The following is a 139126-nucleotide window of genomic DNA, read 5'->3' as shown; positions in this document are numbered from 1 at the left end:
GATGGAAGAGGTGAGTATATAGAAGGTATATATAACGTCCGATCCTAGTATTAATACACGTAGGTGAAGTTATGATCGCATGCTAACTAGTATAAACTGTGGTGTTGGTTCTGATTATAATCACACACTATGGTGTTGATTTTCGAAGACCAGCACCACCGTGGTGCTGGTCTTTGGAAACCAACACCATAATATTCTAAAAGTTTTAAATTGTTTTGAACACTATTGGGAGGGTCTTAAAATAGCAAAAGAGAGTTTATTTGGACTTAAGTTCACCTAATAAATTCACAAAAGTTGGAATGAGTATAATCGGAGCTCTCTAGGTCTCATTAATGAGTTTTGACTGAAACCCATTAATGGACCTAAACGACTTGAATTTTTGAATTGACATGTAATTAAAGAGGATAATGCAGTGAAGTTATATATGGTGTCATATCTTGATTCTGACATCCCTATGATAAATTATGTGTATGTGTTAATTATCTTAAAGTTCAAACTTTTGATCACTATTGTTAATGATTTCAAATTGATATTTTTGGGCATATATAGACTTCGGGGAACTTCAGAAAACTATAGCACTTGGATTAGATTTGATCAGAGTTCTCTAAGTTTATAAATAAGTTTTGGTCAAAATCCATTGATAGACCTAAGGGTTTTAGATTTCTGAAAATTTATCATAAAATGGAAGAGAGTAGTATAATAAATGTATTTATGGTGTTTATGATTGGTTCTAACATCCTTACGATAAGTTATAAGTAAAAATTAATTTAAAAAATAAAATTTCTTTTGAACCTCTGAAAAAGCCTTAAACAATATTTTTTGGGGGTCAAAACATGGCTCATTACAGGGTTCTACTCGAAAATTAATATAGATATCTAAACGAGCTTTAATTTAGCGCATATAATGTTTCATTCTGATAATCGAGTCAAAAGTTATAGTCTCTGAAAGTAGACATTCGACACATACGCATAACTTATTGTAAGAATATCAGAACCAGATATGGATAACATATATACCTTCTACACACATAACCTCCTCTCGTCTTATTGTAAAATTTTAAAAATCCAAGTCGTCTAGGTCCATCAATGAGTTTCAATTAAAACTTATTGATGGACCTAGAGAGATTTGATCATGTTCATTCCAACTCCTATAGGTTTCTGCAGTTAGGGCTGAGTATTCAGTTAATATTAACCGAACCGAATTAATCAAAATCGAACCAAATTGAATTTTTTTGAACTAACCGAACCGATCGAATTTTTAAATAAAAATCGAACAAATCAAACTGATAAAATATTAATTAATTTAGTTTTCAACCGAATTAACTGAAATAACCAAAATTTTTAAATATTATGAAAATTTTATCAATTAGTTAAAAATTTATAAGTTTATTTACCTAAGAATTTATAAATTATTTTTTTTATTTTGATTAATTTGATTTAAAATTTTTAAATCAAAATCATACTAAATTAATCGAATTAACCAATTTATTTTTGCTCACCTCTATCTGCAATGTCTGGAAGTTCAAAGGTGCCCTTTATTATCATTGTAAATGATTTCCAGCATAACTTAAAAGGTTTAGGAAGTTTCAGATTTCGTGTCAATTAATATGGACCTATAATTTCATATACGAGACTCAGGATTAAGATTTTTCACCATATCTCCCTTTTACACACTCACTTCTTCCATCTCATTACAAGTTTTCATAAATTTGAGCCCTCTAGGTCCATAAATGAGTTTTGATCAAAATTCTTTAATGGGCCTAGAGAATTCTGATCGTAGTCACTCCAACTCTTATGAGTTTATTAAATGAACCTGAGTCCAAATAAACTCTCATTTACTATTTTAAAGCTCTCCTAATAATGTTTAAAATGATTTGAAACTTTTAGAATACTTTGGTGTTGATTTTCGAAGATTAACACCACTGTAGTACTGATCTTTGATAACTAACAACAGTGTGTGATCAGAGTCAATACTGTAGTGTTGGTTTCTGAAGACCAACACCACAATAGTGTTGGTCTTCAAAAATTAATACCACAGTGTATGATCAGAATCAACACTGTGGTATTGGTTTTCAAAGATCAGTCTGTACTAGTTGGCACATGATCATAACTTCACTTACATGTATTAATTTCAAGATTGGACATCATATCTACATTTTACATACTCCACACTTTCATCTCATTATAAAATTTCAAAAATCCAAGTCGTTTAGATCCATCAATGAGTTTCAATTAAAACTCATTGATGGACCTAGAGAGATGATCAGGCTGATTTCAACTCCTGTAAGTTTCTTTAATGCCCTGGAGTTGTCCCCGGGGCAATGGTGCACTCCCATTGATGGACGGCGTATTTGTAGAAATTTTCTTCCATGGGGAACGCAATCAAAAGGATGCTGGGCATCTGGATTGACCGCCGTATGCGCTTCATTTACCTTGGTGGTCGGTGGAAAACTTTCTTTTATTGCCATGAGACTGACTGGGATTTATCATTTTTTTTAATGCCCTAGAGTTCAAAGTGTCCTCCATTATTATTATAAATGATTTCCAGCATTGTTCAAAAAGTTTAGAAAGTTTCAGACTCTGTGTCAATTGTCATATACCTATAACTTTGTATAGGAGACTCAAGATCAAAATTGTTCAAGTTTTCAGAAATATGAATCCCCTAAGTTTATCATTCAATTTTAATCAAAATCCATTGATGAACTAAGAGAGTTCCGATCGGACTCATTTCAAATCCTATTAGTTTATTAGGCGAACCTTCACCCAAATAAACCCTCGTTTACTATTTTAAAATTCTCCCAATAGTATTCAAAATAATTTAAAACTTTTAAAATATTATAATATTGATATTTAAAAACCAACATTATAATGAGTGATTTTAATTTAAAAGGAAAAACACAAAAAAAAAGGATGTTGGATGTAAAAAAGAGATGAAAAAGAAAATATTAAATGTTATATAGATGTGAGAGATGAAAAAATAGTATCGCAGGGATAAAACGGAATCATTCGTGCCTTTTTTAAAAAATAAAATTTCAGTGTGCCTTATAAATAAAATAAAATTTCAATCCGCCTTTTTTTTATAATTAGTAAGTGCTCTATTTAATCAGCTATAGGGGTGCAATTCATGTGTTCTTTATATACTTTTAAAACGATGGATTAAAAAGATGGTGGGTAATCTATGATCCATATCAAATTTTGTAGTATTTATTTTGTTTCTCTCTTCTGACTCCTATCTTTTCTTCCAGATAAATTAAGCCTGAGAGACGAGCTATTTCATCATTACTATCACTTTGATAGCAGATCCACAAAACTAATCCCTGAAACAACACCTACTTGAAGCCATTTCCTTAAAATATAAGCATGCTAGCATCTCAATGAAAAAAGATTGGAAAAGATTAACTGTGAAAAATTATCATATACCTGCTCAGATCAGGTTCGATCTGCAACATAACACTTTCGACACAACATTCTACTCGAATAAATGTCTCCAAACTTTCAATGCGGTCATGGAAGCTCAAATTCCACAGTGAACTAATACGCGACCTGCTCAAAAACACAGGTCATGATGCAACTCATAAAATTTGTTTCAAGACAGTATCTTTTTATTTGTGACAAAAGCCGGCCATTCATGCATCGTCGGGCTCTCAATGTGGCTACAAGTCGAGAAGAAGCCTTCGTGGATCCTCAACCACATCTTTAATACGTCGCAGGAAGAAGACGGCTTCTCTTCCGTCAATCAATCGGTGATCGTAGGTCAGTGCGATATACATCATCGGCCTTGGGACGATGTTACCATCAACCACCATCGGACGGGACACTATGGAGTGCATTCCTAGGATAGCAGACTGCAGAAACATGCAACAGTTAGTTTATCATATCAGAGCCAAAGCTCAATCCTAAGGTTTCAAAGCATTTAGTTTCCTTACTTGTGGGGGGTTGATGATTGGTGTACTGAGAAGACTTCCATAGACGCCACCGTTCGAAATGGTGAATGTGCCTCCAGCCATCTCATCTATCGAAATTGTCCCATTGTTGGCCTTCTTAGCAAGGGTGTTAATCTCCTTTTCTATATCGGCAAAGTTCATTCTATCAGCATTGCGGATGACTGGAACCACAAGGCCCTGCGGAAATTAAGAATGGATAGGCGATTGAATTTTTGAAACCCTTGAAACAGCATTTCAGGACACAAAATAATGCAGATCAAAAACAATGTAGGACACCACCACAATGCGCATGAAATAAAAGTGTTTAAAAACTACTTAATTAGATCATCCAAGTCGATTAGCCATTGAACAGACCTTAGGCGTACCAACAGCTATACTGACATCAATGTAGTCCCTGTATATGATGTCATCGCCATCGATGACTGCATTGATGATTGGTTGATTTTGGAGTCCAGACACGGCAGCCTAACAACATGAAAAACTAACATTAGATAGACAGGCAAATAAAAGGGTGCACACCGTCGCCATGTCAATTACCTTAAGAAAACCAGACATGAGTCCCAGCTTCACACCATGTTTTTCCACAAAGGCATCTTTGTAATCAGAGCGGAGCTTCATCAGATTAGTCCTGCAGTTGTCCAATGAATTAAACAGGAGGAAACAAGAAACAGAAAGGATTCTACATCATGTTATAACAAAATGAAGGAAAGATCCAAAGTATGCTTGTAATTAAAGGCTGACATAACAAATTGGGCAAAAATCAAAAGAGCACCCCTATTTTTTTTAGAATCATCACATGAGTGCACCTCTTTCATTTTTTATCAAAAGAGTGCCTCATTCCACCAGCCCCCCTTGTAAAATGACACAACTGTCCTCACATATATTATTCGACATTATTATCTATTGCCGCACACATTAAATCTAAAACCGGTCGGCCAGTTGTATGAACAGAATAAATACGCGTTATAACAACTACAATTTTGTAGCTACTACAGTTTCGTAGCTGTTACAGGTTATAGTTCGTAACTGCTATAACGTGAATATTGCTGACATGATAAATTCGAATTGTAGCAGCTATAGTTTGTAGTTGCTACAACGTGGATATTGTTGAATAAGGTAAGTCTGAGTTGTAGCAGCTACGATTTCAAATCTACTACAATGTGAATGTTAAGTGAACAAGTTAAATCTGCATTGTAGCAGATACGAAACCGTAACTGCTACAACATGAATATTTTTGAACAAGTTAAATATACGTTGTAGCAGCTATGAAATCATAGCTGCTACAACATGAATGTTGTTGAACTGATCAAATCCACCCGAATGGAATGGTTCAGACTTTAAATTTGAAACCGACTCGCCAAAATATTAAAATCGATCTGCCAGAGTCAAAACTGGCCAAACAGTACACTTAAGGGTAACTGTGTAATTTTACAAGGGACTGATAGGCTGAGATGCACTTTTGATAAATAAAAAATAAAAAAGGGCATCCCTTTGATGATTCCTATAAAAAGGAGCACCCTTTTGATTTTGAGCAAAAATATTAATATATGTGGCAAAGATTGGAAGGGACAAGTTTTGTTGTTTCCAAAATTGATTCCTTAACTGACATCCTCCAGCCCCGTTCTTCAACCTCCATTTCACTCCAATTGGCATCACATCATTAAGGCATTAATTCAATTTTGACTAACTCTATTTATATATAGATAAGCACTGGATAGAGTTCACCCTCCCTTCAAGTTGTCAAATCATTGATCTTATGGTGAGCTTGGTTCACAAGAATTGCTATTTCATCCCCTATGAATTTCATGGATAAATATTGTTTGGTTACAAAAATTAACTCGGAATACCAATTCCCATGAAATTCTTATTCTTGAATCATCTTAATTAGCTATTCCTTACTATTGAATAGGATCCCCAAATGTCCAAGTGAATGTAGGTACTATCTGGCAAGCCACACAAACCACTGTCTTACTTGGAGAAATACTTTATCATTGTGGAGATTTGATTACTTATAACATCCCTATAATCCAACCATAGAAATTAAAATTGGTTCATCTAATTTCATTCAATGGATCAACCGGGAATACATACTCTTTTTTCTGTTACTTATCATTGCCATTTCCAAGAAATAATTATTCTATTCCAGAACAATTTAATTCGATGATCCAAAGGTAGTATTAATGTCCATCATCACTCCTTCACGTTGTCAATCACTACTAGCGCATCATTCCTGTCAAGGAAACAATTTCCTACCATGTTCACTTCTTTCCTTCTCCTTACCCTCAATACTGCTTCTTTCCTATCAGTCTTCATCTTTGATGTTTGGCCTACTTTCCCACATCTGCTCAAAATTCGGTTTGACTGGAAATTAATAAATTAATATAAAAATATGAACTTTTTTTTACTTTATGATGGAATTAAGAACGCCATCAAGTTACAATATTTGGCGATTAAGACAACAATCTGCTGGCACAGCTTTGTTAAATATTCTAAGCAACTCCTTTATTTCTGCTATATGAATGGAATATGCGATAATCAAAGTATAACACTGCAATTTTTCTTCTAATTTTTCCCCTATGATTAAAATACTGCAACTACTGCATTTTTTTGTCCAACCTGTCTCCTATGGCCAAAAACAAGCTACTCGACTTATCAGATCCCCAACGCTAAGTCGAATTGTTTGAGACATTTACGGAAGGATTGTCATGTGGTTCAAGATATATGAGATTCAATATGAGCCTATTGTTAAAGGTGCAGCAAGATTTGCTCTTCTTCCTGGTGAACATCTGGTGTCAACTTAATTTTGTCATTCATTGAGTCTCCATGAAGTAAGATATATTTTTCTACAATAGCTTTCAACTTCACTAACCTCTCCACTTCAACAGAAACAACAAACCAAGTCTTATCCCGCTGAATTGAAATTTTACCTCTCCACTTATATCATGAAAAATAAAATTTGGCTTTTATTTCTTTCATATAATGGACGGAAGACTCCTTGCTGCTTTCAAAGTAAGTTACACTTGCTTCCTCATGATCACAAGCTAATATGATATTCCAATTTATAGATAAGTATTGTTCACATATGAATCATCTATTTTTGGTATGCTAAGAATGTGAATTTAGTGACTTGTTAGTCATGTGAATTTCATCACAATCTTTTCTTTTCTCCCACAACAAAGAATAGAGCATATTGCAAATCAGAAAAAATAAAACTCCACCATATTGTCATCTGGCGAAGACTCACTAAATGAAAGATGGACAGCTTCCCAGTGAGATCATCTCTCCACTTATTTAACAATCGATCATAACTTATATTAGTGCAGGCCTCAAGAAAGAAGTTAAATGAGGCACTCGGCTGCTTGTAAACTAAAATCCTCTTATAACGACCCATTTATCCTACTGAGTTATCATCCAACAAGGCCACTAGGTGTAGCCCACAGACTTCAACACAACTTGTCCTGGACTTAATAGTAGAAGAATCGAGCCCTCAAGTATTCAAGTTACCGTTCAACCAGGCCATAAGGTGTAGCCCACAGACTTCAACACAACTCACCCTGGACATATAGTAGAAGAATCAGCCCCTCTAATATTAATAACCTAGAGACCTAAAATGCCCTTGTAACATAACAATCAATCTTGAGGTTAACACAAAGGATTAGGCAAACCAATGGGGGTCATAGACCATGTCACCTAGAACTTATTTGAGAAGAGTAAGATCATGAATGACATCGGTTATCATGAGACATGGAAATTGAATTGCCTTTCCGTCCCATTAACCAATCAATCTTCCTTCATCTTACAAATATAAAGTACAACCCGGTGCACAAAGTTTCCGTCAATGCGGGATCCCAAGGAAGAGTCACACCACATTAGGTCTATTGTATATAACCTTACTTTGCATTGCAAGGTCATTCTAGTGACTCGAACTAGTGACCACAAGATTACACGACAATAAGTTTACCATTGCGTCAAGACTCCCCTTCATATTTACAAATATATAATAAAAAAAAGAACAACCCAATGAATGAAGCCCCTGTAAATGTGGGATCTCGAGGAAAAGCCGGACTACGTGAGTACGCAGTGTTATCCTACATTGCAAAAGGTTATTTCTGCGACTTGAATCCGTGACCACGAGATCATACGACAACAACTTTACCGTTGTACTAAGGCTCCCCTTCTTCATGTTTACAAATATAATAAAGAAAAAAATATTTAAACAACTACCTCCTTTTGTTTTTGGCAAACAAGCTAATTTCATGTAGCATGGACACAAAATTTACACTTTTAAGATTATACCATTTTATGATTATATATACTCGATAAAACAAAAAATAGAAAGAGGAAAACAAAATATGCTAGGTTAGATATGTGTTGCATCAAGAATAGAATTCAAGAAGTACTTACATGTCCACTTCATTAAATGTGGTCAACATCGCAAATGTATTTTGTGAATCCTTCAAACGTGTAGCAACTCTTTTCCTTAGTCTTGGCAAAGGAACCTGCATTATACTAAGCAATTATCACACAGGACACTCCCACTGTTTTACTCAATCATAAATTTTAATCAAATGAGGCCTACACGTCTCTCCTTTTCCTTGGGAGGAAGTTGAGGTTCCGAGGGTGAGGTTTTAGGGACCGGAGGAGGAGGAGGTGTTTTCAGTTTGTCCACTTTAGGAACTTCAGACTTCGGCACTTGTGTGTCAATCTTCTTCTCAGCAGGAACAGCAGCTCCAGTGTCCTTACCAAGCTTCTCATCTGATGGAGAAACATGAGTGTCACTAGGAGCAGACTTGGATATAACGGCTACTTTGGTTCCAGGAGTCACTGTATCCCCTTCTTTGGCAATGAACTATCAGTAGTACATGGCAATCAAAAACTCAAAAATATACAAGGTCTTAAAAAAAAGTAGCACAAGTAGAATCTCAAACCTTTTGGATAACTCCAGCTTCAGGACTAGCTACATCAATAGTCACCTGAAATATATAATAATATAACAGAAGTTGATTAAAGGATCTCAAATGTAACCGTAAACTAATTAAAAAATGTTTTATATAAGAATAGAGAGCACTGACACCTTGTCAGTTTCAATCTGTGCAATTGGTTCGTCCATTTCAACTCTATCACCAGGTTCTGTTTGCAATATCAATGTATAAGACTCAAAGCTTTGATTTCACATTTATAAATGAGAAAAATTGATAGAGATGAATATGTAAGGCAACTATTGAAGCAAGACTAATAGTGTAAAGATGGTCAAATAAAATTTACGCAACTGATGGAGACCTAAATCACCTTGGAATCACCAAGGATAAGACATCACACATAGCTCAATGACACAAAAGAACCTGCATAGTTGATTCCAAATATGGACATTATTGTTGGTTTTACTAGAATGGATAGTCCCAAATTGAGTAATATTGTTTTAGTTATGAACTTATATTCATGGGTATAATTGCATTCTTCAAAATCAAGTACTCTTTTACTTTCAACTTGGTAGCAAACAAGCTATGAGAGCCTATTTATTTATTTTCCCATCCTTGCTGTTTTTTATTCCCTGTTAAAGGGAGAAGCTACATGTTGCTCTAGTGGCAAGGCCTATTGTGTTAGGAAGAGATAGGCCAGTTTTTTAACTTGCCATAACAACTAGGAATGGTTGAATCGCTATTAGTTATTACTTCTTTAATATCAGTCTTTAAGCATTCTTGTCCGGATCAAGATCTGGTATCTAATTAGAACATCAAATTCTCACTTTGTAGGACGTAAATTGATGCTTCGTTTAGGTGATTTCATAAATAATCAGTCATGAGGTTGCAATGACTTGCAAGTTTTCTCCATCAAGGAAATCAAGAAAAGTTATCATTCCGTTGAGCGACATTTCCTTTCAAAATTTCTCTACTCTCACAAAAAGATATAAACCAACTAATGATGGTTCAATTCACATTCTGTACAAAAGAACAGAATATAAAAGGGTAACTTCGATCAGCGCGTGATTCAAGACACATCTTGGTGAAAAGAGTAAGAACAAAAAGATAACATACTCTTCAGGAAGGTTGCTAAAGTTCCATCAGTTATAGATTCCCCCATATATGGAACAACAGCGTCAACCAAATCACCTTCAACAAAGGAAAAAAGTGAAGGTAAGGAAACCAAAAAAAACAAAAATCATAAGAATGTCCTCAAAGCCGGTAAATGAAACTCACCATCAGAAGCAAATGACCTACTCCAGCATTTGTAAGGTGATGGCCTTGGGAAGAACTCCATCGCCTCTCTGCAAATTCAAGGAGAATTATGTATACAATAAGCAGCACAGGTAACATAGATTCTACTAAATAAATTCATGTTTGAGCAGGTGGTGCATCATCCAAACAAAGCAACAATTATTTCAAAAATAAAGTAAAACACTAACCTCATAGGTTTTGTACAGACAGAACCACCTGAAAGCAAAATTGACATCAATACTCACTTTGTACTACATGGAGAAGGAAACTTGAAACAGGAAAATAAATCACCGCGGAGAATGTAATGGCTAATGTGGCGGGCATGCCCATAACTTCTCAAGAAAAATAATGCCTGAAGAAAAATGCAGAGAAAAATATTTTATGATTCATGGTATACAGAATTAACGATAAGAATATTGAAACAGAGTGAACCGGCCTAATCATACTTCCAGTGTATGTGGCCTTAGAACAACAATAAATAATAGCCAAAGAAGACTATTAAAGCTCCAAACTCCCAAATCCAGACATTAGTCTGGAATTTTTACCACGAAGCAACGTGTATTTATTGCAGTATAAGTTGGGAATTTGAAAATGCTCGGTGAAGCTAAAATTTTGAAATTGAGGCTTGTTCGAATTTCAGCTTGCCATTTCATAGTTGCATAATGAACCCAAAAAAAATGAGCAAACTGTAAATGGGTTAACAATCAATTGCGAAAACAAAAAGGCAGTTTGACATCCAAATTTCGAAGGAAAAGTAATAAAAGAGAAATTTTTCTTATGATTGCAAAGTTGTCCATTCATGTCGACACGATAAGGGTCAGGAAACAAAACCCTAAAAAGGATCTCCACCGTTAATGACTAAACGTCTTTAGATTCTCTTCTGCCTATCCAAGTAGCACGTCTCCGTCTAGATCCACATCTCATTCATCCGATCCAACTCCTCCGAAACAGAAGGAGAATCGAAAAGACATCGACGCTCCACTTTACGACCTCGCAAGGCCACAACTCCAACCTCTCGACAAGCGAAGAAAATAAGAAAAACGCAATCATCCTCTCGACAAGGATCGCGGTCTACCATCAAATCGCACCAACAAGCAGCTTACAAAGAAAACAGGAAATCATCGGACAAAAAAAACACAGATCTTGAACTTCAGGTAGGAAGGAAGGAAGTCGAGAAGGGGAGGAGGAGACAGAGTTTACCGAGACGGGGCGACGGATAAGACGACGCGCGAGATGAGAAGCCATCGCCCGATCGCGCCGCAGCCAACGAAGACGGAGGAGGGAGAATGCCCTCGGTGAAGCGATTGCAAAGTTATTGTTATTTTTATTATTTCCTTATTGAGCTTTTAATTTGACCTGGTATTTTTATATTACAATAATTGTTATTTTTATTATTTCCTTTTATATTTATTAAATCATATAGCGATTATTCAATTTAAAGTACCTGGTAATTTTATCGATCAATCCAAACTCTTAATTTGAGTTTAGATTTGAGGAGATAATTATACTCAGAAGGCTCTTAGAAATATAATGATCTTGATTTTTCATGCATTCCTTATATCATCCTGTAGATTTAATAACCTAAATAAAGAATTATGAATTTTTATAATTAATATAATTTGGAGATACTTTCAAAGCTGTATAATGATTCTAACAGTCAATTGATGAGTTATGAACAATCTAATATTGATTATCAATCGAACACAATAAATTTAAAAATCGATTGATGAATTTGATCGTTATATATAATAGTCAATCGATGATATATCATTTTGGCAAATTTGCCCCAACTGATGGTATCATCATTCAATTAATCTGATGTATCATCAGTCGATTAAATAGGGACATAATTAGAAACGATTATATAATTTGATAAATATAAAATTGCATACTGTGTATGCTGTTTAATAATTTGCTGAAGAAATAAAAAAATACTAGCGGAAAGGCAAAATTGCAAATATATGTTATATCATTTTATCCCGGGACAATGGTGCAAAAGTAGGACATCCGAGTTGTGACCTAGGGACATACGGTTCGATCCTCAGTTACGACGTATTTGTAAGAATTTTCTTCTAAATGAGGAACGCAATCAAAGGATGTTGGGCATCTGGATTGGCCGTCGTATGTACTTCCCGATTTACCCAGGTGGTAGGGGAAAACTTCCGTGGAACCAGACCGGTAGAAATTTTAAGAAAAGTAAATTTTAGGATCAAATCTGTTTATTGGGATTGAACCCGACCGGCTTGATGGAAGCCAGATATGGTAACCGGTCTAGTCAACAATAGATCTGTCGAGCCGAGATGGAGGAGGAAGCAACGAAAAGCTCGTTTTCCGGCGAACTTCATCGTTCTCTCGTCGCTGTTCTTCGCCAAAGAGAGAATTACTGATAAATTTGGCGTGAACATGCTCGAAATCCCGGCGGTGGATGGATTTGAGTGCAGAGAAGGCTAGGATTTGAATTCCTCCTGCCGAGTGAGCCTGCTCGAGAGCCCGTCGATCGTTTGCGATGTCCCTGGTTTGAGAAGCTCCGGCGAGCACCTTGCGGTCAGATCAGGCGAGGGGAATGCGCGCACCTCGGTCCTTCCCCATCCCGCCGTCGCTTCCGTGGCCGCTCCTCCCCCTCCGCCGACCTTTCCTTTCCCCTTCCCGCCAGTGCCTCCGCAGTTTCCGATGCCGCCCTCGCCGGCTTTACCCTTCCCTCCGTTCACCCCGATTCCTCCATTCTTTGCGCCGCCTTCGCCGCCGCCGCCTATGTTTCCTTTTCCATTCCCTCCTGCTCCGCCGATTGTTGCACCACCACCATTATCGCCTCCGCCGTCCTTCCCTTTCCCACCTACACTAATCTAACACCTCCATCGCTACACATAATTTAGGGTTGGTATTCGAACCGAACTAAATCGAATAGTGAGGCTCGAGTTCGAGCTCAATTTTTTTTTCTTAAGTTCGAGTTTGATACGAGTTTGATTCGAGCTTAATTTCTTAGATTCGAGTTTGATTCGTAATGAAATTAAATAGTTCATAAACGACTTGAGTTCAATTCAAAAATAACTAATTTAAAAGTTAAAGAATTTAGTTCGAGTTCGATTCGAAAATAGCTCATTTAAAAGTTAAACGAGTTTAGTTTAAACTCGACTCGTTGATATATAATATTATAATATTTATAATTTATATAATATATATATTATATATATGATAAACGAGCATTTTAACCAGCATGTTGATGAGCCTCTTAACGAACACGTTCTTAAACTTTTAAACGAACATGTTCATGAGCTTACGAATCAAATATTGTTAAACTCGAGCTCGGCTCAGTATGTTTACGAGTTTGAAATCAAACTCGAACTCGGCTCGTTAATTTAAATGAACAAAAAAAATTTTGAATTGAGATTCGAATAGTTCGCGAGTAATTTGACTCATTTATACCCCTACATAGAAATGGATTAGTTGGCTCGGTTGTGCCTAGCCCATTAAGCCCAGTAAACTCACAGCCACAGGTGACTAGGAAGCGTTGGCCTCTTGTATCAGATACCCAACTATCAAAACCGATTTCAATCATATAAAAATTTTCTATCAACCATCAAGATAAATCAAAAAGTATTCATAGAGACTCAATCTATAGTACACTGCAGTTGAAACTCTAACATGAGATGTCTAATTATCCGTTAGACGGTCATCATAATCAAAGAGGCTAGCCCTTTGTATAACAATGATCCACTAACTAATGTTTTGTCGATAAACTATGAACACTTAGATGCCAGCCAATTCAACAGATTCCATTGGGGGATTTGTCGAAGAGGATGAGGCTAAATCGAAGGGACAGTTCGATAACTCAAGACTTTGGAATATATTCCACATTCTCACCCCTACGGAACAAGACACGTCCATTTGCACTTGACTTGTACCGCCGCCTACAGTCACACTGGGAACAAGTACACATACGAAGCAGATGGCCCAACTTGGAATGGACGCACGCTACTATTCAAGAACTGCCTTTAGCTAACTTTCTTCCACCTTCTCTCTACCTATTCCTTTTATGGGAATGATCTTGTTGCTTGTGCTCGTGAGCTATCTCAGAAGCATGATTCTAGTTGTCCTTGGTGCATGCGGTTTGATCCGATTAAGATCGGATCATACATCTGATTGCCTCGCTGTCGATTATCGACTTAGAACGATGGGAGATGCATCCATCCCACCCAAATGAAAATCGGTGGAATGATGAACACCGGAATCGAATCAAGAGCTTCCACGATTGATGAGTGAGCAGAAAGACCACGACCACAAAGTAAAATTAGAAGAGGGCTGAAATGATCTCGACTAACCCCTCCTTTTCATGTTCGATTCGTATCCCATATATGAGAATTTCATTCGAGCTCTTTATCGGATTTGACTAAGATGGCTTTGTTCTAACCAACAGCCTCCGTGCCTACCACGTGACCTTGCTGCTTCCCTCGTATCACATCACAATTAATTGTGAATAGGAATTTTTTTTTTTTTTTCTTTGGGACATGATTGAGTTGGTACGGAACAGACTTGTTGAAGTGAATAAAGATCGAATCTAAACGAAGTCGAGACAATACTCTCCTCCATAGTAGTCAACTGCAGCTTTCAGATTCCACCTTTTACTGAAGTGAATATGATTTCTTTTCAAGATAATATCAGTAAAGCTTGACAGATATATACTCGAAGGGATTGAAGCTTTGCAGAAGGTCGCACTAGTTAGCATTTTTACATGTGAATTTCCCCTAAAAGGTGCTCTTGAAGTTTGTAAAGACTGAAGAAACAAGGGCTATTGAGTAAGAAACGCTGAAAAATCAAAATTTTATGTGGGATAAAGGATCTATACACCAGAAACAAAAGTTTCTTGAAATAAATAAGACACCATATAGGAATGAGATATATGTTCTCATTCATCTTATATAACTCAATGACCAATGCATCATAGTGTTTTTATTTGTTTATTTTTCATGCGTACTCCTTCAGTCAATCGATCAGTTTGTTATATCCTTAGATCCCTCATGAAGTACAAAACCATCACCCTTTTTACAGACTAATCCAACAGCTGAGAAAACTCTCCTTTGTTACCCAACACTTTTCAGCGACCCACATGCTGCGTGTCTTGTGCTACATGCAAATCTTCACCTACTCCTTCCTTTGTTCCCTCTCTCTCTCTCTCTCTCTCTCCTAAAAGAACGAGAAAAACTTTCAAGGTAGAATTGAATTGGCGATTACAGAATAGATATTATTATAATTTATAATGGATAAAAGTAAAATCTCAATAAAATCAAAAAAAATATTGGCTCACCAACAATAAAATTTTGATTTACTTCTCACATATGATTATAAAATCAATCATGTAGGATCGTTGAATAACAGATTACACCTTTTGCTACATTGCTAAAAGAATGAGAGAAGTCACTATGGACTTAATTGAGATGGTAAGTGAATGATATACTTGTACAATAAACAAGAGATTGAATTTCGGAGCTGACAAGACGTAAATCCTTACACCTTGGTACAACTCATCTACTCATCCATCTTACCTCTCGGTTACCGTGATTTATGTTCTTTGTGTTGGTCTTGGAGCGGACTGGCAGAGGCGTTGGGGGCGAGCAAATTTGCCTTTTGCACAATAAAAGAACGAGAGAAATTTTTCCCCAAGGCGTAATGCAGACGAGGGACATATGACATTTCTGATGTAACAATCAAGGATCGAATCTCGCAGAAACTCACGATTTGTCATGCAACCCACCATGTGTATCTTGTCTGTATATCTAAATTTACCTCTCTCCATACCGATAGAGCCAACCCTAAGGGAACTGTTGAAGTGACGGATCCACTTTATAAGAAAAGTTCCTATGGACATGACGCAGTTGATATCTGCAAGAATATTTATCATAATAAATCTTGAGAGTAATTCCTAACAAGTGTGTTTGACCTTCACATGCAAAAATATCATTGTATTATGGCAAATGCCCTGTGATTTATTTCCTTTTAGAGTGAATGAAATCACCTAAAGAGACTGTTGAGGTGAGGTGAAGACTTCATCTTTTGTCACAAATCTAAAAAAACTAGAAAAGGAGCCCCTACCTTATATATACATTCTTTTCTCTCCTCTCTTATTCCCTATCATTTATTTCTTCGCTAGCAAGTCGAAATGAAGGTGAGTAGCCCTCCATACATCTCCCCATTTGACTCCTCTTTTAAGTGCCATTTTCACTCACTCCATCAATATCATTCATCCACGCACGCATGGCTATACTAATGCATCAAAGTGTTCAACTATTTGATTTCTTATGTTGATTTGATCATTCTTTTTTTAAATTTATTTGTGGCTTCCAATTGCACTGCGGTAGCTGCTTGGTTGGATGCACCGCAAGCTCCGGCCGAACAACGGCGATGGGTTTAAGGATTTCGGGGGCGGCGGTAAGTTTACCTCCCACCGCTATTTCTCTTATTCTGCACTCCGTCCACGTGGGTGATGTATTACCACAAAATAAACATGAAATGGAAAACTTGTGAGAGGCGTACCTTAGTTGGATACTGCATTCGTATGCTAAAGTGCGCTCTTCGGCACGGCTAGCAGGGGCGTGCATCTGCATCGGCGGGCGGAAGTCGCCTGATGAGGATCTCCACCGGCGCCGGCGCCGACAATACGAGCCTTTTCATACTCGCGCGCGGGGCCTCGGTCTCGATGCGGAGGAGTCGTACGAGGGAGGAGGCGGCGGCGGGGGGGATTTGGCGGTGGAGGAGATCTTCGAGGGTTTTCTCGCCATCGGAACCTTAGGAGTCGGGTCGTGGCCGATCGAGGCGGAGGACGAAGCGTCGATCGAGGAAGCGCAGAAGGAGTCGGTGGCCGGCGAGGAGCTCGTCGTCGTGCGGGCGGCGCTGGAGACGATCGCGGAGAAGGAGGCGGAGGCGACGACGGAGACGGACCTGATGGTGGTGGAGACGGAGCTGGAGAAGGTATTGGCGGCGGAGGCGGAGAGGGATGGCGGGCGGAGGTCCTCCGCCGCCCGATCCAGCCACGCCGGGTCGTCGTCGTCGTCAGCGACGGCGGCGGCGTGCCCGCTGCAGGGGTTCCTGTTCGGGTCGTCGTCCGAGGTGGCGGGGGCGATCGAGGCCGAGGTGGCGACCGCGGCCGCGGCCGTGAGCAGCCGGAAGGAGCGGCGGGCGTCGCTAGCGGAGCTGTTCATGATGAGCCGCATCGCGGAGGAGGCCGCCGGCCGAGCAAAGGCGGCGGCGGCGGGCGTTGGAAGCGGCGGGGACTGGGAGGAGAAGGCGACGACTGAGATGCGGCTTCTGAACAGGAGCATGGCGAAGCGCCGCGGATGGAAGGGATCGGACGGTGCAGACGCAGCAGATGGATCAACGGCGGATACGAAGATTCGAAAGGTACGTAGTGCAATTCAATACCCATTCCTGTTTGTGCTACAGCATTGCATCTGAAGAAGGAAACCATGGTTTCAGATACTTCAACTGTTCCACAGAAAGGTTCACCCACAGAACAGCACCACTACCAGAAGGTCCTGCAAGACTGGTAAGATCGAGAAGAAACACTATGTGCCACTGATCGGAGGCAATGCCATGAAACTGAAAGATGAACGCAGAAAAGAGATCATAGATAACGTTGACCAAGGGCACTGGATCAAGACTGATGCAAACTGTGAGTATATCATTCTACCTTCTTAATGGACCATGTGTAGGTTCTTGAGTTCACTAAGGAAGGATCAGTATTTTTTTTTTTGTCTTTTGTAACTAGCAGATGTGGTGCTGGAGCTGTAGAATGTGAGGAATGCCAAGCAAAGTCTTATCTGATAGTCATCTAAAGGTATGGTGTTTTGTGAAAGTGAGCAGCAATAAATCAGAGTCAGTGGTGACATGGTTTCATTATGTAGTAGTTCCTTTCTGTTTATGTTTTCAGTGAGAATGCATCATGTGTCTGCTTGAATAACAAGTGAATAAAGTGCATTGTTTAGTAAAATTTCAGGTGAAACAGCATGAGCATTGATGAAGGTTTGAATATAGTCAGGCAAGTAATCACACAAGAAACAGCAAATTTTCTTAGTGGACTTACAGATTTGAAAACTGCATGAGTTTTAAAAACGGATTTAGTTTTAGATGTAGACATGATCGAACTAGAATGAGTTGTTTGCTGTCAAAAACATGTTCTGCAAGAACCTGCCTGTTTGGTTGCTGCAAAGCATTTAAGTGCCGGCCTTTTTGAGGTCGTGATGTGATTGACCTAAAAAATGTTAACATCATTCAAGCCGAAAGCAATAACAGTCATGTGTGGATGCCCTATGATAAATAACTCGGTGATCTCCTCAACCCTGTAGATGAGTAAAAGGTTCACAAAGTCCGCGAATAGCACAAGGAAATAGGAAATGTGACTAGTACCTAAAATGTGAATTTAACATACGAATTAACGAGAATCAGAAAAGAATCTATGAACATATGTTCCCATTGAAATCGTCTTCTGGGCAAGTCGTTGGCCACCTGACTTGGAAGCAGACTGTCAAGGCGATGCCCATTAGCAGAGAAGGAAAATGCTAGAGGATCTTTAGGTAGACCTACACAGCAAGTGAGGAGAGGGTGAGAATGGAGGTCAGGGGTGTCCTGGTTTAACCACTCCGACGCTCAAGTCAGTCTTTCCATTGAAGAAGAAGAGGAGAGAATGAAAGAGGAGAGCAGGTCTATAAGTGGTCGTGTGTGAATGTGTGTACCTGTCTCCACGAGATGGAGGGGAGCTATATAACTATATGTAAAAGAATAATGGAAAATTATCTTGTCTCCATTAAACCTCAATTAAAGAGAATATCTCTGAGTAGAGATTTTGTCAAAGGAAATATCTCATCAGAATAAGGAAAACATCCCATCACCACCGTAATAGCGAGAAGTCTTATAACCCAGATAGATACAATATCAGGCTATGTTATCATGCCACATTAATGAAGTGATAAGTTACCCAAGATATCACATGATCACAATGGCCTTTGTTCTTCTGACGACGACCGGCTTAGTTGAATGGAGAACTGAACAGAGAGTTGGTTGAGCATTATATAGGGCACAGAGGGAGTGAAGCCTAGTCGACAGAGGGAGCCCAAGCCGAGGTCGACTAAGATTGAGACGGGATATGGTCAGGAAGAGACTCGGTAGAGTAGACTTGAAGGAGAAATCGGGAGTTGGAGCTCAGAGTCGGATGTAGAATCGGAATTAAACCATGAGAGAGACCAAGTGCAAGATTCCTAGCTAAGTCTAACGCTGAGTTGGGTACTTGACTCTGACCTGAGCTGCCTCTTAGTCGCGCTTATGCGCCTAACATAATACTGAGCTGGGGTGACCGAGTGACCGGTGTGGGACCTAGCCAGTCAGCCCTGGCATCGTGTCTTCTGTCTAGCGTATCATGTACTTGGATCAAATCTTGACTTTCTTGACTCGGTCATACCGACCCATAACAACATATAAGAAGAGATGAAGTTTTTGTTACCATAGAGTCCAAGTGATCAAAACTGCCCGAGCCCAGCTATCAACTCACCAGGTCTACTTCCGGCTGTAGTAGGGGATACATATAACCCACCTTACCACTCGGTAACTGCAGCATGTAGCATGCATGTTATAAAAATTAGAGGGAGTTTTATATTTTGAATTTTGGTATATCATCAATTCCTATCTCCTTTTTAGTTTAATGTGTATTATCTTTTCCTAATAATTGTGCACAAAAATATATTATCATTGTATGTATGAACAAACACTGACATGATTAGAGGAATCCATAGGATTCACCTTTAGCTATGGGGTGTTATTCGTCTCCATTTATTCGAACAATGCAACTGTATTCCTCCCAACTTGGTTCCTTGTGTATGTATTTGCACAAGGTGTAGATAATGCAATGCGTTCTTATTTTAGTACAATTTAGTTTTCAATTTAGTTTTCTCTTAAAGGATAGGGTGAAATTGCCTGCATTTTGATTGCGTTCCCCATTTGGAGGAAAATTTCTGCAAATATCATCCCGCGGGTCAACAACTCGTTTGCACCATTGCCCCGGGGAGGGAGCAAATCTATATCACCTCAAGTTTAGGTTTCATAACAATAACAATCAAATCTTATCCCACTACGTGGGATCGATTATGTAGATCCTTTTATGTCATTGAACTCTATTTCCTACTATATTATCATTTATATTTAAATAAATTTTTTCCTATTTTATTGTTGCTAATCAAATTTTTTTTGGTCTTCTTTTTCCTTGTTTAATATGCATATTTGTCATAGTTTCATATCGTCTAACTAGAACATCTATTGGTCATCTACTTACATATCTGTACCACATTAAACGTGTCTCCCTGAGTTTTCCCTCAATAGGCACAACCTCAACTTTCTCTCTAATATTTTTCATTTCTTATCATATCCATCTTTGTATGTCCACACATCCACTTTAACATTCTCATCTCTGTAACTTTCATCTTCTGCTCATGTGCTCGAGTCATAGTTCAACATTTAGCTCCATATAACATAACAGTCTAATTGTTATTTTGTAAAACTATCTTTTAAGTCTTAGAAGTGCTTTACAATGACAAAAAATATTTGACGCTCTCCTCTATTTCAATTGTCCCACTTGTATTCTATGTAAGATATCTCTCTCAATTCCTTTATTCTTTTATAGAAATGATCCTAAATATTTAAAACTCTCAGTTATAGATAACTTATCACCCTGATTGAACAAAGCGTAAAAGTATAAGAACAAGCTATATCGCATTGGCTAAGAACATAGCAAAGAAGTATAAGAACTGCAATGTAATTGATGCTATATGGCATTGGCTAAGAACATAGCAAACATAGCAAAGAAGTATAAGAACTGCAATGTAATTAACACTTTATCGCATTGGCTAAGAACATAGCATAGAAGCATAAAAACTACAATATAATTGATGCTATATCACATTGGCTAAGAACATAACATAGAAATAGAAGAACTGCAAAGTAATTAACGATATATCGCTTTAGCTAAGTACATAACATACAAGTATAAGAATTGCACTGTAAGCTATATCTAACTAAGAACATAGCATAGAAGCATAAGAGCTGCAATGTAATTGCCGCTATATCGCATAGGCTAAGAACATAGTGGTACAAGAATTGCAATGTAATCGGCACTATATTGAAGGTAAGCCACCAAAACAAGGGCCAAAGCGAACGTTGACAGTCGGACCATGAGGAACATGACAGCCGGACCATGAAGAAAAAATGACAGTCGGACCATGAGGAACATGGCAGTTGGATCGATCATGAGGGAAAAAAATAATAGGGAGGCTTCCAGTGGTCCTTTGTTTGAGGAGAAGATTATTGGGATACAATCAAAGTCTCACATTTGAAATACATGGAAAAGATCATAAGTTTATAAAATAGAAAATATCTCTATTGATATGAAACCTTTTGGGTAGAGCCCAAGAACAAAATCCAAAAATAAAATCATATTAAGGAAATGGTTTTAGATCACTCACATTGGCAGTGGATAATATCATGTCATGCTCCATTCATGTGGATTTTTCATGCTAAGTATCATTTCCCATCATATTATTATGGAGATATTCTGATTCATCTGTACTAACAGTCACGAGCACAAGGCGTAACCGGCCTCGCGAGCACATCACGAGGTTGGTCGTTGCGAGCATAGGGTGCAGTTGGCCTCGCGAGCATAATGGGAGGTTGCGACTAGCCTCGTGAGCACAGTGCGAGACCACTCAACAAGAGCTCGCGATCTCGTCGAGGTCAAAAGGGAGAGGAAAGGAGAGCAGAGAGGGGAGAGTTTACCTCGTGTCGGAGAGGATCACGCTGGAGAGCACACGCAGTAGACGTTGGGGATTGAAAGAGATGAGATAGGAAGAAGAGAGAATGATCAAGAACCTTAATTTTATTCTAAATCAGTGACAAAATTATATTTTTCGTCAACAGAATTATATTTAACGACGGAGTCAATGTTCCCTCGCGAATTCGATCACTAATGACGGATTTTTTTTTTTGTGAATTCGAATTATTTAAATTTTAATTTAAATATATTTAAATTAAAATTATGTAAAAATTATCAAAATTCAATTCGAATTCAACTCGTGAATAATTAAATAAAATATTATAAATTTAAATTCGATTTAAAATAATTATCAAATAGATTCAAGTTTATTCGAATTTAATAATTTTAAATATAAATTAAATATTTTTAAAACTGATTCAAAAATCTCATGAACCCAGGCACAAATAGCCTGCACTGCAGCCCTGAGAGAGCCAGTAGAAGCATTGGCATTACGCACATGTTCATTCAAATTTTACTACGCAGTCGACGGGACCAGGAGACGGCTTGCAGTTGCAGAGCAACACTCATGGCGTCTCGTCTGAAGCAGGAAGGAAAAGTCAGCTGGCGACTCCCCTCCAACTCTCCTTGAGGCAAAGGCAATGCCCTCTGATGTGTTATTGGATAAACAGGGAGTGAATGCAGCTCAATGAGCCATAATTATATTTCCATTGTTGCTCATTCTGCAGTTTCTGATCCATTCAAGCATGAGAGAAACTGACAAGAAAAAGAAAAAGGAAAATGGAGAGAAGAAATGTAGTTGATGATCACGAAGGGATCGTATTGTTTCATGCGTGAATTCCTTTACACTGATGTGGGTTGTCGATCCGTATCGCACGTACCCTCGGCACGTGGCTCCCTCTCTCCCTGATTGCCACGCTCGCTGCTGGCCGGCCCACTTCTTGCATAAGACGTACTGAGTCGCTGCGCCACAGTAACTGAGGGAGAGAGGGTGGAGTTAAGATTCACGCTGTGGGAAAGTAAGTGGCGCTTTGGTATCGCTTTCCATCGTCGGCGTTGAGATCCGAGCGGCGGCTGCGCGAGGCGGAAGGGATGGGAGAGGTAGAAAGTTGGTTTTTTTTCTTTTGTTTTTTTTTTTGGAAGTGTTCGTGTGATTTTGGACTTGACGACGGTTGCTTTGGTGGCAGGAGGAGAAAAAGGCGGCGGCGGCGGCGGCGGGATTAATGGAGGAGAAGGCGAAGGAGGAGAAGAAAGAGCAAGGGGCCAAGGCGGAGGAAGCGAAGAAGGGCGGCGGCGGTGGCGAGGGGGAGAAGAAGGAAGCAGGCAGGGGAGAAAAGAAAGCGGAGGCGGCGGCACAGCCTCCACCGGCGCCGGAGGAGATCGAGATGCGCGTGTTCATGCACTGTGAGGGCTGCGCGAGGAAGGTGAAGCGCAGCTTGAAAGGATTCGACGGTCGGTAATGAGGGTCGTGGCCGGCTTCCCAGCCGCCAAGATCTCGCCTTTTGGCTTTTTATGGGAGATTCGAATGAACTAGGGAGCTCTGTTTCGTGCCTTGTTTTGCAGGGGTGGAGGATGTGAAGACGGACTGCAGAACCCACAAGGTGGTGGTGAAGGGGAAGAAGGTGGCGGAGGACCCCATGAAGGCGGTGCAGAGAGTTCAGAAGAAGACCGGGAGGAAGGTGGAGCTGCTGACGCCGCTGCCGCCGGCGAAGCCGGAGAAGAAAGAGGAAGATCAGAAAAAGGAAGAGGAAAAGCCAAAGGAGGTAGCGGAGAAGAAGGAAGAGGTCCACTACTACTTCTGTAAATCTTTCGCCATCTCTGAACCTCACATCGCTTCTAATCCTTCAATTTCCTCTTCCGTCAGCCTCAAGCGATCGAAGTGGTGCTCAAAGTCCACATGCACTGCGACGCCTGCGCACAACAGATCAAGAAGAGCATACGAAGGATGAAAGGTTCTCCTCTCCTGTTCTTCGACTTTAAGATCGCCACAAAAGATTCCTCCTTTTTCGTCGACGTCGACTAAAGATTCAAACTTTGAGCAGGGGTAGAAACGGCGGAACCGAATCTGAAAGGGTCCCAAGTAATCGTGAAGGGTGTCTTCGACCCGGCGAAGCTGGTGGAGTACGTATACAAGAGGACCGGCAAGCACGCGGCGGTGGCGAAGCAAGAGCAGGCGGAGAAGAAGGCGGCGGCGGCGGCTGCACCGGAAGAAAAGGCCGGAGGCGGGGGTGGGGACGCGGGCAAGGAGAAGACGGCCGATGGTGCCGGCGGAGGCAATGCCGAAAAGAAAGAGGAGAAGGACGGTGGCGGCGAAGCAGCAGGCGGAAACGCAAAGGATAAGAAGGGAGCCGGCGGAGCTGCAGAGGAAGGGGCGGCGGCGGCGGAGCCGGCGCCGCCGCCCAAGGCGGTGGAACAGATGATGAGAAACGAGTTCTACTATCCGAGGTATCTCGCCGGCGGATACGCCGGATACGCGGATCACCCTCAGATGTTTAGCGACGAGAACCCAAATGCTTGCGCTGTGATGTAACGGAAGAGGAGCAACAAAAAAGCTTCTCTTTTTAGTTAAAAAAGGTTAATAATTACTGTATAATATTATCATCTTCGATCCATTTCGGGAAGTAAAAACTTTAGCCTCTCTTCTTTCTCAACCATCGAAGGAATATTCCTTTTTTTTTACCATATTTAATTTATTATATTATATGTGTCTCTCCTTTTTATTTTTTGAGTCATCTTATTATATATAATATTTTTTTAAAAAAATATCTTTTTGAGGATCAGGTAATTTGTTTTTTTAAAAAGAATAACAGTGCTGATAAATGAACAAATTGACAAAATTAAAGAGTTGAATCAATGCTTAGTACTACGACAGTTCTATGAGGTACATGCCAATTATGTTGTTATGTCATTTTCTCTATTTTAATTATCTAATAAAGTTATTTTTTTATATAAATAAAATGAAATTGTGTCCCAATCATAATCTTTTCTTTCATCAGAAATTGTAATGCAAGTTTTTTTTTTTTTAAAAAACGATATGGCAATCTAAAAAGCTATCGGTTTTCAGTGTAAAAGTAGTTGATATCGACGCATAACTTCAATGCTAGATAATGCTAGATATGAAAATTGTGTATGAAACTTTTGGAGCATAACTGAGTTGGTTACGACAGAGTAGACTTATAGAAAATGATAAAAATTTGAATCTCAACGAAGCCGAGACAATACCCTCCTCCGTCGTGGTCAACTATAGCTTTCTCGATTTACTTCCTCATAGATGATAGTAAGGCTAACCGTGTAGAGCCGTTATGATGACGATTTCACCTTTTTACAGAAAAGATGGTGCATGAAAAAAAAGGCATCACATATGTTAAAGAAACTAATAACCTATTTACAGATTATTAAAGGTTATGCGAAGGTCAAGTTTTACTAGACCTAACTAGCCTATGGCCTCCTCATAAACTCAAAATTAAGTAGGGATGATAATGAATCAGATTTAGATCGGATTTAATATTCTTCATCTTCATTCCTATTTATTATATATATATATATATCTGTATCTTCATATCTCATATCCATCCTCAATTTATCAATTCATTAAAAAAAATAGATATCCATCTTTATATTCATTAGATAATCATATATCCAACTGATTTTCTTATCTATTAAAGAAAAATATTTTCTATATTAATAATTTTATTTATTTTATATAATAATTATTATTTAATAAAAATATATATTAAAATTAATATCATATTAAAAAAAGAATTCTGATATAATGAGGATAGAAGAAAAGGAATACGGAAATAGCAGAATTATTAATCATTACAGGTGGCCATCACGTGGAAGTGTACCTTTGTGTCAGATTGGTCTATCCTTGATGACTCAGCAAGGCCCCACGCCTCCTTGCTCACAATTATTCGTCCAATCATGTCTTAGATTTTGTCATGCTGTGTCTATTATAGAGATATAGATATAAAACTATTCATGGTCATTATGTAGAATTTATATGAGAAAAAAAATCAAGAAGACTTTTTATTTATTTATTTATATTAAAATTATTCAACCATAATTGAATTTCAATTGTTTTTTATATTATTATCTCTTATCTAATTTCTAAATAGATCAAACACATTATAATAATTATAAAATTATAAAAATTATACATGAAATGATAAAAATTTATGTTGTAACAGTTACGATTTCATAACTACTATAACAATTATAACAACTACAATTTCGTAACTATTATAATGTAAATTTTTACTAATGTTGAATATATTAAATATGCATTATACTAGCTACAAAATCGTAACTACTATAACATATATAATAACTACAAAATCGTAATTGTTATAACACATCTGACCGATTCAAAATTTAAACAAGAGATTTAGACTACTGCTACAGTGCCTAACCGACTCAAAATTTAAACAAAGATTTAGACTACTACTACAGTGCGTCCAACAGGCTCAAAATTTAGATGGGTGATTTAAATGGTAGATAATAGTACTAAACTAAAGATACAACCGAATCGAACTAGCTCACGAGCATTTCAAGGTAGTTCAAATAATATTTGATTCGTATTAGAAATTATCATATTTGAACCAAACTCAAACATATTCGAATAATTTTTTAAACCGAATTCGAATCTATAATATGTTGTTCGAATTTTCACGAGCTGCTTGCAAGCTTTTATTTAATTTCATTATATATTTATTATTATTTATTTTTAAATTAGCACCTATAATATTGATTTAAATAATTAAAATTTAAATAATTCAAATTAAATTTGAATTTAAATTATTTCAAACTAATGTTTGATTATGTTTGAATCAAAATTCGAACAATTAAAAGTACATTCATACTCAAATTTCATTTCAAATCGAGCTTAAATTAAAATTATTTATAATTTTAAATTTTAAATTAAATTTGAATACCATATATATACTTTTTAAATTCAAATATTAATATTTTTATACTATTCGATTCAATACAACTCCTTTACACCCCTATACTGAATAATACTCAAAAACAATTAGATAATGATACACACTTAAACAATAAAATAGAATATCCTTTTGATAAAAAAGCAAAATGAAATATTCCTATAATGGTTCGAAGAAAAAAACATCCTTTTCATTTTTGTTCAATTCAGCTCTTTTGCACCCGTATACTCAATAATACTCAAGAACAATTAGATAATGATACACAATTGAATAGTAGAATGGAGTATCCTTTTTGATAAAAAAGCAAAATGAAATATTCCTTTAATGATTTGAAGAAAAAAACATCCTTTTCATTTTTGTCCAATTTATATATCAAATTTGATTATATTACCAAGTTGACCTTCCTAGTTGCCTTTGACAATTGATGATGTTGGTCAACTCACCGAGACAATAGCCCATCCAATCAGCTTATGGGAAATATATGTAAAATTGAACAACGTAAAATATATGTAATTTGATAAATAAAATACAAATAGAAAATCCTATATAGTTATAAAGACAGTTCTTGCACCTCCAAGAGCACATTGAAGGGCATTTATTATTTGATGGGCGTACATGGTTTGAAACGGAAGTATGATGCCATTAATGAATTCATTAGACCTCCAAATCCATGGTTATCTTCTTGTTCTAGAGATTTGCTAGCATGGCTGCTTTGTCTCCAGCTGTTCACAATCGTAAAACGGGAAGAATGTCAAGTAATTGAATGCATGGTGTACGCCCAACGATAAGACCTGCAAGGAATCATTCAAGATGACAAGTCGTCAGTCTTCTATTTATTGAGATGAAAAGATCTGGCATCACAATGGGCATCAACTCTGTCGAAATATTAAATTGCAACACTATTCTGTTGTTTGATGTAACTAAACAACTGGTCAGGAGTCGATTCAGTATGTGCACAGACTTTGAGGTCATTTCCCACATGATTGATATCTTGTGAGTTTGTAGATGTACAACTTTGTTTTCGAAGACAAGATCAGCAATATCTCTGAGGCTGACAGGGAGAGAAAACTAAGTATATAATTTGTTTTAATCTTCCTTTCAACGATAAATCAATTCTCCTTGATGGAAAATGATACAGGAAGAAGTTTATTCCAATGCTGAGTATACAATCGTCACAATATCATCAATTTAAGGATAAACAGGATGTAGAACAATTACTGTATACGCAAGGGGAAAAAATACAGCATGGAATGAATGCATGTGTGTATCAAGCTTAGTGGGAGACATTCTTCCTAGAGATAGCGAAAAAACATCGAAGAGAAACCTTTGATACAGAAGAATCACGAGTGCATGTACTTACAATTTGATAGGCATCTGAAGACTTTCTTTAAGAAAGTGTATGCAGGAGCGCAGCTTTTACACACTAGTAAGACCATTTGAATCAGTAGGCCTATGAGAGTAATGGCATTTGCATATAGAAGAGTGTAGAACAGTTCGATCTCTGGCAGTCTTTCAATAACCTGCACAAATTTGTTGCCTCGGGGTTCATCAAGTAGAGGCAAGCTTAATCGTGTGATTTGTGGCAATAGTTTGGCTAAGGGAAATCCCAAGGAACTTGTCCCAGGAACTTGGACGCTAATGTCATTGACCAAAACCTCAACGGCCTTTTTCAGAGATATGTCCAAGATTTGCCCAAAATCTGGCTGCAGAGAGTAATACAAAGACACAATCAGCAGCAAGAATGCGTAACCAAATAACCATAAAGGTAAGCCACAAAAGATAGAATATCTAACGTTCAATATCATCATGTCTTTCTCAATAGCTACACAAGTAATGAATTCATGTTCCTTTTATAAAGAACTGGAACAAATGAGATCAGGAATTCATCAGTTTCATATTCTGCAAAGTCCTTATAAAAAAAATTGTTAGAAAAAAAATAATGGGTCTATCAGAAGAAATGACAGATTCAAACCTTTGAAGCTGTTAATGAAATAAGTTTCAAAAGGTTTGAGAAATGAATACAAAATTAGAATCAATTAAGTTTTATGGTAAAGAGAAAAAGAAAGTGTCCTCACACTCGGAATGAAGTAAAGATTTTGCTGGTTCTACCAATTTAGACAAAGATAGTGCAAGAATTCTTAAGCAATCCAATATCCATTTTGCTGAAAGAAAAATTATTTTCAAGCGCAATATTTAAGTGATTACAGATAATATAATCATGGCATTCTAACAACTCTATAAGTCTAGAGCAAGACCCCACATCTTGGCAGATTAAATCTAGGCTTATCAATAAAAGTAAATATGAGAATCTTGGTCTAGAAAAAGGAATCTTGAGAAGTCTCAAATGCCCACACTAAAACTATGAATAACAATATTAGCACATGTCACAACTTGGAAAATGGAAAAAAAAAAAACTCAGTTAATAGCCGGAACACCTACCAGCAAATTAATAGAAAGGCAATTCAAACTATTATATAATATAAACTACTAGTAAACTTGACTGCATTGATTACTTGAGCAACAAAAGGTCTTCCAAGATTATAGAAAGATCAAGTTCGTATTTCCAGCATGCTTTGCAAAGCATACTATAGGTCTTTTCATACCTTTTTGAAATATATATGCAACATGTATATGCATATTACAGATATTTGCATAGCTGGACAGCACAGAACAGGTCTCAAACAAAAGCTGGTCCAGTTTGGTGGCATCCATAAAAAGAGACGAATCTTCAAATCCATTGGCAGACATGGCCATCTGTTGCTTGTAGTAGTTAACATTTTAGGCACCAGATAACTTATCCAATAATTTAATGAGCCAATGTTCATGAACATATCCAGAATTTGGATCATTATTTCACGCAATTGCGCCATGCTAATAGGCTCCTTAAGCTGCTTGCTCACCATGATGCACCATGACAAAAACACATAAGCATTATTAGCTAAAAAACTTTGTACTGTTTGTTTCTGAGAATGCTTAATATTCTTAGTAAATATGCAAATCAGGTGTATTATCCTATAGTGCTTTTCAGGCTCGAAGTCATCTACCACACAGGAATGCATCTATTTAAGAGCAAAATGGTGTTGTATCAGAGTATTGGTTCGCATGACATTACATAGATACATTGATGACAATTAATTGAACATGAACAAACATAAAATTTTAACTGTCATTTCACACACAAATTAGTCGAGGTCAAGCAACATTAACTCCTTACTCTTTGAGGACTTCCTTAGCTGCATTCTGCATGTTCATAATTAGTGAATTGATCCCATAGGTTGCTAAATAATCTGCAGTAGCAAGAAACTCCTGTTGCCCATGACTTTTAAATGAATCAATCTCATCCTGTCATAAAGAAGAGTGAAAAAAGCATTCAAATAACGTATATGCTATTTTATAGTATCTTCACCCTCAATGAAATGATTCTGTGCACAATATTTAACATTTTCTAAAGAAATATGTATAATTCAATTAGGGACTTTGATTGACAAAGAGAAATGTAATTTCAGCTCTCTATTTGTAAGCTGACGGTAAAGTAATCAACTTTGTTTTCTTTTTCTTTTCCATACTTCATCTCTACACAAGGAGCTCTCAGCAAGAATCAGACTCTGGAAACCAAACACCCAATTCTTCTTAGCGAGAGCTGAGCAATAAGTGACTCTTTCCCTCTGAGTCTGGGAAACAAGCGACCCTTCAACCCTTTTCCCTACGTCTTCCTCATCTTCTATGAACAGCGTGAGCCCTCTTGCACTGAGTGAGCAACACCATTCTCCTCTACCTGTGAGCAGACCAATGACACATCCCTGCATGCACTCCAGAAGCACGTACTATGTCTTCCAGAAAAGATAGCTGCAAAACCTTCCAAGGCAAAAACCCCCTTGTTTCTTTTCACTCAAGGAGCCGTACCCTACTGTGCTTCTCGTCCAACCAGTAGCAACTCCCCCCACTGCCAGTTCCCCCCACTGTTACAGTGGTGGTTTGTTTGTGATTTCAAGCTAAGTAAAGAGGTTCATCCCCGTCATGCTTTTGTATCCTTTGTTTGCGTTGTCCCATCCAATTGCTAATGGGAAGTAGGTTGGAGGCATCAACAGCAAGCAGCAGTAAAGGTCTTGGTGATACCATTCCTTCAGTTTGAGATAGGATCCTCTCCTTAGTATATGGGGTTTTTCCTCGAGTTAAGGAACCAACAAAGTGCGAGGCACAAAAACATCCTATTAGAAGAGACAATGGTCATGGAAGACATTTATCACTTAATCATGCTGATATGATTGCTAGCTAGAGCAACAGAGATGTTATGTGCATTATGCATTGGACAAATGTGTTGTGGTGAGGATGATAAGTGTCTTTTACCCATTTTGAGGAGGAGGGATTTTATACTAAAATTTAAGGAGAGTACTTGTCGGTAAGGCAAAATGATTGTAGGCAAAGACCTCGTCACACCCTTGCACACCAAAAGCCCATTAGCAACTTAAGGTTTAACCTTGAGTTTAGGAGATCTCAAGCACTTGATTAAATTCTAACTGGGAAACACCTTTAGCTTTTATTTTCCTTGCTCAACAATCTGCCTTGTTATATTAGATTATTTGTTCATAGCATGCCTAATATATCTACTTACATGCTTGGAATTATTTGAAGATACATACTTGGAATCATCTGATGGTACATGCTAGAGTTATGTCATCTTGAACATATGTGACAGAGATTCTCCTACTGTCTATGCTAGTCTGTTAATTAATTAAGATGAATGCTTAGAATAATTTGGGATAGAATATTACTGATAATATTGCAAGGTGTGCACTTGCTAGTAAGAGACCTATATCATGGTGAGAGTTAGTGAATAAATAGTGGACAATAACATAATTAGGGTTTGTGGCAGTTAGATATTGTTGACACCTAACTATGATCACGTGTCTTTATAAGATATTTGGGACCCATGATGGTTTTGTATTGCCAACAAGTGATTATGTATGTCATTATCTATGATCGTGGGCCCTGAAGGTTAGGTGTAACACAGCCTACCAGCTTCAGTGAGATTCCACAGAGTACGGGGGCCTTGGATCAAAGTGATTTCATTGAATTGAAACGGGAGATTTACCCCATTGTATTGAGTATGAGGTGTTCGCATGAGCATACACATTCTGTAGCTCTTGCATCTTTGAGTTAGACTGAAAATAGGGTTGTGCTTTAAATTTACCTTTCTTACTTGTTTATCTTGTTGTTTATTATTTTAGACCTTGTTTCTTATCAACCAAAGTCCTTTTTTGCTTTTTTATAATTATGGTACTTGTTGCATTTTACCTTATTGTCTTAAGACTTTTTTGCATAGTCGAAATGTTTAGTATGATTCCTTTACAATATGTTGTTGCATTATTGTATTTGTGTGTGTTATGCTCATGCATCTTGTGAGTGCTAGTTATGGATGTGTTACAAGCATTATCTAGCATATGGGTGGCACAACCTTTGACCGGCACGAGGACCATGTTGATGGAATTGTTGTTCTATCGAAGTGGTATTCCTAGCCATGGGAAGAGGGATCACTTAGGGTTTGACATTACCAATGATACGGCAAGAGAAGATCTAGTTGTAAGTAGTTGGGACTCATGACTTGTTATTGTTGTTGTGTTATGTAAAGCAGTGAGCAAAAAAATCATAAATAGATGAAAAGCAGTAACCCATTAAAAGGCAATAATGCAGAATTTTACCTACTCATGGTTATGTATACATTATTTTGAATTTTTACAGTGTTGTACAAAAGAAGTAAATTCAACAGGCAACTTTGTAGATATTAGTATTTATTGTCTTATCTCAGTAACTCCACATGTTCATCTAAACAATCTCCTATGAAACGCTAACTTTTTATATGTGTCGCTTTCCAAGAGTCCAATACTCTAATTTATATAGTATGGCAAAATCGTTCCACAACATCATAATCCTTTCTTATAGCCTAATAGATCAATGACAATCACACAAACTTCTAAAAGTTCCTCCAAGTGTCTTAGTTTCATCCATCCACTCTTTATCTAATCAATGATCTCTTCATCAATATTCCTTTTATACTGAATACAAGGATTTCATGTCCATTCATCTAAAATATTTACCTTGATTTTTTCCCTTATCAATAAAAATTATATTTCATAAATTCAACTTTTAACTAACTTAAAACCTTTAGTTTATAATTTTTTCCCTTCACAATTCACGTTTAGAATTTAACCAATATACACTCCCATCAATTGACACAATATCATATGTAAATTAAGTGAGAGAACCTGAGTTAGGTTATTTGATAAACAATCCAATAAACAAAGATCACTAAGGGAAAACAATGTCATAATAATTAATAGGAGAAATGTACAAGCTGTAATGTTCCACACATCTGAATAAGTAGGATCTAGTAATACATCATACCAGCTTCTGCAAATTGTGCATTGAGCCACTGAGATTATACTTACCAGAGGTTGAGAATCCTCAAAGTCATGGGCAATATCTAGATACAGTTGCCTCCCTAATATGTTAACTTGAACTCTGACATATAAGCAGAGCAAAGTCATTGACCACAAAGAAGCTGCTGCCCTTGTGAAACCTGTGAGGAAATAAAAAAAAACAAATAATTGCTTGGTGAAATACGACCATCTTTCTCCAACAGGTGACATAAGCAGGATTGTAAACATCGTCATGATTGATCAGACACATTTTTGCAAAAAGAAACTGCGGCATACTTAGAATTTTAAGCCTTTCCCATAGCTCCAGCTTCTCCTTGAGAGGAAGTGAGCTTGACTGTCCCTTCCCATGAATAAGCTTCTCTGTCAGGAGCGAGAGGTCCAAATTCTCAGACACCCTAGACTGAACGCAGTGCATCGCATATGGTAGTGTGGTCGTGTCAGAAATCCTCTGGACGCTCTCAAAATGCACTTGCAATCTGCCCACAGACGAAAACAACGTTAATCAATCAACCAAGCAGAAATTAGTAGAAAATCCATAATAAGGGAGGGGAAAAGGGAGCTAATTTACTGATTCTTAATAAGTTCATCGACTTATCGACCGCCTTCGAGCTGCTGCTCGGAATCAGAAAATCTCCTGGCCTGACTCTCATAGAGCTTGTTGAGGAAATAGCCGCCACCGACAATACCGACTTCTATGCCTGCTCCACAAGCCCCTGAATCCAGTCGACCATAAAAAACGAATCTTTAGCAGAAATTTCTCCACAAAAATTCAAGAAACGCTAAAATAGTGCGAAGGCAGAAGACAACACCTTAAGAAAAGCATGGCATAGTTGATCGGTTAAAACGCACTCTTCGAGCCGACGGCGAGAGGGGGATCAAAGCCGACAGGGATCAAAGAGATATCGCCGCAACCGAGGGGAGAAGCTGCAGCCCGACGGCGGCCGCTTGTAGGGAAGAGAAAGGCGACGATTTCGATATCCCGTTCGTTCCACCACCAGACCAGATGATCCCTCGATATCCTCTACCAACAGCGAGCGCATTCGAAATCCCTAACCTCACGATCGTCGTTCGATTTCGCGCCTTGGGCTTCCAAACCGATGAGAAGCCCATTTATGCCCTTAATTTCCAAATATAATTTTAAATACTCTAATTTTTATTACATAAAAATGATTAAATAATTATTTTAAATACGTTTATTTATATTATCTATTTATTTTAAAAATATTTTTCAAGTTAAGTCTTCTTATTCATATTTGACAAAATTCATGTAATGAACTATCATTTATGTGCTCTTTTCTTTCTTTCTTTCAAGTAATTGAACCCTTAAGCGAGTTGATTCATTCGCGAAGCGATAGAGTGACCGAAAGGGAATTCATACCGACATCGAAGAAACCATGAACCGAGCAAGACGAAGACATAATTTACAATTCGACAAGTCATCCAAGGAGGCTATAAGAAGGCATGTCTTCTATCCTAAGAACATCATCCATCAGAAGCTCCCTCTCGAGCGCGGCTCGAGTCGACTTCAGAACCTCCTACGAACACACACACATATTTTGAAGATGTAGGAATCAAGCAAAAAAGGAAATTGTAGTAGCCATGCCATACTAACATTGAATTCCATGTAGGAAGCATTTCGTTCTAGCCATTGCTTGTCCATCAACATGAAAGCTACACAGTAGAGCAAGTCGAAAGCCCATTCATCCTCTGCCATGGCGAAACATATGCAACGAGACGCGTATGTATCAGAGATTGTGCTCGGTCATACACACCAAAAACTGGAAGTAGATAGGCGGAGATTATGCGAAAGGCTCACCGGACAGCATTTGGACGAACACGGCTCGGGCGAATGTCCTCGTCTTCGCTGTGGGCATACAATCTTAAACCAGTCAGAGCTCGAAACGACTATCTCACAAACTAAATCGTCGGCAATGCTGAATGAGTAAAACTTAAGGCATTCAAAACTTATCCACAATTTTACAAGGAACAGGGAAACAGCTTTGGTGAGAATGAACCTTTCTATCATTCTAGATATGGTTCAAGAAGAACCATGTAAGGCTCACTTCATCCTCAAAGATTTGCGCATACAATGCTACCGAGCATACTGAATCATTCGCCTGTCCGATATGCAGTGTGCGCAAAAGTGTAACTTTTTTGTTTGTTTTTTTGCCTTGTTCTACTCTTGTTTGTTCTTTTAATTAAATCACTATTGATTGCTAGGAAGAAACACTTACTGGATTGAAGATCTAGCATTTGTATAATCATGAAAGTGATATTGACACCAGCCACTGCAAAAGGATACTCCCATGTCGACCGTTTTCCAAACTGCTTGTTTAGCAACCTCTGGAACGAATTCTGAAGGCGAAGAAAGTCGAGTTAGCTTTCTCTTGGAGTACAATAATTTAAGAAAAAAGCAAAGAAGATAATCTGATCTTACAGAGAATGTTTTCGCAAAGAATAGAAGATTCTCCAATGAAATAAACCCAGCACCCCTACTTACCATGAAAAACTGTGGATTAGGAGGTTTAGTTGGCAGAGAATGGAGCATAAAATAATTATAATGGTAAATTTACCTAAAGTCAGTCGACGGATCCTTCCCCTGCCAGCCCATCTCCTTCCACTGGTCGGAGACAAGGTCACTGAGCTCTTTATCGGGGTATGTCGCATACCAAAGAGCCCTGAGAGCCTCCTGCCAGGACATGGTAAGTTTCAATATTTCCGAAACAGAGGAGAGGCACCATTTGTTGTTTCACTCAATTCTTCCAATTATTAACTTTCCTTCAAACTCAGTCTTCATAATTCTCCTGTAACTCTTTTCTCAGTAAAGAACACTTATTCTAAACCATGGTAAAGTGTAGTTCGGATTTCTTATAATCATTAAAAAAAAAGTGACAAATGAAAAAAAAAATGACATTGGCATTCGCAGGTGGATATGAGAAAACACTGATGTTATCTTTAACTCAACTGTTCATGTTTAACATTGATTATTCCATGATGACATGTAGAAGTGAATATTACCTGATGTTCGCGTCTTGAACCATCAAAGTAAACATTCACGCGATGCTTCAATCTTTGAAGTCTTTCTTCCTAAAATCAAACATATGCACAGATATTAAACTTCCCTTATCAAACAATTCCATTTATGAAGAAGAATAATTCAAGACGAAGAAAAAGGAATGTCAGTTCCATGCTCTAATGGGCAGGCAATACAAAAACACTGCAAACATGAACAAAGATACAGAATTAAGATGTAATGCCAAATCAAACTTCATATAGCAAGTTTCAGTATCACATTGTGATTTGCTTTTTACCTGCAAGGGAGTGAGATTCATGCAGATGCGCTCATAAGTTCCTTTGCGTTTCATACAAACACAAGATAGTCCTTTCCCGATCCATCTTGGTGAACCACACGTCTGATCCTCTGTGCAAAACCAATAATACAAACATCAAAGATATATCGTGACAAGCAAAAATTAAATTAGGGTAAGGAAATTAGAAAACATCGACTTTGAATATGTCAAACTTGCTTTAAAAAAGTCAAAAGGATAATTGGTAGTTGTATTTACCATAAATGTTACTAATTTCATACGAAGATTTGCCACTTTATTAGCTCAAATGAATCCATACCAAACATAGAATTTCCATTTTTGGAGATTGTAAGCATATCAAAGATAAGAGACTATGACTTTGGTCCACAATAAAATGAAATTCCAACATTATTCGATATCAGATTAGATTACTGCAGAAAAGAATATGTACCAATAGAACAGAACTTTACGAAGTCATAACAAGAGGAATTAACTGTTCTTCATCAACAGAAAAGCATAACATAAATGCTTCTCCTGTATTATTAAGTATTGGAGAATGTTGTGATATTTGAGACTATATGATCCTATAGCACATTTTGCAGATTCTAAGTACAATATCGTGTTGTCATATGGCCATGAAATTGGACAATCCATGTTTATTTTTTCTATGTCACAACTTACTTAAAAGAGAGGATTGACCCATCAACTTGTACTAGCTCAAAATGCTTAAGCCCAAATTGATAGTAGTAGCTTACTTATCTGAGCTTATAAAAGCTTATTCATTGACCTACAACTCGCAATGCATGACTAAATAGAATAATACAGTCTCTCCAACTCAAGGATTGAAGTCTACATTAAGACACAAATTGCAACTCAGAAATCATCCCAAGATTCTAAGGAGTATGACAGAGGGTTCATTTGTGAAATTTAAGTAATTTAGGTTCATGTAGCACCTTGGCTAAATTGTTACATGAGCCTAGACTTACCTAAAAATGAAAATGAAAGCATAAAATGACTGAATTGATTCTAAGTAGCACAATAGAAGGTTCATTTGGTATGGACCTAAATTTGCCCAAAATTATAAATAAAGGCATAGAATGACTGAAGATATTCTAAAGAGTATAATAGAGGGTTCATATGTGGAATTTGGATAATTTGAGCCCATGTAACAATTTTACTGAATCTGCTACATAGACCTAAACTCGCTGAAAATTATAAAATTAGGTTATAAAACAACTCATTTGGTTCCAAGAAGCATAATAGAGGTTTTGTCAGTGAAATTTAGGCAATTTGGGTCAATGTAGCAATTTTGGCAAATTTGCTATTACATAGACCTGTGAAGGCATAGAATGATTAACTAGATTCTAAGGAGTAGAACAGAGGGCTCATTTATAGAATTTGGATCATTTGGGTTCACGTAGCACTTTAGGAAAAAGTGCTACATGGATCTAAATTGCAAATGAAGGTACAGAATGACTAAACAAATTCTTAAGAGTAAAACAGAGAGCACAACAACAACCAAGCCAGTGGAGTCGGCTAGTAAACAGAGAGTTCATTTTGGAATTTGGTCAGTTTTAGCAAATTGTTTCATGAATGACAGACACTCAACACAAAATACATAAAATCAGAGAAAGAAATGAAGACAAAGAAACATAGAGAAATGAAAACACTCCGATTTTATGTATTTTGCGTCGAGTTGTTTGTTTTTGACAAAACTATTAATGAATGATAGAGACCACAAAACAAAATATATAAAACTAGAGAAAAAAGAAATAAAAACACAAAATACATAGAGAAGAATCGGAGAAGCAAAAGGAAGAAGTTTCACAATGACACCGGGAGACAAAACCACAGTTTGTAGTGAGATTAAACAGTGTTTGTAGGGAGATGAAACTCAAATTGGGCAGCATAAAAGTATTATTTGGGCAAGATTTATATGAGTTTGGAAAACGGGACACTTCGATTTTTTTAAAAAAAGAGGATGCCTTGTAATTTTTACCTTAAAAAAACATTTACTAAACCATAATTTTTTGGGTAAGATCATGAGGCTGGAGACTTGCAAGAAGCAAGACAAAGTTTTGGTGCAAGTACAAAGCACTTGGTGGTTGCTTATGGAGTTATGGTACGATGCTGCATGCCTACAAAATTTAACAGGGACACCAAGGCTCACAGGAAGGAATCGTGTGAGACCCACGTCTGTTTGTAACGTGCTGTCCGTGGCATTTACTAGTCAGTAGTCATCTCGCAGGGCAGTCGTATTGGGGAAGGAAACACTTTTCTAGAGTACACTTTCAGTCTTCAATTTCCTCATGGATGCTACAGTGCAAGGACAAAGCGTAGCTCGAGACATTATACTGCAAAGTGACATAGCGTAAACTGACAGAACAGACAAATGACCCTCACATGCCATCCTAAGTCGCACAGGTGTCAACCTTCCGATGCTAGGAAGAATGCGAGCTGTAGTTATTTTCTAGGCCTAAACCAACTACTAGAGTATGTGAAACTCGTCGTAAGAAGCAATTTCATCCAGCAACCACGAGAACTTGATAAAAAGGTCAAGAATTTTACCTTTCTCAAGAACGCGCAATATATATTTTTTTCCAGTTCAAAATTACAACATGCGCATAGCCTAGACCGCAATACAGCAGCAAACAGATCGCTGAGGACAAACCCTAGAAAACGCGCGATGGAAAAGTAGCATTTTGCGGCCGTAGGCAGCTTCGATCTCCGATTTTCCATACCACAGAGCTTGCGACGGAATCAAGCATCGAGAAAGCCGATGATCAAAGAAACACTCCAAAGAAGCTATAAAAAAAACACACTTTTTTCTGAAGAAAGAGAAGAGTAAGGACGAGGATGACCTACCGACATTAGCGGCGGAAGCGCTGTGAGCGCACCTGAAGATGGCGTGCGGCGGCAGCGATCCGACGGCCATGCAACCACCGTGGTTCCTCTCGACGCCCATGTCTCCTTCTCGCTGGCTCCCCCGGAGTGATCTGGCGCGGAGATGGACGAGGAGGAAGAAGCAAACACCCAAGACGAGGAGCAGGCGGGAGCGAAGGCCGCCCTCTGTGTCTGCGTCGGATCGGATTCGTCGTCTTGTAGCTGTTCCAGAACTTCCTTTCTATACCCACAAACACATCGATCCCGTGCGCAGCACGTGCCTCAACCGAAGCGTCAACACTCGAGAGTCGATGGAGCTTCAGCTTCATACAGGATTAAGGATCGAAAATGACCCGCCAGATTAAAATCATGCATGTTTCTGAAGAACGTTCAGCGGCGGATTAGGAATCATTACGATTTGTTCTTGAGTGCTCGATTGGTGGGGATCAACAGAGCCTGTCGTCTCGGTGCTCGCGCTGTTCCACATGCACTGCACAGGGAAGGAGTCAAAAAGAGGCTTTAGATCCTTCATGCTTTCTGACTCTGCCAAGAAGACGACCACCAACTAGTTTAACTACCAGACAACAAGAGCCATGTGAAGTGCCGCAGCGTCTGCAAATCCAAAACGCAATCTTTAGCCTGACCACCGTCTCCGAAACAGACAACAACCAGCTACTGTGCAGATTAACAGAGACAAGTTGATTGATTAAAGTCTGAGAAACTGAAGTGAACTATGAAGGATGCCCGATCTGATGCGATGCAATTGGAGTGGAGGCGATGATGGGACGAGGCGCTGGAGGTGATGAGGCTGCGAGGCGCTGCTGCAGCGCGGATTGACGGTTGCTTCTGCGGAGAAGGGATGGGAGTATTCGTGCTACAGAAACTGCCCGTGAGATGAGGAAAAGCTTATAGCGGTGTGCTGGCTGGGAGAAAAGAAAATTTTGGGGAAAAAAATAATTAAAAGAGCATTTCCTGTTTTTGTTTATTATTAAAAATATTATATTCTAATTTATTGATGGTATCTAAATTATTTTTTAAATAATCGATTTATCATTTTTGGATTGGTCTTTTGTGGTACCTCTAGACTAAATTGAATTGGTTATAATAAGACTGTAATAGATATGTTCGTTCATCACTACCAACTCAACTATGCTTACCCTGGCACGACCACTCCAATGGGCTATTAGTCTAATTTTGAATGAGTATGTGGTAGTTGTCTCATGCAAGTACCTTGCCATGATGAGTTGAATTTATCACTGACAAATAGATTTACTACAATGTAGACAAGGATCGAATTCTCAATGAAGTCAAAATAATGTCCTCTTAGGACTCGTAGTGGTCAACTGCAGCTTCTCTGATTCACATTCTCATATATTATCGTGGGATCAATCATGTGGAACTGTTGAGGTGATGGATTCTACTTTTTACTGTAGAGTATGTAGTAGTTGATGTGGATATATATTTTTCTCTCCAATGATAGTTCCCCAATTGCTTTTCGGAAGGAGAGCAAGCAAACGTGTTTTACTCATGGGAGCATCCTCAGAGGCACGACTTAGAACTTATCACTCCTCTGTTTCTTAACCATCTCTTTGAGAATGTTTATGTTGCAATGTATTTTCGACGATTATATAATAGTCGATAAGAATAAACAAGAGGTATGATTTTCTTCTCGCATATAAAGATAACTCTTCTATGTTATTCTCTCTATTATCTCTCTCCCCGGGGCATTGGTGCAACGAGACATCCGTTGTAATCTTTATCAACTACGGCGTATTTATAGGAATTTTCCTCCAAATGGGGAACACAATCAAAGGATGTTGGGCATCCGGATTGGCCGCCGTATGCGCTTCCCGATTTACCCTGGTGGTCGGTGGAAAACTTGAGCCACCCCCAGGGATTGAGTCCACGAGACTGACTGCCATTTATCATTTTTTTTCTTTATCATACCTATTTGTAACTTGAGTATGGTCGTGTCATTAGCCCAACAACCCTAATAGTTTGCTATCATCTTAACTTGAGAGCTATTGGCGAGCAAATGGAAAGGACATCATCATTTATCTTTCTAAATTATAAAATTAACTTTTATGATTTTTAAGTTTGTGCTGTGTTATTTAAATTAATTTTGATATTCAATTTGACTTTAAAATCAATATATGTATTTTTTAAACACTATTGTTGAGTATGTATATATCATGAAAACACCCCTACAATTTTTTAAAAAATATTTTGTCCCCTAGCCATTATCAAATTAATTAATAGAAACTCTTTATCAAGAAAAACAATGTTGTCGATAGTTAAAGGAAAAAATGAAAAAGTTTGAAAATCTATGTGGGAGCATTTTATGATTTTAAAATTTTAAAGGGATTTTAGGAGAATAAATTAAGGGTCAAATTAAAAATCAATACCTTCATTCCAGGTTAAAAGTGAAAAGTAATGCAGCAATGGGAGCAAAGTGAAAATGTGCACTATATTCTTATCCACCGTCGATTTATTTTAATATAATTTTAATTTTAAATTGGATTATTTTATTTATTTATTTATTTTATTGTTTTCGTAATGACTCTTCTTTCCACAGAGACAGCGAGAGAGTGGAAATGGAGAGCCCGGTGCCGAAGTCGCCGCGGAGCCCGGAGGCGGAGATCGGCCACCGGCTGGAGGATCTGTGGGACGTGCAAGAGCCTCAACTCAGTCCCTCCGAGAAGCTCAACTCCTGCTTCCAAGACCTCCCCGTCTCTTCCTTCCCTCCCGCGCCGCCGTCCGAAGGTTCTCCTTTTCGCCACCGCCTTTGCTGTTTTCTTCACTCCTAACCCTAAGTTCTTTAGTTATAATTAGTTTAGTCTAACTTTAGATCATTTTCCCTACGTTTTCGCGTTGTTTTCGTTAGCAAGCGTACTTTCGCTCTAATCCAGCGTATATCTGCGATCTCGCATCTGATAAGCTAGGAATTCATAAATCATGGGGCGATTTGAGTTCACTCGAAGTTTGAAAATTATACTCTGCAGTAGATATTTTTCATATGCTGAGTTTGGGTTGGATATTAAAAAGGCTTAATCTATACATTCTGTTTTGTGGTAGCATATGGAGCCGAGCATGCCTAGAACCTCTGAGCTGGTAAACTTGTCATTGTGCGTTAGCATCTGCAGCACCCTAATTCCGGTTTATTAGAATGACGAACATTGAATCCGGCAAAATTAGTTGATTATGAACCGCCTGGTCTCGGTTGTATCTAACCATTGATCACATTATAGAGTTGATCCTTCTGTATTTTTTTAAACATGAAAAGTGCAATGCCTTCTTTATGCTAGGAATTTTACAATTAAAAAAAATAATTATACTAATTCAAAAAATTATTTAAATAATATTTTTAAATTTATTTATTAATTATTGTACTGAACATGTTCAATTATATTTATCTATGGATAGTATAATCATTAAATGAGAAAGTACCTTTAACGATCATGTTATAGTAAAATAGTTTTCCTCCAAATGGGGAGCGCAATCAAAGGATGTTGGGCGTCTAGGCTGGCCACTGCGTGCACTTCCCGATTTACCCTGGTTACCGGTGGGAAACTTCTGTGAGACCGGGCCGGTCACCTCCAGAGATAGTCAACAGGACTAACTGAGATTTATCATTTTTTTTATAGTAAAATAGTTTTAGTTTATAAATAAATCATTGGATCAAATGGATTTTTCCTTCCTTTTTGAATGGATTGCCTCTAATCTGTTCATCACTTTGCAATGGTTTCTTAGATCTATTGAGGTTGATTGTTTTTGCCCAGAGTTGCCATTATCATGTGATGATGAACATGTTATTTTCAGAAGAATTACTGTTGTGGGAGCTATAATTTAAGAAATCATTTATATGAAAAAGTTCTCATCAAGTGTTCATCATTTGTTTTGTTTTTAGTTATTGAGATTTCTTCAGATGCAACCCTATCTGCTGCTGTTGAGATATTATCCAAACACAAGATCTTAAGTGCACTGGTAACGAATGTGGATGCACCTGAAGATGCTAGCTGGATAGATAGGTACATCGGTATTGTTGAGTTTCCAGGAATTGCTGTATGGCTTCTACATCAGGTTTGATGCTAACACATTACTTATTGGCTCATGTTTCTGGTTTGTATATTGTTCAATCACAGATGTTTGTGGTAATTTCTCATATTTGATTGATTTACCACTGAAATTATGTTGTATATAATGAGAATTACATTCCTATAATTAAAGAGAATCTTTTATCTGCTATTTAAAGCATCATTTTCATACCTTTTGAATATTGCATTGTGAAATTTATAGTTTATCTTCAAGACATAAATTGCAAACTTTTCTATCTTATTCTAAAATTTTTAAAGCATTTCTCAAAATTCAAAAATGCATTTTGTGCTAGAGTTTTAGCCTATGATTGGAAGAGAGAGGCTACATCATGTTGACACTTGAGATTTACTCCATTATTACCTTTTTACTTAGTTTGGTTACTTCTAAAAATAATAATATAGTAATTAGACAATTAGCTAAAAATAAATTCACAATTAGAATTTTAGAAAAATTAGTTAAAAAAGAGAATATTGTTTGATTCATCTTGATGCATTTTGATTTTGGTAATTTTTTGAAATGGTATGTTTTGACTATGCTGCTCAATACAACGCGTGATTTCAAACCATACATTTATCATCAAGAAACCTTTTCCTAGTGGAAGAAAAGAAAGAAATTGAATGACCATCATAAGGAACTTTTCCTTTCTCATGGGAGAGAAATTGAGTATTATTTGAGATTGTGTATGGTGTCGTGGGGGGGGGGGGGGGGGGGGGGGGGGGGGGGGAGTTGGTTTGTCAATAGCACAATAATATTTTTTAAAATATTAGAGATATAAATACAACAAAAATAAAATGCACATGAAACAATAAAGTAACATACTCAAGCATTTACGTGATTTGGAATTCCTGCTTCTTATTTCATAGTCTATGGACTCGTAAGGTAAGTTAATTCATGAAAAACCACTACCTTTCTCCTTTTCGAAAATCTTCCAGAGGTGGTGAAACCTTTTTACAATATGAAGATGAAGTGCAGTAAGAGTTTGTAAAAATATGGAGTTTGAAGGTAAAGATCTTAGCTCAGAAAATCAAAAACAATAGTAAAAATAAATACAATAAAGCACTTGGAAGCTGAGAAATTGATTGGGAATTGTTGTCAAAACTCTAGTCTTCTCTTGCCTCTCTTTTTATAGCCCTCCAAATTCCCATGGATAAACTTCAGCAATTGCACTACATTAATGTAATCTATTGATTTTCACTGTTAGTTGACTTCTGTGCAGAACTAATCTTCGTTAGCTGCTGCTTTCAGTCAACTCCAAACCTTTCTAGTTGACTATAATCTATGTCAGTCCACTTTGACACCTGTTAGTTGACTCATTTAGATATGCTCGTTGATCTCGAGTTGTCTTAATGCAGTCACTCCTCTAGGTGAGATTGTCTACAATGGTATAATTTTTGAATATATAATTAACTCAATCAACTGCCCAGTCGATTGACTTTAGTTGACTACAAGTCAACTTCGTTACAAATAGAAACCTTCTTTTTTGCTCGGAATAGAGCATTAGTCAACTAACTAGCCATTAGTCGACTGATCACTTGACTCAACATGGAATAAAACTTTTATGTTCATAAGAATTCTATCTCTAATCAATTGTATGGTTACAATCAATCGATTGAACATGCATCAATCGATTGAACTGCCATCTAGTCTACTCAATCCAGAATATAGCCTTTCTTTTTGCAAGGTCTCTGTCTTTAGTCTACTAACCATAACAATCAACTGATTGTAACCATGAGTTAATTGACTTATTGATTTTGACCCTAAAACACTTATTTTTTAATCGAGTCATTATCTAAGTAAGAGAACTACTCAACATCCAAAATACAAGTCGCTCATATTTCTCACAACTCACATGACAAGAATTTACCTTTGACACTTGCATGTTGCATATCTGGATTACCTTAACCTATTGGTACTTCTCGTTTGCCAAGAGGCCTTTGCCTCTAGGTCTTCCTCGTTTGTCAACTCCTATTCCAGATCTACCAACACTCGCGAGACTTCTTTGTCAAATGTCAAGTTATCCTCGACCCACTTGGATTTCACTTATTTACTAACTCTTGTTGCACTTTCTTTTCTTTTATCAAATATTTGGTTGATATTTACCCACTTGGACTTCACGCATTTGCCAATGCTTATTAGGCTTTTCTTTTCTATCAAATGTTGGGCAACCTTCACCGACTTGGACTTCACCTATCTACCAATGCCTATTGGACTTTCATTTTTGCTAAATGTGTGATCTTCCTCGACCCATTTGGATTCACCTATTGCTCCTGCAATATAAGTGTCAACTAATCTGCACTTGTACACTTGACATGCAATATAAGTAATACCATATAAACCTAATTTTAAACCCTTACTAAGACATCAAAATTATATGGTCAAATTCAGTCACTTGGGGCATGGTTGCACCAACATATTATTTTAGATTTAAATGCCTTAATGTCTTTTCATTTCAAAACTTAGTTCTTTTACAGGTTTCCCCTTTTTTTTCCCAAATCTGAAGATGTATATTCTATAGACTCCCTCATTCGGATCATTAGTGTCACCCATATATTTACTTACCTTGTTGTGTGATAGCATAGGATCCTTGCAAACAATATATGCAAAAGGACCAAAACAATAAACAACACTTCCTTAACCTCTGAAGGTATTTTCCTTCCCCTGAAGTGATTACTGATACTTGTTCACAAGCAATCTTTTCAATGCAATTAGCAAACCTCTTTGCTAAATGTTTCTCCATAACTCTTATCCTATAATGGTTTACTGGAAGTTGTCCACACAATATTTCCTGTTGATGTCTTCCAAAGAATGCACTTTTTATCTATAATCCTTTTTACATCATTTTTCTAAGATAAAAACACTCAGTATGATCTTGTTTCTTGGGCTTGATTCTGGGTGACCTTAGCTCTGAAATTGGCGTGCTTGATGAATTTTCAACTTATACTTTACATTATCTCTTCCTTGTCGATCCTATTTCAATTCATAGTCAAGCAAACAAGTTTTCTCCAATGTCATTACTTGGTTAACATGACCTTTTAAGGTTAATAGTGAAATTGAAGTAAACCAGCTCATGTTGCTGACCTATTATGCTTTATAAGCCTTATCACATTCCTTGTGTAAGGGTGGATGAGCATCCTGCTGTTTTGGCAGTAATCATCTGCTGTGCCAGCTTGAACTGCTGCAGTATCTACCAGCATGAATTTTGCCTTCCATCTCAAGTGATTGTAGAATCTCTTAGCTTGTTTATCAGGTATATCATAATACTATCTTACTTAGCCTTCTGTTCATTCTGTAACTCCATGAAAACAAATGTGATGAAATCTTCTCTTTATAGCTTCAAATTCACTAGGTTTAGTGACTAGAAATAAAGTACTCAAATTGAAGAAACATTCTGATAAACTATCATAATAATACACGAATAATTTAGTCTTCATCCACTCTGGGTGGGCTGTGTCTTGAAGCAGTCTCGAAGAGCAACCAATGTTTGCTGTGCAGCTGAGTTATGAGTTTCACTGTGAAAGTTTGTGGTTCTTTTGGACTTTCTGAGATTTGCAATTTAGGAGGCATAAGTTATTCATTTCAAGATGTCATTGTGTAATTTACTTAACCAAACTATGTCAGCAAAAATCTTGGCACTTTATTGGGGTTTTAACTATTTATTTCCTGATTTTCTTGGCAGTCTGAAGTTTCAGTACTCAGGATGAAGGCTGGATCAACTGTGACAGGATTTGAGGTAAGTGGACTGGCAGCAGTTACCAAGATTGGTGGCACTGATGCGGCCCCTGAAGATGTAGCTGGTGTTGCTGCTGCTACTGGGCCTGCAAATTCTGTCTCTGAAGCTGTTGATTCAACGGGCGGTGGCTTCTTTGAGACTCTTACTTCTTCAGATTTCTACAAGAATACCACGGTATTGTGCTTTGGAATATTTACAAATACATGTTCAGACACTTATGTGTGATCTTGAGGACTGAGATATCGCTTTGATTTCTCCATAGGTTCAGGAGATTGCAGGATCCTTTAGATGGGCACCCTTTCTTGCTATTCAAAACTCTGACTCTTTCCTTACCATGTTGTTATTACTATCAAAGTACAGAATGAAGAGCCTTCCTGTGGTTGATCTTGGTGCAGGGAAGATTGAAAATATTATTACACAATCTGCCGTGGTTCACATGTTGGCAGAATGTGTGGATCTTCACTGGTTTGAGAACTGGGGTTCTAAGAGATTATATGAGTTGGGTCTTCCTTCTATGAAGCCTAAGGGGTTGATTAAGGTAATCGTCTGTTATTTTCATCAAATTACAATATTTTTTGGACCAAATTTTATTATCCATAATTAAGGCAATTGCCTCCTATATTTCTTCAAATTGTAATATTTTTAAGACCAAGTCTTTATTATCCAACGTTGGTGGAACATGAAAAGTCTATTTAACTGAAGATGTAAATTCTTACATTCAGAAAATTAAAATCTTTCTTAAAAAAATTCTTCAGAAAATTACAATCTTTCTTTAAATCTCTTCTCAAAGGAATTTAGAGGAGGAGTTGGCAATTAATATGAATAATTTTAATCATGTTTTATAATATTAGATGACTATGTGCCAACTGTTAGTGTCTAATATAGTCATGAAATCTGTTTCTAAATAGAATATCAATACTGACAAGTGACAGCTACACATCTTGTTCTCTCAACTTCTTTCAGTTCTCCTTTGCATCTTATTTTATTTTCTTTCACACTCACTAACTAGGCGTGCATACAGTCACGCAAGCTCCACCTATTGCACCTCGATGTTTCTTTTTGGCTTGTACATTTGATTGTGTTACCACTTCTCTGAGAAGCATGAAGTTCTTAGGAAAATGGCCATCCTTTTTATGTTTATTCTCTTTTAGCATTCTGTCATATGTGTGCAAGTGCACCAAACTAACCAAGCCTAACATATGGACTAATGCTCACCTAGGAATATGTAATTAAAAAAGAGAAATAATGGATTATGGTTTCGTGATGAATTTGATTAAATGACCACTTATCCTGTAAATACTTTGATACCTTTTCTAGCATCAAGATCCCTATCTTTGTTCAATTTTTCTCAGAGTCAGATTATCATTAAGATAGCACATATGCCAATGTCTGATTATACAAATTTTTCTACCCTTCAACTAAATGACCATGAAGTAAAGCCTTAGCTCTTCTTGATGTCTTGAATTTATTTTTGTTTTATTTTTTCAGGTTAGTGAGCACCAACCAGTTTTAAAGGCTTTCCAACTAATGAGAGAGAAAGGAATTGGAGGGATTCCAGTTGTCGATCAAAGTGGAAACAAGGCAATAGGAAATATAAGCATCAGAGATGTGCAGTATCTTTTAACTGCCCCTGAGATTTACAAAGATTACAGGTGCGCAAAGCAAGTTGCATGTTCCAATTTTAAGTTTTTGTGTCCTGAACTTCAAGATTTAGCCAATCCTATTTTTATCTCAAATCTTCACCCTTAGACTGTTGCTTGTTTTATTTATTTGTAGAAACTACCTATTTCCTTAGGTAAACAACCTTAGTTCTCCGCATATACCAATTCTTCTAAGAGATAGATACACATTGAAGGATTTTATAGGTCGTAAATCATATCCATCTTAATCTATGTAACTATTCTTCTTCAGAAATGTATGAAACAATGACAATATGTATCGATGCCTGCCTTATTATATTAACTTGTTTTCTCATCTTTCTAGCTACATGCTGTGCTAAAATATGTTATACTTCGTTGTTCTTTGCTACCTATTTCAATGACATTTAATTTGCATGGTATTGCAGGTCAATCACAGCTAAAAATTTTCTCACTGCAGTAAGAAATCACTTGGTCGAACATGAAGAAGCCTCACCCATGCTACGTGGTGTGATCGCGTGTAATAGAAATGATACCCTCCAAGATGTCATTTTGAGGCTGGACACTGAGAAGATACACCGGATCTATGTGGTCGATGAGGAGGAGAATCTTCAAGGAGTAATCACGCTTCGCGACATCATCTCCAAACTGGTCCACGAGCCACGCCGTTATTTTGGAGACTTCTTTGATGGATTTGTGCCATTGCCACCGAATAGCAGGGTGTGAAAACATACAGAAGCTCGCGTATGAACATAACCTTGTGCCTTCCGTGACCCGAAGCCGCTGTCTCCACCTTCATGTTCTCATGTTCCTGTGTACGATGGCAATGGAATCTCCCAGCTTCTCTGGACATTGTTAGTTTTCAGCTTTTGCAACTCGCAGCCCTGCTTCTTGTTTCATCTTGTTCTGTAATTAAATTAACTTGTGAAGAAACCACTGTCTCAACTTAACTATTTGTGAATCTGTTTGTGGCTGTAGGATATTAGTTTGAGTTACCTTTTTCAGGTCAATTTTTGGCTAATTTGACAAGTTGTTTCGGTTGAACTAATTGGGGTTGCCAGGTCAATTCAGTCCCATTGAGCGGCGCGATTGGGTTTGAACAGCCCCTAGTCCAACTAAGAGGCTCACTCAGTTGGTTCAACTTGGTTTACGCTCAACCGAGACAATGAAGTTCATCGACCGGGCCCGTTAAACCAATCATGCTAGAAGTCATCAGCTCAACTAGTTCAGGTAGTTCAACTTCTGGGCTTAAGCTACAGATTGAATGATCAGAAACTTTTTGAGACTCACTTCAGATTTCTCAATTTCTCCTTAGGTTCTGAAGATTGTAGCGATTCGCATCTTGGCAGAATATATCGAGTCGAACTTCATTCATTGGTTCGAGATCTGGGGATCTACAAAATGTTGAACTTTGTGGTTCATTTCCTGTTTGGTGCATGTATATGTTATTTCACTTGTACTTCAGCAAAAGATGAAATCCGTCACTCCAACGGTGCCACACAGTCAGTCCCATAATCATTTATAAGGAAGTAAATCGAGAAGTTGTAGTTGGCCACGATGGAGGAAGGCATTGTCTCAGTTTCATCGAGATTCAATCTTTATCTATTTCAGTAACTCTGTTCCGTCGTAACTAATTCAATTACGTCTCAGAAACAGTTATTTCACTTATTCAAAGATATGCAAGTAAACTTCGAGTACATTGTCATTGTAAACTTTTATAATGATTAACTTTGTAAATTTTATGATCGACTTTTTCTTTGAAAGCCTTACGATAACAGTTTTCGATTTGAAACAAGAAGTGAGCCATGATCTAAAGGATTCATAATAAAAGATCATTCAAATAGTTTCATAAGTGACATTTAGGGAAACAGATCTTCATCACACAATTTTCATTCATGTTCAACAGATCCAGCTGAAGCAGCCACAGCCCTGAAACAAAAAGCACAAAATTACAGTTTGCAAGAATCAAGCCATTAACATGATATTACTCAAATCCGTGTCTCATGTCGACTTTCAAACAAGATCGTAGCAATTAGGGGTGCAAACGAACCGAATTAAACCGAATAGTATGAAAATATTGATATGTGAGTTCTATTGCACCAATGGAAGAAGTAGAGCGCTTACCTTTGCTTTAGTCTCCTTCATCTGAACTCTAGGCTGTGATAACTTGTACGGACTGTCGAAATTTCTTCGAGCATGAACTACCTTTTCGAAGATCTCGGTATAGTTTTCGCCCGGTATTGGATTCTTCTCGTCCCATCCATCGAAAGCCGGCACTATCACATCGAATTCAGTCTGCCGGCCAGAAGAATTAGCTAGCATTACTAATCTAGTCTTGAGTTGTTTAGCTACTCACTCTCTCAGACACAACAAACAGAATTCTCTCAACTAAAGCTAAAATCTTACTGTTGCATTAATTCTCTCAACCAAAGCTCTTGACTTATGCTCAACCTGTTGAGTAGGTTGCTGCCCATTGCTATTCCTTGGGAACTCACGGAAGTGAACTTCATTGGTGCGCACCGGAGGCGTTTGGGTTCGTCGAAAGCGAGCACCGACATTGCCCCTCGTCAGCTTTGTTCTCTCAGGATCGCCAGACTGAGCTTCTGAGGCCTCACTGTCCTCGTTTGGGTTGACACGCAAAGAAGCCTTTTTTAGATTCTGCAAAGTTCGCTGAATGTTCAAATACAGAACTGTTTAAAGAGGTAGTTCGGTGCACGAAGTTATCATTGTACCAAGGTTCCCCTTTAAATACAGAACTGTTTGCGAAGAAGAAGAAGAAAAATGGAAAAAACATGCACATTTCTACCATAATCTTTTGTGTTGAAATCCATCTCTATGAAAATTGGATCGAAAACTCACCGGCATTGTAGTATGGCTTGGGTTCCGACAGAGAGCTTGTTGATGTTTCTTTAAGACGAAAGGGAAAGAGAGAATTTGACGACGAAGAAGAAAGGGAAGGGAGCTAAATAAAAGGGCAAAGACTGTTGACGATCGGCAATGGATTTGATGAAGTGCTGCTCTAAGATAAAAGAATGGATTTGTTAATGAGGAAGATAGTGATTTCTTTAGAAATAGTTCTACTTCTCATCTTCTCTTCCAATTCTTTTGTCGATTTAAAAAAGTTTGGTTTGGGCTACATTGATGTTAGTGGTGACCATCAAATAGTTTTGATACGATTGTTTAAAAAGGTTTAATTGTTATCTATTTTGATAGATTTTTTTTTCTCGATTAGTTCATGATTTCTAAGTAAAATCATGATTAAATTTGAGATTGACATTTTTTTTAAAAAAAAAAAGTTTAAAGCCCTTAAATTTTCTGAGTTTTTTACTCGTTTTAGCTTATAATTTAATATAATATTTATGGAATTAATATTCAGCTTATATATAAAAATATAAAATAAATAAACTTAAATATTAATAATTACAAATAAAAATACTGCATAATTTATGAATAAATTTCCTTACATTAGTTTTGTATTTAAATAAATTTTATATTACTTTTATATTTAAATAGATAAAGAAATAGCTAAACTCAACTCTCATTCAAGTCCTTTACAACCTTGAAAAAAATACAATAAAATTGAAACCGTGTTTTGAAATTTAAACGGTTGGTGGTCAACTATGATGCTGTATGGCATCCTTGAAAACAACAAAGTCAACTACCAGATACATTGAGTTGACTTTGTATTGCTGTCCAAGTGGCATAAACAAATTGACATAAAAAACTAAGAAGCCCTCCATAATCATAGAGCCTTAAATTAACTTGCAAACATATTCTTTCGGCCGAGATTAGGGGTGTTCCTAAATTTTTCAAATCAACTCAAAAATATTTTATTCATATTTAAAATTTTCAAGCTAACTTAAAATATGATAATTTTTTTAATCCAATTCAAATTTATAAAATTTTATTCCATTATTCACAAATTCGCATTAACCAAATTCAATCAAACTATAATTATTTATCATGATTTAAACATTCAAACGGAATTCAAATTTAAATTTTATTTTGAATCGAACTCAAATCAAAATTATTTATATTTTCGAACTCCAATCAAATTGGAAACTCACATATACAATATTATCCTACTCATGCATACATCATAATTTCAAAGGTATGAGCACCAACTAATACTATTATTAATTAACAACGTGAATGCTGTGAAAAACCAATACAGAGACATCATCTTCGATTTAATCTGATAAAGAATTTGGAAAGAAAAAGAAGGGAAAAAAAGCTGAAGAATGATTTTGCCGAGTCTAGACAGTTGTTTTGACTAAACTTATTGAAACAATCAACAATTCATGACAATCCTTACAATTCAGAGAACATATAAATAGATGTTTAAAGGACATACAGGATTGATAATAAACAGAATCAACTCTGACAGAGATTGCACAAACTTACCAGAGAAAATTGCAGTTTGTTTTCTGAAAGATTTGATTTTCTAGGAGAATGAGCACGGTTGGTCTTGCTATAATAAAGCTTTGCTTAATCTTAATACAACCTTACAGTTAACAAATACAACTGGAAGGTTTTGCTAACTGCAATTCTGTTGCACTCATGTCGCAAACTCCCCGTTCCGCTTGGGTTCGATTCACATGAAGCAGTATTTTTTTTTTTTCTTCGGTAGTATAATATTTGATAATATACCATACACTGAAATTGGAAGGAAGGGAAACATGATATGGTTTTGCTTCTGGCCTACAGTAGCCGTCTGAACCTACAGGATTCTATCTGCCCATTTGGCAAGGGAATTTTCATCAAGTTGTTCAATTTAACAACAGCCTCGGGCAAGTTATCGGCATTGACGCACATCTTGGCGGGGAAAGCAAAGAGAATTTCATTAACATCTTCTTCTAGTTCGAGGGAGAACAGTTGGTTGAAGACCTAAGGTAGCAATTTGACAGGAGGTATGTGTCAAACTACAAAACACCATTGCTTGGATGGTAAAGAAACATAAATGTGCAGTTGGATCTTACCGCTTTTAACCTTAAAATAACCTTTTGCTTAATTGCTGCTGATCGCGACACCAAATTTATGATGAAGATGCCTCCTTCAGAGAGGAAATCCCTTACCGACAAGAGAAAGGAATCTTCAACAAAGTCTGTAGGAGGACAGGATAAGCCGGAGCTGGAAGCAGTGTCATTCAAAGTCAGCAACACAAACCATATGTCAATCTGAAGAGGAAATGATTGGTCATTACCTCAAATCGGATGAATCTGCATCAACGATAAGAATTTTAGTGCCACTTGTTTTATTTTCATCTGCAAGAGAGTGCGTAGGTGTACCATTCACTGGAAATGATTTTACAGCATCCACATCGCGAATAAAATGGATTCCATCAGCAATGTGCACCTAATTGGGACAAAAAATCACTAAAATAAGCAATTTCCACAATTCAGTGAGAAAAAAGAGGCAAAGTAAACATTCACATTAGCTTGTTAGATCAAGCACCAACCCAAATTATTTAGCCCCAAGGAAAGTGTAGGTCAATCATTTAAAACTTTTAAACCCCCTTCACTAGCCCAGAACTTTGTCATGTGGGATTAAACTAGGGTTGTCACAATCTTCTCACTTAAAGTTTGGCATCCCCATCAAGACTTATAGCATAGAATCATCCTACTCGGTAATATGTGATGCTAAACGGTGACTCTGCAAACCTTTACAAATCCATCATTGTGCCTAAGATTAGGTTCGCTCCAATACTATTTGTCATTACCCAAGATAGATGAGAGTACTACAAATCCAAAATGCTTAAGCTTATAGTAGCTCAATTATCTATTTATAAACCACTACATTAACTCAAAATTGTTGTCTGGATCGAAGATTAAACTAAGGTGTCACTACTTATCATGCCAAAAAAGAATTATCTGCATCAAGTCCAAAATTGGTTTGCAGATTAAAGAGCACAGTTGTGCTTAGTTGGAGAGTTAAAACAAGTAAACAACAGAATATTCAGGAAATCATTTGGTTTTGGAAAGCAACATCATGGTGTAAATACGTAGTACTTCAACCTTTAATTGATCATCCTCAACAAAGCTGAAATATTGACTCGCCAAATCCAAGACTATAGGATCCAACTCCACCACCTTCAACAAATGGAAATCAATAACCTGTCCTGAAGTCTCTTGATAACTTGTTGCTCATGAAGTTCCTACCTCAATTTGCAGAAAGGGCAGGCAAGCACGAAGAAACATGGGAAGAAGCCCAGCTCCGAGCCCAATTATGTAGGTTCTAATCTGTATATAAAAGATTTCATGCTTAGAAAGGAATGTAAATTTTATCTAATGAATATAAACTAAAGTTAGCCTTTCACATGGGTACTCTACCTTTTTCCCGGATGATACAATATGCTCCAAAGTAGAAGCTATGAGAGCAAAGCCGGAAACAATGCCACTGTGATAAAGACTAGCAAGGCAGCTATGATCAACCTTCATGCTCTTAGATCCTAAGTTTTGGTTTAAAAAGACCAAACTTAAATTAAAAAAATGAAGCAAATATAATATGTAAATTTACAAATTATTAGCAAAAAGGAGAAATTCTTCTGAAAATTAAGGCTGCAGCAGAGGAAGATTTGGAGAAAAAGATGCACATCAGGCTGTTCACATGTATGACACTTTCAACATTAAGGTTTTACTAAACCAAAATACTACAAAGTACGAAAACATATACAAAAAATTACCATGGATCAATTTATGGGATTCACTTCTTTTCTGACCACCCTTTTTTCTACTTCTTGAAGATACAACCTTTCCTTTTTTATTTGCAGCAGACAGATTGCTCTGAAGTATATTTTCAGATAGCAATGCTTCTGATTGCACCAAACCTGAGCTTCTACCAAATGTAAGACGGCGAAACACTTTAAGATTTGGTTGATCTTCCTCAGCAGTGTCGTAGATCACATCTTCAACAATCATATGGCCAGTTACTGTTGATGTGACCTATGAGATTATATTTTATATAAATGGGGGAAATGGTTTAGACAGAAAAACCAAATGAAAGAAGGTACCAAACTGTAATCGCATGGAAGGAGAAAATATTTCAGGACCAGAAGAACAAAGAGGTATGAAGAAAGGAAAAGGTAATCATTAAAAAAAAGAATGTAGAGAACAACAATAGCAATATAAAACATCATAAGTTATATGGGTGATAAATATGATGACAGGGCACAATGCACAAGTAAGAAATGCACCATGCGCATACTTGACTAAAAATGCAGAACTATGCTGTTACATATTCTCATGAATATTCTCATTCTTGGACAAAGCATGCTTAAAGTACATGAAACTTTGATACAATGTTAATTACTAGCAACATCAAGAAATTCACATTTAACAACGGATTCTAGTCCACCCATTAGCATGCTTCATCCTTTTCACAAAAGGAAAAAAAACAAAAACAAAACAAAGAAACATTTGAAACAAGAAGTTACCAAGACATAATTATCTCATGGATATTGTCAAAGTTGTGATTCAAATTTTGGAATCTTACAATCTGTGATATAAATTAGCCTAACCGATCTAGATCCCATAGGATCTCAATCAGGCTGAGATCTCAAAAACATACTATCCACTCCCATGTTCTATCACCACTCCTATGAAGCATCTCAATCCTGAACCCTGATAATTTGACAATGGAAGACTTTATATTCACATAGACATTTTAAAACAGGAAATTTCTGTTATAGAAGTGCTAATTCTTTTTTCAAGTAGAAGAATCCTATTTAACTTTCCCATTATCATCCATTTCATATAAGTTACTATTCTATATAAGAATGCCACCTTAATAATTATATTGAATTGTTAATGTATTACTGTAATTCTAATTATGCTCTATAATAATATGACGACCTAAAATTCTAAATATTCCTAACAATATTAGTATTGAAACTTAATGCATATGTTAATTTCAAATATCATTAATCAAAAAAATATTTGTATTAAATTGATTAGTTTTATGATCTAATACTCTAAGGCTCACGATCTGGTCTCATGAAACCCTCATTGTCCCTTGAAGAGATCACGATTTTGACAGCCTTGATTGCATGACCTCAAAGAGTTCATTTATTGAAGAGTAATAATTAAAGAAAAGGACATCAAAATTGCACAAATAAACAGGAAGTAAAACATTATTGCATTATACACCATGTAGGAAAAGATTGGTCTCCCACCTCATGGATGACATCCCTCTGCTTGATGCCATCGCCTGCCATCATGAACCTGAATTAATCCAAACAATTTTTGCATGTGAAGGAATTTCCAAGCCCATTAAAAGACTGAAAATTTGACATATGGCAAACAAGAAAGGGGAGAAATTAAATCATAACTATCCTGAATAAGAATGCCATAGGAAGTATAAAAGGTTCATTTTTTTCTTGTAGCAATGGCAGATACAATAAATTTAATTCACTAAAGCAATATAAGGCCAAATCTCGAATTGAGACCAACCAAAGGAAGCACAAAATGAGGAAGAGGGCAACAAAGTAAGTGATTGTGAACTGCAACCAGCCAGATCAAGTTACATAGGTTAACAGTTTCAACTTGGATTGAGATTGCCAAAGTTCCTTATTTGATCAACAAAGCTAGCAAGCATTTCATCTAACAGATATATCATGAATTTTGAAGAGCATACAAAACCTGTAAAAATTGGACATTGTGTCCAAAAACAATGCAACCAAACAAAGGGAAAAAGCATTTGGATATTCAGTCATAGGAGAGATCAAGGTGATAAGTGCTGAGGAACAACACAACAGATTAGTATTGGTTATGAAGGGATGCATAACTAATCATAAACTATTAGATAATTTAGGGTACTCAATTTTCCACCTGCTCATAATGATTATGAGATGCATTGGCAGTCCATTACACCATTATGCTTATGCAAGTCAAAAAGGGTTATAATATATATAGTGGCTTCCCTCCAATAAGTTGTGGACTTGTGCTGAGCGTTGACCATGCTAAAGCTCTCCAATTATAGTCATAGCAAAGCGACAATGTCCCAGCAAAATCTATTGACAAGAAAAATACAGTCATAACAATCAGATACTAGTGACCTGCCCAACTACGAATTCCGGTAAATATACGTAATGGTACTATTAGTATCTTTGGTTTATGAAATAACTGTATAGCAGATAAAAATGGTACAATTACAACACAGCTGATATTCTCATTTAAGCTTGGGGAGGATCAAAAATTTCTATATAGAAGAGAATAATACAATCAGGGATTTCTGAAGAAGACAATGAGGATAAAGGCAATAAAACATGCTTGAAATCCTTCAGAACAAGAAGCAATGAGCAAACATACGGAATCGGAGTTTCATCTTCCGATCTTTCAGGTGCCAAACCTTTAACGAGTGGAGATAAATCCTTCTGTATAAAATACAATCTCATAAACCAAAAAGACATAATAAGAATCCTACTGACACAAGAAAGACGGCCTACAAATTACATTTTATTCAGAAAACATTACCTGGATCTCATCCATGCTAGCACCAGTATGCCTCGAGTCCATGAAAACCTACAGGAAGGAAAAGCAAGCATCAGTAACAAACTAAAGACTTTCAACCTATCAAAAGAAAGCAAATCATGCTAGTTGTTAACGCCTATTTATGGAAGTACCATAATCAGCCGAGCTGCCTTTGAACTTTCAACGATAAGCCATTGTCCTTCTTCTGAAGAAAACAACCATTCATTTGCTCGAGCCTAGAGAATGATTCAAATAGTCATATCTGAAGTAGAAAGCAAAACCAATCGTAGAAAATGCATTCCAATGCAAAATTTGACATCAACTGTAGATAAAGAGCAAGATTCACATCTCAAGTAGAAAAGAATGCTACCTAACCAAGCTTCTGAAGGTCATGGTAGAAATAATCATATTTACTCTACAGTAAGTGATGACCAAGAAAGACTCAAACAACCATGAAATTATCTGCATATCCATGCTTTGGTCAAATCGAATATGTAATTCTTTGAATTGCTGTTGAACATAAATGAACATTTAGTTATTCATCTCTATAATGGACTCAAACAAACATGAAATGTATATCTGCATATTCAGTCCATTGTTCAAATTAAATAGGCAATTAACATTGTTTCCTATCTCCACTAATATTTTAGTAGGTCCCTAGCCCTTGAGACTGCCAGAACATTATCATGGGAGACAGCATCATTCTAGTTTCATCTTCTACTTTTAATATCTGGTACTCTTCGAGATTAGAAAGGGTGTCCAGATCATGCAAATACTTCCTTCAAGCACATTCAAAAACAAAATATTTTTGCCTTCTCAATAGATGAACTTTATTGGTTTTGTATTACCAAATTTGACAAAATACAGAAGTAAATGCTCAAGGAAAATTATGCTCCAATTCTTTTTTGTCATCAATTATGGATATACATTGCAAAAAAAACATGGCTCAAACTTACCTTAGGCACAATAAAAACGCCACAGTGGTATAAGAATGGTTCTGAATGTTGCTTAGAATCCAAGAGTATAGCTTTATAATGGTAAAGTGAACCATGATTTCCTAGAATAGTTTGACACCTTCGTCCTGGGAGAAGTTCCTTCAAATTGCCTCTAGCACCTAATTGCAGGTCTTCCAAAGAATAAATAATATCATCACCAGACGAATACTGGCTGCGAAGTTTATTCTCATTTTCAACCGCATCAAGTAAAGCATGTACCTGAAGCAAGAAATAAGAACTCAACCTATCGCATTTTTCGACAAATTGTATCAAGAAGGGATGCAGTTTCTTCTAATACCTGCTCTACTTTACGATTAATGGAATGATGGCCAAACAGTAAGCTAAGCTGGTTTAGCACACCCATCTTGCCCTTTACAGCAACTAACAAGAAGGTCTGAAAGGCTGATTTGCTGCCCATTTTTTGTGGGATAATAGCAATACTTGTATCCCATCCAAATCGTAATTCAGTAAATAGCAAAGCTACATAAGAAAATCAATTTATTCAGGTTAGTCTACAGAACAATGACAAAAAAAAGGACATAGAAAGGTATAAATAGTTAGACTCAAATATGGATTGCCTAATTGAAAACAAGATCACAATATATATAATCGGTTTAATAAAGCATCAAATTTGACCGAGATAATGCCATCAACCTAACCTATAATTGTTTGAAAAGTTTCAGTTTGACTTACCTAAAACGTGAGATTCTGCTAGGGTCAGACACAGAAATTTTCCTCCTGACTTAAGCACTCTCTTAACCTAAAGAATCATGTGTTTCAGGCAATTTATGACACATTTAACTTAATAGAACATGAGAAACATATGAAAACATGTATAGATTGGTTACCTCCTTCAGATACTTAGTGCCGAGCTTTGCTCCATGCTCTGGTTCCATTAGTGCATCCAATCCTCCTTTATCAAGAATTACATCAAATGTCTCTTCTGCAAACTGGATTCTAGCGAGTTAACCAAAAGCATTTTAAAGGTATAAAAATCATTTCTGGTGAAAGAGTTTACAAAGGGAAAAAAGGAAATTGAAATATGATCAACTTACACGAAGGGAAAAAACAAGAAAACAATATATACATAAAATGAGACATTTTGTCGATATCGAATGAATTTAGGTCTCTATAAAGCAAGGGAACGCGGCACCATATTTCAGATTTCAGCCACAAATCCAAGTGAACAGAGAGAGAGAGAGAGCATAAGTACCTGGAGTTCAGTCATGTCCATGACGCGCCACCGCATTTCAGGGCGGGAACGCACGTATCGGCGGAGCATGTCAGAGACGACGACCTTGGAGAAATCGATGTTGGTAGTGCAGCGGAACCCGTCATCGTAGAGATACTCCGAGACGCGAGAGCTTCCGCAACCCGGCACGAGGATCTGAAGCGGGTCGGCGGCGTCGGCGGCGGTCTTGAGTTGGGCCAGAAGCGGGTCGCGGAGCTCCGGCCACTCGGCGTACCATTCGAAGGAGTCGCCGGAGCCCCTGACGGTGAAGAATTTGTCCCAATTCTCTTTGCTCGTGAAGTCCCCGAGGGTGTCGAAGATCTCGGTGGCAGCTTCTCCTCTCTTCTTCTTTTCCATTTCCCTTGACCGCTCCGGCGACAACGCAAACGGCCGGGGGAATCGAGGTTTACCAGGTCCGTCAAGGGAATTAGGGTTTAGACGAACTGGCTGGAGAAAGCCCACTACGGCCCACTGGATTGCTATTTACGAGCTGTAAATAAATGAAATTATTTGATTTTTTTCAAAATTTTATAATTTCTACTTTTGTTTATAATAATTGTTTTTTATAAAAAATATATATATTATTTAACTATATAACTGATTTTCTTCCTGGATAGATGTGGAATCTGTCATCCTAACAGTCTCATACGATCAATCCCATGACTATATGTGAAGAGATAAATTGAGAAACTATAACTGACCACTACGAAAGAGGATATTATCTCGATTTCATCGAGATATAATTTTTATCAATTTCAATAAATCTGTTTCATAATAACCAATTCAATCATGCTCGTAATCTACTTTATAAATCATAAATTAATTTTCACAGCATACGATTTTCACACAGCTAATAATTTCCTCATTTTTAATGCTCAAATTATTTGGAGGGGCTATTATAGTGATGATGAAAAATAAATAAAATCATATAATTAATATTATTCTTACATTTATGGTTTATGCATATAGAAAAAGGTAACTTAATTAAATCATCTTCATGAGCAAAAATAATATCATACTTTTAATCAATTTCAAGAACACGTCTTTGTTCTTATTTTTTTATCCTATGAAAAAAACTTATTTTTTTAAATAAATTCAGTCTCTATGATAATAAATTTCTATAATAAAGAAAAAAAATGAAAATCTAAAAACTCATTTGGGTTGTTAGATAGTTAATAGCATCATCATAACACTTATAATAAGCTTTTGACATAATTTATCATGCCTAAATCGAGTTGAAAAATCATCACTCTTAATATGATATAACACATTGATGTTTAAGGACATCAATAGATTTAGAGTACTGGTCAAGCACATATGTCTTAGTTTAAAGTCATTTTGCGCTCTCTAGATTCACCAACTATTTTTGAATAAAATCAACTGATGAACCTCAGATCCGTGGGCGGTGTTAGGTAATGAATATCATCTTCAAATTTTCTTATGATAGGATTATAACACTTGTATCTTTTTTGATTGGATGAGTAGCCAATGAAAATGCATTTGGGGGCTTCAGGTTAAGTTTTCCATGTACAGGAAAAAGCACTGGACATTCAAATAATTTTAGTGGGAGAGAGTTAAAAATAAGAATATGAGAAAATTCTTTTTGGAGATAATTGATTGGTGTGCTGAATTTAAAGGTTTTTGATGAAAGCCTATTGATGAAGTAGACTATAGTTATGATGGAATCACCCCAAAAGTAATGAGAGACAGAATTTGTGAGCATGAGAGATCTTGTCACTTTTAATAGATGACAATTTTTCTATTCTGCAATCTCATTCTGTGAAGTATAGATAGAAATGAGCTTTGATGAAAAATGCTACTTTGAAGAAGGTAAATCTCTAAGATTGTGAGTAAAGTACCCTCTGCCATTATTTGTGCGGAGTATGTAGTGTTACATTGGAATAGATTTCTTATCATTTTATAAAATTATAGAAACACATACTCAACATCAAGTATGTTTAAGGAGATAGATCTAGCAAGCATGAGTATATGGTTATCGATGAATGTGATGAACCATCTTTTGCCTGTTAGATTCTCCACTCTTGATACACCCGCCTCCTAGCCCTAAATGTCTATGCAATAAGAGTACCTCTAAATTTATTGAACTAGACATATAGAGAGTAACTAATGGCTTTGGTTTCAAGGAAAAAGTAGTGAGATAGCAGAGGCCTCCTCATTCTTCAACATTGCCAATCATCTTCCCGAGATAAATCATGAAATACACAACAATCATTAAGAAATATTACTTTCAAGTCTTGAGCCTTAATTATTTTGCTAATTAAACTTGGAACATGTAAAATAGATTTTAATTGAAGTCCTTGAATAAGAATATCTTCAATCTCTATCACTATAATTTTAATTCCATTTGCCATTGAAACTTTCACTTCATCAGTGCATATTTTGTAATTCAAAAAAATCATGCATTGCCCCATCATGTGGGTTGATGGTTTGACTTTCTTTTTGCCACTGAAACTTTCACTTCATCAGAGTAAAAGGTGCTGGAGGAATTTTCTTTAGCTCATTGGATTCAACTATGTGGGTTGATGGTTTGAATTTCCTTTGATTTTGTAGCTTCCAATCTAGGAGTTTTCCATGAATGTCCTAACATGTCTTTTTGGTATGATTTGGCTTCTCACAATGCTCACATCACACTTGGTTTTTCCTCTATTTATAAAATTGTGGTCAAGTGATTGTTAACGTAGATCCTTATGCTTGCTCTTCTACGACGTTGAGAGTGGAAGGATTTAACATAACTTTCTTCGTACTTTCTTCCCATCGAACTTCAGAAAAAACTTCACGTAGTGAAGGAAGAGGTTTGACTCCTAGAATACGATCTCATACTTCATCTAAGTCTTTGTTGATGCCTTGAAGAAAGTCGAATATCCAATCTTTTTTAGTCTTATCATACAACACTCCATCCTCAACACATTCTAAGGAATTGTATAAAACAGATCCATTTCTTGTCATAGATCAATTAACCAACTAGTTGTAATACTCAGTCATTGACATTGATCCTTGCTTCACGTTTTGTAGAATTGATCGAATTTTAAAACATTGGGATGTGTTTTGACGATCGGAGTACATATATCTCTTGGACTACATTGTAGATTTCTTGGGCATTTTTATAGAATAGGCGAGTCCTTCCAATTTGAGGCTCCATTGAATTAATCAACCATGCCATGACAATAGAATTTTCAACTTCCCATGGGTTATACGTTGCATCACTGGAAAATCCACTCTTTCTTTTGTTTGAATTATTAAAAGAACGGATTGAAATCATTCTCTAAAATTTAACCCGTTTAGTTTATATTGGGTAATATGTAGAGAATTATTCATATTCGAAGTTGCAACGATAGTTTCAAGGGATTCTAATAAATCCATGGTCGAACTCTTATATCAATGAAACCAGGAAAGAATTATAAAGAAATTTATGTTTCCATTGAAAAATAATACAAATATATATACACCTCTATGATCTTTATCTTATCTCTAACTTAGGAAACAATCTCTAAAATTAAGCCTAAGATTTATGTCAGATTTACCTTATGAATAATTAGATAATCTTTATCCTTATGATCTTTATTTCTTATTTTTAGTGATCCTTATCATCTTTTTTCAATACAAATCGTCTTATATCATTTGATAGGTACGAAGTAATGTCAACAATAAGATTGATGATTTATTCTAATTTGAATTTAAAAAATTTATCCTTAATTAATGATACGGTAATTTCTACTCTAAATTTGTAAATATATTTTTGTATGAATTCTATATTAATATTATACAATAGATGTCTAATATATAACATAACAAAGAAGCCGCCGTCATTCCTACAACATCACAAAATTAAAATAATAACTAAAATATAATCACAATATATATATCATTAAAATTTATTAATAATATAGTAAATTTACGTACAATAATATTTGTTAGGGACAATCTACTTTAGTAGAGACTCATTCGTCTAGAGGGTGATAATCTTATAATCTATTGTACATTTCCTTTAGTTTATCGTTGGAAATAATTTTCAATCTATATACTTGTGAGCATTGGATAGACAAAAATAATTAATAAAAATATATAATAATATGTCATAGTGCTAAAATCTAAATTTAAAATTAATTAATACTCATTGACTCTGTAAAATATTCATTATATTTGGAATTGTATAACAACGTATTAAAATGTAGAAAGTTTTTATCGATGTCCATGACCATTAAATGATAATGTGTACAATTGATATTTATAGGTATAAAAATATACCTAACTTCTAGATCAACTAGACTCATTTTGATAATTTAATATAAAATTATTTCCCATAAGTGTTCGTATAATGATTGTTAGATTTTAGATATAATCATTAATTAGTATAATAATATCACAAACAAGAGTATATAAAGTCACATTTTTACTATGAATCTCATTGAGCAATATATAAATTTATTATATGATTTACTATATAAGGACATTTCCTTAAAGAGTAATGAAATATAGGCGGCGATTACTTCCCCATCTGTAAATATGCTACTAAGACATATGAGAGGAAGATATTTATTATCAACGCATAGTAGCCTTTCTCTGATACAAATTCAAAAGTATATCATCTCAAATTTTGAAGCATTGATATCAAGTAGGTCACATTTCCTTTTCGTTTTTTTTTTTGTTTCTTTAAAATTTCTTTGAAATATTGCAAATAAACACAATTCGATGTATTTAATAAAAAAATTAAAATCAATAAAATGTAATTAATATAAAATTTAAATATTAATGTATAAATGTCAACTTATATACTTTAATATTATTCAATATCATAATGTTAATTTCTTTTTCATTTGTTTGTATTTTATAAGTCTCCTCTCTTCTACATATAGTTTTATCTTCTTTTTTCTTATATATCAAAATCTTTGCCTCCAATATATTTTATTTCAAAATTCATCTCTCTAGACTTTATCTTTAAATTACTTCCCTCAACATCCTTTATTTTTCTTCTAGTCCTTTTCCTATTTGAGATCATTACTAGTCATTCAGGTATATATTTAAGAGTGATGTTAAAATTATAACGATTTTTATCATGTCCTCTTATTACAATAATTGAAATATTTTCAGAATGAAAATCTTCATAATGACTAATTGGATGAGATAAATATTCTCTTTCCAAAATAATTTAGAGATAAAATTATTCGAAAATAAAATCACTCTGTAAGAGAGGACAATGTCCCATCTTTTATCACATGAAAATGAGAGAGATTATGATTTTTATTTAGTTCAGATTATTATTATTATTATTAATTCGGATCATTATTTTTTTTAAAAACAAAATTTAGCTTTTCGATTTTTTTTTTCAAAATGATTTAAGTAAAATGCCGAAATCGAAATGTTATCCAAATGGATGCCCCGGCATCATTAGGCTCGAGGCGTCATAATGCCATGGAGGACGACGTCGCGTCCCTGTCCCATCTCCTCCGCCCGACACGTTTCGACATCTGATTCGTCGGGACGGTGAACCGTCGCCCACCCGGTCCCGCACCGCATCCACTAGACCTAGACCACCACCCGGTAATCTCCCGCGAGCCAAACGGGCCCCGCAAACACGTCACCCGGGTCCCGACCGAGGCGTCGGCAGTGGGCCCCGCCGTGACGGGGAGGTCATTTCTTGTCTTTTTTTAAAAAAAAATATTTTAATTTTCGGGAATTGATTATTTGAAAATATTTTTTTATTTACCGTCTCCGTGGCACATCCCATCCCCACTGTCGATAAAAGGACGGTGACGGTGAAATGATGGCTCGATCCGAAACTTTTTCGCTCTCGTTCCAGCTTCTTCCTCCCTCGATCGCTTTAGGGTTTGATACCAGATGCGCGCTTGGTTTCACCATCCAGCGATGGATGCCTCGTGGTTCCAGGATTTGGAAGTGGATTTGGAGGCCGAGTATTGTTGATGGTAATGCCGTCATCCGCTCTATGCTAACTTAGTTTTCTTTTGTTGTTGTTGTTGTTGTTGTTGTTGATCGATGTCCTTTTGCTTTTCGGTGTTTGATCGTAGTACTGATATGAAGGTTTCTGCGGCCTGCAATAATGGATCGTGCGGTTTTCTGCTGTTGGCAGATATGCTTGTTTGACAACGAGAGAGAGCACGCCGGTCCACGATCATGCCCGCGGCCATGGCTGTGTGTACCAGCGTGCTGTTTCTCGTTGTCAACTGGGCGGTTTGCCTTCTGGCGTGATCGACCATCTTCTTGGCCCTGCTCCAGGTTTGTCTCTTGGTTACTTCGACCTTTGATACTTGGCTTCTCCTTAAAGTGTTTTTTTGGGTCGCGTGTCAATATTCTTTATCATTGGGTTTGGTTTGCGTAAACCCGGAGCATGATTATAACCTAGACCAAGCCGAGAGCTCGCTGCTTTGTTGTTTGTTCTTTAGAAATGTTATGCAGACGCGTAGTGGTAGCCGATGTAATATTTGTTTCAATTTGACTGTTTAAGCTTTCCATTACTTTATTTAGCACAATGCTTGTCAAATGGTGTTATAGTTAAGTAATTTTCTCTTTAGAATTGCCTATTTATTTCCTGGAGAACTATTGAATTTGTACTTTGTGTAACTTAGCTTCCTGAAGTTCGATTTCTCGATGCAATTCTCTAGTGATTCTTCACAGAATTTCAAAATCAATTTTTTATATTAACAACTGTCTTGCCTTTTGTATTTCTCTTATAGTAAGAAAATAAACAAATATAATGATTTTGTATACAAGTTTAATCTTTGCTCGGGAGCATCCAAGGTGGATAAACTATCAGTACTATTGTTATGATGTTATGTACTCTAGACATTTGACAAATGATACGCATCCACTAACTTTGATTTAGTGCTGCATTTTGTAATGTTTGTACGTGAGTCAAATAGTTTGTATTAGCAACAGTACGGTCCCAACTTTTGAATTTTAAGGAAGCATGTTTAATTTGCTTGATCTTGCATTCTTGATTCAAGCATAAATTATCTAATATTTTCCTACCTAATAAAGTAATTATGATTTTTTTTACATCTATTTATCTTTTAGCAGTGAATTAAGTTGGAAGGCAGTTGTATGCAGTTGGTTCTTCTTATTGTTATACAGTGCAGAGATTGAAGTGCCTGATCAGCGGTTTAAGTAGTTGACAAAAAAATTATGCTTTGGAAAGAAATTCAGTTGATTTGGAAAGTATGAACCCTCAGTTGATTTGCTGTGTTTTGGAAAGAAAATCATGGTACATTCATTGTTAGGGACTTATCTTAAAGCAGAAGGGAAAGGGTCAAGGAACTTGCAGAAATTGCGTATATTCTGACAGTTTATTAAGCTTAAGAAACTTATTATGGACCATCTAGTTTGTGTTACTTTTTCTAAATCTAGTAGGTTTTTTAATTTACCTTTTATATTAGACATTCTAGACTGATAAGAGCTCTTTCTTGTGTTACATACTAAGCTTTCGGTTCTACCATGATAATGATTCGATTTTACAGCAGGAAATACAGCAGATATATATATGTTTCTGTTTGTTTTATACAGGCATATATATATTTTTGGGTGTATTGTGGCACCGATCTTTCTTCTATCCTATGTGATAAAATTTAAGTTGTAAAATGTGGAGATAAGTAGATAACCAATCTGGTTTGTTAAAATTATGACTTTATTCATGACCAGATAAAAGATGGCTTCATTTCTGGCTTGAACCAGTGCTAAATTTAATTTTTTCCCCAATAGTAACAAACTAGACTAAGTGTACTTATACCATGCTCACTTAAGCAACAAGTTTTTGTTCTTCAACATTTGTCCTTTACTATTTTGATTGTATATATAGATTGTCAAAATCGTATCAGTATTGAGATCTAATGGTCAAACATCTAAATATCACTTATATTGGATTGGCAATGCTGATGTAATTGGAATTGTTAAGGAAAAGATAAAAATTAATAAATAAAATAGTTTCTTATATGAGAGAAACAATGATTTTCAATTGTCTATGGATGTGCCTTAGATTTAATCAAATATCATAAATTTAAGAGCATATATTATAAATAATAGAATTAATAAAGTTAGATAGCAACAAAGATTGAATCTCGAGCCGTATCATGCGATATCGGTGAAAAATTTCATTTCGTCAGTGCATAGGCGTTCTGATTGGGATACTGTCCGGAGGCGTCGCTCGGGTTCAGCGACGCCTTCGGAGGCATTGCGCGGGCTTGGCGACACCTCCGGTGGCATTGTCGGGCTCGGGTGACACCTTTGGAGGTGTTGCGCATGCTCTCGGTCGCACATAGTCAGTCGCAGTTTTTTTATTCTTAATTTAGGTTTTAATAAAGTTTTAATAATCACCTCTTAGCTATAGTTGGGGATAATTTAAATAGGCTTAATTAAAATCTCATAAAATTATCCTTTTATTTTTTATTTTTAAATATTTAGATTAAATTTTTTATTTTAGTTAATATATTTTTTATTTTAAAATATCAAAATTATATCAGCATGGTACGATATGGTACCGAAACTGTATCGTTCTGGTCTAGGATTGAAACCTCAGCACAGCTCGATATTTTAAACCTTGGATAGCAATACATAATATAGCATCACAATATTAGTAATGGCAGATTGTTAATAATATCGTATTGTTATATTTTTGATAAATTCATATTTTAGAATGTTAGATTGTTAATAAATAATAATCATATCTATTAATATGGAAGATTAAATTAAAATGTATTATAATAAATAATAAAATCAAGATGTGAATAATAAAATCATATATCAATGATATTTATGTGGCTAAATATTATTTGATTAATATTTCATATTATGGGGGTTTAGTTGTTATCTAAGTCACATCCAAATTATGGTTATTGGATTTTCTATCACAATCTGATAGTAAATTTTCTCATTTACGCTAAGCAAGAAACATAGGTTAGGTGCAGGCTTGGTCTAGTAGGTGGCGCTATTCATGAACTACTGGTCTTATGACTATCTTGAGTGGTTGCTAGGTTGAAATATTTTAGTTAGATTTGTCTCTCTCCCTCTCAGACACTTGGGATTGGCGAAAGTTGACTAGATCTTCAAGCCAAATCAATCTATTTTGGTCGATGTTCAATCAATTTTGGCTGTTTTCACTTTCAGCTTGGCTTAAATTATGTTTATTTCCACCTATTTCCTTCCAGAATGTAACTCATTTCTAGCTAATTTATCAATATTGATTAACTCGATTCAACTTAGGTGATCCAAATTGCTATGGGTCAATCTTGACGGCTATGGTTTTATGCGCTTTATCCTTCTCACATGAGATGAGACCACCTCAAATCCTCGGATGCATACTTTCTGTTCTTCCATTCATAAGAAAAACAATGACTAGACTGTTAAAGGAATCAATCTTTTGATATAGAATATTTTCTTTTGTTGTACTAGTCTTCTTCAATAGTGATTTACATGATAAAGAATGAATAATGCAAGTGATCGAGTGGCAAAGAAATTGGTATGTGGTCTGTGGACAGTAAATTCAGAAATTAATACTTATCTTTGATAAAATAATACCAACTAATTGTGCTTCTTGTAAGTGAATAGTGAAAACATGATTAGTTTTGGTGAAAGAATATTGGTGAAACCTTTTATTTTTGAGCAAAGTCATGAGATGTTCTTTTAACTTTTGCAGATCGAACTATTTGCGAGGTTTACGGATGGGCCCTCAAGGTATCCTGTATCTCAATAGTGCTAAGCCTCATAAAGAAGGAAACATACTAATTGTCATTGCTCTATCAAGACTGTAATAACCATGATAGATGGAAAGTCTCTAGCCCAAATTATGTCACCTTGCAACAACCTGATAGATGTTTCCACTAAGACATTTGTGATATTGTCAAATAGGTTGATGATTGTTGTTACTTAGAGACAAACTACGAAGCAACAGAAAGGAGGAGCTGAGGAACAAGTTTGATCTGTGAGTAGCTGTGAGAACTACGCATGTATAATCTATCAAATCAAGATCTGAATTCTCAGAGATAGGTAAAGCATGAACATCTAAGTAGAGAGAAATAATGATAGATGAGAACAGCTAATAACATATCTTGATTCAAGCATAGACTAAGCAGTCATGAGTCCTCCAGAGCAACTTCAAGCAGCTTAGGACAAACCAGAAAAGATGGACAAACCTGATATTTCTAAAATGTACGACCTATTACTGAAGCTCAAATCCATTATTTCATTATGGTTTTCTGGGGTTACAATCTAAATATGCAGGTCAAAGACGTCTGCCAATTTCTATTATGCCTTTTGGGGCTTAACTACAAGCTTGACGAGGGAAAAATAAGGTTAGAAATCTCATTACCTATTCATTGTTTTGTTCACTTATGAATATTTTCATATGAATTTGATCACTTTCATTAAATTTTTGACATTTTGTCCAAATAAAAGTATCAAATCATTAACTTGTTTGGTCTAACAATTGATCCAAAATGGTGTTTAAAGTGTGGTTTTAAATGTTGAGCTATGTCAGTCGGCTTGTTCCGCCTACTTGCCAACATAGGAAACAACTTTGAACTCGAAGGTTGTTGAGATTGGTTAGATTCAACATAATTAGCCGTGTGTTTGTTTTTTTTACAAAAATTGAAAATGTAAAAATTTAAATAGGAAACTACATACCTGGGATTAAAGATTAATGCGTCATTTCACATACTGGGTTTAAAGAGTTAAAGCAACATTTTATGTCATGCTTTGAATGTGAATATCAGTTCACAATTCAGATGAGTTTTGTTTCTTTAATGCTCTTTCAATTTGTTTATTTACTTATACAAATATAAGGTCATAGAAATTAGATAGTCCATTATAATTAAATTTAATTGCAATATAATATAGAGAGTTTTGTTTCTTTATTGCTCTTTCAATTAGTTTATTTACTCATAATAGAAATTAGATAGTCCATTCAAATTATATTATTGTACACTATAATATTGACATGTACTAAAGAATGCTAATATAGATTCAAATTGGATAAAAAATTAAGACCCCAAGCATGATGATAAAATACACACTTGTCATATAACAATTGTATTAAAACAAAAGTAATTTATTAGATAAATCTAGGATTTAGGTTTGTGATATTTTTTATAGTAAAATATAATAGAAAATATGGGATAAAATATAAAATCTACGTTAAATTTTCTTTATTAATCCTTTTTAATTTAGATTTTGACGAGAAAATATTCATTTTTATTCCAATTTAGGTGAAGATGAACTTCTTCTACGTAATCTATTCACTTATAAAATAAAACTATTACCATTAATAATCAATTGAATTAGAATTTTAGAAAAAATAAAAAACAATGTGCATTGAAGAGCGCTGAGTGTTAGACATGTCATCATACTCACTGGCACAAACAACACAGGCAACATAAAATTTTATGCAATCATATAGAATGCTTTACTTTATATGTTTTTGTTGTCAAACAAACAAAATACTATAATTTGAATTTTATTGCAAAGTGCTCTCTACCTTATTGATGTTCTGAAAAGGCTAAAAATACGAGAATATCAATGGTAAAAACTTTTGGAAAAGCCATAGTTTCTCCAAAAGATTAGTCTTTTGACTAAAACATAAGAGAAAAAAAAACACAGCATTGAAATGTCCTTCACAGCTTGATTTATGGGTTGGAAACTTCCCCATTGTTGCATTTCATGAACATGGACATGAATATCTCAAATAGCCAAACATTTCTTGGATGCAATTATGTAACATGAAAGTTATACAGATGCCTCAAGACCAGGGGACCTGGAAGCCCTCTTCAAGGGATCCATTAGCCACAATCGCATCAGATGTTTGGGCCAGCACACGCTCGATCTCCTCAACAGTTAGAGCTGGGACTGAGAGGGACAGCAACTCAGGATCTCCAACCCAATTGTTCAATGTGCCAATTCCTTTAACATCCATGCCAATGTGACTTACATGCTGCACATCCGTAGGGAGCCCAATCTCCATCTCCACCTCGTCCTCCCTCTCCAGAGCAAACAGCTGAGTAAAACTCCTGATCAGTCTCTGAATGGCTGCAGATATGTTGTGTCTCGGCAAAGGAGGAAACCCAAGTGAATTCTTCATCCTCTATCCTTTCTATGATATATTCGACTTCCCCTTGGAGGAAAAAATTTCCATTAATCACTCTGAAGGTTGATGCAATGGCATGAGAACTTACTGTGCGATGGTTGAAAGGTAAGCTTCTTCTGCTGCTTTAATTGAAACAGTATTGACGTTGCCTTTAAATGGAGTAGAAGGTGATTAATGTAGAGTAAAATGTGGGTTGATTGACTTGGTTAGCAAGTCTTCCCATCTCCATTTTGTATTGCAGGAATTAGACCAGTGGTTGGTTGCTACCTACTTGTTACTCATAGCAAGGGCATCTGTGAGCTCAGTTGTGTTTCCGATAAGCATCATGGCCGTAGATATGTCGATGCCAGATGATAGACCTTGGCCTGTACTGCTATTTTATATCCTTCATCAGATACACAGTGAGAGGCTTCCTGATAGTTTTATCCTTTAAATTTTGAGTTCTTGTTTTCATGAATCATTAAGTCACCATAAACGGGAGCTTTATTATCTGTAGGGGTACTCTGATCCTCTTGCTGGCCTTGGAAGCAAATGAAGATTGAAGATTCCAAATCTTTTAGGTGCTATTCCACTGATCTTTTTTTCTCACGTTAGGATTTTAAAAAAGAAAAGAAGATCACACAATGTATAAAATGAGAAGATATTCATATGTAATTTTATTTATTCTTTCTTCTCTCCCTCCTTTCTCTCTTTCCAAGTAGATGGATTTTAAATGTATTTTCCTTAAATATCCACATGAAATTTCCATGCAGGAAGAAGATGCCAAGTGTTCATGAACCATTAACCATAGTTTGGTTGGGGTGTGATGGGAGGAGTTGCTATATACGCATATGAAGTTGATACTATAACAATTTCAGACCAAGGTAAATGAACATTTTCAGTTTCAATTTGATTTATATTCTAATTTGATTTCCTCTGGCTTCCAAAAGCTAAACAATTAAATAAAAGTTTAGTTTAGTTTTGTTCTATTTATTGGACATTTTTCATTCAAAGACCATTAGATTTATATTGTAATTTGAGCTTGGACAAGCCTTTTTTTTAATCACATGATCTAATCAACTTTTGGCCTCAATCATATGATCTATTCAATTCAGTAAGACATGTATTTCAGTTTGAAGGCAGTTCGAACTAGTATCTTCCAAATCTTTCAAAGAATGAAAAAGAGTATTACAGTAGTCTTAATATCCCAGAAGAGCAACATTGGAGCAGCGATCGAGATGAAATTTATGCTGCAAATGCTAACAATGAGTGAATGAGGAATGCATGAGTAAGAGCCTACTTATTATGGGCCTTTACATGGAGTAAATTAATCAGAGAGAAATCAAAGAGATGATGCTGGAACTATGAACATGTCTAAATTAGCCTGAATAAAGAAATGTATGAGAGCTGTATACTAAACTCCATGGTTGCTTCACTAGGGTCACAAGACAGATACATCGGCATCAATATCATCATCGTCCGACATCGATGAATCGTGACTGCCTCCTTCCTGCTCCCAGTTGCTACTGGAAATCTGAGCCTCGGATGACTTCTTTCGCTTTCCTGGACTAAGCCTCCTCTGGTTCTCTAATGGAAAAAGGAAAAACAACCAATGAGAATGGGCATGGAAGATTGTTGTTGAGCATGAGGAACTTCATTACTCTTGTTATTGATCGCACTGCGCGTCATCATCAAGAACTCTTCCCAGTTGTATTGCCTCAGTTCTTGTTTCTCCTCTGCCAAGAGCTCAAAATTGGGTTCTCTTCCACACATAAAAGCTGCTCTGTGGGGACAGATGAATGCATCAACAGGCAGTGATAGCACTAGTTAGTTAACAATTCAAAGAGAAAGTAGGCTTTTTCTCATAGCTAGAAATCTCATGGCACAAGTGAAAACTGCAATACTAGGCGCAGCCGGCGTGCATCCAATACCACAATACCTGTCGTATAGTCGAGCAGCTTCTTCTTGAGATCCGACAGTCCCCAGGTGTATTTGTTTCTTATCGACCTTTATTGCTGCCTGCCATTTCATATTTTTGAAATAAACCCCCCTCATCATGCACGGTTCCTGATTCTCGTAGTGTTTCCTCCTATGTCTCTTTCTATGTTTTATTTCTTTACCTGCAAACAGAAGCAAAAGTAAGGGATTTAAAATCGATCGTCGCATTCATTTGTATTTTGACAATACCACTAACAATGTTCAAATACATTAAATCAATATGTTTGCTTGAAAATTAATTAAATCAAATTTACTACAGTAATTAAAGTTTTTTTTTTCCTTCCCTGTACCTCTACCTGTTATAACTTTCACTCTAATAGATTTAACTTACTCATTGCATTTGAATGTGCACATCTCAATATATTTTCTCATTCGATCATGATGTATCAGAGATACATCTAATTATTCTTGAATGTTAGTATTTTTTTAATCGTTTGTGGTAATTCCAGAAGACAAAGCAAACTCACACAATCTCAATTGACAAAACAAATGATTACTTTTAGTTGTTTAGTTTCCTTTGTACATAATTATTTGCTTTGCATTGACATATTGCACATACCAGATTATGTGTACCAGAGAATTATTTTTTATGCTTCCTGAGTAATCAAACGTTTCTCAATCCAAGTTAGACCTGATCCCAGATCGGTTTGAATCAGATCCGATCTGGATTCTGTAACCGAATCAACAGGTTGATTACCCATTGGCCTAGTTTAGGTCCAATTAACCATCGGCTGTTAACTAGCATCATATATTGTGGTGGATCAACACCACACAATTGCTTAGCCTTAGTTGAACCAGTGGTTCTGACTATTGGGAGAAGGAGAGTTTGTATTTTTTTTAACGATTGAAATTATTTGATTGTTTTTTATCAATGATTATAATTTAGTGTATGTTATTTTTTTAAATTTTATAAATACGGAGTTCATTTCATCATTTCCACATCATCTTCTCTACTTTCATTTTTAAATTTGAAATCTCGATCACTCTCAACTTTAATTCTATAATATTATAATGGAAGGAAGAGATTCCGAATTGCGCATTGTTCCGAACTGTGAACCGTAACTATTTTGGACAGTTAAAGTTAAGAGTCGATCTATCAAAAATGAACCGACAATTTTGAATCGTCAGTGCTGAACCATGGTCAGGTCTAAATTCTAAATCAGTTCTCTTTTTAGCAACTAAACTCTAACGCAGTTTCGCCTATAGTTATAATCAGTCATGCCAAAGGATTATCCTCATTCATAGGCTCTCATGTTTAAAAGGTTTAGAAACATTTAGGTGTAAAGATGCACTTGGAAACTACAAACCTGGGTAATATGGATTTGGCTCTTCTTTTGACATAATCAATGAAGATTCATCCATGGATCCAGTATATATTTCAGACTTGCTTACCTGAGGAACAACACATCTTATAATATAAAACATTCACATAATTATTTATAGTTAATAATGTTATAATAGGTCTCTAACAAGTGCCAAGAATAAGCTACTGGAATAATTGAAATAAGTATTGTGCCAGAAGGGAACCTATCAATCCAAACTCATAGGTAACAACAAAGGAAAAAGGTCATTCACTAGCAGACTTACTGTCTTCTGAATCCAATGTCCTAAAAAGTACAAAATGGTGTTCTGATGTGCAATGCCAAATAGAAGAAAAATCAATATGCAATCCAGCCAACTACTTGAAGAACTAATAACCTATTGGTCTCTGTAAGTGTTATCACATTTTATATGAATTTGATCATATCAAGCCATGAAGAAGAATCGACTGAATAAAGGCTAAGCATAACCACCATTACCATTATACTAACTTTAAAAACTCTTTGTTTAAGAGTTTAGGTGATGAAAAATACATTGCTACACTAATTTAGAAATAAACCTACCATTCTTGATATAATTTTCTTAATTGAAAATCTTTGAAATAGTCTCAATGGACAGCATGATTGTGAATATGTCTAGTTAACATGTGTGATAAAGTTGTCTTCCAAATCAGTATCAGAAATCAATTACTTGCTCCCATTATGAAGAAACAGAATAACAATCAATAACTGCAAACTGAGGGAATGAAAAATCAACAGGTTCCAAGGAAAATGGACAAAGAGCACACAAAGCTTCTGATTGCTTAACTGAAATCACAGATCACAAGTAAATGCCTAAAATAACAACTCATAGATCTTTCATTCAGGCAACACAAAGTTAACAAAATAGGTGCCTCATAAAATGGGATCGTGTAATAGATTTATACCAGCTTTTGAAGACTTGTCTCCACTGAAGGCATCGGATGTACAGTACTTGGCTTAACATGTCGACTGGAATTTTGATCAACAGTCGGAGTCTCAATGTATTTAGGAACTACTACAGGCGAGGAACCTTTTCCTGCAAATTCACATTAGAACACTAAGCTATATAATTACAAGTTGAAACAGACCAAAACTATCTATCTCCATTTAGAATCACTTGATTGTCTTATGAAATTCTCATTCTTACGATACATTGGTTGCCTTAATCAATGTGATTTCTTTGCAAATAAAAAGAAAAAAATAGTCATAAAGTAAAAATCTAAGAGAGTTAGAGCAAAGACTAAAGAGAACTACCAGAACAAAGCCCTAAATATCTTCTTCGCCTGATGCTGACCATGGCTTGCTGCTGCATGACACAGAAGAAGAACATTATTAATAATTCACAATGATCAACAATGCCAGAAAGGTATATAGTTCCTGCAAAACTTGATCCAGTCAAAAGGAATAGTAATGGTGAAGCAATCCGAAACGAACTTGATTTAGAGATGATTGTAAAAGATTAAGAAAAAACGAGACTCGCGTGCCTTCTTCGGCAACCATGCTAAACGATCATTTGAACCTTTTGGATTTGTGAAGGATCACCAGCCCCCAATAGGAGCTCACCAACCCACCACCCGAATCACCAAACCGGCAAGAACTTTCGAAGATACGATTCCCCAACCCTTGATCCACCCACCCACCGGCCACCCACGAATTCAGGAGACAGAAAACAACCCAAAAGGTCCGAAATCGCGTCCAAATATCTCGGCGAAAAACCACGCGCAAGCACAAAATTAATCATCCAGAAACATCGAAAACAACGAAATAATCAGCAAAAAATAAATCCTAGAAAGAACCTGAAGGAGTTCCCGATCCGCGGCGGTGCCGGCGTCTGAGAAGGTCGTGAGTCGCAACCGTGCAGCTGCTGCTTCAAGGAGGCCCGGAGGAGACGGAGACGAAGAGAGAGAGGGGGGGGGGCGCACAATTCCACCACCTCCTTTCTCTTCTCCGATTCGAATTTGTTCTCTCGCTCTCCTTCTGCTAGCTCCTTCGATCCTCCTCTCGACGTCGCCTTCTTCAAATCTGTGGTTCAAGTCCGTGGGGCGTGGAGCATTGAAGCGATGGCGGAACGTATACCCTTGCCCAAATGACCAAATTACCCTCAGGCTTTGCGTGTAAATCCGAGAAGGAAGCGTGGAAAGGCGGGATCCCGTAGGGGCAGTTTGGGCATTTCGGAGGAGCTTAGGTTTGGTTGACGGAGGGAAGCGGTAACACTAGTAGGCGGCAGCCTGCCACCGACGACGAGGGGTAGCGGTGGTTGGATTTATAGCGAGAGAAAAATATTTAAAAAATAAAAATAAAAATAAAAATAAATCGGTAGAGATTGGGCGGGCGTGAGGATAACGTCCGGCCCGCCCGACCGGTTCTTTTCTGTCCGCCTGCACACCCTAACCTTATCCTGCTCCACAATGTGGCCCGAACCATGAGGCACCGATTCGAGCCTTCGTGCTCAGATCGGATTGATCGGTTCGATCAAACAATCCATTTTGGCTGCCTTGTCGGCGAGAGTGCTCTCACGTTCAGAACCGACGGTTCGAAGCTGAAGTTTTACCTTATCATTGCCGGTAAGAAAAGGAGGAGGGTTGCAGGTGTTGGATTCGATTGATGGAGAAGAATTAAATTTTAATTTAATTAAATAAAAATATATATATTTTATATAAAAATGTACATGTGGAATTGCAAGCTAAATGACATGTGGACATGTTCGAAGATAATGAAGCATTGACGATAAGGTGCTAGTCATTTTGTGGTAAATGCTAAATTAGAATCTTGGCGATTTATTGAACGGATTAAACCGATGTGTTAAATTTTAATTTGTTTTAATTAAAGTAAAAATATATATATTTATATGGCGCTGAATGTTGGGCTATGACTCGAACATGTATTGATAATATATACAAATTATAGTTTTAAAAAATTCATAAAATTAAAAAAAAAAGGCGGTGTGAAAATATGACAAACCGGTCGAATGTGGGATGGGCATTGGGGTACAGTAGTAAATGTCAACCGGCCCGTATATATATAATTATATTAATTTTATAAACAAAAGCATTGTACGGTTCGGCCCGGCTAACCGGGTTAAATTTTAATTTAATTAAATAAAAATATATATATTTTATATAAAAATGTATTGATAATATATACAACGGGCCACATGGGCTGGACCCGGCCCGTGGTCGGGTCTAGCCGAGAGTGCTCTCGCGAAGCTAAAGTTCAAGTTCTTCGACTCGTGGAGATAAGAAATTACATGTTGGAAGATAATGAAGCGTTGACGATAAGGTGCTAGTCATTTTGTGGTCCATTGGTTCGTCTAATTCCGAAGTTATTCTATGCATTTGATCTTCTTTTGTCGATACAAGGACCGGAGTCGCATTCGATAAGTTTCCAAACGTGTGGTGCCAATCAAATTGGACCTTGGGGTAGTGACTTGTGATCCATTGGTAGAGTAGTGACTCGGGAGCTATAAGCATTGTATGTGGAGAATTTCAGCCCATCATCTATTTTGGTTCTACTACTACTCATTTGGAAACAAAACAAGATATCATAGACCTGGATTGTTGAACAAAGCAGAATGGATTTCAAGAAGCATGCTAGGATCATTGCTTTTCAATGACAAGAACTCGCAGAAGAGCAGGAACATAACAAGAAGCAGCAAGAAAACGAAATTCGCACAAACATTGGGAACGGTAAAGCATGAGCTGAGGGATAAGGGCGAACTGAGACATCCTAATCCTTGTACTTCATCGCAGACATTTGAAAGCCAGGCATGTCGAACGATGCCGAAAACTTTTCGACAGCAGCCTTCAGCTCCTCGATATCCTTGTTGTTCACCAAGCCTTTGTTGAAGTCCTTGAGCAACTTGCCGTGCTCTTTTTGGATGGAAAGGCAAAGAGTGACGGCTTGGTGAAGGAACTCTGCGACCTGCTCGAAATCCTTTTCCACCAAGCCCCTTGATGTCATTGCAGGAGTTCCTGAGAAATTAACCATAGGATTTACCATATAGTATGATTACAAGGATAACAGGATCAAATTATGATACAGTAGAGTGGGTAAGTTTCTCAGATGTCAAAGTTAGATAATCCACAATGGATGAATAGTAAAAGTCGCGGCATTGTGTAGGGAAAAGCAAGATAGATGCATAACATAGGAAGCATACAACATTAGAGTTCAAGAGAAGATCTCCAGTGTATGAAACATCTTCAAGAATTGTTGCTCAGCCCTGTGTAGGGCTGAGCTGCCCAAAGTTTCAACAGATGTTATATGAAAAATAAACCTAAACATTATATACACACAAGCATTTCAAAGCATATGATCAAGTAATCAAGCTAGAGAAACAAAGTTCTTACCAATCCGGACACCGCCAGGGGCCAATGCACTGCTGTCTCCAAAAACAGCATTCTTGTTAACAGTAATATTGCAGAGATCACAAAGTTTCTCAACCTTGTTTCCTGGGAAAATGGAGTTTGAAGGTTCTTATTTCAACCTTGAACAGATGACAAACAGATATTTTCATAATATAATCAAATGTTTAGTACCAGTTAAGCCCAGGGGTCGAAGATCCCAGAGAACAAGGTGATTCTCAGTTCCATCAGTCACGAGCTTGTAGCCCTTGCTGATCAGATAATTCCCCAGCGCAACAGCATTTGCCCTGACCTGCTTGGCATATGCCTTGAAACCTGGCGACATGGCCTGCTTCAAAGCAACAGCCAATGCAGCTATCTGGTGGTTGTGAGGGCCACCTTGTAGAGCCGGAAACACAGAAAAATTGATTTTGTCTTCAAAATCATAAACTGCATCTTCTGGCTGACCCTTTTTTGGAGGCTTAGGGCCTTTCCTGTAAAAGATCATGCCAGACCTAGGACCTCTAAGACTCTTATGAGTTGTGGTGGTAACCACATCACAGAACTCGAAGGGATTTGCAGCTTCCTACATAAACCAGAGTTGAAAGTTACCATAGAAAAGCCAAAATCAATTACTTTGTTGCAGATCTAGCTTCTGCTAGCGAAGGATTGGCGCAAATAATCAATACAATTCTGTGCACTATCAAGGTTAACTAGTCAAGCTATAATTTCCTAAAAGCAAGAATTGGAGGAGAAAGGCAGCAACTCTCACAAACTTGAAAGATCCATGTTTATTTGCATCCTTATTCTAGAACCGTTTAAGATTTGACAAATACACACGAAGAAAGATCTCTATCCTCCAGTACTACGTGGCAACTCCAAGTGTCCAGATCCATTTGCCAAAAATCGCAAATATATTCCAACAACATACGTATGGAACACCAAGGTTAAAATAGATGCCTTAACTAGAATCTAAACTTTCAAATCTTTTCCACATCATTGGAACACTAGTAATGCATCATCTATTCAGATCAGATCTGGAGGAATATCCAAAAAAAAAAAAAAAAAATCCCGAAACCATATATTCAGATCTACCAGATCCGTCAATTATCGAAGCTGATTTTAGATGGAAAGAGATATACAAACAATAAAATAAACCAAAAGAGAAGAATCGAAGATATTAGATATCATCCATGATTACCTGAGCGGCCACAAGGCCACTGATGTGAGCCATATCGCACAATAACAAGGCCCCGCACTTGTCGGCGATAGATCTGAATCTCGCATAATCCCAATCCCTAGGGTATGCGCTACCACCGCAGATGATGAGCTTGGGGCGGAAGTCGAGGGCCTTCTCCTCGAGCTTATCGTAGTCGATGTAGCCGGTCGCGGGGCTGACCTTGTAGGGGAGACTCTCAAAATAGATGGAGGTTGCGGAGATCTTCTTACCTCCGGATGTGTAGTATCCGTGGGTGAGGTGGCCGCCGGATGGGAGGTCGAGGCCCATGAGGCGATCGTGAGGGTTGAGCAAGGCGGTGTAGGCAGCGAAGTTCGCGGGGCTGCCGGAGTAGGGCTGGACGTTGACGCCCCACTTGGAAGGATCCAGTCGGTAGGCGGCGAGGGCGCGGGAGCGGCAGAGGTTCTCAATCGCGTCGATGTGCTCGTTCCCGCCGTAGTAGCGGTTGCCGGGCATGCCCTCGGAGTACTTGTTGGTGAGGGCGCTGCCGAGGGCTTCAATAACGGCGAAGGAGGTGAAGTTCTCGGAGGCGATTAGCTCGATGCCATGAGACTGCCGCCGCTTCTCGTGCTCGATCAGGTCATGGATCTCGGGGTCGACGATGGAAAGGGGCGAAAGCCCCCACTCGCTGACGGACTCCGTGGTGGCGGCCATGGCGGTGGCGGAGAAAACCTCGAGGGAAGAAGAGGATGCGGAGATCGTGGAGACCGGCGATGGGAGGCGAGAGAATTTATAGGGAAATGAGAGGGTTTGCGCTGCTCCCTATCGCACCAGTCACCACATGTTTTTACTCAAGGATATTTAAAATTTATAATTTGATCCTTTTAATTATTTTTTAAAATATTTTTTATATTATGTGTAAATTATACCTGTTTTTTCTTAATAAAAAAAATAGATTAGTCGTGATATCACGATGGCTTAGTTATGAGCTTGTGGTTAGAGATAAATGAATTAAATAACTCATATAATTATATGTTTAATTTATTAATATTTATAAAATTCTTATCAACCTATTAAATAAATTTTAAAAATTTTTAAATAAATAAATTTATATTATAAAATTTAATAATCAATTAAATAAGTTTAACATACCTAATCAAATAAATTTGAATGAAAAATTTAATAATATCTAAAAGAAATCAAATTTTAATAATTTAAATTTATTTTAATAATTTAATTCATTTTAGATTTGATTTAATTATTTTTTATTTAATAAATTTGAACCTTATAAAATTTTGATTGAGTTTAACTCATTTAGTCGAAGTGTCTTATCACAAGTGATAAGATGGAGACATATGTTGCCTGAGATTCCAGGTTGAGTCCTATTAGCAACATGAACTTGTTGACTGCATCAGACTTTTTATCAATATAGTAGTATCGTGCCTTCGAAAAATCCCTTAGAGAGTTTTTTTTTATTATGAGGTCGTTTCAACGATGGGACCGATCACTATAAAAAATTTATCCAAGATAGTTTTTTTTTTACCCCAGGACATAGTTGAGTTGGTTACGACGGTGCAGACTTACAAAAGAGGGCAAAAGTTCGAATATCAACGAAACTGAGATAATACGTTCCTCCGTCATGATCAACTACAGCTTCTCAATTTACCTTCTCACAAATGGTCATTGTCCTAACCGTGTAGGACCACTAGGATGACAGATTCTACCTTTTTGTAAAAGAATTTAACTCATTTACTATAGTAAAATATAAAATCTGTCACCCTAACAATTTCATACTATCGTAAACATATTATTAAGTTTACTACAAACAACAAGAGCTCTCACCCAAAGATTTATTATAAGTAAATAAAGAATTTTCTTGAATGCTATTCACCTAAAAAGTACTTTTAAGTCCTCCTCGCACCTAACTACAACCTACCTTAGCTTTGATTAAATCCATTGCATCTAAATTTCCCTTCGCCCTAAAGAAAAGTAATAAAGTAGGTGAGTAGTAGGAAGACTTCCATGAGTCACTCCTTCCCACCTACTCCAATGCTATCATCAACATGACGTCACATTACGTATCTAATTTGCCCCGTATAGTAAAGAATATTGTCTCCGAGGCAACATGAGATATTTATGTTCCTTCAAAATATATCTAATATCTAACTATAAAAAATAAAAAATAAAAAATATATTAACGTGCAAGGGTTTTTTTTTAATTATAAAATCTCATTAATTTGTGAGTGAAGATGGTCAACTCTCTCCGAAGACGATGGATCTCAAATCTCACGTAATTCTCGGGTCAAATTCAATAAGGACCAGAAAAAAAAATTAAAACCGACCATTTCGACTCCGGTCGGGCCGGAAATAGACCGGTTGATTCGTGAAGCAGAATCGGACGTGGCGTGTTTCGCCACACCCAACTCCGACTCATCTCCACCGTCCATTCCCCCCGGCTCGTCTATATAATGCCATCCACTTTGTCTTCTCCTCTCGTCGTTCGATCTCTGTTCCGTGCTCGGATCCGAAGCGAGAAGTGAGAATGGCTTTGATCGTGGAGAAGACGTCGTCGGGGCGGGAGTACAAGGTGAAGGATCTGTCCCAGGCCGACTTCGGACGCCTTGAGATCGAGCTCGCCGAGGTGGAGATGCCCGGGCTCATGGCCTGCCGCGCCGAGTACGGCGCCGCCAAGCCCTTCGCCGGCGCCCGCATCTCCGGATCCCTCCACATGACCATCCAGACCGCCGTCCTCATCGAGACGCTCACCGCCCTCGGCGCAGAGGTGCGCTGGTGCTCCTGCAACATCTTCTCCACGCAGGACCACGCCGCCGCCGCCATCGCCCGCGATTCCGCCGCGGTCTTCGCCTGGAAGGGGGAGACCCTCGCCGAGTACTGGTGGTGCACGGAGCGATGCCTCGATTGGGGCGCCGACGGCGGCCCCGATCTCATCGTCGACGACGGCGGCGACACTACGCTCCTCATCCACGAGGGCGTCAAGGCCGAGGAGGAGTTCGAGAAGTCAGGCAAGCTGCCAGATCCGGCATCCACGGATAACGCCGAGTTCAAGATCGTGCTCGGGATCATCCGCGACGGACTCAAGACCGACCCTAAAAAGTACCACCGGATGAAGGATCGGATCGTGGGCGTGTCCGAGGAGACCACGACCGGCGTCAAGCGGCTCTACCAAATGCAGGATAGCGGCACTCTCCTGTTTCCTGCTATCAACGTCAACGATTCCGTCACCAAGAGCAAGGTGAGTTTTCTTGCCCTAAATAATTTATTGTTCTTTTCCAATTTATTGATCTAGTTCTACTTTTCTTTCTGTTTTATTAAATATTTGGATGGATGTGTTGGACTCTGTTGTTTTGATAACCAGTTTGACAATCTATATGGATGCCGCCACTCACTCCCTGATGGCCTGATGAGGGCGACTGATGTCATGATCGCCGGCAAGGTCGCCGTGGTCTGTGGCTACGGTGATGTGGGGAAGGGCTGTGCCGCCGCCCTCAAACAAGCTGGTGCTCGTGTGATCGTCACCGAGATCGACCCCATCTGTGCACTTCAGGCCCTGATGGAAGGCATCCCCGTCCGCACACTGGAAGATGTTCTTTCTGAAGCTGATATCTTCGTGACCACCACTGGAAACAAGGACATCATCATGGTCGACCACATGAGGAAGATGAAGAACAATGCCATCGTCTGCAACATCGGCCACTTCGACAACGAGATCGACATGCACGGGCTGGAGACCTACCCGGGCGTCAAGCGCATCACCATCAAGCCCCAGACCGATCGTTGGGTGTTCCCCGAGACCGGCACCGGGATCATAATTCTCGCTGAGGGCCGTCTCATGAACCTCGGTTGTGCCACAGGCCACCCCAGCTTTGTGATGTCTTGCTCCTTCACCAATCAGGTACTGATATTGAAAGATCCAATCTGATCATATTTTTGGGTAGTTCTTTTCCAACTATGAAATACAATCCAATCCAAAAACAAAAACAAAAATCTGGCAGGTGATAGCACAACTGGAGCTATGGAAGGAGAAGTCGACTGGAAAATACGAGAAGAAAGTGTATGTGTTACCTAAGCATCTCGACGAGAAGGTGGCAGCTCTTCATCTCGGCAAATTGGGAGCTAAGCTCACCAAACTTACTCCTGCACAAGCCCAGTATATCAGCGTCCCAGTTGAGGGGCCATACAAGCCTGCTCAGTACAGGTATTAAGAATCATATGCAAACGAGGAAGACAAAAAGGCAATTACCTTGCTTATGATTTGTTGTTTCTTTACCTGAGCATATCGATCGGGATCGAGTTCGATGATGCTAAAGAATAACTAGGCTTGAGAAGTGATGTAATGTCTAGAGTGTTTCAGCTGCATTATTGAATCTAGAATTGTGCCTTATCTCAAGCAAAGGCAAATTCTCTTTCGCCCTAATGGCACAACCACAAAACAAGACAGTTCTTTAAACCGAAACATAAACTGAGCATCCTCGAATAGTTTACACCAAAATCGACAGTTATGTCTCCTGTGCTTGATGCTAAAAGTTCCAGAAAGAAAGATATCTTAAAGATCCAAAGGCTTGATAACTCAACAAAACAAGGAACAATGACATTTTTAAAGCAACTGCAAAAAAAATAAAATTAGGCTGTTCCTGCTCCCTTGCCCTTCTTCCGCTGGATCTTCTTCGTGTAGAACTCAAGCTCCTTCCCTTCCAATATGTAGCTGTAGAATCGAATGGGGAACAATGCCAAAAATTAGTCGATGAATAGGGTAAATGAGGAAGTATTTAATCGACCGGGATTAAATTTCATAGGATTCGGCTAACCCGTCAGCTCTCCCACACTGGCCGGGGCGAGAGGATATGCAGGCCAACAGCCTTCCAGTACCAAATTGATCCTCGATGTGGGGATCGAGTTTCCGATCCTGCTGCCTCTTTTCCAGCTTCCTTAGGACATGGCTACTCTTCTTAACTTCTGCAGTAGCTTCTCCCTCTTGCCCCTGACAGACGCAACCATACGAAATTCAACAACTTATACGCATGGTCCATTCATTGAAACAAGATGGTTATTAAGTATTATGGTAGATTTAAAGGCAGAATCCAGCACAAATTATAGAAAAAGATGAGGATCAAGATGCACATATGAAAATTTTCTTACTGTATCTGAAAAAACATGTATACACTAAACGGAGTTGATTCGTTCAGGTTCCAAGTTGAAAGAATAAATGTATTTATGTATTCCGAAAAAAAAATGATGAGTTGCTTCATAGCTGGAGAAAATATTAATCCATACATCATAAATAAGAACAGAGACAACAGCTTGATCGCACAAAATTATCTAGCCAATTGTTGCAAGGGAAGCCAACTTTGAATTAAACAAAGCAAATTTTAGAACCTTGGGGTTTGCTTAACATGTAACCGAAATCCACAGAACAAAAGAATAACAGCCAGGATAATCCAATGTTAAGATTCTACTATGTGCACTAAGGAATTTAGCAGAAAAAAACATACTCCAGTTTGTTTAACTGAAGATGATGGTTGAACATATAGACATTTGAAGAAGATGGATCAATTCATAATTATCTCTTCATTTCCCAATAGCAAAATTTAACTTTAAATCACAAAACTTTTTATGAACTCAAATCTAACCAGCATTATCTATTCTAAATATTTGGGATGGGTGCATTTATATATTCAAACGAGCCCTAAACAACACAAAAGCCTTCAATTGAATTAGTAGTGGATATGCACATGAATCATAACCCTAATTGTGACCCATGAAAAGAATGGAAAAACTCAATCAAGCTCCATCATCATGGAACACTAATTGATGATCAAACAATCATTCAAAGTAGTGTAACTTGAAATAATAGCGGAAGAAAGGATATATATATACATAATGGAACACTAAAATCTACCCTAAATATTTGGGATGGGTGCATTTATATATTCAAACGAGCCCTAAGCAACGCAAAAGCCTTCAATTGAATTAGTAGTGGATATGCACATGAATCATAACCCTAATTGTGACCCATGAAAAAATGGAAAACCTCAATCAAGCTCCATTATCATGGAACACTAATTGATGATCAAACAATCATTCAAAGTAGTGTAACTTGAAATAATAGCAGAAGAAAGGATATATATATACATAATGGAACACTAAAATCTACCCTAAATATTTGGGATGGGTGCATTTATATATTCAAACGAGCCCTAAGCAACGCAAAAGCCTTCAATTGAATTAGTAGTGGATATGCACATAAATCATAACCCTAATTGTGACCCATGAAAAAATGGAAAACCTCAATCAAGCTCCATTATCATGGAACACTAATTGATGTTCAAACAATCATTCAAAGTAGTGTAACTTGAAATAATGGCGGAAGAAAGGATATATATACATAATGGAACACTAAAATCTACCTCGGTTGTCTCTTTTTTGTGGCCGCTGGGTTCTTCTTCTTCTTCCCAAGCTCGACGCCATAATGCTGGAGATACCACGCCTTGAAGGGGGCAGCATCAACCTGAACAATTGCACTCTTTACAAGGGTTTGAGTCCTCACAAGCTCATTGTTTGAAGCATTGTAAACCACATCAAGGATCCGGGTCTTGCGCGTAACGGCCTCACTTCCCCATGAGTAATTCCCAGTATCCAATCTCAATGCCCTCCACTTCACATTGCCTCCTCGAACTCGTACCCTTCTCACAGTCTTGTTGCTCGAGAGCTTCGTGTTTGCAGGCTGCCTTCCCAGCTCATACCTTGCAAAAGTAAAAAAAACCAAAACCAAAATTGAAATCTAAAGTAAAGCTTATTGTTTCTTTATTTATGAATAGAACAGCTAAAAGTAGATCTAAACAGGATTGCTTAAAAAAAACAGTAGGATTAAGTTACGAGATATGATCTTGAAAGACGAACATGGAACATTCGATCGATTTTGGAGTTCAAAGTCCTCTTTTCCCATAAGATTCAAAGCAACAGAGTGCTAAAAGCACATAATTCAAGGAAGAGAAGATTAGCTACGAAAATCGAGAGTTAAAAAGAGAAATCGAATCTTTACTTCCTCTTCTTCCTCCAGGCCTTCTTCTTGCCTCCGGTCGCGCGCCTCTTGTGCATGGAGTCGCGTGAAATGCCTGCGAGCACAAGAAGAAGAACAGCGCCATTAACGACGGCATCGCGGCAAATGGTAGAACAACGCACAAGACAATTCTAGGATTCATGATCGGTACCCATCTTGGCAGCGCGGTGGTGATTATAGCCTGGACTCGCCCCGCCCCCGCCGCCGCTTCCGCTTCGGCCGCCGCCGCTTCCGCTTCCACTTCGGCCGCTGGAAGAGTCTGCCCTCTCGACTTCGCTTCCTCTCTTCGTTACCTTACGATACTTATACGTTGAAGCCCGTGGTGGCTAGGGCTTTAGGGGGACCGTGGCTATCCTTTCCCTTTAGGTCCGTTTACTTGGAGGAGGGGATCTCAGAACTCGAAATGATTTTTTTTTTAAATTTTTATACCACATCAAATATATAAAAACTTATTACTCACTTTATGATAAAAAAAATCTCTCTATAAATCTCAAATCTTATTATTAATTATTAATCCCACTCATATGATTAATTTTGAAAAAAAAAATTATTTTAAATTTTCACTATTGCTCTTAAATTAAAAATCTCAAATCTCGTATACATGATGATTTGAATTTTTTTTGTTAAATTTTTTAATTTCATAAACTTCTTAAAATATCTTTGCATTGGAAAATACCGTTAGACTTATTTATTTACATGTGGAGCTTATTTAAATTTATTATTATAAATCTATCAAACTAAATTCGAATATTTTTTTTTTATCAAACTCAACTAACCATACTGTTATCCATACAAATTAAGTTAAATAGTTATCTAATACATAAATTTTATATTATTTTTCATTATAAAAATTCATACATTACTATATTCTATGTATCTATTTAATAAATAAATAAATTTATCATTCTTGATCATAAAATTTCTTCAAAACAATATTCAAATTTATAGATATATTAAATAAAATAAATAAGCTTTACGAAACTGAACATATAATGAACACCCAATTCATTTACGATCACACAAACTCCAACCCACTAAAAACATATAAAATTATTAAAGTTCATATACAAACATTTAACTATGTACTGATTAACAAATCAATTTTTTAAAATATAAAAATTTATAATGCACCATTTAGACATGACAAACTCAAACATTTTCAAGGTATAAAACTTCTAAGATTATTATTTTTCTTAGGCGTTAGTTTACTTAGTGTGCTAACTTAATTATACACTTCAACATTGAGGAGTGTGTTATCACTTTAAAATGAACTAATATTCTTTTTCATCTATTTTTTTAGCATATTAATTGATTGCTTTTACCCATATCATCAATTCATGGCTCATGAAGAACACTCGGGGTGCCCGAGTTTAGGGTTTAGGGGTGCCCGTGTTTAGGGTTTAGGGGTGCCCGTGTTCATGACAAACTCATGAATTAACCAGACACTTAGATTGATTCCTAATTACAACAAATTATAAATTAATTTCCTTCAATGAAAAATTAATTAAGATTTCTAACTATAACGCATTATAAATTAATTTCCTCTGATGAAAAAACAATCTTAAAACGTTAACTGATGCATCATTCATACTTTCCAATTTACCTTGATAATCAATGAAAATTTTTCATAAAACCTTCCAAAATTAATCGATTCAAGCCCTGAAAATCTAAAAAAGGCTGATCGACACTGTTCCAATGCTGGAAATACAATCAAAATCTGTAGAGATATTTCCCATAACAGACTAAAGAACTTTCAAACATTGATAAACAAATGGAAGAAAATGATACATGAATATCAAGCACACTTTCAAACAGTAAAATTAATGAAGATTCATACAACTTTATTTATCGCCTTTGCAAAATTGAAGATCATGAAGTATTATGACATTAGAAAGATCAAATCAAATCTTGTTTGCAAATATGAGCAACAGAATCAGAAACAAAATGGAAAAGGATAAAAACAATAGGTTACATAAAACCACCCCTTGATTGGTGATCGATGACCAATAAATAAATCTGAGTCCAAAGTATAACACAATGACCGACACCTTTCCAAAGACAAGTAGAATTCCCTCAATAATAATCATACACTATACACTCTATACCTGGTTGATGCTATGCTCAGGAAACAATTCCTCAAACAATAGCCGCTCCATGAAAGACAGATGACTCGTTTCTCACTTTATCATGAACCCAAGAATGGAAAATAGGGGACAACTTCACACATCATGAAGTTGCCAATTCTACAATAAAAACTTCCAACAAAACTTATCGAAGATAACAGTACATGTCCTACCATGTATCTGTCATCTTGTTTCTCCTATCGCGGGAGAACATAAAAAATTAGGAGCCAAAGTACCATGACAATTATCCGTGTCGCACAGCTGATGGTGTTTTGAGCACTTTGAGCACTACGCACCAAAAAGAACCAAGGATAACATAACCAGATTCAGTCTTCGTCTACTAAAGGAATGATCACGACCGTAGCGATTGGAAAATTACCAATTGTGGCAGACTACCAATATCACTAATTTGATGTCTTTTCCAGCTTCTCTTTTTCAATCTCCACCTTTCTCTGTTCAGCATGTTGAGCGATACCACTAGCCAGAGCCTGATAGTGGAAGTCCAATGACCTGGTTAGGTTCTGAAACCTAGCAGGATTGGATGATTGCACAGCTGTAGACATCAATATCAATGAAGTCAAATATCTCTGTTAAGAACGCATCGAAAAGCATACATCCAACAAGTGCCAGATAAGAAATAATGCTTACCTTGGATAGTATCCATGAAGAAAATAAAAGGGTCCACTTCATCAATTGGTGATTGCAACTCCTCGTCATCACTGTAATCATCATCAGAGTCATCATCATTGTTTGGCTGGAACCCTCTTGCCTGATTTTGCAGAGACCACTTTAAAAGGGAAGCAATAAGGAAAAAGAAGAAGAAAAAATAACAGAGGAAACCTCAGAAAGCTAAAAGAAGAAACAGAATAATGCATAAATACTTAAATTCCATGTTTATGAATATAGTATTGAAAACCATAAGAGACAGATGAGATCAAACTTAGCAATTGATGAGGTCAAGTTCAGGACAGATCAATATATATCATATCTGGAATAGATTAGTTGTTGAACCGATCATGGAAAAGAGAAAAAGACAGTGAGGCATAAAATCATTGAGGATCCTGCCTCTCATGAGAGTTTATATATATATATATATATATATATATATATTGCATCTCAGGGCATAAAGACAGTGAGGTAGGCAGGGTAATGCCAAACAGAACAGGTTGTGCAAATTACCATTGGAAGAACTCAGAATTGTCATCCCAAATACAAGCATGCAGTCAAATGTTCAAATGAAAATGCTAACCTATTGGAGGTAAAACAAAAATGGAAACAGAACCAGAAATAGATAAGATCATGAAACCTCTGCTGCTAGTTTTTGGAGCTTTTGACTATTGACTTCATCCCCGTCCTCAGCATCATCTCCCATTTCTTTGTCAGACTCATCCTCATCTTCGTCATCGTCATCAAATCCATCCATATCATCATCGTCATCAGCATCATCCTGCTTGTTGGCGTCTGCTCAAGCATATTAAGGAAAGTTAACCAAATAATCATCTCAAACAACCTCCCTGTTTATATCATCTCATACCAGATAAAGGTTTTTAAGTGCAGGGAAAAAACAGAGCAATTCAGGATGGCAAGTTATAAACGGGTGATTACTTATTGAGCTCTGACTCATTTAATCCAAACCAGATCACCACCCGTTTAATAAATAGGTCAAAATTTTCAAACTACACACAACATATTTATGAATAAGTTGACACATCAGTTACCCATTCAATTAAACCGGTTTGATGGCTGTGAATACGACCCATTTCATATGACACAACCCACTTAGGAAAACTAACACAAATTTTAAAAATAAACTATATAGAAATCATTTTTAATTGTAAAAAAATATAAAATACAATCTACATGATCTTATGTTATATTATATTATATTATATAATTGTAATATATATATTAAATTATAGATTTATAATGTATATAAATTAACTAATATAAATAATTAAATATCTATATATTTATAAACCAGTTGACCCATATTTGACTCCGCAGTGACCCATTTATTTGCAAGTCATGAACAGGTGAACCCATTTATGTCCCAAACACATTTAGGTCAAACCCAAACCCAGGAAACTGCAAGTTAGGTTAAGTCGTGTCAAAAATCAAAGAAAAAAACATGTGGCATCAATAAGATTTATTTATGCAGACTATCCTACTAAGTACTTACATGTGATGGATAGATAAAGCAGAAATCATAATGAACACAAACACTAAGTTTTAGCAGTAATATATGCTAATGAATACATCAGGATAAGAAAAAATGTATGCTATTAGAAAAGTTCTACAACCAAGAAACAATAAGAAAACCAACCATTGTTGAACAAACAAAAAGCTGAAACCATAAAAGTATGTCCTGGTATGTGCCTTACCAGCAACTTGATCTTTGTAAGAAACAAGAAGATCAAGTGTTGCTTTGAAGACTCGTTCAAATGCTTCTCCTGGCAACTGATCAGCTGGAAGACTCAGAACTGAAGTCAATCCCAAACAGCAAACTTTTTTATCATGTTCCCTGCAATTACAAATGGTTAATTAGTAACCAGACTGATTGACCATAATAAAATGATTCCAACCTTCTAAAATTCGCACGCAAACCACTCTTCTTCACTTCCTGTAGCATCTGGAACCAGAGATTGAAAACCTCCGCAGCAACCCCAAGCTTATGTAGTAGCCCGAGTGTCAATATGGGATTGTAATAAAAAGCATCTGCAATCTGCAAAAACAACAAATCTCATTGCAACATAATGGAGATTTGACCTTGGTATCAAAACTTGAGCAATTTTGGCGAATGAAATCCAAGACAATAAGACATAAGCTCATTATACTATTGCAATGTGAATTTCAAAGATAATATGGCACAATTTTTTGAACAAATATATAACTATTGTGAAATTAAGAAAGCCACAGACTATGATTTTCAGGAAGTACAAGATGAGGATATTGACAAGAAAATAATTCAGATGTGTCTAAATAAAACACCATGAATGTCACATACAATAGATTTCTCAGGAAGTATCAGAGGATATTTACAAGGAAACAATACACGTGTCTCTCTATATAAGGCTAGCAAAAATGCCAAACGAAATAATTATTCTTTTGTTATCTGTTCAAATAGATGATAGCTTTGCAAAGGGTGAGGAATGTAACCCTGGAAAATTCTGTTGCTGTCCATCAAACAAGAGTTTGGTTAACACTGAGAGCAGCGAATTGAGTAACCAAAAATGTAGACAATGAAAAATCAATATTCCAAGACATAATTATCCAGTTTGCATAGCCAGTTGGAGCATGCAACAAAAATAAGCCACACATGTAAGATCATTGAATTGGCTATATAAATTCAGCCTGGCCGTTGAGCTTTGCAGAACAAAGCATCTTCAGCAATAAGAAAGTCCTTTACATCCTTTTCTCTTTTAATTCTGTCTTAAAAAAATCTACAATCTCCATTCTGCTTCCATCACTCACCACTGCAACAAAGGCATTGAGCAATTGTTGCCATTCCTAGTACAAAAGACAATTATATGCTGAAGTTTTAATCCCAGTCAAATGGTACAATTTCTGGTAACATGTTTTACTACCTGGCATGCTTTGACACACATTAAAACATAACAAGATGAATTTAGATGAGTTTTACTCCTTTAATACACTTTCTAATTAGTTTATTTACTTATAAAATAAGATTATAGGAATTGGATAATTAAAAAAAATCTTATATTATATAGCATACTTAATGTGTTAAAGCATGCAAAGATGAATTCAAATGAGTTTTAGTCATTTAAAAACGTTTCCACCTAGATTTTATATTTTAATAACTATTAATTAAATAGTTGAATTAGCAATGATTTCTATCAGATTTTACTTCAATGCATATCTAGATGAGTTCATATAAACTTTCCTCACAAAATCTTCTTGAAATTGTTTACTTATAATGAATTAAATTAAAATTTTAGGGTAAAAAGATACAAAAAGAGAATAAATATTACTTGAATTCATCTTGTGGTGTATCCTAGCATGTTGAAGCGTGCCTAAGTGTCAACATGGAATGATAAAACATGGGTTGCACAATAGAGATTGCTCTTGCCATATAATATTAAATTTCATTAATTTACCAATTTAGTACATTTTATGTATGCCAACTAGCCCGACACAGGGAATTGGACAAAAGTGTATCTAGAAAAATTGCCATGGCACCTTTTAAAAGCCAACATTATTAACATTGAAAGAGACATTCTATTTAAAGTCTTTTTTATTTTATATAGCTGTATTGGCATTGTATTTCACATGGTAAGGTCATATATGCAAAATCATGTATTGTTTTATTGTTTTAATTAGTTGATCTAAAACAACTAGTTTACAAGCTATAACAAAGTTAACAACTAGGAATAGATGAGATGTGAAGTATATAACCCATAATCAACAAACTTAATAAAAAGGAAATCATTCCTCGAAAAGAAAAAGAGGCACAAGTGTAAGGGAATTATCTTGGTTTGTTAAAGATGAGACATTTGTATGGCGGTTGGTCTACCATTAAGCACGAAGCTTCACATTCACTTGCCCTAAATATACAATACTTAAGGACTTATTTGTAACATCTTTATTTATCAATAAAATATAAAAATAAAGAGGGTTGCCTAGGGTTTTAGAGGACAAAAGCTAATTTTTCTCTCAACATGCTTTAGAGCCTCATCCTTTGCATAATCTATCTCCAATCACTGGTCTGATTATCCATGTGCTCACAAGAGTCCCATCCAGGAGACATTTTTAAGCTTTGTCCTTTGTGCAAGTGCCAAACAATGCCAAAAATCACCAAACTTCGCAAAAGTCCTAGATGACACCGAGACTCACTTTGATCTTTGCACAAGTTCAAGGAGACAACGTCCTTTAAATGGGCCCCAAACATCTTTTGTGACTATGCATCTCCGAAGGACGATCTTGCTGCCTCTGCATGGGCAGCACAGAGGCTTCCTCTTGCACAACAGATACTCAAAGAGCACAACGAATATCCTAATTTGGTCTGCTCAGCAGCCAACCGAGATTAAGGCCTAGTTTTCAGCTCAATCTGGTAGCTGGTCCAGCAGATTAATTATGGCCCAATTTCAGCAGCTAATTTTCAGCCCATTTAAGCGTGACTTCCTTTTGCGCGAGTTCCTTTGGTATGAGTTCTCTTCATGTGCTTCGTCTTATACCCCTCAAGTGGGTTTGCCTTCCATCTCTCCACGTGTGTCATTGCAAGGATTCCAAGGCAGCTTGCCCTAGTTTCTCTCTAAGTGCATCATTCCACAGATCTAAAGCAAAATCTCTCCTCTGCATGCATACCACAAAGGCCTCAAGACAGATTAGTCCGCTTCTCTCCACATGCTTCATTCTGTGGATCTTAAAAGGGATCAATCCTCCTCTCCCCATGTGGACTGTTCCTTGAACATCAAGTCAAATCAATCTTCTCTATGCGCATCATTTTACAGACATCTCAACTAGATATATCCTCTTTATCTGCATCTCATTCTCTAGACATATGGATATATTTGTAATAAACTGGTATCTACAATATATTCAAACAAACTTGAAGGCAAGCACTAGGAATTTATATGTAAATATATCAGGGGCAAAATGTTATTAATGATATTCTCTGTTCATCAATAATATACAAAGGTAGAGAGAAATTCCTAGGGTTGGAGAGGAGGAAACATAATTTTTCCCTCAATACATATAGTGAAAAGAGTGAGAAATGAAGATTACGCACATTTCAATAAAGGTTAAACTTCCTAAGGAAGCTTACCAATTATACCCACTAATTTTTAAAGATGTTTGAAGATGTTTGCATAGAAATTTAACCTGATTTGAACTTTAATATCCATGTCAAGTTTAAACTATTTTATGGCTTTTTAAAATCCTTATGATAATTTAAATTGTGTCAAAGGCATGGTTTAAAATTTCGAATCATGCCGAAGTGTCAATTTATGATTGGAACAATACGATTTCGGTATCATACTATGCCATGCCTATAAAATTTCGGTGTCGTACCATGTCATGCCAATCCAATCTCGATACTTTTTTAAATATAAAATATATTAATTAAAAAATATTTTATTATTTAATTGCTATAGATGTTTACCGTTGAGTTATATTAGACATGATGGATGTTGAATTTAAATTTTGATATTATCTCTTGAAATGTTTGACCCTTATTGAGTAAAAGTCGATTTAGGATTAACTAAACACTACCAAGTAAACATGGTAGGATCAAGTAGCTTTAACTAGATTTAATTTGGATTTATTTTTAGCAATTTAAAATTAAACCAAATTTATATATAGAATAATTTAGGTCATTAGAAGTGGTATATTTTATAAAATTAGAAATTATATTATATTTATTTATTTTTATCTTTCTTAATAATTTGTCTTCTACATATATGGGATTTGTTCTCTATGTTTACCTCATGGACACATAAAGAAGGGAAAAAATAATCATCCTTAAAGAGGATTTCTTTCTCTACTTTGTGAAGAGATGAAATTAACCAAGAGTTCGTGAATGGATAGAGGAGAAAACTAATAAAGAAGGGAAAAAACAAAGAAAAAATTTAATGGATGAAAGAAAAAAAAATACAAGATAAAGGAATTGCTTATTTAGAAAATAAATTTTTTTGTCTAAATAAAATTGTGGAAAAGAAGAAAAAAACACCGCAACCGACAACCTTACGGATGCGATCGTAGGGTCACAACAACCACCGCACCTCATAAGGCTACAATGAGGTCACTATGCCGGTACCAATGTTGGTCGGCGGGCAAAACGATAAATTCCGCCTATGCCGACTGACATAGATCGATACTTAAAACCATGGTCAGGGATACTAAGTGTTAAATAAATTTTCATTCTCGCTACATATGCATCCACATGTGCACTGAAATAACTTCATGGCATATCAATGCATACACTTTTAAAAAAAGGGCAGCCCGGTGCACGAAGCTCCCGCCATGCGGGGTCCGGGGAAAGGATTCATTGTACGCAGCCTTATCTTGCCTTTGGCAAGAGGTTGTTTCCAGGATTTGAACCCGTGACCTCTAGGTCACATGGTAACAACCTTACCGTTGCGCCAAGGCTCCCCTTTTAGAAGAGTTTTAAAAAGTTTGCAAAATAAACTTTAGGTAGAGATTAACTATCGATTGTTTGTTGTGCTCCAACGGTACCAGATTAGCACTCATGGTCACTAGAAAACAAACTCTTCTAGAAACTCAAGAAGTTTCTTAAATTGGAAACATGCATAGAAAAATCTAAAGAACATATCTATCTCTATCTAGTTAGTGGAGCTTTATTATGAATAACCTATATGAATAAACAATAAACCAGAAGGATAAGAAGATGCACCAATATTTAATTTCTTACCACTAGCATCAAAAGGCACTTTAAATAAGGCCTCTCTGTTCGACGCAATCGTTCAATGGTGATCCTTAAATAAGGCTCAACCCAGTGATCTACTTGTCCTCGACAATTTTGAAATACAACTTCAATTAGCTTAGGAGCAGGCTCAATATCAGCATCATCAATGTTTTGGTCCGACATTATCTGCATTGAATCACCATGTGTTTCTTGACATTAGCATATGAAAAAAAACAGTCCCCGACCATTTGACAGTTGAGTCAGCTGAAAATAATGTAGAATATTAAAATGATATATGCCTTTTCTTTTAAGTTATTAACTTACAGATGAAAGAGTAGTCCACAAGCTTTGCTGGTAGTCAGGGTCTTTGCATGTAAGAAAATGTGATGTACTCCTGGATATGAAATTGTCCAACGGAACAAGAATATCTTCAAGAAAATAGAACCAGTAAAAACCAATAACAAGGAAACATCATGATGTGCAAATAGGAATGAAACTATTTGCAATGAAAATATATGCAATCATAACAAAGAATAGAATATTAGAATCTTTTTCTAAAAATTTAACAAACGTAAAGGAACAAAACTAAGATCATAATTAGCAACTATATCAGTGTCCTATAATAAATCGTTACAGGAAAGGAAGAGAACCATTATGAAACAGTGTAGACAAAAATTGGCATATTAACATATGTTCCTTAACTAAAAGCATGAAGAAGCCAAACAAAATATCAACATAAGATCCAAGTGCTCAAAGACAGACAGAATAGTAACCACAACAATCGAACCCTGATATCCACTGAATAGATGGATACTGAAAATAAGCAAATGTTAAAAGCATGTTAGGATCTATCCATTTAAAAACATCTAGAACGTACTAAACTCAAAGACATGAATCATATTTTATATTTAAGAGAAAAGACAAAGATGTAGATACTACAGGACGCATTCATAATGGATATCTGGAAGACCAATGAAATTTTAGCAATGAATGAAGAATAACTGATAAAGATTACAAAAGATAACGCCAGGTGTGACATGCTAGGTTAATCTTGGTGCTAAACTGCAAAAGACGAGTGTGAAAGAACATGACTCATGAGTGACTTGATATGAAAGCAAAGGCTTACTATCAAAGAAATCTATAGCCCAATCTCCAAGTGCTTCCACAATTAAAGGCCAAAGGCTCCACATCTCCAATGAAATTGTTGGTGAGTAAAATGTCAGATAGGAGATTATTTCCAGAACTTCTTCAAAAACATCTGCAAGAAACAAAGTAGAAGTATTATCTCATTATAATCTGATAGCTAAAGAGAAAACTAAAGAAAGCTTTTCTGATTTGGATTTTTCTCCCTTCCACTATACTATTTTTGGGCTGTAAATAATTTACAAATACACCTATAGTTTAAGAAAATTCAACATCCTCATTGGCACACAACTTGGAGTATGCAACTTCGAAGCGTGCAATTATCCCTGCACTCAAAACCTGTCTTCAAAAACTATAACTATACAAATCCCAAGTTTTTACAAAAATGATTACTCAGTTCAAGACAATCTCAAATATTTGAACAATGTTTTTTAACTCCTACCAATTCAAATGTCAGAGCCAAAGATTAGATATTGATATAGAATATGGAACACAGCCCTACATGAAAAGCAGAAAGAATTAACTATGTGCATTGGCAGCCCACGCTTTACACATAAGCTAAATTATTCATAATCAAAATGGTGAATCTGAAAGAGGGAGTTAACCAGCTATCTTCTGTGTCATTCAATTCAGACCTAAGCAGCCAGCATCCATGTCCTTGGATAAACTTACAGATTAAACAGGATTCTGTCTTGAATTAAAGCTACAATTAATACTCAAACTTGTGAGTAGCATAACAATTTGGTACTGTCATTTGATGATAAAAACTCAAATGATAAATAAGTTGCAATTTATATAATTGTGCCATGGAGTGTGTTATGTTTGCAATCCACATAAATGATATTTTTCAAATCTATCATTCTTTGGCTCTCTCTCGCCTTATATGTATATATTTCTCTCTTTCTCACTCTCACACACACACACACAACAAACATTTACTGTCAACCATGATCACATGTTTAACTGACACTAACTAGCATGTGCAATAAAGCAAAATAGTTACCTTGGCCATCTGTAGTCAACATCTTCTGCAGTATAGGCAATAAAGTAGGCTCGATTTGGACAAAGAGATGGGGAAGCCTGTTAACAGATTCAAGAATTGTGCTTATGGCACGTAAGCATCCGACAGCTGCTAATGCACCTGAGTCATCAGCATCATCATCTGATTCAGATGAGTCGAGACACCTCCAGAATGCAGAAGCCTACAAAGAAAATATCAAGAGGATTTCATACAGAAAATAAATTGTTGTTGATATGCTATCAAATTACCAGATTCTGACATAACCCAATAGCATAAGGTGCCATCTCTTCACCAAATCTGTCAACGATGGTCTCAAGAGTTAAAACAAGGTCCTCATTCTCCACTTCGTTCATAAGTTTAAAGAATTCTGCAGAGGCAAAATTGCTTTAAGGGACCTAATTGTGAATATAAGAACTACAAAGATTAGAGTGTACTATTGCATTGACAAGCAATAGAGAGAGAGAGGTAGAGAGGGAACTACTTAGAGATCATATAGTGTATGCAATAAAATAACATTGGGATAAAATAGCAGGAACATACCATCAAGTAACTGAGGGAGAATTGGGCGTATCTCATTTAGATCTGTAGAAGAAACAATACAATCAGATAATAAGTTGTCCTTAACACAAACACTTAGGCCCTGTTTACTAGGGAAGACTAGAAACTAGGAAGACAGAAAATGGGGTAGAAACAGAAAAATCGAGAAGAAAACACCTAATCTTGTTCACTTTGGGAAGATGGAAAAGTAAGACAAATTTGATATATAATTTTTCCAAACCTATCCTTCCCCAACTTCTTTCAGCTTACTCCCTCTCTTCCTTACTAATATTCCTCCTCAAATCTCCAGTGGTCTTCCAGATTTCACACTCTGGCTCATCGTCACATACCACTGAGTGGCATATGCCACTCACAAGAGATCAACACACTAAAAAAGAGCTCACAGAACAACAATAACTGCCTTTGGCACACAGGTGTCCTCTCAATTCCACTCAAGGGAGCTTGCAGTCATGAGCAAGCATTCCAGACAACAGCTTGCCCTTTGTGAGAGACCCCTTATGACTGCCTCAGCTCAGGGAGGTATGCAACATTCTCGATCTCACAGAATGTTAGCAGGAACAAGACGAAAAACCAATGTAATAGACATGCACGAATAGGAAGAGCAAAATAGGGATGGCTGAATTTGCTTTTTCCTCATTTTTCAAAAAATGAATTAGTAAAATAAGGAATACAAATTGATCCCTCCGCATTTTTTATTTCACATCAACCTTCTCTCCAAGTAAATAAAATCTCAATATATCTCATTTAAACCTCTTCTGAACTTAACCTCTTCCTAGATTTTTGTCCAAGTAAATAGGGCCTTGATGTCAAGTAAAAAAATCATATTTAATAAACTAACCTACGCATGCCTCAACAAAAGCACGCAAAGCAAAGACTGAATCAACACGCACAGGAAGCTCTGGATCTTTAAAGCCAGCAATGACACAATGAAACACTCTGCGGAAATTGTTCTGATCTGAGAAGTTGATATTGGCATATTGCCCTGCAACCCATGCTGCCTGATAGACCAAAAAATAAAAAGATATCAAACTAACCAATTAGCTAAATGGAAGACTTTAATCACAAGAACAAAAGGAAGCTTGGCAGCATTGACAATAAAAACGTAAACTAAATTAATCAAAGAGTAGCAAGAAGTAGCATTGTGAAATCTATAATAACGTGTACTTAATTTACTCAGATAAAACATCAATATATTCAGGAAATAATATGTGAGATATTAGGTTGACCAAAGGCAGCAGAAGCATAGTATTCTGTCACATGAACCAGCACATCATAAATCTAGAACAAGTATTATGGAAAGGGAAGAATACTAGCAATGAAGTAGACCAAATTGCAACATAAAGAAGCCCACGGTGTTTCTAGCATAAAATGAATGAAATAACTATACAATGAATTGTGAACACAACTATACAATGAAGAAATGAAATAAACTCTACCGTTCCATTAGAGTATCATAAAACAAAAGTCAAATGATTTAAAAGTTAACAAAGTTTTAGAAAAGCAACCTTTGCCCGTAGATGACCAACAGGACTCGTGAATTCTGGAAGAACATGTTGAATTAACATACGCTCAAGTTCTGACTTGTAAGGCTCTGCTTTCTTCAGTTTATCACACAAAGCTCCAATTGCTAAAAGGGCACCATCTTTCTGACGATATGGCTTAAATTCCACAGGTGCTTCATCATATCTGGTTACCATAAACATGCTTAAATGAAATATTTCCTTGTAATTAAATTTTCATAAGTAAAAGGCCCATAAAAAAGTGTACCTGCTGAAAACATTCACAGTGAATTGAATGAACTTCTCAAAGTTTGCCTTTCCACGCTTTCTCATTAATTCACTCACGAAATCCATGGCTGCAGTTCGCGGACTATATAAATCTTCTATTATATCTGTACAAAAGAAAATAGTATTTTTAGTTCCAGAACCCAGATTTAGTAGCAGGACAGTCTAAAAACTCACCATATCCCTTCCTGACATATTCATGTGGATCTTCAGTCCACAAATTCTGATCATTGTCATTGAAACACATGAGTGGAAAAACTATCTCAAAGAGAACAATGTCGAGCTGGGGTTCCAGCAACTGGTACATACTATTCTTCGGAATACTACATAAAGCATTGGGAAAAAGGAAATCAATGTTAATTGGCATCATGGATTAGTGAACTTCTATCAGAAGATGACCAAGAGAATATTTAAAAAAATGATTTAAACGCAGAAAATGAATGAATAATTGCTAAAACATAATTAATAGAAGCGGCAAGAGAACAATAACTTACAGCTTAACAAAAGTGGAAATGGCATTCAGTCATAACTTAAATATTCAAAGAGGGAATGATGTTATATTAACAAAACAAATTAGAGTGTTCTAAATGAATAAAACAGGACATAATCAGAGAAACATGTGTAACAAATTCTATAAATCACATTTGTCAGCAAGAGAACAATAATTTACAACTTAACAAAAGTGGAAATGCATGCATGACATAACTTAAATATTGAGAGAAGGAGTGGTAGTATATTACTGAAACAAAATATATTGTTTTAAATAAATAAAACAGGACATAAAACAAGAAATATAAGTAACAAATTCTAGAGATAATATTTGTCAACCTTTGAATTTTTTTATCACACAAAAAAATATATTAGAACTTTCTATATATTCTTTCCCTAATAGTTTACTTCACATTCACTGTTTTAATTGAATTTATTAACATTCTTTGGTGGAGATACATCTCAAACTTCAGTTTCACATTCCCATCAAGGAAATGCTTATTGAATTGGAAAGAAGAATAGGCTATATGACTATATCCAACTTTTTCTTCGCCGCCAATTTGTACAAGTTAATGCCAAACCAAATAAAAGATTAAGCATCAAACTAGCAAAAGCTTCAAAATAAACAAGGAATAGAGGGAAGAGACTAAAATGGATATAGCACAAAAAATCATATAAAGAGTATGCATTGGCAGAGCCTTCTGTTTGTTGTTTTAATTGAATTTATTAACATTCTTTGGTGGGGGTACAAATCAAACTTCAGTTTCACATTCTCATCAACGAAATGCTTGTTGAAATGGAAAGAAGAATAGGTTATATGGCTATATCCTACTTTTTCTTCGCCACCAATTTGTACAAGCTAATGGCAAACCAGATAAAAGATTAACCATCCAACTTGCAAAAGCCTCAAAATAAACAAGGAACAGAAGAAAGAGACTAAAATGGATATAGCACATAAAAACATATAGAGTATGCATTGGCCAAGTCTTCTGTTTGTTATTTCATTGTGGTAAGGTTCAGGAGATTCTTCCTTGAATTTATTTAAAGGCTTCCAAAACACAACACACTCTGCAACTAAAGATTCATAGAATAAGTGAGAAAAGACGAAATAAAAGATAATGGAAAAGGAACTGTTGCAAGATGCTATTGCAACCCCAAAAATGAATTGCAGTAAAATAATGACACTTATCTCACTGTAACAGGCAGAAATTTAGATAAACGACTAGAAGTATATAGAAAACCATTTCAAGGAAAAATAACCTGTTGCCAAGATATTGAAGTAAAAGATTGGTAACTCTATCTGGTAAATATTCTCCTATCCGAACAGCATTAAGCATCTGTAGATAACAACCCAAAATTCTTCCAGCATAGTTCTTTTGAAACATTAGAGCAAATGTTTTGCTTTCTGGCCTCTGAAGCTTCACATCCCCGAACCTGTAAGTCTTAATCACAAGTTAATTGAGAACAAGAAATGGCAAGAAACCTCATTCCCAAATCTGAAATCACCAACCGAGTGTATAAGCGATTTAAGATGTGAATTGTCCACTTTTTGACTTTCCACCATCCCCAAGATTTTCTGACTTCTGGATCACTAGGTTGGCCATCCAATGGAACAGGCCTCTCTAAAATATTTAAGAATAGAACCATCCACGATCCAAACACATTGGGATCAAACAGTGGCCTTGGGATTTCCAGCTGAGAAACAAAACATCCCAAATTCCCAATAGAGAAAATGAAATTGCTTTTAAGCATCAGATAGAAAATAAAATATAAATATTTGCGCTTACATATATGGACGACCAGAATATCTTGCATATGAGCTTAATTAGATCAGCCACTTCAATTGTAGGGTTAATAACATTAACAAGTTTATTAAAGACATTAAGTAAGAGGGGAAATGTCTCTTCAATTATAAGATAAAGTGGTGTCCTCTCTTCATCTGATTTGAACCTAAAAAAGAAGCAAAAAATGATAAAAGTTAATAGGCAAGTGATTGAAGAAGCAAGCAAATTGTCATAATAGAAGCCGATAACCAGCAAAAATTTTGAAATATAACAATTTCTTTCCGATAAAACAAAAGCAATTTTAGAATGTCAATATGTATTAAATAACTACACAAATAAGTGATTGAAAATTAATTTTTCTAAATATTAAATATTTTATTAATAACTAGATTTGAGTTGTTGGCATACATGATAATTTATACAAAAAAATATTTAAAAATAGCATGAAATTAAATGATTATTTATCGATAATACATTGGTTGAATTTTAAGTAAATACCAAAAGATATTGAGAGGCAATATTTTATGTTTAATTATGGGAAATAGTAGATATTCAAGTAAATTTATCAAAAGAAATTGTAAAGATGAAAGAAATATTAAGAATGTATTTATTTTTAGGGAAACCAATCTTTCAAAAATCATTTCCATACATGGATAATATATATCATTTATCTATATCTTAGGAATTAATTTCATTCACCATATTCAAATTAGCCATAATTATTGAAGTTTAATTAGCCAATTAATAATAAAATCAAATGGATATTTATCAAGAAATATTTATATAAAATAAATTCCAATCTTTATTTTGGTATGCTTATTAAAAATATTTGAACATGTAACTAGATAATATTTAGATGATTAATTGATAGGTAAATTACTTGTAAGAAAAGTTCAGTGTCATGATCTAATTTTTTTAGTAAGGTATTTAAAAAGCTTAGACAGCAACAATTAAAGAAATGGTTATTTGAAGTGTGCTATAAATAATAAGTAGCTCTTTACAACAAATGGATAGGTGGCAACAACAGAACTGGCCATCAAAATGTGTTTTTATATAGTAATAATAGTCTTTTAGATTTATATACAATTAGATACAGTTGTTATAACCAACTAATATATATTCATTGTAACAAAGGCTTGAATCTAGTTAGTTGCTTTTATATTAAATAATATTTTTAAAATGGTTGGCAGCAAAAAACGTGGTGGTTTTTGAACTGTGTTATCATTGACTGATAGATAGTTTATTATAACCGACTAGGTGTCAAAAATCTCAGAGTGTTCAATCATGTTCTAAAAATACCAAGGTTGCAACAATAAACCATAGAGAAGACGATTGTTAAAATATGTTTATATACATATATATAGATAGATAAATTCCAATATAGACAAATGTGCATAACTAGACAAATTTTGACTTCTCAAATGGTTCAGAATACAACCTCAGCATAAGCATAGATGAAATAAAAGAAGTATTTTTCTTAAAGGCAAAGAAATTTGTATTTGTTTTAAATATCTATGAAATCACCAAAAGAAGAAAAATATAATTATTTAGCATACTCACTCATATTTTCTAGCAAGAAATCGTAGGACATATAATGCTCCAAGTATTTGTTGATCTTGTGACATCAAATTGCATTTTACCCAGTGGAGAAGAGTTGGCCATTTTTCTGGATAATCAGCTAGGATAATTGTTTTGATGCATTCACCAAGTTGAGCTCTGTTAATTTCAAGAAAGTATTAGAGGAACAAACAATATACTACAAGTGACATTATAAGTTTTCAGTACTAGGAATTTCATGCCTAAAACTAAAGAGGCATGTCTTGAAGGCTTCACTTACTAAAGATTTGAGCATTCGTGGGTGTAGAGAAAATGCAGTTAAAATTAAATCTGCACAAGCTATTGACCACGGAGGTGGCTTAGGATTTTATTAAGTTTCAATACTTTGAAAGACCAACTATAAGAAATGGATGAAGACAAGCTTCTAAGGAGAGAAAACAAAGGAGTTAATACCTTAGCTCATTGCATTATAGACTAACATAACATCTATATACTATGGCTCGGCATAAATCAGCATCTTCTATTAAACTCAACTATGAAGATAATATTCATTAATTAAACTATATGAACATATGATAAAACCACCATGTTTACTTTTATTTTGTATGAAACAAATAGTTTATCGCATAAGTAAATGTAGCAGATTATTGATGACGTTCCCAATAGAACAGAATTCAGTAGATCAAAGGTGCAAATAAGAAAAGCAACACCTAGTCTGACAAAACTCAGCTAAAACCTAACCTCAAGGTCACTCACATGCAGACATATGCGAAAGTTGTCTGCAATCAAAACCTAATTCAATCAAAGATCATTGAATTAAATTTTAATTTGCACCAACACATATTGTGTCAATGAGTCAGCAATGGGGGCAAGTCAAAAAATGAAGTCATAAAAGGTGGAATAATTAATTGATATACCTAAGCAGTGGTGGAACCTGGGCAATAAAACCAAGAATATTCTCACGAACCATGTTCTTGTCACTCTCCAATACTTCATGAGATTCACCTAAAGCAAACATACAGCTGTCATTTTACAGTTTGAAAGCAAAGAACCAAGTCAAAAGACATAGGTCATGTTACTCCAACCAGGCTCATGAGGTGACCAGTACTTTGCCACAAAATTTTTAAAATGAATGCTGGCAACTTGTCGTACACCAATATCACAGCTACCATCTACTATAATCTGCAACATCCTTACTAGATGTTGTGGTGTATGCTGGAACTGCATAAGAAAAGGACTCACATAGTCAAAAAGATGTAAGATTTCACTATTAAAATAGTTCTTCATACATTTTAGCAGATACAAATATGATTCAAATCCAGTACAATAAAACAGAAGAAAATAAACTCTGACCATGTCAAGATACAATATACTTTGGAGAAGCAAATACAATATATGGATATACCTTGGAGGTTAAATATAGAATTGCTGGCTTTTTCTAAAAGAGACTAACAAGTAGATAAAAATCTCAAATATGATTTAGTGTTTGACTAAAATATCAAGAAATTGTAATTTTGTATAGCATATCCAATTGTGTTTTTTTGGTGTATCTAGTAGCTACCATAAAATAAAATTCAAAATGAATCATCAAATGCCATTCAGAGTTCAGATAACTTTAAATGTGATGTAATTTAAATGCCAGTATTGAATTACTGCATCAAGAAAAGTACTATTACCTATAGAGAATATATTGAAGAAGAGTGGCACTATCCACAACATGGCACTATCCACAACATAAACCAGCCAAAGATCAAAAAGAGTAGCAAGGCACATGACATATATCATGGAGTCAGCCACAAGAATCATTTCCAACGCTAAGTTCAATGTAAGATTGTATAAATTATTCCATCTGATCAATTGTCCATTCTCTTAAGTTTGCATCTAAATATGTCTGTTACTATAACATAGTTTCTCTCATCTTATCATCTGCCAACTACATCTAACAGTTTAAGAATATTAATACATTTCATTTTAAATCATCTAGTACTCAGCACACCCATCAAAAATTAGACAGGACATGATAACTTAATTGTTGAGGGAAACAAAATCTAAACATATTTAGGAAGCATTCACATGTATGATATTGTCAACACTTAGATTTGATGTCTCAGTGACCAGGCAGGTTTTTATCCATTTGGTGTCAGTATCAGTTATAAGATGGTCACACAATTTGGATAGGCACATATCAAGTGTGACAACCTATGACCTACAGCAGGTGGATGAGACTGGAGTATATGGAGAAGACACTGGAGAAAAGGATGCCTGAGATTATGTTGCATTTTACTGCTCTATTGCATCTCTTGAGAGTGCCATTTGGCAAGGCACAGTATTCTTAATCTATGATCAATGCATATTATGGAGCATCATGGTAGAAACTAAAGTTATACTTTATGCAATAAAATAGCGACTTCACTCTTGTGTGGATACCAATAATCAGACCACTGACTGAGAAGTACCATGGATGAAAATAGATAATGTTTTCAAACAAGTGGATGAAGGAAAAGAAAAGATAACAATAGGGAATTATTTGAGATCAAAACTTGCTTGATTCTTATTAATGTAAAAATTACATTTTTTATTCGCAATTGTAGTAACTCGGTTTCCTTAGTCTACACGAGTCATCCAATCGAAGCTATAATATTATAATGAATGATGCCTCGTCCGCTAAGTCCATCACTATCATTCGCAGCACAGGTTGAAGAGATCTCAATCGGGCCATTCTACTTGAAATAGATTGGAGAGTGAGATCGGTCTGGACAGATGGGAATGAGGAGGAGCAGCGAATATTGACACCGAGCTGGACAGATGGGAATGAGGAAGAGCGAATAGTGACGCCGAGCAACCGAATAAAATTAGTTCCACTACAAATAAATATCTCTAATACCTTGACCTACAGTGGATTGGCTCTATATTAAAAATAATTATAATCATATAACTATATAATAACTCTCTGCAATTATCTATTCTTTGTTACTACAAAGAAGGCTTCACTGATGTGGTAAATAAGCATGTAGCATTTACTAGTCAATTCTCACCCTATGTGGATAAACAAACATAAAGGTGACGAGAGGATCAGTTCCATATGTGAGTTAACGTCCATGCCAGGGAATGTAAAAGATAATGAACCACTTCCCAAATCTGATTTACATCCATATCACTCCACCCCCATAAAACAAACTGTGTCAAGGTATTTTGACCTTGCATCAGCATGAAAAGTAATAATATCAACATACTTTTGATAGACAAAAAAAAAAGAAAATTCAAAACTCTATTATTTTATTTATAAACATTTTTTCGGTTAATCCTACTTTGTGTTCATTGACATTTTAGCATGAACCGACTGTTGAACTAGAATACTTCAGCAGACTAGGCCTACGGAGAACTACTGAATATAGATTCTGCAAAAAAGAAAAGTCCTTCTGAGGAGAGGATTCCTCCACCACATGTGGCCATAATTTCTGGCAAGAGGCAACTTCTTGATTGCCGAAATGGATTTATCTCACACAAGCCAAATTAGATAGCACTAGCAGAATCCAAATATCCAATAATCAAACTAGATCAAATTTTGAAATAACTTAAATACAAGTATACAGAGATACCATCGTAGAGACACGATTCAACAGCAGCAAAGGTTAACAATCGACAACACCAAGCCGAACGAAAACCGATCGAACAGCAGAAGGCGAAAGCACTTCACCTGATTAAGACTCTGCTCGGCAGCCTTGCGCTCCTCCGGGATGGGGCTGAGCGCGGCGCGGAGTACAACGGTAAGGCTGGCAAGATCCATCGCGACGCGGAGGGAACCCGAACGACCACGGATTTCTCGGCCTCAAGAGGTCCGATCGGCGGCGGCGCTAGGGTTTTCGATTCTGGAGGTCGGCTACGCGGCGAGCCAAGCGAGAGAGTTAACGATGGCGAGAGGATCTCGCCCGGAGAGGGAGGAGCAGCAGCGCGAGCCGGACGAGTTAGCTTTTAACTCTAGGGTTAGAAGGAAGTATTTAAGCTCGCCTCCGAAGCTCCAAGCTGTTCCAATGTGGTTTGAACCGGCGGCGCAGGATCCGCTACAAAGACACATTCAAATCCCATACCCACTAAGCGCGATCCTCCGCAGGATCCTATCGGTCCGCCAGAAAGCAACGGCAGATCCGCAGCTTTGAGGTCAGCGATTTGCGGGCGCATCGAACCGCATCCTGACCGTGCGCGAGCTGGTAACGTCGCGCGCCCGCATCATTACACACACCGAAAGCTACTCTCTCATCGATTACCCAATCGGTACCCACATTCGACGCCACCGGTAAACGCGTGGGTGAGTTTGGGGAGTCGGGACCCGCAAGGGCTCGAGTTTGACTCGTGATTTGGTGTTAATTGGGGCGCCGTAAAATCTGCAAATATAAAGGTTTTACCTTTTCCAGAGATTAAAAAAAAAGGCTGAAGGTAATTAAATGATCTGCTGCGCAGGAAAGTTAAAAGTAAAAAAAAAAAAAACTGCATCAACTTTTTTTGCCACAAAATGCAAAAAAAAAAAATTTATTTGCATCAACTTTTTTTTTTTTGCCACAAAATGCAGTAAGAATCAAAAGGATTTATTTTTTATTTACTTTTTCACTTTTCTTTTCTTCTGCAAAAGGTAAAATCCGTCATCTTAGAGGTCTCACACGGTCGGTCCCACGACCATCTGTGAGGAGGTAAATCGAGAAACAGTTGGTCACGATGCAGGAGGGTATTATCTGACTTCGTTAGAATTCGAATCCTTGTCCTCTTCTGCAAGTCTGCTGCGTCGTAACCAACTCAACTATATCCCGGGACTACTTTTTCACTTAAACATTATCAAAGTGAGTGTTTTCTGACAGCAGATCAAAAAACTGAGCAGTTGGATGCGAAGGTTAATGGACCACCTCATAATTACTTGTTGGGGCTTTATGACAAGAATATCTTACGGTTCATCATTCGGTAAGAAACCCAAGAAAGGTTACTATGATTTATATATGACATGTTTGCTACTGTTTTGGAGAAAATAGTTTGGTTAGCAAGATTCTATTTGATGATTGATTAGTGCATGAGGGTTGGTGCAACAATAAATTTGTTTTTATTGTTTATTTAAAGGTTGGAATAGGTATTAAAAGGGAGGGTATGTGTGGATTGTCCAGGTGAGGAGCTTCTTAATTTAACTACTACTAACAAACAACAAAATGAGTAATATATATCTTTCCAAGTAAGGAGAGACCAAAATAAAAAATAAAATAAAATAGAAGATAAACATGAATGGGGATGCCTATGTTCATTGCTATGTGTTTTTAATTGATTCTAGAATTTTAATTTTTTTTATATATATTTTAAATTATTTTTTATTTTAAAAGTTTGTGGGCCTGGGCCTGATATCGAGGCCCTGCCCGTGCCTAAAGTCCAACAGAAGAAGCATAAGCACAAATTTTCGATGCTTTGCTTGTATTTCCCAAGAAGAATAAAACATTGTTCTTAAGCTCATCCTGTTCGTTTTAATTCCCTTCCTGAAATAGACATGATCGTTGCAGCAACAAGAGAAAAAGACATGATTAACACTTGGACGCTTGTATGTTAGCAGAACCATCTTCCACCATGTTCTTATTTCCTGAGAAAAGAAGGCATGTAGCATATGAACATGTACTTGAACAAGATTGATGGTGCATGAGAAACCTAAAATAGAAGAATAACCTTGAAACACAGTGTGCATCTGACAAGTTCTTGTGATCTCATAAGTATCCCTTGGTGATGTGCTCTTCCAGTTCTTCGAAGCTCCATGCATCGTCGACTGAATATTCTCCTGGAAATAGCGTAATGGGAGTCATAAAATTTATTCCAGATCATCATTTAATTGTTTGATAAGAACTCCAGGCATATTTTTGGCCACTATTTTTGAATAGAACAAAATAAGAAAAGAGCAAGATAGTTATCAGAATGAATACCTGTGATATAAGTCTAATACAGTAAAAAAAATCTCATCTTAAGATGTGAATGGCAATAGCAATTGGAACCATGAAATAATCAGAAAATAGTTTCCATAAAGATTTGAGAATAGCATCGATACATTGTTCACAGATTTTGGATTTCTGGTTTAAGTAATACACTGATTGCCATATGAAGTTTGCATTTATTTAATTGACTGTTTGTTCTTTCTCAATGAAACCATTAAAGGAAAAGAGGAAAAGAATTGCTAGTATTTTCTCTGATTTTCAATGCCAAAACCTATACAAACAGGTTCACTTATCATATATTTCTTGCAAAAATGATAGCCAATAACAAGAAATGAAAGCTTATAACCGTGTAAACATCTTCTGCCTAAATAGAATACAAGAATGGCTTTTGAAATTGAAGATAAAAAGGTTAGATGTCTTACCAATTGAATCCCTTCGTAGGGCAGCCAAATGGGCACAGCTATAAACAGAATAAGAAATTAGCTTAATAAATTGAACACAAAAAATAGCAAACCATCAAATGAACCAATCTACATCTTGTTGGTTTTCATACATTATGCATAGGTTTAGATAACGAGTTATCTGGAACTGAGAATTTTAAGTATTTAAGATCATTTTTGCAAGACGATGAAAATATTGAGAGAGATGTCTTACATAAAATACAAGTAGGATGGTTGAAATGGAAGGAAAACATCGGATGTTTTACATGATCATAAAGTACCTCAAAAATTTAAATAAGAAGTTCTATAAAATGGCAATTAGACCTGCTATGTTATATGATGCTGAATATTGGACTATGACTCAAGCACATGAGCAGAAGATGGGAGTTGCAAAGATAAAAATATTAAGCTGGATATGTGGACATACGAGGATGGACAAATAAGAAATGAATTTAAAGAGAAAATCGAAATTGCATCTATTGAAGGAAAACTCCGAGAGACACATTTAAAATGGTACAAACATGTACTTAGACGATATTTAAGTATAAATATATAATAGGGAGATAGAGTTCAATGACGTAGAAGGATCGTGGAAGGATCCATATAGCCGACCTCATCTAATGGGATAAGACTTGATTATTGTTATTGTTGTATGAATGGGTTCAGATTGCTGGTCCATGTGGATAATAGACAAAAAATTTGTTCTTAATTTACAAGGAAGGAAGGTAGAAAGCCTAAAACGTCCAGTTAAGTAATCTTGTTTGAAAAGTAATAGCCAGAAGAACAGGCTCTATGTACCACAAAGAGGAGACAATAAGAATAAGCATACCCAGAGAAAACACAGGCAGTCTTGCTTATTTCATACATTATGCATGGCTTCAGATTGCTGGTCCGTATGAATAATAGACATGAACTTATTTTGTTCTCTATTTACGGGAAAGCCTACATTGTCCAATTAAGTAATCTTGTTTGAAATGTAATAACCAGCAAAACCAGGGTCTATGTACCATGAAGGAGGTAGTAAGAATAAGCATATACAGAGGAAAACACATTCATGATAGGTTCCACAAAGCACAATTAGAAGTTCAATTAACTATCAATAGTTTCTCTGATTGAACATAAGAAGCTATGAGAACAATTAGATAAGATGGAGCTTCCTCATCTATGGCATCTTCAGAGGGAAAATGATATACCATATTAAAGGGAGATTTTGCATTGAAATGCATCTGACACCAAATCCTTGTAGATCTAAGGGAGACAACTATTTGATAAAAGAAAGTGATCATACTTGCACCCAGGACTTCAATATTGTGTGAGAGAGAAGTGGACTTGAAGAAAGCTGAGAATCCTTCAAGATCTCCGATACTGACAATTAACTCCAACAATAATAACAAGCAAAGCATGTGAAGCTGACATGGATCTTAAACATTCAAGTCAGCAATTAATGTGAAGAGAGATTTGATTTATACAGCAACAAGAATTACATCTTTGAAGGAACCATGAATCCATGATAGGCATAACCTAGAGAATGTGGATGAGCATTGAAATTTGAAGTGCAAAGTTGTAGAGAAAAGAAAGATGAATACCAACACATCAATAATTGAAATAGCTTAAGTTAGAGAAGGGGAAATGGAAAGGATTTAAACAGAACTTAATGCTTCCATAAGAAAAGACCAATAGATGCAAGGCTACTTAATTGGTGGCCCTTGCAGAAGATAAACTAAGTTAATGGAAAAGCCCTGGCCACTTAACGCATGTTATATAAATTCACATATTTACATTGCCCCGGACTACCATTAACATAAAAAAAATGCTTAAGGTCAGTATCAAATAAAATGCAACATATCAAAATTGAAAGTACAGGGTGCATCATAATTTATTGTCAGCACGAGTCACATGAACTGTGTGAGTAAAGTTCTAGCGTTATTTATCTGGACAAAAAGAATACCTGCCAAGAGCTTTTCCAAGATCAGCACAAAGAGATCGGATATATGTTCCCTTAGAACAAGTTACTTTGAATACCAGATTCTGCCTGCAGGGAAGAATTGAGTGTAGGATAATCATAATAGCCCTGACAACTGAAACAACTTATCTAACACAGATAAAAGGGAACTGGAAAGAATGCTTCCACACTATACTCTCTAATAGCCAGTTACTACTGAAGTATTCTACAGTATGCTATCAATCCTGTACTGGTCCATCCTCATTGCAATTTGTTGCATGCTATCCGTATTTCATAACTTAAGCTTTCAGGAAAAGTAGTCACCCAATTTGAAAACAAAGATGATAGTAAGAAATGAGCATGGTCATTAAAGGATGCAGTTTAAAATAAGAGTTAAGATGGATTCAAATTAGAAAGTACAAGTTTTTTATTAGGAAATTTTAAATTTTATAAGTTAACTATCTTAACCCTATTTTAAACCACATCACTTAGTGCAAATATTTTTTTCCCAACCATTGTGGAAGAGCTAGAAAACTTTTTCTCTTCAAAAAATTTAACTTTTGGATGTAATATATATGCCCTGTCCTGCCAGATTAAACCTTAGACCATCTAAAAAGGTCAGCCTTCAACCACAATACAACCTATCATTTTAAGTTTATAAACAAATAAGTAGCCTATGATAAAGCCTAAAAGCAATTACTTATCATGTAGTATCAGAATGGCAAATTTTTGTGTACCAGATACCCTAAACCCTAAAACCCTAATACATCAATTATACAAATGAAATCATTCAACAAAAATCATTCTTCAGTGGATTTTCTTAAAAGATGAACTAAACTAGGTCAACCAAATTGAATCAGTTCCCAAACACTGTTTAAAATTCTCAATCATTGGATGCACCTGTCGCCCAAGCTGCGCTCAATATCAAACTGATATATTGATATTCGTCTTGGTGATAACTCAATTGTTTCTCCTTTCCTTGCTTTCTCGTACATTCTTTCACCACCAACCTAATTAATTACAATACTTTGTCATACTTGTCAAGAGAAAAAGAAAGAGTTCCATACAACATCAGCAACCAAGCCTTCCATATCAAACTAAAAACACCACCAAATTCATATTTAGTTGAATAATTTCTCAGATAAATAAGTCTTACGAGTACATTTAATCCAACCCCATGGGTTTGTCACATGTTAATGGTAAAGCTAAGAAGATGACGTAGAAATCCCAACATAAAGGTTCAATTTGTATTCACAATACACACTTTAGTGTAACAAATAAAGACAAAATTAACCATAAGTAATTGTAATTCAAGTTAGCAACATATATCTTTTCACCTTGAAACAAACCATTTTTTGGCCAAAATCAGTCAAAAACTTCTTGCCTATGTCATATAACCTCTTCTATACCATATTTCCACTTCATGCAAGTGATCTATTCCAAGGTTGGGTATATGGCAAATAATACATTCTGTTGAAATGTCAAGACAGACACATTGAGGAAAAGATTGGATTTTCCAGACTATTTTCTGTGCGACATACATGCTGTGCCACAGAGAGTAATAATAATAATCCTTCCTAGTTTCATGTATTTGTGCTCATCCATATTTCTTTTTACTGAAACTCATAGATATGTAAAACTAAAGAATCAAGAGTTATAAAACTCTTAAGGATCATAAGAAAAATAATTATGTAAAATTCTAAATCCAATCCAGATGTTCATCACATTTTTTTCTGCCATCAGTCATTTCCAGCTCCTGTGGAGCACTCATATACATTAAAGATGAGCCTCCAAGGAAATGACCTCAACCAGCTGTAAGTTTCCTCACTAAATTGTCAATGATGTGTGAATCAATCAAATGAAATTTTCCAAAATAACAAAGATCTCTAACCTTAATGGCTGAAAACATAGGAGGAACTTGCCATGTCTCTCCTAAGAAAGATTTAGCAGACTTTTTTATATCCTCATCCTTGATGTATTCCCATGGTTCTCTTTGAATAACCTTGTCACAGAATTAAAATAAATTTAATCAAAATGGAAAGAAAGATTACTGCTGCAATTATGTCAGAGCCTACACATATGTATTGTAAAAAAGGAATAAAGCAAGTTAATTCCTCATATCTAGCGTAAAAATGTGAAAACCAAGGCGCACAATGTCATACTCTTGGCAGCTAAGTGACCCTCCACTAATCTTGCTATTTAAAGGTTGAACCGAAAGCATAATGATAGCAACTTCTAAAACAAGGCATCATGTTCCTTGTGATACTTAATATTTTCATGATTTTCATGTTACATCACATTCATTTGCAAAAACCATGATTAATATATGTAGCTTCAGGATTTGCTATCATATATAAAACAAACTATGATAATGCTATAGAAGTTTCCCCTTCAGGAATCTAGGAATGTCATAAAAGCCTATCAAAATGAACAGTAGATTAAGGACTGTCCTACTAAAAATTAGAGTAGGCCCAAAGATGATAGTATAGTTACATATATATCTAATGTTGACTTAAGATAGCAACTAATTATTTGGCCTTGCTCAAAACTAAAAAAAATTAATCATACCAAAAAGACATTGTTCCAAACCAAAATGAGGCCTTTAGTTTGGCAACAAAAAAAAAGGAGCATTAGTGTTGCAGCTAAACATTAGAAACACTGCACAGAATAAAAGATCCATCAGATAAGACACGAAAATAGAATAATCAGATAGCTAGAATGAAACAAAAAGGATGGGGAAGGGGACCCCATTTGATGGGCAAACAAATGAGAAATCATAAGTGAAGTAAAAGGAAAGTACACAAAGAAATCTTTTGAATTCTGGAAAAGAAATTAATTCGGTATGAGTCAAATCTTTCTTCCACAGATGATTCATTTTTGCATGTCAAGATGAAGTAACTATAGTATAATAAAAAGGCTGTACTGGTGAATCCGCATCCCAGGTTGATGTAGCTTCTCCTAGACGGAAAACACCACTATATCCTTTAACCATACCTTGGTACCTGCAGGATCCAATAAATTTATGAGGAACTCAGTAATATGGATACAAACTTATTCACAAAAAAGCAACATGAAACAAAAGAATGTTCTTGAAACAACACGGTGAATCATTGAACAGAATCCAGGCATTAGGTAGCATGATTTAACTATGAACAATCATTTAGGGTAACAAATCATGCCATCGAACCTTACCCAAATGATGTGACAAGAGAAGCCTAGAGTTCAATCTCTATTTTTCTCCAGGTCGACATCAACCATCATTAAATCACTGATTTTTGACATGAAACCTGATCTTGAATGCTTATTATGACAAGACAGGAAGTGAAATTGGCATTAGAATTCCAAGACTTGGGACTTGGAAATTGAAATATATTTCTCTTACACATTTGCCCTACAATGATTATCTTTTTGGAAGACAAATTGAATAACCAATTTAGTATATCAAAAACAAAATTTAGCATCAAACCGAATTAGAATAGATAGGTACACAAGAGCACAAATGTTGGTTTTGTCAAAAGAATCTTAGGTGGTGAATGAACTGATTACAATGAAGGGTACCTGTCAACAATTTTGGTGGCTTTACCGATACAAACAATTAATAACCCTGTGGCCATAGGATCAAGAGTACCAGCATGCCCAACCTGCGAACATAAAAGATAGGCATCCACTCAAGCTACCAATAAAAGACAAGTTTGTGAAAGAACAATTAAGTACCTTCTGAACTTTGACTAAGCGTCGCAACTTCCCACAAACAGTAAATGAAGTCCATCCTGCCAAAATTATAGTTTAAATTTCAGCCAACTAGTAATTGGATCAAAACAAGCAAAAGTTTTCTGGATTCAGAAGAGTCGTCAATTGTATCAACCACAATGGATGAGCATATATGCAACTATATGGTACCATCAAGATATATTAAGCCTCAGGTTGTAGCCTTTATTTTGCCACTTGAATTGGTATTAGGAGTATATATTCATTTGAAAATCCTGAATGATGTAGCCTTGATATCAAAATAATGCAAAAGAGTTTAATCAATTCAAAGAGAATCTGGGTTCAGATGACATGATAATGGCTAGTTGCCTAAGAAAGTAAAAGTGTAAATGAATCAATATATTGTGCAATAAGCCAATAACTAAACAATTAAAGGGATGAATGACATGGGCACACAAAGCAAAGGAACTTGAGAAAAAGGCAATGTGTGCAAGTAGCAGCAGGAAGAACATGCAGAGTTCAGGCAGCCAAAAAGAATAATTTTAGTTTATAATATCTGAGGATACTGGTTTGAGTATTAATTATGTGTCTATATTCAGTTCATGGGTGATTTTCTAGTTTGATAGCCTGATTGGGATGGTATCTCATTTCACTTTGCTAGGCTTGCAGCAAAGCTCAGAATGTGATACCTCCAGAAATTTAAAATGAATAATTGATAAATAAATAAAAGCTAACAGCACATGACCTGCACACAGTTAGATTGAAAAAGCTAAGAGAAGAGTAATCAGCTATCAACCTAAAATCTGTGTAATCCTGAAACTACCCATAAGAAAATATTTATCTAAGTTTAGCGCAATACTCTATATTTTCTGACATCTGTTGGCTATTTCACTCTTTCATTCATTTAGTGTCTCTACGTCATTGATATGATCACTTTTTCAATGGCTACATTTTAGCTGCTATTCCATCAGGATGCAGCAACAACAAGCATAAGTCCCAACTGTTTGGGATGGCCTGTTCCATGCCTGATGAGGTTTTTGACAATTTTCAACAGTGGACCTGATGCAATCCAATTAGAATAAGGTTGCATATGCTAGTAATGACTTGAACATATTCATTACTTCATTCCTGGTTTATACATTCTAATCTTTTACCGTCACATTCTAATGGTGAGTGAGAACATCATTGTATATAAGACCACTGAACTATTGAAGTAACAAAATTAGTATAAAGAACTAAAAATTAGCAACCAGACCTTTAGGTTTGTCCACAAGAACTACAGTCCCGGATGGGCCATCCCATCTTGGAGGAAGCTCAGTCTTCCTGCTCACCAGATACGGCTCAGCCTGTTCCACCGTTATTGGGGCAGGTACAGCTCCCTGCCTGTTACCGGCCTTTGGGACTTTCCTCAAACACTTGAAGAACTCCTCGACCTTCTTCTCCGTCACACTCTTGATGGCAGGACTGTCCTTTTTCCCCTCGCTTTCTTCAAAAAATATCAAAGCCCTCTCATCCTTCTCCTCGCTACCATCCTTCCCTTTCTTCGGCTTCCGTCCTTTCTTTTTCACCACACCTTCCTCTGCCGATGCCAGCGGTACAGGCTCAATGGGGTCGACGAAAGCCTTATCCAAGGAATACTGAGGAAAGTACTTTTTTTCAAGCTGGTACACCATGCGATAGTGCTTATCCTTCTCCCAGGGATACGCAAAGGCGTCGTAGAAGTAAAGTTCCTCCTCGCGTGGGTGAAGGCGAGGGAAGTCTATTACTTCCGGCTGGAGCTCTACGTATTCGTCTCCTGCGCCGCGTCGTCCGTCCTCGTCATCGGAGCCTCCGTACATGCGGCGTTGCCGCTTGCGGTAGTACCGCCGCTTGGACCGGTCCATGCCGGCCGCGGAGGAGGATCCGTCGGTGTCGGAGGGTACTTCCGCGGCGTCCGACGATGCGGAGAGCGGCTGATCGGAGCCGTCATGCGCATTTGGGAGCCGACCGCGGGAGGGCGAGGCGCGAACAGGGCGGTAGCGGACGAGCTCGTAGTATAGCGGATAAGGAGTGGCAGTGGTGGAGAAGAGGCGCCGGACGGTAGAGAAGGGGTTCCTGGCGAAGAGCGGAGGGTTGAGCTTGGCGACCGAGTAGGAGACGGAGAGGGAGAGGGAAGACAACAATTTGGCGTTCGCCATTTTTGAGAAGGAACGCAATCACGCAAAACCAGCCACACCCTAAAGAAATCAAATACAAATACAAAGCCAAATTCTAAAAGCACGAACTCAAGCTTACTAAACCCTAGACCTAACCGTCACTGTACACAAAGATTGATCCATGATATTCAACTTTTATCCACTATAAATTTATCCCGTAATAATTAATTAAATTATGAACAATATATAAATTTATTTTATAATAATTAATTCAATCATATTTTTAAAATGAAAAAAAACCAATTTTGAACTCCAAGAACTTTATGAATGATTCTAAAAATATACAACTGATATTTAAAATTATTAAAGTCAAATTAAACTTTAATATATTTTAAATTTTTTCAAGTTAAATTTGAATTTATAATATTTTATTTAATTATTTAAAAATCATTTTTAAAAAATTATTTATTTTTAACATGTGTGACAGAATTGTTGCTGCATCTATAACTAAATTGCAGGTCCAGCCTTTGCAAACTCAATCAATGAATTCTCTTGGTAAGCCTTTGCCTTTGTTTTTAAACTCAAATCGCGATTTGGACTAGTCCATTAGTTAATTAGCATACAATTCATAGATTATTTGTCGATAAAAATGTGGAATCATGGCACTTTAACGGATAAACTGAGCCAGTCAACTTTAACCATTTGTGAGGAGATAAATTTCTAATTACAGTTGGTCACGACACAGAAAGGTATTGTCTGACTTAAGAGAGGATTTTTTTAACGAAACTCATTGGATTCTTCATGCAACTCTACTGCGTTATAATAACTAAAAATGCTGATTAAAATCCTATCTCAACATACAGCCATAGTTAATTGTTGACTCTAATTATCATTATTAATTGGATATGACTAAAATAGTTAAATGCAAATGATCCTATCTCAAAGTCAAATGCATATGATTAAAATAGTTAATTTTCAATTTAATCCGATTAAACTAATGAATATTAATCAAATCTCTAACTCCATGTGTCCTCTGTTAGATTTAGATGGAATCTATATATATATATCTCTACAATAGTATAATATTGTCCACTTTGAATTCATGCTCTCATGATTTTATTTTTGGACTTTATCCAAAAAACTCTCGTACCAATGAGATATTTTCCATTTTATAATCTCAGAATCTTTTTTATGTATTTCTAATGTGAGACTTTTATCGCTCAAACAAAGGACCACTGAGAATCTCCTTTAACGGTCCCAATGGATCTCTTATTGGTACAGATCCCAACGGATCTGCCCCTTAATAGTCCCAACGGACCCCTTATTAGAAGTCCTCATCATATAGATCCGCTCTGATATCATTGTTAGATCCGATGGAATCTATATATATCTCCACAATAGTATGATATTGTCCATTTTATATCCATGCCCTCATGATTTATTTTTAGGCTTTACCTAAAAAATTGCGTACCAATGAAAATTTCTTTCATCTTATAATCTCATATCAAGATCTTTTCTATGTATTTCCAATATAAAAATTTGATTGTATTCCAACATTCTCCTCTACAAAAGCTCCTCAACTGTGAGCTTCTTCTTCTTCCTTCCCCATGACACACCTGACTCTGCTCCCCCTGTGCTTGCTCTGTTTCCCGAGAAGGCCAAAAATGGTGTCCAAGCTGAGAAGGCAGGAAGAATCCACGAGGAGAAGAAGAAGCAAGCGACGAAACCAGTGGAGCAACGAAGCGGTGAAGGGGAAGGAGCCAGCTACAGTGAGGCTGCACAAGGTGCGCAAGTTCAAGAGGAGTAGCTTCGACGAGGAAGAAGAGGCCACCTGCTCTGCCATTCTCCTCTTGGCCTGCCTCGTCTGCGATCCTTCATCCATCTAGCAGTTTTTGTTCCTTGTGTTTCCCTGTTTTATTGCTCTGTGTTTTGTGGATCCATCTAGCAGTTTTTGTTCCTTGTGTTTCCCGTTTTATTGCTCTGTGTTTTGTCTGTCTAATGTCTATTCAGAATTTGTTCGTATTGTTCTTCATGTATAGATGGCATGCATAATCGTTTCCATGGTTACTCCATTCATAAAGGTGTTTTGAGTCGATCAAATTAAGTTTTATGCTGTCAATCGTACCTATTTGATAAGGTGATTGAGTCAAATTATATTGAACATAAAACGAATTAAGTTATTAAAATGATAATTCAAGTTTAATTTGATTGTTTTTATAAGTTTGAGCTTGATTCAAATAATTTAGATGTTATCAAATTATCAATTTAAATTAATTTGAAGTTTTTATATTTTTAAATCTTATTTGATTAGTTATTAAATTTAATAATATAAATTTATTTATTTAATTAATTATTTATTTATCATGTTGATATAAATTTATTGATGAATAATTCATAAATTTTATTCGTGAATACAAACAATTTACATTCAAACTTTTGTTCAAATTTATTAACATAAATAAATTTTTATTAAATTAAAAATCAAATTTGTTCACTAGTGTTTTCCATTAGAAATATTAAGATTTTGGCTAAAAAAATTATAGTGTTGGTGATTTTTTTTATAAAAAATAATAAAATAAAAATTGATATAAATCACTTCAGTAAAAGTGGAATCCGTCAATTTAACCGTCCTATATAGTCGATTCCACGATCATCTGTAAAAAGGTAAATCGGAAAATGTTGGACACAATTCAATTCTTGTCTACTTCAGCAATTCTGTTCTATCAAATCAACTTAACTATGTCTCGGGGGCAATTCTTACTTCCATTTCCATGTGTAAGAGATGATTTAAACAGCTAAAAACTACTTTCATTTCCTAAGTTGAAGATGAACAACAATTGTTACAGAGAACATTCATTCATTCAGATCTATAAACTAAATCACAAGAATAATCTTGTGAGACAATGCATGAACAAGGAATGACACCCCTTTTGGCATCTCTTTGTTACTGTCCCAGTTCTGATGACAAGGCAAGGCGGCCAGGCTCTGGAGTCATGTTTATTTGATCTCTGTGGTTCATGAAGCTTTGAAGGAGATTGTAAGATCTGATCTTTGCGGCCTTGCGCATTCGGTTCCATTCTCATGCTTGTGATCTAACATCTGACTACTGGTCTCCGTCGGCCGCGGCCTGGACCTGTGCGGCGTACTGCAGGTTCCACAGCACATCCTCGATCGAGGGGCGAGAAGACTCCTGGGACAGGCACTTAGTCGTGATGGATATCATGATCGATAGAGACTCTTGCGAGGAAGAGACTACAGCTGGATCAAGACTGCCCCTTTGCTCTGTCTGGTTAATTTTCAAGAATACAAACAGCAAAAAGTAGTAAACAATCTCGATATCTTGTGATCAGAATGGCAAAGGTTAGAGTTTATGCTTTGGTTCTAGTTTCATTTCGCATAACTGCTGAATCTAGCTTTATGTTTCTTCGCAATGATCAGCTACTCTTACAGCAAAATTTTCAAGAATTTCAAGAATACAAACAGCAAAAAGTAGTAAACAATCTCGATATCTTGTGATCGGAATGGCAAAGGTTAGAGTTTATGCTTTGGTTCTAGTTTCATTTCGCATAACTGCTGAATCTAGCTTTATGTTTCTTCGCAATGATAAGCTACTTTTACAGTTTGTTCTTTGAAAAAAATCCCTTGTCAAGTTCGATATTGAGCAGTTAAGAGTTAAGCTTACTAGTTCCTTTAGGCAATGTTCAGCACCTTTCTTCGAAAATGCCCGACCCATGAGTGCTTCAAGTAAAATGAAGCCGAACGAATAAACATCATCTTCCAAATGTGCCATTTCCCTTCCAAGCAGAATGTAAAATTTAGATATCAGTAGGAGAAAAAACTAACTGAATTCTTCTTGCTCGTTTGAGAATCGAACTTTATCTTCATCTAAGATGATGTATTTTGTTTGTGCATATTCAAAATTGTCATGTTTCAGCAAGTTCAAGTACAATATCTGAAACTGCAAGTAGCTGTAGAGTGATACTCACAGATATGGCGATCTTCGGTAAGTAGGATTTTGGCATTCTGCCTTTGCCTGCAGGTAGGAGGCACACTCTCATGAGCATCAATGCATAATTGTCGATTTTGTTAACTTAGAAACCAACCTCATGCTTGTAGATTTCTTCTGTTATAATCGACAACCCATAGTCGCTCACTTTAGCTATCAAATGCTCATCAAGTAAGATATTGTTTGCTTTCAGTCGATTGTTGAAGAAGCCAGGAATTATTCCTGTGTGTAAGAAGTGGACCGCCTTTGCGATGCCTATCAAAACTGCTAGTCTATCTGACCACTTAAGCACCTTCTCGAGGCTGTGTTCTGCGGAAAGACCATGATCAATAATAAGTCCCTCGATAATCACAGGGAATAGAAATAGAACCATTGATGTTCATGGAGCTTTTTACCAGACAAATGTGCCCGGAGATCTCCATTAGCAACATATTCATAGATGAGGAAGACTCTGTTGACACTAGAATCATCTTGTTCGGTATCAATGCAGTGGCCCAAGAGGCAGACCAAGTGGGGATGGCGAAGTTTCGATAGCAGATCCAACCGCAGCTTCAGATTTCTAATCGAGTACTTCTTGAACAACGCCAAGCATCGTATAGCCACAAGGATTCCATTTTCCAATCTCCCTTTGTACAACTGAAACAAAGACACAGCATGGTACCATTAGATGCTGTTCATCTTCATACCTACAATTCGAGTAAGTATATCGAAGCATATAGTAGAAACCATGCTAAGTTTATTACTTAACTTCATCCCTACGATTCGAGTTTCTAAATCAATCTTTAGAATTGCAACTTAGTCAGTCAATCATCAAAATACCTTTGGTAGAAACATTTCTTATTTTGTTTGTAACATGTACCTAAACAACTCCAGTATCAATAAGTTGCTCATCAAATTTGATAATCAAATGCAAGCAAAAGAAGATCGAACGGGGGAAAAAACTAAATCAAAGAACAAGAACAATGCTTGGAGCCAAGCTAAGTTAAGATTCAAATTGACAAAGGAGTAAGAACTATAAAGGTATTTCTGATTTTCCAAGGCTTACTTTGTGGAGCTCTTCCTAGAGTAAGAAAATTATCGCAGTGCTAAATTTCACACATGAGGCAACAATAAGTCACGATTTCGTCCTAATATACGCAAGTTTCGAGTTAATATTTCCATGTATATACTAAGTTTCTCTTGAGTTTCGATTGAATATGAAATGTATAGTCATAGATAAATGCAAGATTGTAAAGTTTGCTATATAAGCACCTTGCCAATTGATCCCTCACCAATGAATGCTGATTGCTCAAAATTGTTTGTGGCTTCTTTCAATTCCTCCAAGGAAAATGCCCGATGCGTCGGCAATTCTTGTGTTCCAAGCTTCATTGTTTGAGAAATATACCCTGAAAAAGAATACAAGCCACATTCTGTAATGATAACCTAGTATGAACTGAGGAAATAAGTATCAAACACTAGTACAGTATCACAAGATTTTCGTATCTATACAATCACTCATCACTAATGCCTTTTATGATTATGTTTCATGTTCCTTACTTGCATTGGCAAGAAACTCAGATGATATTCCTGCAGCTGAATTATCTGGTGCTGGCTTTGGCGATAGTCCTTGTTCTACTACTGCTCGATGGCAGTTTCTTCTGCGATACACGAAAAGAACCAACAAAGCCAATACCATCACAAAGAGAATTCCGCCGACAACGACAATAGCAAACAACGGCGGCCTATTCTTCTTTCTGGGACCCATCTCATTCATGGAACTCAAATGGCAGAATTCAGAATCATGCTGATGCTGAGTATCAACAGGCAAACAATTCCAACTGAAGTTCAAGACCATCTTATTAGAATTTGAGATCAAACAAGAAGGTAATTCGCCGCTGAGCCTGTTAGTAGACATGTCGACAAATCCAAGGTGACTACTGCAAGTTAAACTCTCCGGCAGGGATCCACTGAGAGAGTTAGATGCAAGGTTCAAATAGCTTATGTTTGGCAAAGAGAACAAAGCAGCAGGTGGAGTGCCCTCGAGTAAGTTAAACGATAAGTCGAGGTGCTGAAGCCGATCCAATTGCCCAAATTGTGGTGGAATCTCACCTGCCAGTGAGTTTTTGCTAAGCAAGACTGTAACCAGACCAGTTGGCATGTCTGGCAGCTCAGAATGTAACTTGTTATCCCTCAAATCCAACATCTCGAGTTTGTTTAGCCTACTGAGATCAGGGATTTCACCGGAAATAGTATTGCCGGACAAAACAAGTCCGGTGAGTGTGCTAATTCTTCCTATCGAATCAGGGATCGGCCCGGTGAGGCGATTTCTCTGCAAGCTCACAACTGTGAGGTTTGTTAATGCTGCAAACCAATCTGGAACTGTGCCATTGAAATAGTTTCCATCAAGGGAGATTGTCTGAAGCTTTGTCATGGCAGAAATCTTGGGAGGAATGGAACCACACAAGAAATTAGAGCTCAGATCGAGCACTCGGAGCGAATACAGCCTGTGAATCTTGTCTGGAAGAGGCCCCCAGATCCCCAAAGAAACCAAGATGAGCACTTTCAATGTGGTCAGCCTGGCCAGAGTTGTGACAAAGGAATCGACGACGAAGGCTGCGGACAGTGTCTTCCCTGGAACTGAGTGGCCATCATACTCGCCGGGCTTCGCGAGCTTCTCGCCCACGATCTTGAGCTCTGTGACTGAGCTTCCATTACAAGCGACGCTTAGGTTTGGCGAAGAAGGCGAGTAACAGAGATCGTCAGTGTTGTTCCAAGCATCAAGCAGCTTTGGGTACTCCAGTTGCTTCCTCATTTGCAGCAGTAACTGGGTGTGTGGTGTTTGAATTTGCTCCGATAGCGGGATCAAGAGCAAGGAAAGTAAGAAGGTTGTAAGGGACAGGCAAAATGGTGCCATCTTGAGCTCCTTCCTGTACGTTCCTTCAAATTCGAGAAGAAAACGAGATGTTTTTTCTCAAGAAAGTAATGGCGATTTCATGGATCTGAAATCTCTGCTTCGTCTGACCTAATTAGAGTGGCATAGGAACAAGATAGCACGGCGGCAAGACCCTACGATCAATTGCGATAATCAGCTTTAGCTTCGCCGGAACGAAGCGACCGAAAACCGGAATGCAGCAGAACGCCTCGAATTCCACACCGGCATGCCGCAAGGAGAGATTTTGACACCGCGAACTCCGTTTGCAGAAGAACTCGAGCTCAGCCCAGCAAGAAAACGGCGACGAAACGAAAGGGAAAGGCGAAATCTTTCGCCTGCGCTGCGACGAGAGCAGCACTGACCACTCAGGAAAAGGCCTGATCGCAAACCGGCCCTCCCTCCCTTGGAATCTCTGGCATTCAGGGAAACTGACAAGGGCTTCCGCAAAGGACAAACGCGACGTGTGCAAATAAAGAGGGCACATGGGTTCCGCCCAAGAAGATCGGTCTCTCGCCATTAATGGAGGGGCGAGATGGGCATGAGCAGGCAGCAGCAGCAGCAGCTGCCACAGCGTCCACAGCAGCAGCAGTGGAAAATCTCCTCTGCCGGTTAAAAATCTGTTCAATTCTGCGCGATCAATCTCAAAATCTCAAATTGCTGAAAGCGAACATGATGATATGATCTGATGATAAACAATTTGTAAAAAATCCCGAGTTTGTGGGATTGAAAACTAGAGATGCTAGCTGCTTGTGATTGATGCTATTCTTTTGCTAAACTAGAGATTCATGAAAAAGAGTACATAGATCGAACACTTAGCGTCATAACTATTATAACTATTTCAGAAAGTGAACAGGGAGAAAACTCAGCGATAGCTGGAGGACCATCCTTTGGGAAAGAATAGGGAGCGTTTGGTTTTAATCATTTGGAGATACGTACACAAATACAAGAGACACGGACACAAATACAGAGACAGAGACCGTAGAAATTTTTGTTTAATGTCCCATTAAATAAATGATTTTGTTAAGAGACAGAATACAGAATTTCTGTCTATTGCTCGTCTTTGTCTCCATTTCTGTCCAAAATTTCTGTAAATCAATCCTGGCATTGCTTCTACACTGAAACGGAGACAGAGACAAAAACTACCCATCTCCGCTTCCACATTCAAATTAGGAGGACACATTTCTACATGTCGCGCCGCCGCCCGTCAGGCCGGGCGCGTTGGACGATATGATTTGATGTAGATGTATTTAAGTTGATCGTTCTAACTGGATAGTCACCGGCGCTCCGGCCGACGTCCGGATTAGAATAACACTGAAAATGGATTCCAACAATCCATTCCGATTGTGGCGGAAATCCGGTCGGAATCCGACCAAAAACAGAGTCCTGCGTGCCCCAGCCACTGTTGGCCGGAATTCGGTCGGAGGATCCGATCTTACGAGCTAAACCTGGAAGCGGACGAAGAGAGACCAGAGGATGATTCAGTGATTGAAATCAAATAGACCGAATCGGCGTCAGAGTCCGACCACGGTCGACGCGCCCGGCGCCAGCGCAAATTTTGAGGTCGACCGCGGCCGGACTTGAGGCCGACCCCGATTCGGTCGGAATCCGGCCATTCTTATACACCCATTTCACATATTAGACCGAATGTATCGGTCAACAATGTCCCTGTCTCTGTATTACCAAATACGATACAGAGACCATTATAAATGTATCCCTGTCTCTATTGTATTTTTATATTTCTGTATCTTTGTCTTTGTATTTCTGTCTACTATAAATCAAGCGCAGCTTGTAGAATTACTGAAAGAAAAGGAAGGAAGGGAGCGCGGTCAAAATCCAAAATTAGTGGTTTTACACGAAAAGCAACGGCAACAAATAATTATAAAATCAGATCCAATTTATAAAAAAAATCTTCCGTTACTTTTCTAATCTACCCGATGTGTACCTCCATCATGATGCCCAGCTACGGCGGTTGAACTTTGGGTACGTGAGGATAAATGACCAACAAGATGGAACCAGACGTGAAAGCAACAAATTCAATCGGCGGCATATTCCAGTTTCCGATGGAATCCCCATTCCCCAACACGCCACATTCGATCCGCTTCGCTTGCTCCCTCTTCTTCTTCTTCTTCCTCTCTCCGTCAGGCTTCTCTTCCCCTCCCTCGATTTACTGTCATGATCAGTTACTGAGGCAAGCGTGGCCTCGTCGATCTCCGGGGTGGCAATGAGAAAGATGGAGGAATCTGCTTCGCCGGGGTGGCGATCGAGCGCTCCCTTCTTCCTCTTCCACGGCTATCCGCTGGTCTCCGCCGTCCTCTCCTTTGCCATCGCTCAATCCGCCAAGATCTTCACTACCTGGTAAGATTCCTTCTCCGCATATTCCTTTTGGGGCTCCACGTTACTTCGATTGGAAATCGTGCGTGTTTCATTCGAGAAACCTTAGATCTTGATCCGACTGTGAGCTTGTGATGCTGGGATGAATATTGCCGTTTCTTTGTCTACTGTCTATGTAGAAATGCTGAATCGAGAACACAGTGGTTCTTGAGAATCTAGAGAAATGAAATTTGTGCTAGATCTTCATCTGAAATAGATGAATCTAAGCGAGGTTTTGATTGTTCGAATCTGTTCTTAGTAAATGCCTGAATGTTGCATTAGTCTCCTTGTTTTTCCCTGTTTAGATTAGGATGAAAAAATAGGATGGAAATTACGAAGTTAGGATAGGAGAGGTTTAGTTTATCCGCCATGGTTTATATTCAGCTCTATCCCGTTTCATGAAAATTTTCTATCTACTACTTTGAACAAAAGATGAAATCCATCACTCCAACAATCCCACACAGTTAATCTCACGATCATGTAAGACATTATCTGCAATTAGCCACTATGAAGGAGGATATTGTCTCAACTTCATTGAGATTCAACCTTTGTCTACTTCAACAAATCCATTCCGCACTAACCAATTCAATCATGCTTTGGGGACTTCTACCTACTACTCATATAAATCAATAAGTGTAAATGAATTATAGCATCATAACTCCATGGAAATTTTCTCTTGGGTGAGATTTAAATCCTTATGGAATACAATTCCACTGTATCAAGGCAATATATGTCACAACTCGAGTGAGTTCTTTTGGATCATGCACAATTCCATTGGAAAATCTTTGTCATCTATCAGACTATATCACATAGATGCTACACCATGCTCGCAATACGACCTTGTATAACATCATCGGCAAACAAAGATTCATCTCTCACACAAGCACAATAACAATGACATTATGTTAAAACCTACAACAAAGCATCTCTCATAAATATGTGCCAAATAACAAATGTGTAGCAAATGTGTGCAAAATAACAATAGTAACACAACACATAAACTGAGATAATGAAGCATTTGTTTCGATAGTTTGAATTATTAGTCGATCAACAGGTATAACGAAAGGCGCTGGGATCCTAAGCGGCTTATTGGATCTGGTGGTATGCCTTCATCCCATTCAGCAACCGTGGTTGCGCTAGCAGTAGCCATTGGAATTCATGATGGCTGGGGCAGTTCTGCTTTTGCTACTGCCACAATATTAGCAGCTGTGGTAAGTTTCTTGAATTCCCTTAAATACTAACTGAGGATCTTTTCCGAATCAACTAGCCAGCTTTCTTCTGGGATTACTGTTTAACCGTGTTCGGCTTCTAGTAGGTTAACCATGTTTCTTATTTTTCAGGTAATATGTGATGCTTCTGGTGTTCGATTGCATGCTGGAAAGCAGGCAGAGGTATGTAGTAACAATTTGTTGCTATCAACACTCAACAGTGAAGTTAGAGCCCAGTTTTAATTCATTCTGAGAATGAAGAACTTAAAAATAGACGATAACATAACTGAGGATTAGGCATAAAACCTACAAGAAATCTCCAAAATTAAGAATTCAACTAGCTCTAGAGGGGATCCACCAAATTGAAAACATTGTTTCATGCGAGCTAAACAATCCTATGTGTTCGTTGAAGGTGCTAACTTACCACACCCTCACTGAAATAGGAGCTTGTATATTGTTTGTGCGAGCTGAATGCTCTCTGAACAACTTGTTTAAACACCATTAATGTTTCTTGGGAGAGTAAGAAGGTTTCTGTCATATGCAAATTTGCCTTTTTAGAAGATTGGAAATACATAGAAAAAAAGAACTATCCATGTTGTGATTCTCTGCTGTTACTTTTTACAGCAAGATTTTGTGCTAATACAAAAGTGTCATTCTTATTGAATTCTCGAGATCTAAAATTCTTTTTGAAGACCAAGTAAATATGATTTACTACTTCTCGAAGGCATGCATCTTGGTTGGCTAGGTTTATCTTATGTGATTAATAGAATTGTTCTTTCTTGCCCATTTCAGGTGTTAAATCAGCTTCTATATGAACTACCAGAAGGACATCCACTCTATGACTACAGACCACTGCGTGAACTTCTTGGCCATACTCCTCTTCAGGTTTGATTGGATATACAAACACCTAGTTTATATATAGACATCTATGTTATGAAATATACCTGTAAGCAATTTCATGTTCTACGAACTTTCTTGTTTGTATATAAACTCCACCTTGCTACCAATATGTTCACTTAGCTTCTTCTTTTCCTAATATTTCGCCTTTATATGCTCATCAGGTCGTAGCGGGCGCTGTACTGGGCTGTCTCGTAGCTGTAGTAGATCAATTAGTGGCACATTGGCTTGAAGCGCATGGCAAACAGAAGTAGTCGACGCACTGGTTGATATCGATTGACATTGAGCTGTGCCTAAATTTAAAGAAATATTAGTATTGGATAGTTAAGATGTTCATACAAAGAATGAAATTTAATACACACGCTTAGTCTATATATGTGTGAAACTGTGAATGCTACTACTACCATTAGAATTCACTGTACCATTCTTTCTGTAATACATCAGGGTTTGTTGAAATTTGTGCTTTGTAATATCAAGTTTTAGAGACGTAAACAGCCAACAAGAAATGTCTGTATGATTGAAAACATTTCCATTCGATGCTAAAAGTTTTAAGCCTTGGATTAAATTGGTACTGGACTTTCTCAAAATGATAAGGCGTATGCTTGCAGAAAGATTGATAAACATGTTTGATATTACTGACGACAGATATAATCACTGGAAGATTGACATAATCTTTAAAAACAATGCTAATACAAAATTAACAAGTGATTCTTACACAGTTGCAGTATTGACAGATGAACCATTATCAAAGAATAAAAAGGCTCATATTCAAAGTTATGAGTTTTATCAATGATGAAGGCCTCATTAGAAATTCTTCCAAGTTGTTGCCTTTGCACCATTTACTAAAGCAGATTTTTCCTCTTTTTTTTCTTCAGATTTTTCACTTGAGCAAATTTAAAAACAAATTGTTTATATGATCAGCATTTCAGACACCTAAAATATATGTTATACATCATATGAAACGCAACCAATATATATCAGAGCGAAATTTCACTATAATATGATTCACCTGATCTGTGAAATTGATGGTTCAAGAAATCATCTTTGCCTTGATTACCACAGTGATCAATATCCACACACATACCAATTCCTATGGTATTTCAAGTTCTTTCTTTGCCTCATCTTCGGCTTTCAGTCACCAAGTTTCAAGATACCATGACCATCATTGCTTCTCCCTAAACCAAACGCCAGAAGTTATATGGTCTTTAAGCTCTTGCTATCTGAATTTTTAATGATCCATGACTACCATAAACCGGAACCATCACCAATTCTCCATCTGTGCCAACTAGGTGTAATCAACTGGAAGATGCACAAGGCTAAGCTTACTAGGACAAAAGTGATGTAAAGTTAAACAAAAATAAGAGAATATAATAAGAAAAAAACACTGCATGCATTTAGAGAAAATATAGATCTACTTAATACAAGTATTAAAAATCTGTCAAACATTTGACAGGCATGGCATGAAGACATTTTAGTTCCATAAAGACATTCTTGTTTGGACTTGCTTTCCTTTATGAAACAGTGCTCACCAAGCTTGCAGTAGTAGCATTCATTCTTGTCCATCCAAACAAGAGAAAAATGATTCTCCAAATACAAGCCTTGAGCAACACTAAAAGTCAATGATTACTCAGTGATGTCAAAGCAGAGCTTAGCCTCGTCCCATGGACCATTTATCTCAAATTTGTATTCTTGTATCCTTATAAGCCAGTAAGGGCAAACTACAGAGATGAAAAATAGAAGGCCTAACAATAGTGTAAACAGCATGCTATGCAACTGGTACACCACACTCAAGGCCATGCTCATTGATGCAAAGGAAAAAAACAGATGTACTTTATTGGAGTACTTCTTAATGCAAAATGTGATAAGTGGTGCAAAAAGAAAGATTTGCAAAGAAAAAAGCATTATGGCAAAGACATGAAGTCTGGATGGAAGACGAGAAGCCACAAGAACTGATGCCACTATTGATGCATTCAAGGAGATATTACTAGCCAAATTTGGATTCTTTAGAGCACCAGGAGGTCTAATCGTGGAACCAGAATAATCATGAAGGAAAAGATGAATTATGAGAAGTGATACAGTCAATGCCACTATTGAATCTGAACTGATAGATCTAGTAAGAGTGTAATAGATTGGTGCTAAAACATATAATCCACTGATGAAGAATGAAATATTAAGAAGATAATGTGAGAGAAGTTGAATGGAAAGTTGTCTTGCAGTGAGCAAGAGGACTGAAAATCCTAGTGCAAGAAGACCTACATCCAGTTTAAGGAGAGATATTTCATCAATGTGCAAACTCAATGTATGAGCCCATACAGAGACCACAAGAGATACGATGCAAATATATTGAGTTATGGAAACAGAATCAAGCATCACTTTTGGCATGTCCCTCTTTACCACATTAGCATTCATAACCATTTCTTCAAGGAATGATTCATCAGTGTAGTTGTCATCATATCCCAGTTGCATCCCTCCATATGCCACCTTCTTCCACTTAGAACGCTCCATGGTTTGATCAGTACCACCTTCAATCTGCCTACCGTGTGGCTTGACTCACCTAGAAGATCACTGTTTAAAGAAGCACCAATTTGTGTCTTTGTTCTTCCAGTCTGCAAATTCACCAGAATAACTTGAAAATGAGGCAAACGCTATGAGCAGTACCCAGCATAAGTTCTGAAATCTTGTTTCTATAATTTCTTCCTGGAAAAAGGTGAAGAAGATTCAAGTGCAAATGCATTATAATCAGGTCAAAGAAATGGATTTTATTGTGAGTCTAGCACAAACAATAGACAAAATAAGGAAAATATATGCAACAAGGGCACAACCATGAGTAGATTGAGCAAGAAAAATGGAAAACAATAGTCATATATCAATGCAAAGGAAATTGAGGGCATCTATAATGCCCACTCAACTGAATAAAGTCTATGAGATACAAGTAATAAGAATTTAGGGAAAAATCATTTATCTTGAAAATTTTATCACACTTTGAAGACCCCACAAGGAGATACAAGTAGCAAGAACCTGGGACCATCCATTCACCTCTTCTACAAATTGGTTCCCAATTAGATACAAACTGTCTCGAAAGAAATTTCCAATCAATGGTTAATTCAAGATCACTATTAATGTTAGACAGACAAGAGAACTAATCTACGAATCCCTTGCTAGTCGTTTCTGAAAGTACTACAAAATTTCCATCTAAACCTCCTTAAACTTACGAATCCGGAAGCAAAACCCATCTCCGGTCGGCTTCATTCACAGATCTGAGGAAAATGAGACGGAAAACGGATCGAGAAGAGAAAATCTAGGATTTGTCTTTTCAAGCCCTATAGAATCAGATCTGGAAATCTCAACGTCGGTTTCGATAACGAAAATGGGCGAAAAATCAAGGAACGGAGTTAGAGGAGAGATCTAACCTTAGCGTGCTTGCGTGCGGCTTCGATCGGAGATCCAGATCCACCGACGGAGGTAGCCGATGGGGATTCGAGGAGAGAGCGGAGAAGGGAGCAGACAATATTAAACTCGATTTAGAAGATCATAAATGTTAAATTTTACAATTTAAATATTTAGATTATACATATTACTTTTTAAAATTAGGCATCGATAAATTAATAAGTGATTTGATTATTTTAAAAATAGAGTGCATAATTTAAATATTTAAAATCGTAATTCAAATTAATTTAATTCGATGAAATTAGTAATAGACGAAGATAGCATTTGAAATTAATACACACGATCTGAAAATATTAATGGATTGTACAGATTAAAATTAATTTTAATAACTTTAACAATTAGTTATATAACAAAATTTAATTTTTTAAACTAGTCTAATTAATCTTAGATGACTTAATCCATAGAAAATAAATATACACAATATATTATTACAAATAGATAATTAATTATATTAAAAATCAACAGAGGAAATAAAAAATAACTAATTTATTTTAAAATTTAAAAGGTAAATTAAAAAGAACTTTTAAAGGATAAACTAAAATGATATTTATTAAGGAGAAAATCAAGCCATAGTAATATACAAGGAAATTATTTTTTCTATAGGAACAATTTTGACAAAATAAAAGCAAGTGAGGTATAATGGATATTTTTTCATTAATTTCTTTTTTTCACATTACCTATTTCTACTTACTTACACTACTAAGCGAGCCTTTTTAACAATGAAGCAGATGAAAATGATACTTCATAATAAATAAAAAGATGATTTTTTTTGCCAATTATTTGATATTCTATATTGAACTTAACTTAAGAATATATTATAGATTAATTTTATATTTCAAAATCTCGTAAATAAACCCTATAATAATTAATTATAATATAATAAAATTATTTATTATATTAAAATTAATTGTCTAATAATTTACACAAATGACAGTTTGGCCGAGTGGTCTAAGGCGCCAGATTTAGGCTCTGGTCCGAAAGGGCGTGGGTTCAAATCCCACAGCTGTCAAATTTTTTAAATCATTTATACCTTTTCTTGGGCTCGGCCCAATAAAAGCCCAGTTATATGAAGAATGGCCTAACACTCTATTGGGGTTGCTATAAATACAATCTACGAAGGGATTAGAAGCACTATAAATAGGGATAATCGATTAGGTTTTATTCCTCCACCCTGCCGAAGCTCGGTACGCTTATCGCCGGCGCCGTCTTCGTAGCTCTTGCTCTCTCGTCTCACCACCACCATGGTGAGTTATTCGTCAATTTGCATAGAATATGGTGTTGTGATCTTGAATGATTTCCCTTTTAGTCGAAATCTGTTAACTGCGGATTCACGAGGTCACAGATTTGCGCCTGCATGAACTTTTTTGATATGTTCTTCTCTTATGTAACTTCAGATTTAGCGTGTAGTCAATTTTTTTTCTTCTCTTTTTGCTTATTGCCTGTTGGTTTTGTAGTCGGGAAGAAAGAAGACTAGGGAGCCCAAGGAGGAGAATGTGACGCTTGGGCCAACTGTACGGGAGGGGGAGCAAGTGTTCGGTGTTGCCCACATCTTTGCTTCTTTTAATGATACTTTCATTGTGAGTCAAATAAGTCCACTTTCTGATCTGTTGGTTTAGAAAGGGAATTAAAGCTTTGATTTTTCTCGCCTGTTTTGGACTTGCAGCATGTTACAGATTTGTCTGGGAGGGAAACACTTGTTCGTATTACAGGTATTAACTTTATCTATATTTCATTTTCTCACATTGCATATGATTGCAAATTCTTAGCTTTAGTTGACACTAGTTAGCTGTCTAAGCAGCATGAACATGTTTGATGATAATAAAATGGGCTTTTTAGTAGTTGTTCTTAATGCTATTAGACTTGATTTTGGTTGGAACTAGTTGCCTGTTACTATTTGTGCATGGTTGAGCTCAACAATTTGGTCAATGATTATGCTCTTATTCTCCAGTTTCTGAAGCACGGCCCTTAAGATCGCCTTCCTTGTACCTGTGGAAGCGTTTCGAGTCATAGCCATGCAATATGAATTTTTTGGTTTCAAAGAGTTTTTCTTTGAGATCTTTCCTTGTTTCATTGAATCTTAGGCCCTTCTGATGTGGCATTTGATTATCCATAAATATGTGCATTATAGATGTGCTGCATCTTATATGTTGTTCATCTGTTTTTTGCTCAGTGGATGCCTCTTGCCAACTCTCTTATGAAGTGTGCCTAGTTTATGGACAAGGGGTACATTCATATTCATTCTTTATTTTTATGCTATTTTAACTAAAACCTAAATTTATTTGAAAAAGTTTTGTTGATTTATCTTCAAAATTATCAATCTGATGGTGCTTGGAATTTGATGTTCATTTTCTTAAGTGATTCATTTCATGAAATCTACTGCCCAAGAATATTTATGTACATCTGTTTTGGGTTTTCTATGGAGATTGAGTACTTAAAAGCTTAGCCTACTCTCTTTGGTAAATTTTTAGTATACTTTTTTCATGAAGGTAATTGGATCATGATTCTTCAAATTATCTAAATTTGGGGAAGTCCTGAGATTTCCTCTCCTTTTTCTTTTCTAGAATAGAGTAGAAGCAATTAGTTTTAAGGATTACTAATGCAACATTTTTATGAATATTGAATAATTGCGGTGTGTGCTTGAATGAAGAAATTATCATCTCATGCACTCTTGGAAACTTCATTTGATCCACATGAGATGTAAATGTGTCCTTTATTTGGTCTCTTTTCTTACTTTTGTTTTCATTCACACAGACTTACAACGAGTTCGGACTTAAATTTGTTTCGCTGTTATAGGTGGAATGAAAGTGAAGGCCGACAGGGATGAATCATCTCCATACGCAGCTATGCTTGCAGCACAAGATGTCGCACAGCGATGCAAAGTCTGCCCTTCGACTCGCTATTTTTTCTTTGATATCCATGCATTGTTTAAACTAATTCTTGTAACTGTTTTCCGCTGCATTTCTTCGTAGGAACTTGGTATTACTGCTTTGCATATTAAGCTAAGAGCCACGGGTGGGAACAAAACAAAAACACCTGGTCCTGGTGCTCAATCAGCTTTAAGGGCACTTGCTCGAGCTGGCATGAAAATTGGGCGTATCGGCAAGTTCTTTTCCTATTAATATTTAAACTTTTTTCCCTTGCCTTGTGCATAACTCCTTAGCTACATTCATCACCTGATTCACTTCATGTTGGCATCTTCAAATTCAATTTAGTAAAATCTATTTATTCACTTTACATCATTCTTGGGATTTTGTTTTTGTGGCATGACATATAGTCTCTTTTAATTCTTTTTTCTTGGTACCACAGAGGATGTAACTCCCATACCCACAGACAGCACTCGTAGAAAGGGTGGAAGAAGAGGAAGGAGGCTCTAATTCATCAAGTTCTCTTCGGTTTCTTTTTCAAAGTGTTAGCTCAACTGTGTTACTAAAAAATTTTGATCAGTCGAGCGATTCTATTACTTTGGTGTAGTATAATTGTTGCTACTATGATAGTTTATATTTAGAATTTACATTAGGCATTTTGCAAGTGTTATTTTGCAGTGCTCTGTTGACCATGAATCTATTGAG

At 36.6% G+C, this 139126-nt stretch overlaps 16 protein-coding genes, 2 long non-coding RNA genes, 1 other non-coding gene and 3 pseudogenes across 24 annotated transcripts in view; 10 read left to right on the top strand and 12 right to left on the bottom strand.

Annotated features, from left to right (window-relative positions):
- Window positions 1-3382: 3382 nt before the first annotated feature.
- Window positions 3383-11453, bottom strand: LOC141835843 (dihydrolipoyllysine-residue succinyltransferase component of 2-oxoglutarate dehydrogenase complex 2, mitochondrial-like). Its single transcript, XM_074723223.1, has 13 exons — window positions 11359-11453; window positions 10450-10510; window positions 10347-10374; window positions 10141-10208; window positions 9979-10053; window positions 9018-9073; window positions 8872-8916; window positions 8523-8792; window positions 8348-8442; window positions 4481-4571; window positions 4298-4408; window positions 3926-4120; window positions 3383-3844 (listed from the first exon to the last, which is right to left on the bottom strand). The coding sequence occupies exons 1-13, from the start codon at window positions 11401-11403 to the stop codon at window positions 3653-3655; spliced, it is 1332 nt and encodes a 443-aa protein (XP_074579324.1). The 5' UTR covers window positions 11404-11453; the 3' UTR covers window positions 3383-3652.
- Window positions 11454-12417: 964 nt separating this feature from the next.
- LOC141835610 (uncharacterized) lies at window positions 12418-13005 on the top strand (annotated as a pseudogene).
- Window positions 13006-16523: 3518 nt separating this feature from the next.
- Window positions 16524-18140, top strand: LOC141835608 (protein LAZY 1-like). The gene is made up of 4 exons (XM_074722994.1): window positions 16524-16581; window positions 16742-17550; window positions 17626-17821; window positions 17921-18140. The coding sequence occupies exons 1-4, from the start codon at window positions 16524-16526 to the stop codon at window positions 17938-17940; spliced, it is 1083 nt and encodes a 360-aa protein (XP_074579095.1). The 3' UTR covers window positions 17941-18140.
- A 4905-nt stretch (window positions 18141-23045) lies between these two features.
- LOC141836592 (uncharacterized) lies at window positions 23046-24491 on the top strand. The gene is made up of 5 exons (XM_074724095.1): window positions 23046-23062; window positions 23149-23413; window positions 23525-23745; window positions 23826-23913; window positions 24004-24491. Exons 1-5 carry the CDS (start codon window positions 23054-23056, stop codon window positions 24489-24491), a joined length of 1071 nt encoding a protein of 356 aa, XP_074580196.1. The 5' UTR covers window positions 23046-23053.
- A 2963-nt stretch (window positions 24492-27454) lies between these two features.
- LOC141835607 (peroxisome biogenesis protein 3-1-like) lies at window positions 27455-34381 on the bottom strand (annotated as a pseudogene).
- Window positions 34382-34698: 317 nt separating this feature from the next.
- LOC141835872 (uncharacterized) lies at window positions 34699-39734 on the bottom strand. The gene is made up of 9 exons (XM_074723266.1): window positions 39515-39734; window positions 36653-36762; window positions 36360-36428; window positions 35915-36030; window positions 35779-35833; window positions 35576-35696; window positions 35158-35205; window positions 34954-35048; window positions 34699-34876 (listed from the first exon to the last, which is right to left on the bottom strand). Exons 1-9 carry the CDS (start codon window positions 39612-39614, stop codon window positions 34778-34780), a joined length of 813 nt encoding a protein of 270 aa, XP_074579367.1. The 5' UTR covers window positions 39615-39734; the 3' UTR covers window positions 34699-34777.
- Window positions 39735-42108: 2374 nt separating this feature from the next.
- On the top strand, window positions 42109-50004 carry LOC141836479 (SNF1-related protein kinase regulatory subunit gamma-1). Its single transcript, XM_074723982.1, has 6 exons — window positions 42109-42295; window positions 43440-43612; window positions 47304-47531; window positions 47620-47895; window positions 48846-49009; window positions 49423-50004. Exons 1-6 carry the CDS (start codon window positions 42127-42129, stop codon window positions 49718-49720), a joined length of 1308 nt encoding a protein of 435 aa, XP_074580083.1. The 5' UTR covers window positions 42109-42126; the 3' UTR covers window positions 49721-50004.
- Window positions 50005-50893: 889 nt separating this feature from the next.
- On the bottom strand, window positions 50894-51859 carry LOC141835606 (uncharacterized). The gene is made up of 4 exons (XM_074722993.1): window positions 51854-51859; window positions 51401-51664; window positions 51119-51289; window positions 50894-50923 (listed from the first exon to the last, which is right to left on the bottom strand). Exons 1-4 carry the CDS (start codon window positions 51857-51859, stop codon window positions 50894-50896), a joined length of 471 nt encoding a protein of 156 aa, XP_074579094.1.
- Window positions 51860-53613: 1754 nt separating this feature from the next.
- On the bottom strand, window positions 53614-61125 carry LOC141836162 (uncharacterized). 2 transcript variants are annotated; one of them, XM_074723584.1, is made up of 16 exons: window positions 60670-61125; window positions 60305-60406; window positions 60150-60216; window positions 59755-59936; window positions 59418-59675; window positions 58614-58697; window positions 58465-58512; window positions 58300-58364; window positions 57165-57213; window positions 55677-55935; window positions 55324-55442; window positions 55153-55233; window positions 55009-55083; window positions 54198-54349; window positions 53974-54124; window positions 53614-53881 (listed from the first exon to the last, which is right to left on the bottom strand). In XM_074723584.1, exons 1-16 carry the CDS (start codon window positions 61042-61044, stop codon window positions 53696-53698), a joined length of 2253 nt encoding a protein of 750 aa, XP_074579685.1. In that variant the 5' UTR covers window positions 61045-61125; the 3' UTR covers window positions 53614-53695. The 2 variants fall into 2 exon arrangements, with proteins under 2 accessions (XP_074579685.1, XP_074579686.1); XM_074723585.1 differs by having other exon boundaries at window positions 60305-60413; window positions 60670-60761.
- A 9479-nt stretch (window positions 61126-70604) lies between these two features.
- LOC141836724 (uncharacterized) lies at window positions 70605-72652 on the top strand. The gene is made up of 4 exons (XR_012602475.1): window positions 70605-70698; window positions 70776-70860; window positions 70933-71003; window positions 72441-72652. It is a non-coding gene; the product is annotated as an uncharacterized LOC141836724 (long non-coding RNA).
- Window positions 72653-72781: 129 nt separating this feature from the next.
- Window positions 72782-73647, top strand: LOC141836725 (uncharacterized). Its single transcript, XR_012602476.1, has 4 exons — window positions 72782-72895; window positions 73001-73191; window positions 73287-73350; window positions 73543-73647. It is a non-coding gene; the product is annotated as an uncharacterized LOC141836725 (long non-coding RNA).
- Window positions 73648-73895: 248 nt separating this feature from the next.
- LOC141836278 (ethylene-responsive transcription factor-like protein At4g13040) lies at window positions 73896-78170 on the bottom strand. 2 transcript variants are annotated; one of them, XM_074723723.1, is made up of 7 exons: window positions 77904-78170; window positions 77362-77413; window positions 77013-77143; window positions 76075-76159; window positions 74709-74889; window positions 74431-74552; window positions 73896-74356 (listed from the first exon to the last, which is right to left on the bottom strand). In XM_074723723.1, exons 2-7 carry the CDS (start codon window positions 77402-77404, stop codon window positions 74211-74213), a joined length of 708 nt encoding a protein of 235 aa, XP_074579824.1. In that variant the 5' UTR covers window positions 77405-77413; window positions 77904-78170; the 3' UTR covers window positions 73896-74210. The 2 variants fall into 2 exon arrangements, with proteins under 2 accessions (XP_074579824.1, XP_074579825.1); XM_074723724.1 differs by lacking the exon at window positions 77904-78170 and adding an exon at window positions 77627-77658.
- Window positions 78171-79661: 1491 nt separating this feature from the next.
- Window positions 79662-82434, bottom strand: LOC141835809 (serine hydroxymethyltransferase 4-like). Its single transcript, XM_074723181.1, has 4 exons — window positions 81649-82434; window positions 80643-81033; window positions 80454-80555; window positions 79662-80078 (listed from the first exon to the last, which is right to left on the bottom strand). The coding sequence occupies exons 1-4, from the start codon at window positions 82336-82338 to the stop codon at window positions 79834-79836; spliced, it is 1428 nt and encodes a 475-aa protein (XP_074579282.1). The 5' UTR covers window positions 82339-82434; the 3' UTR covers window positions 79662-79833.
- Window positions 82435-84132: 1698 nt separating this feature from the next.
- On the top strand, window positions 84133-85869 carry LOC141835808 (adenosylhomocysteinase-like). The gene is made up of 3 exons (XM_074723180.1): window positions 84133-84877; window positions 85001-85537; window positions 85638-85869. The coding sequence occupies exons 1-3, from the start codon at window positions 84167-84169 to the stop codon at window positions 85845-85847; spliced, it is 1458 nt and encodes a 485-aa protein (XP_074579281.1). The 5' UTR covers window positions 84133-84166; the 3' UTR covers window positions 85848-85869.
- Window positions 85870-86107: 238 nt separating this feature from the next.
- On the bottom strand, window positions 86108-88934 carry LOC141835810 (small ribosomal subunit protein eS8-like; annotated as a pseudogene).
- Window positions 88935-90670: 1736 nt separating this feature from the next.
- Window positions 90671-110490, bottom strand: LOC141835806 (importin beta-like SAD2). 2 transcript variants are annotated; one of them, XM_074723179.1, is made up of 23 exons: window positions 110240-110490; window positions 107628-107763; window positions 107460-107547; window positions 106546-106701; window positions 104989-105151; window positions 104712-104896; window positions 104462-104635; window positions 102890-103035; window positions 102696-102819; window positions 102434-102614; window positions 101767-101926; window positions 100911-100952; window positions 100619-100737; window positions 100353-100551; window positions 99333-99464; window positions 98531-98634; window positions 98213-98392; window positions 93408-93547; window positions 93207-93346; window positions 92132-92286; window positions 91474-91594; window positions 91205-91378; window positions 90671-91113 (listed from the first exon to the last, which is right to left on the bottom strand). In XM_074723179.1, exons 1-22 carry the CDS (start codon window positions 110327-110329, stop codon window positions 91230-91232), a joined length of 3084 nt encoding a protein of 1027 aa, XP_074579280.1. In that variant the 5' UTR covers window positions 110330-110490; the 3' UTR covers window positions 90671-91113; window positions 91205-91229. The 2 variants fall into 2 exon arrangements, with proteins under 2 accessions (XP_074579280.1, XP_074579279.1); XM_074723178.1 differs by having other exon boundaries at window positions 90671-91378.
- Window positions 110491-111969: 1479 nt separating this feature from the next.
- On the bottom strand, window positions 111970-120760 carry LOC141836205 (uncharacterized). The gene is made up of 10 exons (XM_074723641.1): window positions 119839-120760; window positions 118590-118645; window positions 118434-118516; window positions 117799-117877; window positions 116767-116877; window positions 115776-115885; window positions 114882-114965; window positions 112916-112953; window positions 112234-112342; window positions 111970-112150 (listed from the first exon to the last, which is right to left on the bottom strand). The coding sequence occupies exons 1-9, from the start codon at window positions 120758-120760 to the stop codon at window positions 112272-112274; spliced, it is 1554 nt and encodes a 517-aa protein (XP_074579742.1). The 3' UTR covers window positions 111970-112150; window positions 112234-112271.
- A 2759-nt stretch (window positions 120761-123519) lies between these two features.
- Window positions 123520-128023, bottom strand: LOC141836031 (putative inactive leucine-rich repeat receptor-like protein kinase At3g03770). Of its 2 annotated transcripts, XM_074723440.1 has the most exons (8): window positions 127726-128023; window positions 126261-127630; window positions 125976-126109; window positions 125120-125360; window positions 124822-125033; window positions 124705-124751; window positions 124401-124512; window positions 123520-124004 (listed from the first exon to the last, which is right to left on the bottom strand). In XM_074723440.1, the coding sequence occupies exons 2-8, from the start codon at window positions 127615-127617 to the stop codon at window positions 123822-123824; spliced, it is 2286 nt and encodes a 761-aa protein (XP_074579541.1). In that variant the 5' UTR covers window positions 127618-127630; window positions 127726-128023; the 3' UTR covers window positions 123520-123821. The 2 variants fall into 2 exon arrangements, with proteins under 2 accessions (XP_074579541.1, XP_074579540.1); XM_074723439.1 differs by having other exon boundaries at window positions 126261-128023.
- Window positions 128024-129711: 1688 nt separating this feature from the next.
- On the top strand, window positions 129712-132548 carry LOC141836190 (uncharacterized). The gene is made up of 5 exons (XM_074723622.1): window positions 129712-129990; window positions 131060-131216; window positions 131346-131396; window positions 132006-132098; window positions 132275-132548. Exons 1-5 carry the CDS (start codon window positions 129857-129859, stop codon window positions 132362-132364), a joined length of 525 nt encoding a protein of 174 aa, XP_074579723.1. The 5' UTR covers window positions 129712-129856; the 3' UTR covers window positions 132365-132548.
- Window positions 132549-133706: 1158 nt separating this feature from the next.
- On the bottom strand, window positions 133707-135616 carry LOC141836185 (phosphatidylinositol N-acetylglucosaminyltransferase subunit C). 2 transcript variants are annotated; one of them, XM_074723616.1, is made up of 2 exons: window positions 135521-135616; window positions 133707-134807 (listed from the first exon to the last, which is right to left on the bottom strand). In XM_074723616.1, exon 2 carries the CDS (start codon window positions 134613-134615, stop codon window positions 133734-133736), a length of 882 nt encoding a protein of 293 aa, XP_074579717.1. In that variant the 5' UTR covers window positions 134616-134807; window positions 135521-135616; the 3' UTR covers window positions 133707-133733. The 2 variants fall into 2 exon arrangements, with proteins under 2 accessions (XP_074579717.1, XP_074579718.1); XM_074723617.1 differs by having other exon boundaries at window positions 133707-134716; window positions 135521-135610.
- An 870-nt stretch (window positions 135617-136486) lies between these two features.
- On the top strand, window positions 136487-136566 carry TRNAL-UAG (transfer RNA leucine (anticodon UAG)). Its single transcript has one exon. It is a non-coding gene; the product is annotated as a tRNA-Leu (tRNA).
- A 142-nt stretch (window positions 136567-136708) lies between these two features.
- The window catches only part of LOC141836191 (small ribosomal subunit protein uS11y), a 2430-nt gene continuing 12 nt past the window's right edge, over window positions 136709-139126 (top strand). The window contains exons 1-6 of the mRNA XM_074723623.1: window positions 136709-136801; window positions 137012-137134; window positions 137221-137266; window positions 138351-138436; window positions 138527-138656; window positions 138864-139126. The exon at window positions 138864-139126 is cut by the window's right edge and continues 12 nt beyond it. Coding sequence (XP_074579724.1) covers window positions 136799-136801; window positions 137012-137134; window positions 137221-137266; window positions 138351-138436; window positions 138527-138656; window positions 138864-138931 — 456 coding nt within the window. The 5' untranslated portion in view covers window positions 136709-136798 and the 3' untranslated portion in view covers window positions 138932-139126. The remainder of the gene's footprint in view (window positions 136802-137011; window positions 137135-137220; window positions 137267-138350; window positions 138437-138526; window positions 138657-138863) is intronic.

Source organism: Curcuma longa, chromosome 10 (genome assembly GCF_044706935.1).
Source record: "Curcuma longa cultivar G26 ecotype Majalengka, Jawa Barat chromosome 10, ITB_CL_G26_1.1, whole genome shotgun sequence".
NCBI lineage: Eukaryota > Viridiplantae > Streptophyta > Magnoliopsida > Zingiberales > Zingiberaceae > Curcuma > Curcuma longa.
Note: the sequence above shows the minus strand (reverse complement) of the source record. Positions and strands in the feature narration are given on the sequence as shown.

What these genes read in the sequence shown, in the direction of transcription:
- LOC141835843 (XM_074723223.1), bottom strand. Translation starts at nt 11,403, where the DNA reads ATGGCTTCTCATCTCGCGCGTCGTCTTATCCGTCGCCCCGTCTCG. An exon ending in AAGCTGGAGTTATCCAAAAG is followed by an intron (nt 8,793 to 8,871) that starts GTTTGAGATTCT and finishes TACTACTGATAG; the next exon opens with TTCATTGCCAAAGAAGGGGA. An exon ending in TAGCTGTTGGTACGCCTAAG is followed by an intron (nt 4,121 to 4,297) that starts GTCTGTTCAATG and finishes TAATTTCCGCAG; the next exon opens with GGCCTTGTGGTTCCAGTCAT.
- LOC141835608 (XM_074722994.1), top strand. Translation starts at nt 16,524, where the DNA reads ATGCACCGCAAGCTCCGGCCGAACAACGGCGATGGGTTTAAGGATTTC. An exon ending in TAAGGATTTCGGGGGCGGCG is followed by an intron (nt 16,582 to 16,741) that starts GTAAGTTTACCT and finishes CACGGCTAGCAG; the next exon opens with GGGCGTGCATCTGCATCGGC. An exon ending in CGGATACGAAGATTCGAAAG is followed by an intron (nt 17,551 to 17,625) that starts GTACGTAGTGCA and finishes CCATGGTTTCAG; the next exon opens with ATACTTCAACTGTTCCACAG.
- LOC141836592 (XM_074724095.1), top strand. An exon ending in TAGCGGAGAAGAAGGAAGAG is followed by an intron (nt 23,746 to 23,825) that starts GTCCACTACTAC and finishes CTCTTCCGTCAG; the next exon opens with CCTCAAGCGATCGAAGTGGT. An exon ending in GAGCATACGAAGGATGAAAG is followed by an intron (nt 23,914 to 24,003) that starts GTTCTCCTCTCC and finishes AACTTTGAGCAG; the next exon opens with GGGTAGAAACGGCGGAACCG.
- LOC141835872 (XM_074723266.1), bottom strand. Translation starts at nt 39,614, where the DNA reads ATGGGCGTCGAGAGGAACCACGGTGGTTGCATGGCCGTCGGATCGCTG. An exon ending in GTTCAAGACGCGAACATCAG is followed by an intron (nt 36,031 to 36,359) that starts GTAATATTCACT and finishes ATGTCCTGGCAG; the next exon opens with GAGGCTCTCAGGGCTCTTTG. An exon ending in TCTTTGCGAAAACATTCTCT is followed by an intron (nt 35,697 to 35,778) that starts GTAAGATCAGAT and finishes CTTCGCCTTCAG; the next exon opens with AATTCGTTCCAGAGGTTGCT.
- LOC141836479 (XM_074723982.1), top strand. Translation starts at nt 42,127, where the DNA reads ATGGAGAGCCCGGTGCCGAAGTCGCCGCGGAGCCCGGAGGCGGAGATC. An exon ending in TCCCGCGCCGCCGTCCGAAG is followed by an intron (nt 42,296 to 43,439) that starts GTTCTCCTTTTC and finishes TTTTGTTTTTAG; the next exon opens with TTATTGAGATTTCTTCAGAT. An exon ending in GAGATTTACAAAGATTACAG is followed by an intron (nt 49,010 to 49,422) that starts GTGCGCAAAGCA and finishes ATGGTATTGCAG; the next exon opens with GTCAATCACAGCTAAAAATT.
- LOC141835606 (XM_074722993.1), bottom strand. An exon ending in TTGAGAGAATTAATGCAACA is followed by an intron (nt 51,290 to 51,400) that starts GTAAGATTTTAG and finishes TCTGGCCGGCAG; the next exon opens with ACTGAATTCGATGTGATAGT. An exon ending in TGAAGGAGACTAAAGCAAAG is followed by an intron (nt 50,924 to 51,118) that starts GTAAGCGCTCTA and finishes TTTTTGTTTCAG; the next exon opens with GGCTGTGGCTGCTTCAGCTG.
- LOC141836162 (XM_074723584.1), bottom strand. Translation starts at nt 61,044, where the DNA reads ATGGAAAAGAAGAAGAGAGGAGAAGCTGCCACCGAGATCTTCGACACC. An exon ending in GCACTAAGTATCTGAAGGAG is followed by an intron (nt 60,217 to 60,304) that starts GTAACCAATCTA and finishes ATGATTCTTTAG; the next exon opens with GTTAAGAGAGTGCTTAAGTC. An exon ending in AGCAGAATCTCACGTTTTAG is followed by an intron (nt 59,937 to 60,149) that starts GTAAGTCAAACT and finishes TTTCTTATGTAG; the next exon opens with CTTTGCTATTTACTGAATTA.
- LOC141836278 (XM_074723723.1), bottom strand. Translation starts at nt 77,404, where the DNA reads ATGGTCAGCATCAGGCGAAGAAGATATTTAGGGCTTTGTTCTG. An exon ending in ATATTTAGGGCTTTGTTCTG is followed by an intron (nt 77,144 to 77,361) that starts GTAGTTCTCTTT and finishes GTGAATTTGCAG; the next exon opens with GAAAAGGTTCCTCGCCTGTA. An exon ending in GCTGCTCGACTATACGACAG is followed by an intron (nt 74,553 to 74,708) that starts GTATTGTGGTAT and finishes CTGTCCCCACAG; the next exon opens with AGCAGCTTTTATGTGTGGAA.
- LOC141835809 (XM_074723181.1), bottom strand. Translation starts at nt 82,338, where the DNA reads ATGGCCGCCACCACGGAGTCCGTCAGCGAGTGGGGGCTTTCGCCCCTT. An exon ending in GTGGCCTTGTGGCCGCTCAG is followed by an intron (nt 81,034 to 81,648) that starts GTAATCATGGAT and finishes TGGTTTATGTAG; the next exon opens with GAAGCTGCAAATCCCTTCGA. An exon ending in CCCTGGCGGTGTCCGGATTG is followed by an intron (nt 80,079 to 80,453) that starts GTAAGAACTTTG and finishes TTAATTTCTCAG; the next exon opens with GAACTCCTGCAATGACATCA.
- LOC141835808 (XM_074723180.1), top strand. Translation starts at nt 84,167, where the DNA reads ATGGCTTTGATCGTGGAGAAGACGTCGTCGGGGCGGGAGTACAAGGTG. An exon ending in ATTCCGTCACCAAGAGCAAG is followed by an intron (nt 84,878 to 85,000) that starts GTGAGTTTTCTT and finishes TTTGATAACCAG; the next exon opens with TTTGACAATCTATATGGATG. An exon ending in CTTGCTCCTTCACCAATCAG is followed by an intron (nt 85,538 to 85,637) that starts GTACTGATATTG and finishes AAAATCTGGCAG; the next exon opens with GTGATAGCACAACTGGAGCT.
- LOC141835806 (XM_074723178.1), bottom strand. Translation starts at nt 110,329, where the DNA reads ATGGATCTTGCCAGCCTTACCGTTGTACTCCGCGCCGCGCTCAGCCCC. An exon ending in TTTCTTGCTAGAAAATATGA is followed by an intron (nt 105,152 to 106,545) that starts GTGAGTATGCTA and finishes CTTCTTTTTTAG; the next exon opens with GTTCAAATCAGATGAAGAGA. An exon ending in TTACAAAGATCAAGTTGCTG is followed by an intron (nt 92,287 to 93,206) that starts GTAAGGCACATA and finishes ATGCTTGAGCAG; the next exon opens with ACGCCAACAAGCAGGATGAT.
- LOC141836205 (XM_074723641.1), bottom strand. Translation starts at nt 120,760, where the DNA reads ATGGCGAACGCCAAATTGTTGTCTTCCCTCTCCCTCTCCGTCTCCTAC. An exon ending in GAGCGCAGCTTGGGCGACAG is followed by an intron (nt 114,966 to 115,775) that starts GTGCATCCAATG and finishes TCTTCCCTGCAG; the next exon opens with GCAGAATCTGGTATTCAAAG. An exon ending in CCTACGAAGGGATTCAATTG is followed by an intron (nt 112,343 to 112,915) that starts GTAAGACATCTA and finishes CGCTATTTCCAG; the next exon opens with GAGAATATTCAGTCGACGAT.
- LOC141836031 (XM_074723439.1), bottom strand. Translation starts at nt 127,617, where the DNA reads ATGGCACCATTTTGCCTGTCCCTTACAACCTTCTTACTTTCCTTGCTC. An exon ending in TACCGAAGATCGCCATATCT is followed by an intron (nt 124,513 to 124,704) that starts GTGAGTATCACT and finishes TCTGCTTGGAAG; the next exon opens with GGAAATGGCACATTTGGAAG. An exon ending in AACATTGCCTAAAGGAACTA is followed by an intron (nt 124,005 to 124,400) that starts GTAAGCTTAACT and finishes AAAATTAACCAG; the next exon opens with ACAGAGCAAAGGGGCAGTCT.
- LOC141836190 (XM_074723622.1), top strand. Translation starts at nt 129,857, where the DNA reads ATGAGAAAGATGGAGGAATCTGCTTCGCCGGGGTGGCGATCGAGCGCT. An exon ending in GCCAAGATCTTCACTACCTG is followed by an intron (nt 129,991 to 131,059) that starts GTAAGATTCCTT and finishes GTCGATCAACAG; the next exon opens with GTATAACGAAAGGCGCTGGG. An exon ending in TTGGCCATACTCCTCTTCAG is followed by an intron (nt 132,099 to 132,274) that starts GTTTGATTGGAT and finishes TATGCTCATCAG; the next exon opens with GTCGTAGCGGGCGCTGTACT.
- LOC141836185 (XM_074723616.1), bottom strand. Translation starts at nt 134,615, where the DNA reads ATGGAGCGTTCTAAGTGGAAGAAGGTGGCATATGGAGGGATGCAACTG.